Genomic DNA, 141,136 nt, shown 5'->3' with positions numbered 1-141,136 from the left:
CCCGAATCTAAGTTCCTTTATTTTTATATTTATCTATTCATTTAATTTTTATTTATAAAAAGGAAATACTGACAAAAACCATAGGATAAGAGGGGTACAATACACAATTTCCACCACCAGAACTCCGTCTCCCATTCCCTCCCCTGATAGCTTTCCTATTCTTTATCCCTCTGGGGAGGATGGACCCAGGGTCATTATGGGATGCAGAAGGTGGGAGATCTGGCTTCTGTAGTTGCTTCCCTGCTGAACATGAGTGTTGGCAGGTTGGATCCAAACTCCCAACCCTGTCTCTCTCTTTCCCTAGTGGGGTGGGGTTCTGGGGAAGCAGAGCTCCAGGACACATTGGTGGGGTCATTTGCCCAGGGAAGTCTAGTTGGCATCATGTTAGTATTTAGAATCTGGTGGCTGAAAATATTTATACACTTTTCCCATATTTGGGAGCTACTCTCTTCCCTCATCCAGCTTTCTGGTCCCTTTTGCAGCCATGACATCATCTCCCAGACAATAACTTCGGTCCACCTGCATCCTGCATATCAGATGTGGGGCTCTGGGAAAAACAAACAATAACAACAACAACAACAAAAAGTCATGGGCCCTTTGGAATATAACTAAAATAGGCTTACTAACTATCTACAAAACAGAGACCCTCCAATTCATCATCTGAACTATTCTAGCCTTTAGGTTCATGATTAATCAGCAATTTGTTAATTTGTTTGGCTTTATTTATTTTTGCCTCCAGGGTTATCACTGTGGCTTGGTGCTGATACTACAAATCCATTGCCCCTAGTGGCCATTTCCCCCCCCCCCCATTTTTACTGGATAGGACAGAGAGAAATTGAGAGGGGAGAAAGAGAGGGAGAGAGAGAGAACTGAAGACCTGCTTTGCCACTTAAGAAGCTTCCTCCCTGAAGGTGTGGAGCTGAGGGCTTGAACCCAGATCCTTGCATGGGTCCTTGCACTTAGTATTATGTGCAATTAACCAGGTGTGCCAGTGTCTGGCCCCTGAGTTCTTTTACTTTACTTAAATTTTTTTCTTTTTTTTTTTTTAATTGGGGAGACTAATGGTTTATAATCAATAGTAAAATACAGTAGTTTGTACATATGCAACATTTTTCAGTTTTCCACCTAACAATTCAACCCCCTCTAGGTCCTCCTCTGTCATCATGTTCCAGGACCTGAACCCCTGCCCCATGGGAGGGGGGCTTTTATTTGGTGTCATATAGGAGTTCTTTTTTTTTTAATTTTTTAAAAAAATATTTTATTTTATTTATATTATTCCCTTTTGTTGCCCTTGTTGTTTTATTGTTGTAGTTATTATTGTTGTTGTCGTTGTTGGATAGGACAGAGAGAAATGGAGAGAGGAGGGGAAGACAGAGAGGAGGAGAGAAAGATAAACACCTGCAGACCTGCTTCACCGCCTGTGAAGCGACTCCCCTGCAGGTGGGGAGCCGGGGTTTGAACCGGGATCCTTATGCCGGTCCTTGTGCCGGTCCCTTGTGCTTTGCGCCACCTGCGCTTAACCCGCTGCGCTACATCCCGACTCCCTAGGAGTTCTTTTAGACACTTCACATGAACTTTTTTTTTTCTCAACCCATTTCCACTCCAACACACTAAGGTAGTTGCTTAATTATCTCCAACCACTACAGGGAGGTTGAGCCCTGGAGAAGCAGGTCTCCATCAGGAACAGTTCTGTCCCCCAAGCAAACAAGAACCTGGTCTCTCAGGCTGCTGTGAAGGAGCTTTATTTCCCTTACATCAGACTACAGAGGCAGACAGGCATCTATGGTCCTGGTTTAGCAACTGCGGGGGAAAAAAATCTCCCTTTCTCCTAGTCCTAAGATGGTTGGTATGGCTGTGTCATAACATTCAAATAAGGGAAGGATTTCATTGATGTGCCCAGGGTCATAAACTCTGAGCAAATAACAGAACTGATACTCAAAGTTAAGCTTTTCCCAGAAAAGCTAAGACTCAGGGGTTGAAATAATATTGAAACAACTGTTAATTTCCACAAATGTGAACTCTATAAGTACCTTACAATGACACAGGTCAATCCAGGCAAGAGTGATCAGTAATTTGAAAAGTACTGAGAGAGGGACCTCATAACATACTATATAGAATGGTTAAACCAACAAGAAGAAATATTGGAGAAATGAACCAGGACAAGAGTCCAGCTAAAAGCCCCCCAAAGGTTGAAGCACAAAATAATGAGGTCAACATCAAAACGCTAGTTAAGGAAATGGTCACAGGAGTGAGTAAAGAGTTTGAAAGAATTGTCATCAGAAATGCAGAAACAACAAATGAGACCAGGGAAGAAAACACTAATTATCTCAAGGTCATTAGAGAGCTGAAAGCTGAAATAGCTGAGCTAAGAACACAACTAGCTGAAAAAGCTCAAACAATATCAGAACAGAGTAACAAAATAGATGAACTCCAGAAAACAGTAGAGGGGAGAGAGAATAGAATAAATGAGGCTGAAAACAGAATTAGCAAGATTGAGGATGAATTAGAGACAACTAAAAAAGAAGTCAGAGATCTCAAAAGAGATTAAGAGATACTGAAAACAACAAAAGAGACCTATGGGATGACCTCAAAAGAAATAACATACAGTGGGTGTAGCACAGCAGGTTAAATGCACATGGCATGAAGCACAAGGACCAGCATAAAGATCCTGGTATGATGAGCCCCCAGCTCCCCACCTGCAGGGGAGTCACTTCACAGGCAGTGAAGCAGGTCCGCAGGTGTCTATCTTTCTCTCCCCTCTCTGTCTTCCTCTCCTCTCTCCATTTCTTTCTGTCCTATCTAGAAACAATGACATCAATAACAACAACAAAAACTACAACAATAAAAAACAACAAGGGAAACAAAAGAGAAAATAAATAAATATAAAGAAAAAAATAACATACGCATTATTGGCTTACCAGAGGAAAAAAGAGAGGGAGGGGAACAAAGCATTCTTCAGGATATAATAGCTGACAACTTCTGTAGTCTAGACAACATCAAAAACATAAAGGTTCAAGAAGCCCAGAGGGTCCCAAACAGAATTAACCCAGACTTAAAGACACCAAGATACATCCTATTTAGAATGAAAAGGAATAAGGATAAAGAAAGGATCCTGAAGGCTGCAAGAGAAAAAACAAAGAGTCACCTACAAAGGAAAACCCATAAGATTAGCAGCAGACTTCTCCACACAAACACTACAGACCAGAAGAGAATGGCAAGATATCTATCGAGTGCTCAGTGAGAAAAGGTTTCAACCAAGACTACCGTATCCTGCTAGACTGTCATTCAGACTAGGTGGAGGCATAAGAACCTTCTCAGACAAGCAACAGTTGAAAAAATCAACTATCACCAAGCCTTCTCTGAAAGAAATTCTGAAAGGTCTCCTATAAACAGTCAGACCACCATGAATATGCCATATATCAGAACACTCTAAAAATCTACAAGAATGGCATTAAAATATGTTCAGTCTTTGATATCAATAAAAGTCAATGGCCTGAATTCACCTATTAAAAGGCACAGAATAGGAAGATGGATCAGAGAACATAACCCAACAATATGCTGTCTACAGGAAACCCACCTAACTCAACAAGACAAACACAGACAAAGTGAAAGGATGGAAAACTATCATGCAAGCCAATGGCCCACAAAAAAGGCAGGAACAGCTATTCTTATATCTGACATGATAGACTTTAAAATAAATAAAATTTAAAAAGATAGGGATGCTCAGAGGATCAGTCAGTCAAAAGGACTTAACAATTATTAATATCTATGCACTCAACGAGAAGCCATCTAAATACATCAAACATCTACTGAAAGAGCTACAGCAATATATTAACAGCAACACAGTCATAGTAGGGGACTTCAACACCCCACTCTCTCAACTTGACAGAACTTGACAGAAAATCCAGGCAGAAAATCAATAAAGACATGAGGAGCTAAATGAGGAAATAGATAAACTAGAACTATTGGACATTTTCAGAGTCATTCACCCCAAGAAACTGGAATACACATTCTACTCAAGTCCACATGGGTCATTGTCAAGCATAGACCATATGTTAGGCCACAAAAACAGCATCAGCAAATTCAAGAGCATTGCAATCATCCCAAGCATCTTCTCAGAACACAGTGGAATTAAACTAACACTTATCAATCAACAAAAGATTAGTAATAGTCCCAAAATGTGGAAGCTCAACAGTACACTACTTAACAACTATTGGGTCAAAGAGGAAATCAAGGAAGAAATCCAACGTAAGGATCCCGGTTAGAGCCCCCGGTTCCCCACCTGCAGGGGAGTCACTTCACAAGTGTTGAAGCAGATCTGCAGGTGTCTATCTTTCTCCTCATCTCTCTATTTCTCTCTGTCCTGTCCAACAATGATGACAACAATAATAACTACAACAATAATACAACAAGGGCAACAAAAGGGAATAAATATATATATATTTCAAAAGTAGAAAAAAATAAAGAAATCAAAATGTTTCAAAATTTCAATGAAAATGAAGACACAAGGTATCAAAATATTTGGGACACGCCTAAGGTAGTTCTGAGAGGAAAGTTCATAGCCATACAAGCATACATTAGGAAACAAGAAAAAGTACAAATAAACAACCTGATTACACACCTTAAACACCTAGAAGAAGAACAAAGGAACCAGGACAGAAATCACTAAAGTTAGGGCAGAAATCAGTAACAATGAAAATAAGAAAACCATACAAAAGATCAATGAAAGTACATGTTGGTTCTTCGAAAGAATGAACAAAATCAACAAACCTTTAGTCAGACTCACAAAACAAAAAAAGGGAAAAGATCCAAATAAATCGGATCATAAAAGAAAGAGGATATGTCGCAACAGACACCGAAGAAATTCAACATATTATGTGAGGCTTCTATGAACAACTATATGCCACCAAGCAAGAGAACATGGAAGAAATGGACGATTTCCTAGATACCTGCGAACTTCCAAAATCAGATAAAGAGGAACTAGATACTATGAACAGGCCCATCACAGCCAATGAAATTGAAACAGTTATCAAAAACCTTCCCAAGAATAAAAGTTTGTGGTCCGGGAGTTGCCGCAATGGATAAAGCATTAGACTCTCAAGCTTGAGGCCCTGAGTTCAATCCCCAGCAACACATGTCCCAGGGTGATGCTTGGTTGTTTCTCTCTCCTCCTATATTTCTTATTAATAAATAAATAAAATCTTAAAAAAAAAGAATGAAAGTCCTGGACCAGATGGTTTTACAAATGAATTGTACAAAACCTTCAAGTAAGAGTTAATACCTCTATTTTATTTATTTATTTGCTTTCAGGGTTATTGCTGGGGCTCAGTGCCTGCACTATGAATCCACTGCTCCTGGAGGCTATTTTTTTTTAATTTTTAAATATTTATTTATTTATTTTCCCTTTTGTTGCCTTTGTTGTTTTTCATTGTTGTTATTGATGTCATTGTTGTAAGATAGGACAGAGAGGAGAAAGGAGGGGAAAACAGAGAGGGGGAGAGATAGACACCTACAGACCTGCTTCACTGCCTGTGAAGAGACACTCTTGCAGGTTGGGAGCCGGGGGCTCTACCCGGGATCCTTATGATAGTCCTTGCGCTTTGCGCCATGTGCGCTTAACCAGCTGTGCTACCGCCCGACTCCCAATATCTCTATTTTTAAAGTCTTCCAGAAGATTGAAGACACAGGAATACTCCCTTCCAGCTTCAATGAAGCCAACATCACTCTGATACTAAAAGCAGACAGGGACACAACCAAAAAAGAAAACTACAGACCAATATCTCTGATAACATAGTGCGAAAATACTGAACAAAATTCTAACCAACCAGATATAGTAGTATATTGAAAAGATTGTTCATCATGACCAAGTGGGGTTTATCCCAAGCATGCAAGTTTGGCTTAATACACGTAAATCAATCAACGTGATCCACCACATCAATAAAAGCAAGACTAAAAACCATATGGTCATATCAATAGATGCAGAGAAAGCCTTTGACAAAATACAGCACCCCTTTATGATCAAAACACTACAAAAAATGGTAGTAGATGAAAAATTCCTCGATAGTGCAGTCTATATATAGCAAACTTACAGCCAACATCATACTCAATGGTGAAAAACTGGAAGCATTTCCCCTCAGATCAGGTACTAGACAGGGCTGCCCATTATCACCATTGCTATTGAACACAGTGTTGGAAGTTCTTGCCATAGCAATCAGGCAGGAGCAAGGAATTCAAGGGATACAGATTGGAAGAGAAGAAGTCAAACTCTCCTTATTTGCAGATGGCATGATAGTATACATAGAACAACCTCAGAAATCCATCAAGAGGCTTTTGGAAATCATCAGGCAATACAGTAAGGTGTCAGGCTACAAAATTAACATTCAAAAGTGAGTGGCATTCCTCTATGCAAACACTAAATTAGAAGAAATTGAAATCCAGAAATCAGTTCCTTTTACTATAGCAGCACAAACAATAAAATATCTAGGAATAAACCTAACCAAAGAAGTGAAAGACTTGTATACTGAAAATTATGAGTCACTACTCAAGGAAATTTAAAAATACACAAAGAAGTGGGAAGATAGTCCATGTTCAGGGGTTGGAAGAATTAACATAATCAAAATGAATATACTACCCAGAGCCATTTACAAATTTAATGCTATCCCCATCAAGATCCCAAGCACATATTTTAGGAGAATAGAACAAATGCTACAAATGTTTATCTGGAACCAGAAAAGACCTAGAATTGCCAAAACAATCTTGAGAAGAAAGAACAGAACTGGAGGCATCACACTCCCAGATCTCAAATTGTATTATAGGGCCATTGTCATCAAAACTGCTTGGTACTGGAACATGAATAGACACACTGACCAGTGGAATAGAATTGAGAGGCCAGAAATGAGGCCCCACACCTATGGACATGTAATCTTTGACAAAGGTGCCCAGACTCTGAAAACGGAGTATCTTCAACAAATGGTGTTGGAAAAAATGGGTTGAAACATGCAGAAGAATGAAACTGAACTACTATATTTCACCAAACACAAAAGTAAATTCCAAGTAAATCAAGGACTTGAGTGTTAGACCAGAAACTATCAGATACTTAGAGGAAAATATTGGCAGAACTCTTTTCCACATAAATTTTAAAGACATCTTCAATGAAACAAATCCAATTACAAAGAAGACTAAAGCAAGTATAAACCTATGGGACTACATCAAAATAAAAAGCTTCTACGTGGTCCAGGAGGTGGCGCAGTGGTAAAGCTTTGGACTCTCAAGCATGAGGTCCTGAGTTTGATCCCCGGCAGCACATGTGCCAGAGTGATGTCTGGTTCTTTCTCTCTTCTCCTATCTTTCTCATAAATAAATAAAATCTTTAAAAAAAAAAAAAGCTTCTGCACATCAAAAGAAGCCAATACCCAAACAAAGAGACCCCTCAGAGAATGGGAGAAGATCTTTACATGCCATACATCAGACAAGAGGCTAATAACCATAATATATAAAAAGCTTACCAAGCTAAACAACAAGAAAACAAATGACCCCATCCAAAAATGGGGGGAAGACCTGGACAGAATATTCACCACAGAAGAGATCCAAAAGGCTGAGAAACACATAAAAAAATGCTCCAAGTCAGGGCCAGGTGGTAATGCACCTGGTTGAGTGCACATGTTACAGTACTCAAAGACCCAGGTTTGAGCCCCTGGTCCCCACCTGCAAGGGGAAAGCTTCACAAGTGGTGAAGCAGTGCTACAGGTGTCTCTCTGTCTATCTCTCTCTATCACCCCCTTCACTCTCAATTCCTGACTGTCTCTATCCAACAAATAAAGATTTTTATAAAAGATTAAAAATGTATTAAAAATGCTCCAAGTCTTTGATTGTCAGAGAAATGCAAATAAAAACAACAATGAGATATCACTTCACTCCTATAAGAATGTCATTCGTCAGGAAAGGTAGCAACAACAAATGCTGGAGAGGTTGTGGGGTCAAATGAACCCTCCTGCATTACTGGTGGGAATGTCAATTGGTCCAACCTCTGTGGAGAACTCTCAGAAGGCTAAAATTTGACCTATCCTATGATCCTGTAATTCTTCTCCTGGGGATATATCCTAAGGAACCCAACACACACATCCAAAAAGACTTGTGGCTCTCCTCTCCTCTCCTCTCCTCTCCTCTCCTCTCCTCTCCTCTCCTCTCCTCTCCTCTCCCAGATCAACTAGGAATACCAAAGGAGACCACCAGGACCGAAACAAGACAGGACTAGAATGACCACAGGAACCCAGTAAATCACCCGTGAGTACAAACACGCGTGGCTGGTGACAGAGAAGAGAGAGGGGCCTAAGGAGAGATTAAGTGACTGCTAACAGTTCAACAGTTTATCAGTGGAGACACCACCTCCAGTCTGCTCCACAACAAGGGGACAGCTGAAGGGAGGAAAGGACTCCCCAGAGACTCACCAAGTGCAACTCTGAGTCTCCATTGCTACTACCCTCAGAATCTGGAGCAGCAACAGGGAGGGACACCAGGGGACAGAGATCTAACCGGGAAACTCAGGAGAAGACCTATACCTCGGTGGCATAGCTGAGGGGCTGTGAAAGTCTCTTTGCATAACCACTGGATTATCTCTGCCACACCCTGCTTTATCTCTTGGTCAGGAGTCAGTGATTAAGCTAAGAAGCCTATTGATAGTTTAAAAGCCCTCAGACTCCCATAGCCTACAGGGAAGAAAAAAAAAGAGGCTTTTACACCACTGAGCTCCAACTCAGGGATTGAAAAAACTGTTAACTTCCACCACGGTAAACCCTTTAATTAAATTACTTAGACACAAGTCAATCCAGGCAATAGTAATCAATAATTTGAAAAGTACTGATAAAGGGAACTCATAACATAATATATAAAATGGTTAAAACAACAAGAAAAAATATTGGAGAATCGAACCAGGACAAGAGTCCAGCTAAAAGTCCTCCAGAGGGTGAAGCACAAAACAACAAGTTCAACATCCAAACATTAGCTAAGGAAATAATAACAGGAGTGAGTAAAGAATTTGAAAAAATTATAATCAGAAATGCAGGAACAACAAATGAGAATATGGAAGAAAATTCTAATTATCTCATGGTTATTAGAGAGCTGAAAGCTGAAATCGCTGAGCTAAGAAGGCAACTACCTGAACAAGCTAAAACAGTATCAGAGCAGGGCAACAAAATAGATGAACTCCAGAAAGCAGTAGAGGGCAGAGAGAATAGAATCTATGAGGCTGAAAACAGAATTAGCAAGATTGAGGATGAATTAGAGACAACTAAAAAAGAAGTAAGAGATCTCAAAAAGAGATTAAGAGATGCTGAAAACAACAACAGAGTCCTATGGGATGACTTCAAAAGAAACAATATACGCATTATTGGCTTACCAGAGGAAGAAAGAGAAGGAGAGGAAGAAAGCATTCTCCAGGCCATAATAGCTGAAAATTTCTCTAGTCTAGACAACACCAAAGTCATAAAGATTCAAGAAGCCCAGAGGGTCCCAAACAGAATTAACCCAGACCTAAAGACACCAAGACATGTCATACTTAGAATGGAAAGGAATAAGGATAAAGAAAGGATCCTCAAGGCTGCAAGAGAAAATCAAAGAGTCACCTACTGTCACGTGTTGGCAGTTCCAGCTGGCTATCTACAGAAAAGCAACATTCCAGCGGCTGACCTCCCTCATGCAGCATTGCATCCCCTGCCAATTCTTCCCCTAGCCATCTACTTCGGACTGAGACTTGTATCGGACTTTCTGACATACCCTATGTACATTTTACACAATTTTGAAGCAGCTTATTTCCCTTCACGCTGCTGGTTTTTCATAGACTGATCCTGAGTAATTCATAGACTTTACAGACTATTGCCTTGAGGACTATACAATGCCAAATAGCCCCTCTGTTTGGTGGGTCACGCCTCCCGCCTCCCCCTCATTATGTACCCTCGCCCCTTTCCCCACCCAAGCAGGGAATGTTCCTTTACACACCAATCCTTCCCTTCACCCCACACTGGCTTTTACTACTCCCCTACTTGTCCCTTCCTATTTTGTTATATCATTTAGGCTTATGCCCAAAAGGTTTCTGCCCCATGATAGTCTTTTACAGACTTTGTACATCTTATGCAATTACTAGATAGAAAGATAGAAAAGATGTAGAGATATTGTGAAGAGATGGTTGAGCAGGCTGCGCTTAAACCTATGAGATGAGTCTCTCCAGGTAAGTCTCTCTCTCTAAAGAGGGGTTGAGCACAGGAGGACACAGAAATCTCACAAGGTTCGCAGCCATTTAAGCCTTCCATCCTCCACAGAAAGTCCTACATCTTCCCACCTGAGCATGGCATTCCTCTAAAACATTTAAGCCGGCTCCATTCCATTTTTCTTTACTGTGTCCATTTAGATATAAAGGGATAGGAGGAGATGTTGCTGAGAAGTTATTCTGATGCAGTCTCCGCCCCCAGGTTTTACTATGCCGCGCGAAACCCTAGCAATGCCCCCTTCAACCAATCCTGGCCCTACACGTCACCTCTGGTTGTCGCCCAATAAAAAGCCCCCTCACCCCCGCCCTCTCTGGGCTCTCAGATCTCCCTCTCTGAGGTCTCGCTCCCTGCTCTCCCCCCGTGGTCGGCCATTGCTGGCTGGCTCCACGTGGTCTGAACCAACCCCCCCCCATCCTATAATAAAGATTTGTGTACCCCTTTGCTCTGGACGTCCGCTCTCTTCTCTGCGGTGCAGCCTGACACCAGACCACCACAACAACAACCTACAAAGAAAAACCCATAAGATTAGCAGCAGACTTCTCCATACAAACACTAAAGGCCAGAAGAGAATGGCAAAACATCTATCGAGTGCTCAATGAGAAAGGCTTTCAGCCAAGAATACTATATCCTGCTAGACTGTCATTCAGACTAGATGGAAGCATCAAAACCTTCTCAGACAAGCAACAGTTGAAGGAAGCAACCATCACCAAGCCTGCCCTGAAAGAAGTTCTGAAAGGTCTCCTATAAACAACCAGACCACCACAAATAGGACATATATCAAAACACTCTAAAACTCTACAAGAATGGCGTTAAAATATCTTCAATCTTCGATATCAATAAATGTCAATGGCCTGAATTCACCTATTAAAAGACACAGAGTAGGAAGATGGATCAGAAAACACAACCCAACAATATGTTGTCTACAGGAAACCCACCTAACTCAACAAGACAAACACAGACTTAAAGTGAAAGGATGGAAAACTATCATACAAGCCAATGGCCCACAAAAAGGGCAGGAACAGCTATTCTCATATCTGACATGATAGACTTTAAAATAGATAAGATTAAAAAAGATAGGAATGGACACTACTTAATGCTCAGAGGATCAGTCAATCAAGAGGACTTAACAATTATTAACATCTATGCACCCAATGAGAAGCCATCTAAATACATCAAACTTTTACTGAAAGAGCTACAGCAATATATTAACAGTAACACAATCATAGTAGGGGACTTCAACACCCCACTCTCTCAACTTGACAGATCATCCAGGAAGAAAATCAGTAAAGACATAAGGGAGCTAAATGAAGAGATAGATAAGCTAGAACTATTGGACATTTTCAGAGTCATTCATCCCAAGAAGCTGGAATACACATTTTACTCAAATCCACATGGATCATTCTCAAGGATAGACCATATGTTAGGCCACAAGGACAGCATCAGCCAATTCAAGAGCATTGAAATCATACCAAGCATCTTCTGAGACCACAGTGGAATTAAACTAACACTTAACAATCAACAAAAGATTAGTAACAGTCCCAAAATGTGGAAGCTCAACAGTACACTTCTTAACAACTTCTGGGTCAAAGAGGAAATCAAGGAAGAAATCAAAATGTTTTGAGAGTTCAATGAAAATGAAGACACAAGCTATCAAAATATTTGGGACACAGCTAAAGCAGTCCTAAGAGGGAAGTTCATAGCTATACATGCACACATTAGGAAACAAGAAAAGGCACAAATAGCCTGATTGCACATCTTAAAGACCTAGAAGAAGAACAACAAAGGAATCCTAAAGCAACCAGAAGGACAGAAATCACTAAAGTTAGGGCAGAAATAAATAACATTGAGAATAGGAAAACCATACAAAAGATCAATGAAAGTAAATGTTGGTTCTTCGAAAGAGTAAACAAAATCGACAAACCTTTAGCCAGACTCACAAAACAAAAAAGGGAGAAGACCCAAATAAATCGGATAGTAAATGAAAGAGGAGAAATCACAACAGACACTGCAGAAATTCAATATATCATGCGAGGCTTCTATGAACAACTATATGCCACAAGCTAGAGAACCTGGAAGAAATGAATGATTTCCTAGATACCTATCAACTTCCAAAACTAAGTCAAGAGGAAGTGGATAACATGAACAGGCCCATACAGCTAATGAAATTGAAACAGTTATCAAAAATCTTCCCAAAAATAAAAGTCCTGGACCAGATGGTTTTACAAATGAATTCTACAAAACTTTCAGAGAAGAACTAATACCTCTACTTTTAGAAGTCTTCCAGAAGATTGAAGACACTGGAATACTCCCTGCCAGCTTCTATGAAGCCAACATCACCCTGATACCAAAAGCAGACAGGGACACAACCAAAAAAGAAAACTACACACCAATATCTCTGATGAACATAGAAGCCAAAATATTGAACAAAATTCTAGCCAACCAGATACAGCAGTATATCAAAAAGATTGTTCATCATGACCAAGTGGGGTTTATCCCAGGCATGCAAGGTTGGTTTAATATACGTAAATCAATCAATGTGATCCACCACATCAACAAAAGCAAGACCAAAAACCACATGGTCATATCAATAGATGCAGAGAAAGCCTTTGACAAAATACAACATCCCTTTATGATCAAAACACTACAAAAAATGGGAATAGATGGAAAATTCCTCAAGATAGTGGAGTCTATATATAGCAAACCTACAGCCAACATCATACTCAATGGTGAAAAACTGGAAGCATTTCCCCTCAGATCAGGTACTAGACAGGGCTGCCCACTATCACCATTACTATTCAACATAGTGTTGGAAGTTCTTGCCATAGCAATCAGGCAGGAGCAAGGAATTCAAGGGATACAGATTGGAAGAGAAGAAGTCAAACTCTCCTTATTTGCAGCTGACATGATAGTATACATGGAAAAACCTCAGGAATCCAGCAAGACGCTTTTGGAAATCATCAGGCAATACAGTAAGGTGTCAGGCTATAAAATTAACATTCAAAAGTGAATGGCATTCCTCTATGCAAACACTAAGTTAGAAGAAATTGAAATCCAGAAATCAGTTCCTTTTTCTATAGCAACAAAAACAATAAAATATCTAGGAGTAAACCTAACCAAAGAAGTGAAAGACTTGTATATTGAAAATTATGAGTCACTACTCAAGGAAATTTAAAAATACACAAAGAAGTGGGAAGATAGTCCATGTTCATGGGTTGGAAGAATTAACATAATCAAAATGAATATACTACCCAGAGCCATTTACAAATTTAATGCTATCCCCATCAAGATCCCAAGCACATATTTTAGGAGAATAGAACAAATGCTACAAATGTTTATCTGGAACCAGAAAATACCTAGAATTGCCAATACAATCTTGAGAAAAAAGAACAGAACCGGAGGCATCACACTCCCAGATCTCAAACTGTATTATAGGGCCATTGTCATCAAAACTGCTTGGTACTGGAACATGAACAGACACACTGACCAGTGGAATAGAATTGAGAGCCCAGAAATGAGCCCCCACACGTATGGACATCTAATCTTTGACAAAGGGGCCCAGACTATTACATGGGGAATGCAGAGTCTCTTCAACAAATGGTGTTGGAAACAATGGGTTGAAACATGCAGAAGAATGAAACTGAATCACTGTATTTCACCAAATACAAAAGTAAATTCCAAGTGGATCAAGGACTTGGATGTTAGACCAGAAACTATCAGATACTTAGAGGAAAATATTGGCAGAACTCTTTTCCGCATAAATTTTAAAGACATTTTCAATGAAACGAATCCAATTACAAGGAAGACTAAGGCAAGTATAAAACCTATGGGACTACATCAAATTAAAAAGCTTCTTCACAGCAAAAGAAACCACTACCCAAACCAAGAGACCCCTCACAGAATGGGAGAAGATCTTTACATGCCATATATCAGATAAGAGTTTAATAACCAACATATATAAAGAGCTTGCCAGACTCAACAACAAGGCAACAAATAACCCCATCCAAAAATGGGGGGAGGACTTGGACAGAATATTCACCACAGAAGAGATCCAAAAGGCTGAGAAACACATGAAAAAATGCTCCAAGTCTCTGATTGTCAGAGAAATGCAAATCAAGACAACAATGAGATATCACTTCACTCCTGTGAGAATGTCACACATCAGAAAAGGTCACAGCAGCAAATGCTGGAGAGGGTGTGGGGTCAAAGGAACCCTCCTGCACTGCTGGTGGGAATGTCAATTGGTCCAACCTCTGTGGAGAACAGTCTGGAGAACTCTCAGAAGGCTAGAAATGGACCTACCCTATGACCCTGCAATTCCCCTCCTGGGGATATATCCTAAGGAGCCCAACACATCCATCCAAAAAGATCTGTGTACACATATGTTCTTGGCAGCACAATCTGTAATAGCCAAAACCTGGAAACAACCCAGGTGTCCAACACCAGATGAGTGGCTGAGCAAGTTGTGGTATATATACACAATGGAATACTACTCCGCTGTAAAAAATGGTGACTTCACCGTTTTCAGTCGATCTTGGATGGACCTTGGAAAAATCATGTTGAGTGAAATAAGTCAGAAACAGAAGGATGAATCTGGGATGATCTCACTCTCAGGCCGAAGTTGAAAAACAAGATTAGAAAGGAAAACACAAGTCGAACCTGAAATGGAATTGGAGTATTACTCCAAAGTAAAAGACTCAGGGGTGGTTGGGTGGGTGGGAAGAATACAGGTCCATGAAAGATGATGAATGACATAGTGGGGGTTGTATTGTTAAATGGGAATCTGGGGAATGTTATGCATGTACAAACTATTGTATTTATTGTTGAATGTAAAGCATTAATTCCCCAATAACGAAATAAATTATTAAATTGGAACGATACAGAGAAGATTAGCATGGCCCCTGCGCAAGGATGACATGCAAATTCGTGAAGCGTTCCATATTTAAAAAAAAAAAAAAAGACTTGTGTATACCTATGTTCACAGCTGCACAATTTGTAATAGCCAAAACCTGGAAGCAACCCAGGTGTCCAGCAACAGATGAGTGGCTGAGCAAGTTGTGGTATATATACACAATGGAATACTACTCAGCTATTAAAACTGGTGACTTCACCGTTTTCAGCCGATCTTGAATGGACATTGAAGAAATCATGGTAAGTGAAATAAGTCAGAAACAGAAGGTTTGTTGTTTTATCCAGGCTGGCTTCACGGGCGGGTAACAGAGACGAACAGAGACACAGGGCTGGGCTGAGAACGCAGTTTAATCTTTATTCACGAATGGGCAAATCACCACACCATGTGCTTTTCTCCATTATCCTCTCTCTGCTGCTGCTGCTGGGACTCTGCCTGTCCTTAGCATAGGGGGCAGGGAGAAAGCTGAGGGAAACTAGCAAGGGGCAAACCAATTCTTCTCAGAGGTGGGGGGGGGAAGGGAACATACCAACAAAGGTTGAATATGGGATGATCTCACTCACAGGCAGAAATTGAAAAACAAGATCAGAAGTGAAAACACAAGTACAATCTGAACTGGAGTTGGTATATCGCACCAAAGTAAAAGACTGTGGGGTGGGTGGGAGGGAGAGTACAGGTCCAAAGAGGATGACAGAGGACCTAGTGAGGGTTGCATTGTTATGTGGAAAACTGAGAAATGTTATATAGAAACTATTATATTTACTGTCAAATGTAAAACATTAATCCCCCAATAAAGATTTAAAAAAAAAAAAGAAGAAACAGAAGGATGAATATGGGATGATCTCACTCTCAGGCAGAAGTTGAAAAACAAGATCAGAAAAGAAAACACAAGTAGAACCTGAACTGGAGTTGATGTATTGCACCAAAGTAAAAGACTTTGGGGTGGGTGGGTGGGGGGAGAGTACAGGTCCTGGAAAATGATGACAGAGGACCTAGTGGGGGTTGCATTTTTATGTGGAAAACTGAGAAATGTTATCCATGTAGAAACTACTGTATTTACTATCGACTGTAAAACATTAATCCCCCAATAAAGAAATTTAAAAAAAAGAAAGAAAATAGTTCTTTGGGGCTAGGTGGTGGCTCACCTGGTTAAGTGCACACATTACAGGACCTGTTCTACACCTGCAGGAGGAAAAGCTTCACAAGTGAAGTAGGGCTGCAGGTGTGTCTCTGTCTCTTTCCCTCCTTATATTCCCCATCCCTCTCAATTCTCTCTGACTACCCAATAATAAATAAAATAAAAAGAGTGGTTCAGAGGTGGTACAGTGGATAAAGCATTGGATTCTCAACCATGAAGTCCCAAGTTCAATCCCAGGGAGCACATGTACCAGAATGATGTCTGGTTCTTTCTCTTTCTCCTCCTATCATTCTCATGAGTAAATAAATAAATTATTAAAAAAATAATAAATAGGGAGTCCAGCAGTAGCGCAGCGGGTGAAGAGCAGGTGGCCAAAGCACAAGGACCGGCGTAAGGATCCCGGTTTGAGCCCCCGGCTCCCCACCTGCAGGGGAGTCGCTTCACAGGCGGGGAAGCAGGTCTGCAGGTGTCTATCTTTCTCTCCCCCTCTGTCTTCCCCTCCTCTCTCCATTTCTCTCTGTCCTATCCAGCAACAACGACATCAGTAACAACCACAATAAGAACTACAGTAAAAAAAAACAACACAAGGGCAACAAAAGGGAAAAATAAATAAATATAAAAATATATATTTATTTCCTTTTCTTGCCCTTGTTGTTTTATTGCTGTAGTTATTATTGCTACTGATGTCATCGTTGTTGGATAGGACAGAGAGAAATGGAGAGAGGAGGGGAAGACAGAGAGGGAGAGAAAGATAGACACTTGCAGACCTGCTTCACCACTTATGAAGTGACTCCCATGCAGGTGGGGAGCCGGCGGCTCCAACCGGGATCCTTACGCTGTTCCTTGTGCTTTTCGCCACGTGTGCTTAACCCGCTGTGCTACCGCCTGACTCCTGGAAATAAATATTAAAAAAAATAATAAGTACTACAATAAAACAACAAGGGTAACAAAAGGGAATAAATAAATATTTAAATATATAAAATAAATATATAGAACAAGAAATAGGACTTCTAGCTGTAGGTGTACCCTGCAAAGAACATGGATGTTATTCATGTCATCCTCAGGACAAGGGAAAATCAGAGGCCCGGCTTCTACCCCCGCACCACACAAAAACAAGAAAGACAAAAAGAAACTAGAACATTTTAGAGGTGGGAGAGAGTTTACCCGGTGCAGCACATGTTAACCACGTTTGAGACATTGGATTTGAGCCCCAGCACCATATAGGAGCACCAGGAAGAGCTGTGTGCATGGTGCGGCAGTGTTGCGGTATCTTCTTCTTTCTTTGTGTCTGCTTCTCCTGCTCTCCACTTTTAAAATATTTATTTATGGGGGCCGGGCGGAAGAGCAGCTGGTTAAGTGAACATGGCATGAAGTGCAAGGACCTGCAGCAAGGATCCTGGTTCGAGCCCCCGTCTTCCCACCTGCAGGGGAGTTGCTTCATGAGTGGTGAAGCAGGTCCTCAGGTGTCTCTCTCTCTCCCCCTCTCTGTCTTCCCCTCCTCTCTCAATTTCTCTTTGTCCTATCTGACAACAGCAACAGCAATGACAACAATAACAATAATAACAACAATAACAATAAGGGCAACAAAATGGGAAAAATGGCCTCTAGGAGCAGTGGATTCGTAGTGCAAGCACCGAGCTCCAGCAATAACCCTGGAGCCAAAATAAATAAATAGATTAATTAATTAATAGTATAAATATATATTTATTTATTTGGATAGAGATAGAAAGAAATGGGCGGGGCTATATAGCATAGTGGTTAGGCAAACAGTCTCTTATGCCTGAGGCTCCAAAGTCCCAGGTTCAATCGCTTGCACCACCATAAGCCAGAGCTGAACAGTGCTCTGGTAAAAAAAAAAAAAAGAGAGAGAGAGAGAGATAGAAAGAAACCAAGAGAGAAGTGGGGGGGACCTGCAGCACTGCTTCACCACTTGTGAAGCTTTCCCCCTAAAAATGAGGACTGGGGGTTTGAACCTAGGTCCTTACACATGGTAACATGGGCACTCTACCAGGTAAGCCACTACTCTTCCTCCCTCTACTTTTTAAAAACACTTTATTTTTTTTTAATTTGCTTTTTCAAAAATTTATTTTCCTTTTTTGTTGCCCTTGTTGTTTTTTTATTGTTGTTGTAGTTATTGCTATTGTTGATGTTGTCGTTGTTAGATAGGACAGAGAGAAAAGGAGAGAGGAGGGGAAGACAGAGAGAGGGAGAGAAAGACAGACACCTGCAGACCTGCTTCAGGACTTGTGAAGCGACACCCCTGCAGGTGGGGAGCGGGGGCCTTAAACCGAGATCTTTATGCGGGTCCTTGCGCTTTGCGCCACCTGCGCTTACCCCGCTCCGCTACTGCCTGACCCCCTACTTTTTATCTTCTTTTTCTCTCTAAATAATGAAAAAAGTTGGGACTCGGAGGCTGCTCAGTGGTATTGCACATGTGTGAGGTCTTGAGTTTATTGAAACAAACAAAAGGCACACTATAAATATAGCTAGGCAAACTGAATACCAAACAGTCTTTCTTTTTTTTAAAATTATTTATTTATTTATTTTAAAAAGGAGACATTAACAAAACCGTAGGATAGGAGGGGTACAACACCACACAATTCCCACCACCCCCGATCTCCATATCCCACCCCCTCCCCCGATAGCTTTCCCATTCTCTATCCTTCTGGGAGCATGGACCCAGGGTCGTTGTGGGTTGCAGAAGGTGGAAGGTCTGGCTTCTGTAATTGCTTCCCCGCTGAACATGGCCATTGCCTGGTCGATCCATACTCCCAGTCTGCCTCTCTTTTTTCCTAGTAGGGTGGGCCTCCGGGGAAGCAGAGCTCCAGGACACATTGGTGGGGTCGTCTGTCCAGGGAAATCTTGTCGGCATCCTGCTGGCATCTGGAACCTGGTGGCTGAAAAGAGAGTTAGCATACAAAGCCAGACAAATTGTTGAACAAATATGGACCTAACGGCTGGAAAAGTGCAGCTGAAGTGTTGGGGGTTACTCACTGCAGACTATTGTGTACTTTTGCTTTCAGGTATATATTTTGCCCTAGTTTATGGATACGTGTGAACAACTCTCCCTTTTCAGGCTTTTAATACTTTTTAATTTTAGCAATTGGCTCCACTATTGACCACATCCTCTCCCCAAATTAGTGTAACACTTAAACTGTAGTGCATTTGCATAATCTGGGGCAAAATTCAAAGAAACAGATCTTGCTTGGAGTAATTTCCCAGAGCACAGGCAGCTTTAAGAGCTCTCGGGTGTGGGGGCTGGGTGGTAAGTGCAGTGAGTTAAGTGCACATGGTGCAGAGTGCAAGGACCGGTGTAGGATCCGGGTTCGAGCCCCCAGCTCTCCACCTACAAGGGGGTTGCTTTGCAAGTGGTGAAGCAGGTCTGCAGGTGTCTGTCTTTCTCTCCCCCTCTCTGTCTTCCCCTCCTCTCTCCATTTCTCTCTGTCTTATCCAACAACAACTATAAGAACAATAACAACCACGTAAAGGGCAATAAAAAATGGGACTAATGGCCTCCAGGAGCAGTGGATTCATGGTGCTGGCACTGAGCCTCAGTGATAACCCAATATCAATAAATAAATAAATAAATAAATAAATAAATAAATAAAGGCAATAAATAAATAAATAAATAGCTTTGGGATGTATTGGAAGTGAAGACAGCAATGTGTTCAGGCAAATTTTTCTTTTCTTTCCTTTTTCTATTGGTAGTGACAGAGATTGAACCTGGGACCTCGTACAAGCAAGCCCTCTGTACAACAACTATACTATTTCCAAGACCTCCCCTTCTCTTCTCTTCCCCCTCCTCCACCCACCCCTTTAGCAGACCCTCTTGGCATGTCTGGCAGATAGGACAGAGCAATCTTGGTGAAACACATCCAGAACCTTCCATCACAAAAGTCTGCTACGGTGGTCTGAGAGGTGGCACATTGGATAAAGCAACCAGGAGATCCTGAGTTTAATCCCTGGCAGCACATGTACCTGAGTGATCTCCGGTTCTTTCTCTCCTGCTATATTTCTCATGAATAAGTAAATTCTTAAAAAAAAAAAAAAAAGTCTGCTATGTAGGGGAAAGGATTGGCCAGAGCTGTATCCCACCTGGAGGAGGAATTACACTTTCCCTGCAGCCTCCATGTCTCACCTGAGGAAGAAGACAGGAGCAAAGATAATCAGCAGGGACCAGAATTTCTGAGGATCTTCTTGGAACTGCTGCAGCAAGAGAAGGAAGTGGGAGGCAGTGGGAAAAACTCTAGCCCTGAAGCAGTGCTTATAGGAAGACTGGCATTGCAGGGAAGACCAGCACACACTGCCCAGCTGGCCCAGCTAGTAGCTGTGGTGATTTACTGAGGAATTGCTGGACTCAGGCTCTATGGACAACAAGAAGGCACACAAGGAAGCCCAGAGTGGAGAAAGAGACATAAAAGACATTGGGGGACTGAGGCTTCTGCACCTACAGTTATGGCAGACACTACACCACTGAGCAGGTCCACATACATCTTCCCACTAAAGTGCTGTATACCTCAGTTCCTTTTATCTGGTACAACCTGGGTCACTTTCAGCAAAAAAAAGGACATGGATGGGGGTAGATAGCATAATGGTTATGCAAAGAGACTTTCATGCCTGAGGCTCAGAAGTTCCAGGTTCAATCCCCCACCACTATAAACTAGAGCTGATTAGTGCTCTGGTAAAAAAAAAAGAAAGAAAAAGAAAAGAAAAGAAAAAGAAAAAAAAAAAGAAAAAAGAAAAAGAAATACCTGGTATACCAAAAAGTCAGATAAAAGAAACAAAGCCCCACACAGCCTATAGAGACAAAGCAATGATCAAAACCTAATGCAGATAGTGACACCAATGCTAGAATTATCAGAATCTAAAATTACTACAACAAAGCCCAGGGAGCTGGAGTAGCAGTAGAACACATGCTTTGAGACCAGAGGTTAGGCCCCCAGCACCATGAATGATGGAGCAGTAGTGCTCTGCTCACTTCATAGAAAATCAACTAAAATAACTGTGATCAATAGGCTAAGTAAGTGCTCTAGTAGGAAAAGTGATCAATCTATAAGAACAGATGGGGATATGAGCAGAGAGAGAGGGAAACTCTAAGATTCGGAAGGAAGTTCTGGAAAACAAGAATACTGTCAGAAAGATGAAGGATGCTTCTGAATGACACATCAGTAGACTGGGCATGGTCAGGGAGAAAGCCAGTGAGAGTAGCAAGAACTTCCCACACTGTATGGCATAGTGGATAAAGTGTTGGACTTTCATACAAGAAGTTCTGAGTTTAATCCCTGGCACTGCATTTGCTAGAGTGACTATTTCTCTCTCTTCTTCTTCTTCTTTCTTACTTATAAATAGATTTTAAAAATAGGGGCAGGGAGACTGTATAATGGTTATGCAAAAGACTTTCATGCCTCTGGCTCTGAAGTTCCACGTTCAGTACTGTGCAACACCAGAAGCCAGACCTGAGCAGTACTCTGGTTAAAAACAAGATTAAAAATAAATAATAAAACTTTCCAGATTGAAACGTGAAAAGAAAAGAAACAATAAACAGAGTGACAGAATATACCAGAACTTTGGGAAATTTTCTTTCTTTTTTTTTTTTAGAGTAATATTCTTATTTTTATTATCTTTTTATTTATGTACTGGATAGAGACAGCCAAAAATTTAGATTAAGGAGGAAGATAGAGAGGGAGAGAGACAGAGAGACACCTGCAGCCCTGCTTCACCAATTGTGAAGCCTTCCCCCTGCAGGTGGGGACTGGGGACTGGGGGCTGGAACCTGGGTCCTTGTGCATTGTAACATGTGCACCACCACTCAGCTCCTGGACAATTTCAAAGGAGTTCCTGGAGGGCCTGAAGGAGAGAGAGAGGAGAGGGCATATCTGAAGTCACACTGGCTGAGAGCATTAAAGCCCTGATGACTGACATGAACCACAGATCCAGAAGTTCAGAGAACAAAAAACAGAAGGAAGTGGGGGAGGAGAATGAGAAGGAGGAGGAGAAGAAAGAACTTTTTAGAAATCTTAAAGAAAAAAACAGGACTGGAGGGAATAACTCAATGTGTGAAGAGCACAGTGTTAGTATGCCTGAAGCTCCAATGTTCCAGGTTCAATTCCCGGCACCACCATAAACCAGAGCTGAGCAGTTGTGAGTGTTAATTGAATAGTGACCAGAGGCCATGGCTCATTTGTGAAGTCTTCCTGACACCTAGCTGAGCACAGAACCTCTGTAATACACTGCCACCTCAATTCAAAGACCAGTTCCAAGTGAGAACATTCTTTGTCAGGAACGTGGACTTGATAGGAGATCTACAAGCTAATATGTCACAGGTCTTCAAAGTATTAGGATATGGAATATATAGCAGTTTCTTTTTTTATGAATAAGCAATCCTGCTAAGACACAATAATAGCAAATCAATTCAGTGATAAATAAAAAGGGTAGGTAATACTTTATGATCGAGTGATGTTTACTCTAGGAATGCTAGGTTAGTTTAGTATTTCAATAATCAACATAAATTAAAAGGGAGAGGGGAAAGGTGATTACACACCTGGGTAAGCACACACGTTAGTTACCATGTGCAAGGAATGGCGTTCGAGCCCCTGGTCCCCACCAACAGGGGAAAGCTGCACAAGCAGTAAAGTGGGGCTGCAGGTGTCTCCCTGGCTCCCTTTCTCTCTCTCTCTCTCTTTCTTTTTTTGTGTCTATAGGGTTATTGCTGGGGCTTGGTGTGGTGCCTGTACTATCAATTCACTGCTCCTGGAGGCTATTTCCCCCCTTTTGTAGTCCTTGTTGTTTACAATTGTTGTTATTAGTATTGTTGTTGTTATTGCTGTCGTTGTTGGATAGGACAAAGAGAAATTGAGAGAGGAGAGGAAGACAGAGAGAGGGAGAGAAAGACACTTGCAGACTTGCTTAACCGCTTGTGAAGCGTCTCCCCTGCAGGTGGGGAGCCTGGGGCTCAAACTTGGGGAGCCTGGGGTTCAAACCTGGATCCTTGAGCTGTCCTTGCACTTTGCGCCACGTGTGTTTAAAACACCTGCTGCAAGGACCAGTGTAAGGATCCCAGTTCGAGCCCCTGGCTCCCTACCTGCAAGGTGGCTGCTTCACAAGCAGAGAAGCAGGTCTGCAGGTGTCTATCTTTCTCTCCCCCTCTCTGTCTTCCCCTCCTCTCTCCATTTCTCTCTGTCCTATCCAACAATGACCACATCAATAACTACAACAATAAAACAAGGGCAACAAAAGAAAATAATAATAAAAAAACACCCGCTGCGCTACTGCCTGGCCCCCTCTCTGTCCCTCTCTACCTATCCCTCCTTTCTCAATTTCTCCTTGTCTCTATCCAATAATAAATAAATAAATAAACATTTAAAAAAATAAAAGGGAGAGGGCGGGATAAATAGCATAATTATTATGCAAAGAGACTCTCATGCCTGAGGCTCCAAAGTCCCAGATTCAACTCTCCCCTCCACACACACTACTGTAAGCCAGAGCTGAGCAGTGTTCTGGTTATAAAACAAAAAGTAAAAAAAAAAAAAAAAATTAAAAGGAAGATAAAGCATGTGATACATCTATTAGATGTATCAAAAGAATTTGAGAAATTCAACACTCAATTGTGATGAAACTCTTGGTCAACTGCAAACTAATAGGAGCTCCGTCCTTATATAACAAAAAGATACTTATATAACTTATATAATTAATGGTGATTTTTTTAAAGTGTCCTATCTAAGATTACAAATACGACCATGGGGAGTTGGGCAGTAGCACAGCAGGTTAAGCGCATGTGGTGCAAAAGCGCAAGGACCGGCATAAGGATCCTGCTTAGAGCCTCTGGCTCCCCACCTGCAGGGGAGTTGCTTCACAGGCAGTAAAGCAGGTCTGCAGGTGTCTATCTTTCTGTCCCCCTCTCTGTCTTCCCCTCCTCTCTTCATTTCTGTCTGTCCTATCCAACAACAACGACATCAATAACAACAATAAGAACTACAACAACAGTAAAAAAGGGCAACAAAAGAAAATAAATAAAAGAATCATGTTTTAAAAACAAACAAACAAAAAATTTGACTAGGATGTTCAATGTCATTTAAAGTCCATAATGAGCTAGTGGTCTTGGCTAGTGAAAAACAGCAGTAAAAGGGCCAGGTGGTGGCATACCTGGTTAAGCGCACACCTGTAAGAGTGCAGGGACCGAGGTTCAAGCCCCTAGTCTCTACCAGTAGGAAAGCTTCATGAGTGAGTGGTGAAGTAGGGCTGCAGGTGTTTCTGTCTTTGTCCCCTTTTATTTCCCTCCCATTTCAGTCTCTATCCAATAAGAAATATAGGATTGGGGGTTGGGTGGTAGCACAGAGGGTTAAACGCACATGGCATGAAATGCAAAGACTGGCTTAAGGATCCCTGTTTGAGCTCCCGGCTCCCCATCTGCAGATGGGTCACCTCACAAGCGGTGAAGCAGGTCTGCAGGTGTCTGTCTTTCTCTCCCCCTCTCTGTCTTCCCCACCTCTCCCCATTTCTCTCTGTCCTATCCAACAACAATGACATCAATAACAACAACGATAAACAACAAGGACAGTAAAAAGGAAAAATTAATCACCAGAGGCAGTGGATTTGTAGTGCAGGCACTGAGCCCCAGAAATAACCCTGGAGGCCAAAAAAAGAAAGAAAGAAAGAAAGAAAGAAGTACAGGATTAAAATAGCAGTTAAAATAAGCACATGGTAAGAGGACTAAAAAGGAAAAAATACTACATCATTATTCATAAGTGACATGATTCTATACATTGAATATTCAAATGAACCTACAAGTTATTAAAATTAATAAAGACCTCAAGTAATGTCATTGGAATCAAGATCAGCATAGAAAAATAACTATAGGTTGGAGGGTAGATAGCATAATGATTATGCAAAGAGACTCCTCTTATGTCTGAGGCTCCAAAGTCCCAGGTTCAACCCCTACACCACCATCAGCCAGAGCTGAACAGTGCACTAGCAAAAATAAATAAATAATAAATAAATAAATAGAAAATAAAAAGAAAAATAATTATATTTATTTCTTTAAACCAGAGCACTATTAATCTTTGGTTTGTGGTGTTGTGAGGGATTGAACCTGAGACCTTGGGACATTAGATATGGAATCTTTTACATACTTGTTATGCTATATCCCCAGTGCTAAATATATTTCCTTCCTTCCTTCCATCTTTCCTTCTTTTCTTCCTCTTTCTCCCTCTCTCATTCTTCATTTAATTTTTTTTATTATCATCATCTTTATTTATTGGATATAGACAGCCAGAAATTGAGAAGGAATGGGGAGATAGAGAGGGAGAGAGACAGAGAGACACCTGCAGCCCTGCTTTACCACTTGTGAAGCTTTCTCCCTGCAGGTGGGAACTGGGGGCTTGAACCCGGGTCCTTGTGCACTGTAACGTATGCACTTAGCCAGGTGCGCCACCACCCAGCCCCCTTCCCTCTCTCATTCTACTTTTTCCTCCCTCCCTCCCTTCCTTCCTTCCTTCCTCTTTCTCCCTCTCTCATTCTACTTTTTCCTTTCTCCCTTCCTTCTGTCCTTGTTTTGCCTCCAAGGTTATCGTTGGGGCTCAGTGCCAGCACTATGAATCCACTGCTTCTGATGGCCATTCCCCCGCCCCCATTTTTATTTGACAGAACAGAGAGACATTGAGAGGGGAAGGGGAGATAGGGAGAGAGGAAGTTAGATACCTGCAGACTTGCCTCGCTGCTTGTGAAGCTTCCCCTCTCCAGGCGGGGAGCCGGGGGCTCAAACACAGATCCTTTTGTGGATTCCTGAGCTCAGTACTATGTGACTTTAACGGGGTGCACCACTGCAAGACCCCCTTCCTTTTTTTTTTTTTTTTTTTACCAGAGCATTATTCAGTTCTGGCTAATAGTGGACTTTGGAGCTTCAGGCATGAGAGACTCTTTGCATAGCCATTATGATATCTACCCCCTCTTTCTTTATCCCTTTTTCTTCCTCTTTCTTTCTTTTCTAGAGCACTCCTCAACTCTGGCTTATGGTGGTGCCAGGAATTGAACTTGAGACCTCAGAGCCTGAAGCATGAAAGTCTTTTGCATAACCACAATGCTGTCTCCCCAGCCCTACATAAATTGTATATTTTTATAACCAGCAACAGAGAAATGAACAATTATATTTTTAATATCCATTTTTAAAATATTTATTTATTCCTTTTGTTGCCCTTGTTGTTTTATTGTTGTAGTTACTATTGTTGTTGTTATTCATGTCATCATTGTTGAGTAGGACAGAGAGAAATGGAGAGAGGAGGGGAAGACAGAGAGGGGGAGAGAAAGACAGACACCTGCAGACCTGCTTCACCGCCTGTGAAGCGACTCCCCTGCAGGTGGGGAACCAGGGGCTTGAACCAGGATCCTTATGTCAGTCCTTGTGTTTTGTGCCACCTGCATTTAACCCACGGTGCTACCACCCTACTCCCTTAATATACATTTTTAATAACATCAGAATCCCAGAAGGACTGGTAAGAAAGATGTGCAAGTTCTCTATACTGAAAACTACTAAAATTATAGGAAGAACTCAAACGTAGGAGGTGGTGCAGTGGATCAAGTGTTGGACTCTCAAGCATGAGGTCCTGAGTTTGATCTCCAGCAAATGCTCATGCCAGAGTGATGGTCTGGCTTGTACTTTCTCTCTCCCTCTTTCATAAATAAATAAGTACTTAAAATTATAGAAAGTAGTAAAAGGGAAATGAAAGGAGAGGCTATATTACTTTTATGGATTGAAATATAAGCTTTTTTGGTTGCTGATTATTCTCCAATTGATTGATAGATTCAATATAATCCCAAACGAATCACAGGGAGGTCTGCTGGCCAAGCAGCAGGCAAAGGACAGGTCTCTGGACTCCCCGGATAATGACTTTTTTCCTTGGGTGGAATCTTCTTCTAGCATTTGCCCTTCTTCCGTAGCCAGTCAACAGCGTCAGGTTGAGCCTGATGTAAAGTTTCGAGACCTCCTTTGAATCTGGAGAGGTGGCAGTCGTTGACTATGTGGGGCAGGGAAAGGCTAGAAGCACACCTCCTCAGACAGGCAGCCTACCGGGCTGACATCAACACTGAACGAGAACATAGCCACCTTCACCCACCTGTCTCCACATGGCCTTTGTCATTCTCTTAAATACAGACCTATAGCCTAGAAACCAACAGTGTTCTAGAGACTGGAATGAATATGGCTTTCTGGGACCTGTTGTGAACTTGGCGGTGGCCAGGAGTGAGTGGCAATTGGGACAATGGCAATCCCAAGTCCTTGCTCAGAGGCCAAGGCACCTGCTTCCCTGAGAAGACAAGTGAGAGAATCTGATACAAAACTGAAAGACTCAAAAGAAACGAGCAAAGCTCCTTTCCAAGATGCTGGGGGTAGGATTTCCTTCAAGGTCATTTTGGGAGAATTGGGCAGCCTTCACCTACCATAGGCCAGACAAATGTATCACCCTCACATCTGTCTCATCCATCTGTGTGTGTATAGGGGTGGGGTGGGGGTGGTTCTAGCTCCTCCCAGAGCTGCCTCACTTGCCCTCTGGGATAGTTCTTCTCCCCCTCCCCTTTTAAATTACTCAGTGAGAGAGAGAGGAGAGAGGGAATATGAGAATGACAGCACCACTCTAATACATGTGATTCAACTCAGGACTTTGTGTGAAAGGCCAGAGCTTTACCCACTGCACAATCTTGGGCTGCTTTTTCTTTCTTTTTTTTTTTTCTTTGCCTCTAAGGTTATCGCTGGGGCTCAGTGCTTGCATTACCAATCCACTGCTTCTGGAGGCCATTTTCCCCCATTTTGTTGCCCTTGTTGTTGCGCTTATTGTTGTTGTTATTATTGTCATAGATATTGTTGTTGTTGGATAGGACAGAGAGAAATCAAAAGAGGAGGGGAAGACAGAGAAAAGGAGAGATAAAAAGACCCCTGCAGACCTGCTTCATCGCTTGCGAAGTGACCCCCCTGCAGGTAGGGAGCTGGGGGCTTGAACTGGAATCCTTATACTGGCCTTTGTGCTTTGCATCATCATGTACACTTAACCCGCTATGCTCCCACCCAGCTCCCCTCTTTCTTTCTTTTTTAATTTCACTTAATTTATTACTGGATAGAGACAGAGGGAAAGAGGAAGAGAGACAGAAAGATGCCTGAAGTATTGCTTTACCACTTGTGAAGCTTTCCCCTCGCAGGTGGGGACCAGGGGCTTGAACCTGGGTCCTTGTGCACTGTAATGTGAGTGCTTAACCAGGTGTGTCATCATTTGGTCCCTCCTTGGGCTGTTTTTTCCTAAGGACCTGACTGCCATGACTTTAGATGATCCACTTCAGCCAGACACGGGATCATATCTTCAGGAGACTGGCAGAGCCCAGAGGGTCAATGCTGAGGTCAACTTCTTTTTCAGAGCATATAGTCTGTCCCCGGTGCTCCAATAGGGCAGAAAAGTCACCAGTGAGTGCCCTCAGTGCTAACAATGAACAGCCACATCTTGAAAGTTCATTATGTGCCAAGTCTCACATTTCACATACTTGTCACTGACTCCTACCTACCCCACAACTGGGTAGGTAATTATTATCTCCATACTGCAGTAACCGAGGCTTAGAACATCATGTAACTTGCCTTAGGTCATATAGTTGTTGAGTAATATAGACAGGACTCAAATCCAAGCCTGAGTGTCTATACATCTGTACCTTGAAGCCTCATTTGGGCTGACTCTACTGAGCCTCTCTAGAACCAAGGTGGGTGTCCCTCATACACATGCTTGTCTGCTTATCTTTTCTACCAGGGTTATTATTGGGACTCCATGGCTATGAAATTCCCCCACCACAGTAGACTTTTTTTTTTTGTGTGTGTGTGTGTGTGGGGGGGGTAGATACAGCATTGCTTCACTACCAGTGAAGCCCACCCCACCCCCATCCCCGGTGCTGCCATGTGGTGGCCAGAGGCTCAAAGCCAGGTCTTCCCATATGACAAAGTATACACTCTGCCAGCTGAGCTCACTCCTGCTCCTTGCCCCATGGCATTTTCCTCCATGGGAGTGAGTGGCAAAGTGGGAAAGACTTGCTGGTTCTGCTGCCGAGCTATCCATGGTGTCACTTTAACAAAGACCTACTCACAGCCAGGGAGGCGACTCAGTGGGAGCACACACTTAGCATGTGTGACGTCCCAAACTTGGACTCTGGTACCAGAAATAATACAAAGAAACTATTCGTCGACAACTGCTCCATAAACCATTATTTTCCAAATTAAAAAAAAGCATTAAAAAAAGTCAATTCAAGCTTGTTTCATCATTTCTAAAATTTGACCCAACAGCAGTGGGGTCCTCACAAGACTCCTATTATCTGTGGTGAATACTGAGTTCCATCCCCAGCTCTTAGGGCCATTTTGGGATGCATTGGATCGACCTTCTGGTGGTGCATCCCATGAGTACCCATTCACTGGGGAAACTGACGATCCTTCCTAGCCGACTGAATCGACATGGATCCCAGTCACTTTCAAAGCCAGCAACAAGCAGCAACCTGACGCTGTTGACTGGCTACGGAAGAAGGGCAAACGCTAGAAGAAGAAGGGCCATTTTAAACAGCAAACAGACCTCAGCAGATAGCCGTATGATTTTTCAATAAATTAATAAATATGTAAATGCAACACTAAATAGATTAGGAAAAGAACACTTTCTTATAGTCTGAAGACTGACTTGAGAGGATAGGAACTTGTGCACTGGGAAATTCTTTTTTTTTTTTCTTTTATCACAAATGACCACAGAAGTGCAGTGAGTATTGATCTTTAGCTTATAAATAAATGTCAGTGAGTAGGCAAATTTGCAAATAGGAAATCAATGACTGGCTAGGGGTCGCTTACAGAACTGGCCTGTGGTTGGCGCTCACCACTATCTTTCAGAGGCTCTCCCGATCATATCAGAGACCTCACTTGGTGATGGCCACAGTGGTCTCTACTGGACTGTGAGCTCCCTGTGGGCAGCTGTTAGGAACTTGGCACAGATCTGGCTCCTACAAACTTGTGTGACATGGCCAGGTCTCAGCTTCTGACTCTGAGGCCTCACCTGTAAAATGGAAGCAATAGAGCTTTTCTCCCTTCAAGGTGTGCAACTTCCCCGCCCGCCCTCCCCTCCCCAGGATGTCAGGAAGGGACCAGAACCCCCTCGACAGATGCTACTAAAAGGCCCTCAGGACAAAGGCTGATAAAGATGCCCATCATTTCAATGTTGATGAGGGCTCTCTTCACTTCCTGTTCCACCCTATACCAGACAGGGACCCAGGGCCTGCAGTCCCCGGTGGGATTGAGTGTCAAGCCACTTTCTGGCCATTAATCTCTAAGACTCTATCAGGACCATTTGCATTAGTCCATGTTAAAACCCCATCTGGGCCCCAGTGGACCAGAAATGAGACTTGGGAAACTGTGCTGCTGGGACCAGCTGGAAGCTAGGGCTCCTTGGTGCCCACACACCCCCCCTGGCCCAGGCCTTGTAATGTACTATCTGTGCCCCAGCCCATCCTACTGGCCATGGGGGACTGTAAGGCATCATGAATGGCCACCACCACTTGTGAGGGACACTGAAAAAGATAGTGCCTCTTACCTGATGAGGGGGTAGGGGGTACTGGTGGAGGTTCACTGGTTAGACAACTGGTCACCCCAGCCCAAACTCTTGGGTGGGTTGGGGACAGCCTGGCTGTCTCCTTGAACACTCAATTTGGGCAGCTGGAGACCTGTGGGTGTGTGTGTGTGCTGTAGGTGGGAGGTGGAGCTAAGAGTTCTGCAAACAGCCTGGCTCCCTGCGCCTCCCCCACCCCTCGGCCCCTTTCTTCCCGCCTCCCCAAACACAGACTGTCCCTTCAGTGATGACCATGCAGCTTTCTTAATGGAATACAATCGCTGAACTTGGTACATTTCAAGCACTTTAGCCTTCCAGGACACCAGACTGCTGATGAAAACCATCTTCTGCGGGCGCCATGTTAATGAGAGGCCAAATTTCATATGCTTGCAAACTTTCCCCCCTGCCTCCTGCTGTCCTGCAACCCGCCTTGCCCCCCCCCCCCTCAATAAAAGGTTGCATCAGAGAGAGATTTCCATAATTTATAGTATGGGCATTTCACTGGGGACAAGCGCTAATCTGTACTTACCGATACATTTAAGAAAATGCATCCTCCCACAAGCCTGCACCATTTATGACTCTTGGCATAAACCGCAATGCTCAGTCTTCAATTAAGGGACACCTTAGGGTTCATTATCACACAATCGCTCCCTGTGAACCATGCCAAATGCTGTTTTGGCACAGAGCTTGGAAGATGAATTAGAAGGAAGTCTTCTCTGTAATGCCCTCTCCTGATTCCCATTACCATCATCAGTGCTCATGCCCTCTCCTGCTCAGCCCCTCCTTCTTACAAGTGGCTTTTACTATTCAATTTCTCAACGTCAAACTCGATTCTCTAGAGGTGTAGTTAAAGATGCCACATCTCCTTTTTGTCTTCCGGCTCTCAACAGGCCTCAGAACGGCTGCAGATGGGCTGCTCTCCACACCCCTTTTTGGCCTAAAGGAGCCACAGATGCTTTTTCCCCCTCCTCTTAAGCTTAGGGTGGAGAAAAGGAGCCAGGACTGGAAACACACACACACCATCAAGAGGGTTCCAATGAGACCCTCAGCTGGGAAGATGGCACAGTGATAGTGCACCACTTTCTCATGCTTGAGGTCCAGAGGTTCTGGGTTTGTCAGTACTACCATACAGTTCTCTGGCCACTCTCTCATGTAAAGAAATCTTAAAAAAAAAAAAGTGTGTGTATGGGTGGGAGGGCACCATATCCCATGTATGGAAACTGAGAGATGATTCCCATGTAAAGCCAGAAGCTGAGGGAGACAGTGTAAGTTCAATTATGAAGGCAGAGTTGTGTTAGGGGGGGAAAGAAGCAGGAAAGCAAGGACTGGAAGGCTGGCCTTTATTCCCCAAACCCATTGTTACTGTGGCCCTGAAATAGCAGTACCTTGCCATGACTTCAATCTAGGGGTAAGGACGCTCCCTTGTTTTAATGAAAATGAAGCACAGTGCCGTGCATTTTCTGGTACTTTCCAGGGCTGAGAATAATGCCCCACCCCACAGCCACAGGCTGAGCACTGCAACAGGAGGGGTCTGGGCTTCAGGGCAGCTGTAGCCAGAGATGTGTACCAGGTTATTGTGGAAGAAAGCAGCAGACAAGTGCTCCAGGCCAAGACTAGATGCCAGCATGGAGAGGGTAATTTCTTAGGTGTGTGTGCACCAGGGGGACGGTGGTAGGGGTTAGAAGTTATGCTGACTCAGTTACAGTAAGTGTACTGATCTGGCTGCCCATCCACTCAACCTCTTTATCAAGAGGCCCTTAAAAGACTCTTCCAGCTACATTTCTGAAGATGACAGCCTCTGTGTTGGGAAATTTGTTATTGACTTCCTGTTGTCACATTCAAATCAGAGAAGATGCTAAGGTGGACAGACAGGCGAGGGACTGATGGAACTTGGCTTTCAAGCTAAATGCCAAATTATACAAAGCCATTACAATAATGTCGGCTTAACAGTGTAGTCAGGAGTCTAGGCTGTACACAGCTATGCAGGGCTGATGTACAGGACGTGTCAGGAACTGCAAGAATCCCCTTGATGTGTTGTCAGGTAGCAGCGGGCAGGGAGCAGGGGGAGAGCACACAAATGGAAAGCAAGCAGACTAAAAATACTTTCTTTGCCCACAACATGTTGTGGAAATTTTATTATATAGAGTGTAAAATGAATTGTCAGTCAGTCAAATAAAGAGAATACTTTTTTAAACAACATGCATAACATTTTCCAATTGCTTTTTTAATAGTTAGACATTTGAAGCATTATAAGGAAAACAAGGAGAAAAAAACAAACCAGAAACTGTAACTTTAGCACATTTCAAACGGAATGTCCCTTGGGTCAATTAAAAATGCAAGAAAAAATAGCTTCAATTCCGTTTTTCTTTCCTTTAAAAATACATGTTATCTGTACAAGGTACAACTACAGTAAACATTGGAAATCATATTATCCCTTTTATTAAAATCAAAAATTATTTAATTCATACTGTGGTTAATACTAGATTTATTTATTCATCTAGTTAATTTGACAAATATTAAGAAAATATTTAAAAGAAAAAGCAAAAAACACCCTGGAATTAAAAAATAGTTACTACATTTTATATGGTTTAATGTTCCACAGTGCTTGTTAAAAGTTATATCGAATTTCTTTTTAATATTAAAAATAACAGTATTTATATTTCTGAGAATAGAGAAAGGTGTTTTTGTTTTGTTTTTAAACAAGCTTGGAGGTCTTAGATACACAACTGCAACCAGCAATGGAGACATGAACAAAAGTCTGCTAAACACATGAACACAGTTTTATATTACCCCTTTAGAACTCTAGAAATTATACAAACCCTATAAAATGTCCCTCCCAAACCCTGCTGGACAGCAATACAATTATCTGTCTCAATTCAGAATTCACATAATTAATTACAATACATAATAGTTCAGTTTTTTAAAAAATGCAATAAAACCAGACAGCCAAGATATAAGAAATTAGAAGTAACACATTTAATGAATTTACACATTTAAGCATATTTAAATACTGTTTAAAAAATTTAAAAAGAATTTGTTACACACCACCTAAGACTTCCAAGCCAATTTTGTGTTGCAACAGAAAAACAAAAACAAAAACAAAAAAGAAACCCAACGGTAAATAAAAAGACATGCAAACAAAAGCAAAATGTGTTGAAATGTCACTGCTCTGAGGCACACACACCTGGGTGCCTGGATTTGCAGGTATTGCTTGGAAAAGAATCCCAGAGCTCACACATTTAAAATAACAAACAAGAATAATGAAACAAAGATTATCAGCAATTTTTAGTAACTAATTTTCCCGATTTTTAGAAAAAGTCTGTTAATCTAAATATAGTGTTTCACAGAACAAAACAAAGGCTCTTCATCAAAAGGTTTGCAAATCTAAAACCTCTGTTACAAATAGGTTTTTTGAGCACAATGATTTCGGGGTGGGGGGAAAGCCGCAGGTCACTGTCCTACTGTTCCTGTAGAGAGAAGGGGGAGAGGTTAGTCTGTGCTGGAGAATTCTCAAGCACCTTGTCTGGCGTCTCCCTCTCACTCCACAGCAGGCAACACTCACAAGTGAACCGATGTTTTGGCACCTCCCCCCCCCCCCCAACACACACGCTGTAAGATGAGAAGGCCCTGACAATACCTCTTTAAAACAATTTTTTTGGGGAGTCAAGCGGTAGCGCAGCGGGTTAAGCGCACGTGGTGCAAAGCGCAAGGACAGGCACAAGGATCCCGGTTTGAGCCCCCGGCTCCCCACCTGCAGGGGAATCACTTCACAGGCAGTGAAGCAGGTCTGCAGGTGTCTGTCTTTCTTTCTCTCTCTCTCTCTCTCTCCATTTCTCTCTGTCCTATCTAACAACGACATCATCAACAACAACTAGAACAATAATAAAAGAACAAGGGCAACAAAAGGGAAAATAATAAATAATTTTTTAAATTATCTTTATTTATTGGATACAGACATCCAGAAATTGAGAGGAGAGGGAGATAGACACCTGCAGCACTGCTTCATTATTGCAATACTTTCTCCCTGTAGGTGGGGACTGGGAGCTTGAACCCGGGTTCTTGCCCATTATAACATGTGCACTCAGCCAAGTGTGCTACCAAGAGGCCTTGACAATCTCTCTTGAGCAGGAGGTCCAGAGCATCTCTTTTGCCTGGCATTGTGGGGAGTGGGGAGGTGGGGAGACAGGCTATGACCAATTTCTCTTTGGTCACCCACCAGCTCCAACAGCTGTTTCCACCGGGCCCAGATTCTGTGGTAACTAATACGCTATTTATGGGGACCTGACGCATGTTACCTGAAAAATGCCCGACAGGAGAATCTGACTCTACTCTGATTTCTGTGCAGGGTGAGGGTCTGCTGCTCTGCCTTGAGTGACCTTCAGAGAGTAGTAGCATCCTCTCCCCCACCTGGGGAAAGGCATCTTAGGCTGGCCATTCCGCCCTCTTCCAAAATAGCTGCGGGCCTGGGTCTGGGTTTAAGGGAAAGTCAGGCACTTCCTCGGAGGGGCTACCTAACCAATTCTATCTTTTAAAATATCTTTTTATCCCACCTGCAGGGGGGAAGCTTTGCAAGTGGTGAAGCAGGGCTGCAGGTATCTCTATCTATCTCCTCCTTTCCTCTCGATTTCTGGCTGTTTCTATCCAATAAATATAAAGATAATAATATTTCTTTTAAAAAAAAAATCTTTTTATTTTACTAATTTTTAGATAGAGAAATTGAGAGGGGGGAGGGAGGGGAAGAGGTGGAGAGGGAGAAGGAAAGGGGGAGAGAGAAACAGATACCTGCACCACTGTTTCACTTCTTGTGAAGCTTCCCCCCTGCAGGTGGCGACTGGGGGTTCCACCAGGGTTCTTGAATGTCATAACATGTGTGCAACACTGCCCCCCCCCCATTAAATTGCCCTAGGGGTCATTATTGGGGCTCACAGCCTGCACTACGAATCCCAGGAGGCTGATTTTTCTTTCCTTTCTTTCTTTTTAAAATTAAGATAGGACAGAAAAATTGAGAGGGGAGGGGAGACAGAGAAAAAGAAGAAACACCTGCAGACCTGCTTCGCCACTCATTAAGTGTTCCCTTTGCAGGTGGGAGCTGGGGCTCAAACCAAGGCCCCTGCGCAAGGTAACGTGCGTGCTTAACTGGTAGCTGGTGTGCCCTGCCTGGCCCACCCAAGTCTTCCTGCCCTTAGCCCAAAGTCCTTTGTTCACGGTGAGCTGAGGGAGTAGCTGCAGGGGCTCAGCAACTGTTCCTGAGCCCAGTGAGCTTGTGTTGGGATCAGGCACGCATGGGAGGATGGCGTAAGGGGTTTGGGCAGGTCAGGGAGTGGCCTAAGTGCCAGTGTTTGTTACAGACCTGGCTGTGGGCCTGAGCTTGCCCTAGTGTCTGCCCGTAGAAAGCAACCTGCTGTCTGTAATATTCCGCCCAGGCCATTGTGTAGTCCGGTGGAGAGCTGGCCTGAGGAGCAGCACTGGCAGCATGACCTGATTGACAAAGGAAAAGGCAGGGGTCAGCAGGAGAGGAAACCCTCAGGGAGGCAGAGGGCACTGCCAGCTGCAAAGGTCCCCTTCCTGAAGGCTCGGGGACATCTGGAACATACGCCTCAGGCTCTCTCCTCCTCTTGCCACGGGTGAGGCCTCAACAAAGTGCTGGCTGCAAAGCTGCAAAAAGTGCCACTAAGTCTTTTGTTGCCAGGTCCCTGTTCCACCCTCAAAAAATCTCTCTGTAGTATCACTTTCTGTCCCCTCAGTGCAGTGCATGTGAGTGTGAGAGGGGGTGAGTGGGTGGGCACACTTGGTTTGGGTGCCTGTATGCACCTACGCGGGGCATCGGGTCTGTGGACAGTCAGAATCACAGACCCATGTGTGTCTGGAATCTGGATATGGAAGGTCTGGGAAGTCTGGCATCTGGTGCCTCAGATGACTGTGACCTTCTTGTCCCCACCTCAGTCCTTGACACTTGAGAGACATCTTTTGCAGCTTACTGGTTCAGTAGTTCTGGAATACACAAGAGGCTGCAGCACTCATTTTGAATGACATGCTCATCTTTGTTGTTATTTTCTTCCTCTTTGTGAAAGACTAGTTTATTCGCTGGCACAGTTAGAACACGATTGCACACATTCTAATGTTAGGCTCCCTTCCCTGGGTTTCACCATCATTCTCTTCACCTGCTCTGAAATGGCCAGAGACAGAGAACAGGCCGAGGCAGTCAGGGAGCAGGGTGCCTGGCTGGTCTGCAGTGCCCAGTCCAGGTGTCACACTCAATCTGGGACCTTGGCATCCTGCAGGGTCTAAGAACAGGGAGAGTAAGGGATGGCCATTGTGTCTCCTGACAGACTCACAGAGGAGGCAAGGGAGACAAAGGTGGGCACTGATTGAGTCACACAGGGAATGAGTTAAAGAAGGGAAGAAAAAAAAAGATGACTATCCTGGGGCAGTTAATTCTATGGCAGGAGGGCTGTGTGGCTGAGACCTGCTTGTTAAGAAGGCCATTGCACTCACTCTGTTTTTTGTAATAGTCTTCCCAGGCCTTGCTGAAGTCAGGCTGGCTGCTCTGCGGCTGGCTCTGCTGGCCTGTGCAAAGAACACAAAAGCAGTCAGGCCTCTGGGCTTCCTCACAGCCTCAGCCCGGCCAGTCCAGGCCTGTTGTCTGTACTTGCTCACTCACCCCTGTGTCATACTGCTCCTCAGCCTACTGCAGACCTTCTGGCATGCAAAGAAGGTAGTGGTGTCTCGGGAGGTGACAGGACAAGTGTGCCTCCAGCGGGCCAACAGGGGAGGGCCAGCAAGCATAATGCTCACTCCCTGCAATCTCCAAGGGACCAGAGGGCCTTGAGGGTGAGGGGGACACCTGTTCTAGGTTTGCTGGTTTCAGGTAGGACAAAAGATTTCACATGGCACCATCCACCCTTCATCTGGTCTTTCCATCATGTAGATGACCTCTCCTCTGGACAAGTGAAGTATAGACCACACTCAGGGAACACCCAGAGACTCTGCTCCCGAGGGCCGGAAGAACAGAGGGCTGAGGGTCACAATGTACATCTTACCAGAAGGGCAGAGGGAGGAATGCATGCGTGAGGCTGCCCCACCCCCACCCCCACCCTGTATGTCATGTGGGTTCTGACTGGGGTTGTGAGAATCTGACTGGAGTTGACAGGTCAAGACCTTCTTCTTGCTGAGGTTATGATTGGCCCCAGTGTCCCCTGCTCTGGCCCCGTTAGCAGATTCGGTTAGAATGACAATATGCAGCAGGCAAGAGGACTGTGAACAGAAAAAAAGTTCATTTGCTGGGAGTCGGGCGGTAGCGCAGTGGGTTAAGCGCACATGGCGCAAAGCACAAGGACTGGCATCAGGATCCCGGTTTGTGCTCCCAGCTCCCCACCTGCAGGGGAGTCGCTTCACAGGCGGTGAAGCAGGTCTGCAGGTGTCTGTCTATCTTTCTCTCCCCACCTCTGTCTTCGCCACCTCTCTCCATTTCTCTCTGTCCTATCCAACAACGATGACATCAACAATAATAATAACTACAACAAAAATAGAAAACAAGGGCAACAAAAGAGAAAATAAATAAATATTTTTTAAAAAGTTCATTTGCTGAAGATGATGAGGGCCCAGGGAAGAGGGCAGCCACTAAACCAGGGGTAGGGGAAGCGTCAGGGAGAGCTCTCCTTCTCTCATTACAGGAAGGGACTCAGAACCAGAATCAGAATGATCTGGTTAGAGGGAACGCTAGGAGCAAGAAATGTGGACAACTCTTGCCCCAGTCACTGAAGATGTAGGCGAGCAGAAGTTTTCCTCCAAATCCCCCAGTAGACAATCAAACAAAATTCACCACTATCAGATGAAGGCTACTAAGTAGGCAGAAAACCAGAATGTGTGCCACGCTTTTTTACTCATCCTACACACTCCTGTCATCTACGAGACCCCTGTCCTGTGCAAAAAGCACGAGTGTGAACTCAACCCCACCTGCCCAACACGGTGCGTCATGGGGCCTGCCCTCTGGGTGGAGGAGACAAAATGTGCTTATGCTCCTGATCAATGAGTCAATGAGTATAGAGAGAGGAGAATGGGTAGGTCGAGCACACACACGCACACACACACACACACACACACGTTACAAGTGAAGTTCTCTCCATGTTTGACAGTTCATTTTTAAAAAATTGGAGGAAAAAAAAAAGAATCATGCTATTTTAAATCTTGAGAGTACCTCATACCTCTGAAATCAAATTTGAACTCTTCATTTTATGATAAAACCAGAGCACCAGAGAAAAGGTGACATGCCTAAGGACACATAATACCATCTCCGGTGTTGCTAGGGTGCTAAGTCCAGCTGTAACTTGACCGGGAATCTAGGGGCAGAGGTGAAGGGAGTCCGCTGGACACTGTACTGTTCCCTATGTGAATATAGTTCTGTTGAAGAATACTTGCCAAGCACAAACAAGCTGGCACTTCAGGGGGCAAATGAACAGACTATCCGTTTAATCATTTGTTTTCTGAAAGGCTGTGCAAAATGGGTTCTACCGGCAAGAAAACCCAAGAATGATAATGAAGGTAAAAATGGAGGTTGGGAGTGGGGACTGGTTCTAACAAAGCCTTTCCTTTTTGGAACTGCTTCTCTTAGGTGTCATCCCTCAACAGAGTGAATTTTCTGATCACATATTCTAAAAAATTTGGGCATCAGAAGGAACCCCCTTTTAGGTGATGCTAGAAAGAAGGGAGGTGACCACGCAGAGGTCGGAGAAGGGGAGCTGGAGAGGCACTCCCGTCTTAGAAGGGGGTGGTTGTGAGCAGGGTCGCTCTAGGGTAGGAGAGGTTCAGGCCAAACCTCCAGCCATGAGCTTTCTGACCCACTCCTGAGGGGACAAAAGTGAGAGACGCTCCCCCACCACCACCCTGGGCCATGTTCTGAAGGAAAGAGCAGATAAGAAAGGAAGTCAAGGAAGTGGATCAGGAAAGTTGCCTCCTTCTTGCCACCCAGCTTGGATGTTCCTCTGTGCAACACTCCCAGCCCCCGGCTTGGGGGCTGCCGGTAGCCACCAAACCCCCAACACTTAGAACACAGGGTGCCTCAGGGTCAGGGCCCTTTTTTCCATGGAGACTGCAGTCCCACCCCCTTCCAAGTCACTTACTTGGGACTTGCTGTGTGGGCTGCTGCCATGCCTGGTAGGTGCTACCCCAGCCCTGGGTCAGGAAAGCAGGAGGACCACTGCAGAGGACAGAAAAGTTACTTGTTCCAGTGAGAGCCAATGCTCCCTCCTCCTCCAGGCTGAACCCCCCCTCCCCATCTCTCTTCACTGGCCCCCAGTTAAGCACAAGGTCCCTAAATGAGAACCCAGGGACCACAGTAAGGGCACACAGCCTACCTCACAGGGGTACTGTGGGGGTTCCCGTTCACCTTAGCAGCAATGTTTGGGAAGCACCCTGAACTCCTTGGAGGAAAGGTGCTGTAAGAAAGGGAGAACAAGTTAAAGCAACACACCAGCGGTACACCAACAGACACACTTCTGCAAAACTCCGCACTGCAGGCCCAGGTGTGCTCCCCTTGATGCTGGCAGGGACCAGAAAGTGCTCTTATCCTGAGGGAATGGTCTCACTCCCTCACAGTAAGCTAGGGGACAGTCCAGAGGAGCACTGATGATGAGGGGAAGATGGCAATGCTGTTCACACTCGGAACTCCATGCTTTGGTGGAAACAGCTGGAAATCAAACTGCTGGAGTGGGGTGGGGGTGAAATTCTTCCAGAAAGACTCACTTTTGATGTGGTATAGTGGGTGGCTGGCTGAAGGGGCTCTGGCCGAAGGCTCCAGGTGTTCCGAGGCTGGCACCCTGTCATGGGCAAAGAAAGTTCTCACTTGCTGCTGACTGTCCCTCTGTCCTCTGCCCAGGCCCACCAGAGGCCAATCACAATATTCAGGGAGACAGCTGGGTGGAGTCATGGTCTCTACAGCACTCACACGAGTGTCCTTTCCCACAGTGGACTGGATCAGCTGAAATGGCTTCTGCCCTTGGGAGTGACCAGCGCTATCAACAGCCAATACTGATACCAAAACTGCCTAGAGCATGTCCCTGTGGGAGAAGAGACCAACCTGCTTGACTCTTAAGCTGGCCCTTGACTCTCTCTGCCATGCTACATCGCCCTCTGAGGTGAGCAGTGGCAATGTGTCCTCTGTCAATATTCCCCTTTATCTGCTTTGAGGTGCCTAAAACTAGAGCCAGAGCCAGTGAAAACTGCCACCCCGGCCATGCCAGCAGGAGGCCAGGGGGCAGTGCTGAGAATGCTTGCTACCCAGCTGCTTATCTAAGTCTGTAGAGGACCCAGCCTGGGGCCTGAGATGTAGTGGCCCTGCTAAGTTCTGCCCAAAGGCTCTCTTCATCACTTGGTGGTATCCCTTAGACCTCGTCTGTCCCCTTAGCCAAGCAGAATGGGTGTTGTCTGATATGAGGACTAAAAAGCACAGAAAGCACAAAGTTTTGGCAGAAAGCTATTACTTAGACATGTGGGAGAAGGACAGTGTACATACACCAACTTTCTCGTCTATGAGATGTCTGGCCACCTCAATTTGTTGAGGAATCCCCCTGATGGTGAATATTCGCAGGTTGGGGTCAGTGTTGGGAGGGGGGTTCCGCTGAAGCTCCACGTGTGCTCCTGACTGCTGATTTATGCTTTTGATGTTCTCACCCCCTGTAGGCAGGAGGACAGAAGACAGAAAGTAAGTGGCGGCTGTAGTGAACCCAAAAGCTTTATAGTTCTCAGCTCCAGAAGAGGAGGGAGTGTTCTTCTTGCACAGTAGCAGTACCCTGGGTACAAAAGGGCTTTCTGCTTCACATCTTGAAATTCTCTCTCAAAGACAGAGGCATATTCGACATGCAATAATATCAGGGCATACAATGATACTTTTCTATGTTTGCAGATACTGTGAAAAGTCACCACAATGAGCCTGGCTAACATTGTTACTCCCCATTTTGTTTCTTGTGGTGAAAACTTCTGCAATAGGACTTTTATGTTCTTCAAAAAGGAACTTTTCTCATTTCAAAAACAGCTGTGTGAATGGAAGCGAAAATCGGAAATCACAGACACCACCTCTGGGCTGAGGACTCAGATACGCACACAGTGGAGCTGAGCCCAATTTGAAGGAAGGCACTTCCTTCTCAGTCCAAGAGTGACGATCTGATGGCCCCCCATGGCACAATGGGAGCCTTCAAGTGAGGCATGGGCCGCTGCACTACTGTTGTCCCCCCAGGCCCCGTCTCTGTCTCCCATCACAGGTCAAACAGACGGCCATAGCCTCCAACAATGCCTGGAGCCCACTTGAGTCTTTAATATCCCATCAAGTCACTTTTCAAGTCCCTGCCCCCTATGTGGTGGGGTGTATGTGTGTATGTTGAGGGTGTGTGTGTGTCTCTCTCACAGGTCTAGACAGAGGCAGCCAGAAGGGGGAGGGGGGAGGATGGTCATGGTCACAAGAGACTTGGACAGAGCAGAGCCAATGAAAATTTAGAAAAAGAAAAGAAAAGAAAATTTAGTTAGACTCTTTGAAAAAACTGTGAGAGTCCCAGTCTCTTAATGAAATTTGTGTAACAAAAGCTTCACTAGTGTGACAATGGTTCAATTCTTCTTTTGAAATGTCACAGAACTTACAGATCAGCTCTGTCTGACTGGAAGAGTGAGAAGTCAAGGAAAACTGAGCATGCAATTTGGCAAAACTGGAAAAAGGTACCCCGAAATGCCTGGTGCTGGGTGCCAGGAAGTCAGAAATGATCAAAAGCTAAGACTCAAAGTCAGTCTCTGTGCCACCCTCCCAACCAGAGTCAAAACTAACTTAAAATGATGTTTGCTATTCCGCTGAGACATAGGCACAAGTACCTTCCCACACTGACCTTCTTTCTACTCTTACTACTGGCAAGCTGTCAAAACCACCACCACTGGCAGGTAAGGGGGTGGGTGGAACACACCAAAAGCAGGTACAGACTGCTCTCATTCTGAAAGAGACAAGAGTCAAGAAGCAAAGACAGTGACCTGGGAGGTGATGCAAAGGACAAAGTGCTGGACTCTCAAGAGACGGGGTCCTGAGTCGAACCCTTGGCATCACATGTGCCAGAGTGATGCTCTGGTTCCTTTCCTCCACCATGTCAATAAATAAAATCTTTGCCAAACAGGTAAAGACAGTGGCCAATAAGGTACCTAATGGCAGACAGCAGGACCCATATGTTCCTGGGGCCCTGGGTTAGACCCTTGGTACCACTGGAGTTACGCTCTGGTTCTCTCTTCCCTCTTATAATATAAAAAACTATACAACAATACCACAAAACAAACAAAACCAAGGACAAAGCCTGGACATAGATGCGGGAGGAGCAGCTTCCACACTCTGGTGGAAACGCTGCCATACAGATCTGTGTTCATCAGGCTCATTTGTCTACTGTGGTTTAATTGAAAAGCAAAATAAGTGACCTAAAGATGAACTCAAGTGGTCTAGGAAGTGGCGTAGTGAATAAAGCACTGCACTTTCAAGCATGAAGTCCCAAGTTCAATACCCAGCAGCACATGTATCAGAGTGATGTCTGGTCTCTGCCCCATCTTTCTTTCTTTCTTATAAATAAAATCCTTTAAAAAAAAAAAAAAGAATGCAATAGATCAGAGCTCTGTAACTGCATGATTTTCTGAAAGCTCTGCTCCAGTTTAAGAAAAGTATTCCAGGAGCTGGGCAGTGGCACATCTGGTTGAGCACATATGTGATGATGCAGAAGAACCCAGATTCACGCCTGCTGTCCTCATCTGCGGGGGATGGGGTGGGGGGCCGCTTCGCAAGTGGTGGAGCAGTGCCACAGATGCTTTCTCTTCCCCTCCCCTCTATTTCTGCCTGTTTCTATCCAATAAATAAAATTAATAAATAAAATAATTAAAAATGTTGCCTGTATTTTATTGTTGTAGTTATTATTGTTGTCATCATTGTTGGATAGGACAGAGAGAATGGAGAGAATGGAGAGAAGAGGGGAAGACAGAGGGGGAGAGAAAGACAGACACCTGCAGACCTGCTTCACACCTGTGAAGAGACTCCCCTGCAGGTGAGGAGCCAGGGGCTCGAACTGGGATCCTTCCTTACTCCAGTCCTTGCACTTTGTGCTACGTGCGCTTAACCACTGTGCTACTACTGCCCAAGTCCCAAATAAAATATTTCTAAAAGGAGAGTACAAACACACACACTTAATCCATGAATACTTTTATTATTTATTTTTAGAGAAAAGCATTCTTGTGTTTGCTCCCTCTATCAAACATCTCTAGTCTCAAGGATGGGGGCTGGCCAATGCACACAGCCTCTCACAACTTCACTTTGCCTCAGGTGGGTGTAAGCCCCTCTGGTCCTGTACTACTATCCTTTACTCACAGATAATGGACTTTACTTCTCCGCACTGCAAAGTGAGCTTTGCTCTTGGGAAACGGTGTTTGGGGGGGTTCAACAGAGTAAAGAAGTAACTAGATCTTTGTATACCAGCATAGGGAGAAAGAACCCTCCAACCTCTGCACAGCACACTTGGTTCTGGAGGCGAGTACACAAAAGGGCACACGTGTGTGTGACTGAGAATCCGGAGCCACAGGACTCTTCCCAGAGGCCTCGGGAAGCATGCTAATAAAGTGAGGAGGCACCACAAAACTGCATGGGGCCGGAAGGAGTTAATTTAAGTTCATCTTCCTTTAAAATGAGGTCACCAGCATGGCACATGGTGGCTGTCTATAGACTCTTTCAATAGTCTCTTCCATTCTGCTACCTGATGGGGGGCAGAAGCGACCCACCAATGGCCCCCTGGCTGGATGTGAAATCGTAAAGCAATTAATCAAACCTGCTAAAAGGCTGTCTGACAAGAGCAGGGCTGGCCATACTATCTGTCACTACTGCTGTATTTATCATGGAAATCCAGCAGGGGCCCTGGGGAGGCAAGGCGTCTGTCCAAGGGCTAGGCTGGGGGCAGCAGCCGGTCTGCATGTGGCTCCCTCCCCTTTTCCCTCCTAGCCTCACCCATGCGCCTTTCCCAAGGAGGAGTACCTCCTGCTCAGTCCTCAGGAGTGGGAGGCCCCCCCCCATTGGAACACTGAGACAGTCAGTTACTGCATTGCTCTGCTATCACTTTTCCTTTGGGAATGAATGGCTCAGGATGACTGTAGAGGACAAACCATGGGGCTGTCCTGTAGGCACAGGGGATTCATGACTAGGAAGAACTGTCACAGAGAATAGAAGAGACACAGTCACATGAAAACCTCATCAACAAAATGGTTCAAAAGGTACAGAAACTGCAGTCTGGTCCTCAGCCGACATGCATCCATAAGGCTGACTCAGTGGCAATCAAGTCGACAGTCTAGATAGCAGAACTCAGTCTAGATAGCAGTGCTAGGATTGTCACAGCTAACAACATTCATCAAACACTTGTCAGCAATGAATACCCGGCTAGAAAATTAAGCCCACATTGTTACTACCACCTCTCACAGAGGTTTATAGTCTGGAACACAATAGAGAGAGGAGATAAATATGTCCTAAGAGCATGAAGTACTACAGTCTGCAGGCAGGGCCCAGTGCAGGTTTGGGGATGCAAATGATACCTGGCGTGCGAACAGCAGGGTCAGGAGGAATCGCATCCTGTCCCAACTAGTGAAAACACACATTGGCAGCCTTAACTTGATGACAATTCCCAAATCACATTCTCAGTCCTAGCACTCCTTCAATAGCTAAGACATGCCTGGTAACCTAAGAAACTGAGGAAGAAACCAGTTTCCTTCACGTTGTCAAATATATAAAAGACATTTACAAAACTTAACCCCAAAGCAGTGCACTATCCAAGTGAGCTATTTTGCCAACTGAAATGGGATTAAATACAGCTGTATTTTAATATTTATTTATTCCCTTTTGTTACCCTTGTTTTACTGTTGTAGTTACTATTATTGTTGTTATTGATGTCATCATTATTGGATAAGACAATGAGAAATGGAGAGAGGAGGGGAAGACAGAGAGGGGGAGAGAAAGACAGACACCTGCAGACCTGCTTCACTGCCTGTGAAGTGACTCCCTTGCAGGTGGGGAGCTGGGGGCTCAAACCAGGATCTTTACGCCAGTCCTCGCGCTTTGTGCACCTGCGCTTAACCCGCTGCACTACCACCCAACTCCCCAAAACAGCTGTGTTCGAACACCTCTGGTGATTTTTTATTTTTATTTTATTATTATTTTTTTTAACCAGAGCACTGCTTGGCTCCAGTTTATGGTGGTACAGGGGACTGAACTTGGGACATTGGAGCCTTAGACATGACAGTCTCTTTGCATAACCATTATGCTATTTAACCCTACTCTCTGGTTCTTTTTTAAAATCGCCACCAGGGTTATTGCTGGGGCTTAGTGTCAGCACTATGAATTCACCATTGGGGGGGGGTGATCTAGAGAGGGAGAGAGGATAAGACATATGCAGATCTGCTTCACTGCTTGTGGGGAGCAGGGGCTCGAACCTGGGTCCTTGCACATGGTAATATGTATACTTAACTGGGTACGCTACCACCTGGCCCCCAGGTTAAAAAACAACTTCACTTGTGTCAATAAAATCCAAACACCCAAATTTAGCAAGGGAAAAGAAGATCACAGTATCAGAAATTGATCTTCACTTGTGATTTTAACTGTACCTCTAAGTTCCCAGGAGGGGTGATAATCGCCAATCAATCAATAATCAGAGGCCCCTCGTCTTGTATGGGGTATCTTTTGAATAACCTTAAAAAAAAATTTTTTTTTTATTTACTTATTCCCTTTTGTTGCCCTTGTTTTATTGTTGTAGTTATTATTATTGTCGTTGTTGTTGGATGGGACAGAGAGAAATGGATAGAGGAGGGGAAGACAGAGAGGGGGAGAGAAAGACAGACACCTGCAGACCTGCTTCACCACCTGTGAAGTGACTCCCCTGCAGGTGGGGAGCCGGGGGCTCGAACCGGGATCATAGGTCCTTGCATTTTGCGCCACGTGCGCTTAACCCGCTGTGCTACCGCCCGACTCCCAGAACCTTTTTTAACAGGTAACAAGGCCTATCTATGGTCTGTTCATAGATAGGACTTGAAAAAAACAAAACAGAGCAAAACAAACAAAAATAAAATCAACCAGCCAAACAAACACCCTACAACCTAGTCCTGACCCACCTATGAGATCAGCATAAGGCAGCCCAGGCCAGGTTCAGATGCAGTGAGTAGACCAAACTTCAGCCTCTGGAGGGGTATGTGACCCACCTGCTCTTTGTTCAAGTGCTGGGGAAGAACCCCAAAGCTCAGATAATGCTTCTTACCTTTGCCTATGACGAGGCCACACTTATCCGCTGGCACCGTATATGTTATCTCCTGGACACCACCAGGGGTTCCCAAGCTCCAATCACCTCGGCCTCGGCCTCTTCCTCTGGTTACTGCAAGGCCTCCAAAGCCATCTCTTTCCTGGGAAGGAAGCAAAGTCTGGGTTGGTAATTTCTGCCACTGCCACCAGCACTTTTCATTTCCAGGAGCTTAAGTGACAGGATGTAATCACTGCCACACACAGGAACCTCAACACCTTTCCACATTTCAGGTTCTGATGTGCTCTTTAAAATGAGAATTAACACAAACCATAGTACATTCAAGGAGGACCTGTGCAGATAAGCACATGTGGTTACATAAACGGCATAAATGTATCCAACTAAAACAGGCAGTCAGACACATAAACTCCTATGGCTGAAGCTCAACACCCCTTTCTTGTGAGCTTTAATTACTGGGACCTAATTTATTTGGCACCAGTGTTTGATTTTCTTTTTGACTCCGAGGCTGCCCATTCCTGCAGCTAACACATGCTGGGCTTACCAAAAGCCAGATATTAGATGCTAAAGAGCTATGGGCATTTGAAAGTGATACATGAGTGGTAATGTATGACTTCTGACTCCCCCACTTCAACCGCTGCTATGAAGAACAATTCAGCCACTGTTGTATGAGTCAGAACACCTTGCACCCTACTGGCAAAAAGGGTGAGGGTATTTAAAAGCTATGCTGGTTGCCTCATAGCTCTATAGGGAGGGAACAAGCTAGGTCTTTGGCCCATGGTCCTGGTTTATTCTTACACTGACTGATTCCCTAGCAAAGAGTAAAAACCCACACTCAACACCAAAAAGGAAGATTTCTTTTGCTCAAGGCAACACATCTCATTCCAGCTTCTGGCCTAAGAGACTATGGAACTGCAGCATCAAAAGATTTTTTTTTTTTTTTAAATTTTTTAATTCTGAGGGCAAACCTAGTGAAGCTGAGAGCTTTTGCAAGTGAGACAGTTGGGACTCACCTGGGCTGTGAGAATGAGTTCATTGATGATATGTGCTGCGTGCTGACACCGATCTGGGGGTCCCATGACCTGTGCAGCTCTCTCTGGACTAACACCATCATCTGTGGAAGATGGTGAGAGATAAAATTAGGAAAAGACAGACTTTACAAATGTCATGACATTCAAGGAATCTTTTGGACAGGGAAATAACTGGATCTTCACTGCAGGTCCAATTTTTTAGCCATTACAGTCATTCAAAAATGATACTGGGGCTGGGTGGTGGCACACTTGGTTGAGCTCACATGTTACAATGAGCAAGGACCCAGGTTAAAGCCCCCAGCCCGTACCTGCAGGGGGAATGCTTCACAAGTGCTGAAGCAGTGCTGCAGGTATCTCTCTCCCTATCTCCCTATTCCTCTCAGTTTATGGCTATCTCTATAGAATAAATAAGGAAATATAATGAAAACTTAGAAAATAAAAATAAAATCACAGCCAGAAATAGCTCAGCAGGCAGAGCATGTGTCTTCTATTCTTGAGGCCTTGGGTTGAATCCCTAGTACTACATGGGAATGCCACAGGCAACAACAAAGCCAAAAAATGGGTGGAACTCCACAGTGTTTGAGAGGTGCTTTGCTGCCTGCCTCTTCTACTCTGAGAATGTACACACACACTGGGCGAGGGGTGTAGCTCAGAAATAGGTTGCATTGGTGAGGCCCTGGGTTCATTCCCTGGCACTACATATAAGATATAGCAAAACTAAAAAAGAAAAAATAGTTATGGCAATAGTTTATTGAAAAGGAGGAGAAGGAGAAGGAGAAGGATGAGACAAATAAGAATCAGCCCCAAACTAACCTGGTTTGAACTGAATCCTCACACCTGCATCATTCTGGATCTTTTTGATCATTTCCCCATTCCTGCCTATTACAATCCCAACAGCAAATCTGGGCACAGATACCTACATTGGGAGACATAAAACCTCATTAGTTTTCTACAATGGTATCTTTTTGTAATGAATATATATATTTTAAGCAAATTGAGAATGACTGAACATTCTCAGAAATGATTTAATAAAGCATGTTTTCCTCTTTTGAAAAATACCATGTTCAATAAAAGCATTCCTGTCTATTAGGTACATCCAGTAAATCTGGGGCTTAACCAAAAAACTAATACATACCTGCCATGCACACAGAGTATACTAGCGGTCCTTTAAACTATTTTGTAGGGGTTGGGTGGGCATATAGTTTAGTTTAAAGCATAGGCATGAGGCCCTGGGTTTGACCACAGGACACAGGACATACACAACCCAACAAAGTTATGTTCCTTCATTTTTAATTGTGGTAATATCTACTTCTTTTACTTACACACACACACACACACACACACACACACACACACACACACACACACACACACACACACACACACACACTTAAATACCAGAGCTCTACTTAGCTCTGGCTTATGGTAGTGTCAGGGATTGAACCTGGAAATTTGGAGTCTCAGGCATGAGTCTCTTTGCATATAACCATTATGCTATCTATTCCCAATATATATATATTATAATTTCCTAATGTTTATTTTTGGATAGACAGAAAGAAACCAAGAGGGAAGGAAGAGACAGAGAGACACTTGCAGTACTGAGTTACCACTTTTGAAACGTCCTCCATGCAGGTGGGGACCAGGGACTTGAATCTGAGGACCCAAGCACATGGAAATGTATGCGCTTTACAAGGCTGGCCCCACATACTATTATCACTAGTAAATATACAATCCACTGGCATTAAACAGATTCACAATGCTGTACAACCAACATGTCTATCAAAACTTTTTTTTTTTTTTTTTTTTTGCACCACCAGAGTTATCACTGAGGTTTGATGTTGGCAAGACTCCAACATTCCTGGTAGGCATTTTTTGATAGAGGTTGAGACAAAAACATACGGAGACATCTCCAGCACTGCTCCACTGCTTGTGAAGTTTCCCACCTGCAGGTGGGGATCAGGGATTTGGACCCAAATCTTCATGCAAGGAAGTAAATGTGCTCTCCTAAGTGCACCACTGTCCAGCCCCTACCTTTTCGTATCCCTAATAAAAACTGTATGTTAAATAGTAACTTTCCCTTTTCTGAGTCTTTGGTAAACACTACCACACCTCTGTTCCTACGAATTTGCTTATTCTAAGTATCTCATATAAGTGGGATTATATAATATTTATCTTTATGCATTTGGTTTATTTTACTAAGAGTAGTATTTGTAAGTTCCATTCATGATGTACCACATGCTAACATTTCATTCATAGGTTTTGATCCCATTCCATACCATCAATTAAACAAGTTTCCGAGTTTGATATTATCATTACACAGATCACTCACATAGCCTGGACTCTGGAGAATGGGTGACCAGTTCTCCAACCTATTACTGACTCAACTGTTTTAGCCTATCCTCATTTAGAGTCTTCCTCACTGAGAAGTGGGAATACTCTTAAGGTTTTCTAGATGAGAAAAAAAGTTAATACCTTCCACAAGGATGTGTGAACCATAACCTGAAACCTCATCTCCCCCGCCTGCTACCCTGGAGTCCAGGCATACCTCTATACTGCCTCCTCCCATTCGGGAACTGAAATCACCACGCACACCTCGAAAGTCAGCCTGGTCTTTTTCTCGGATGATCTCTAGTACCATTTCTCTTGCTTGCTGCAGAAGTAAATAAAAGGCATTAAGGAAAACAAATCCTGCCCCCCCCCCAAATAAAAAGACATTAGGTAAAACTGTATAATTAATCCCTCTTAATTAGGCCTAACCCACTTCCCATTTAGATTTTTTTTAAAAAAGTGCAGTTTGCAACCAGTGTTCACTTAATTTTCTTCCTTTCTTTTTCTCCAAGATTAATTTATTTATTCATGAGAAAGGTAAGTAAGAGAAAAAGAACCAGATATCACTCTGGTACATGTGGTGCCGGGGACTGAACTCAGGACCTCACGTTTGAGAGTCTAATGCTTTATCCACGGCACCACCTCCTGAACCAGATCACTTAATTTTCCATAGGCACATTTTTTGAGATTGAAATAACTCAGACTAATTTTCAATGTGAAAATACAGAAACTGTCCTTCTTATTTCGAAACAGGACCTCTAATGCTAATGTAATAGCAATGTATGATGATCACTATTTAGTAACTTTTAGGGAATGACTGTAATTGGGGTAAATGCTGCAGCGGCCAACACCAATGGTGGGCTTTCTTGCAGTAACAGAAAATGACTAAAGACTGAAGTTCTCTCTGCAAGAGAACCTACAATATTTTGATTACTTAGTTTTTTATTACCTAGGACAGACAGGATGCTGATGAAGGTAGTACATATCAAATCTTAATTGATGTGGTCTTAACTAATGTGTAATGCCCAACATATGCTCTCAGATAAAGCTTTACTCTCTTTAAACCACAGATGGGGTCACTACATTAGTGCTGGGTCAAATTTGACCACTACTGCCCAAGTTATTTCTAGCATGCTACTTCTTTTCTAGTGAGGGAAGGGTATTCCAAGAGTTCTGACTGGACAGATTAAATGAGAAAGAAGACATTTACCAAGGTGTCCCATTGCTGATAAGTCCCAAGATGAGAGGAGAAAAAAACCTGCCAGCATTCAGAGCACACAGATCAAAAGATTGCCTCCTGGCCCAAACTGTCTTTGAGGTGGACACCTATCAGCTCCACAGGAATCCAAACTGAGAAGCAATTATACCTAAGGTAATGTAGGAACCCAATCTCAGTCCTGGTTCTAGAAAAGCTTAATTAAATTAAGAGGTTTTTTTTTTTTTTTTTTTTTTAACCAGAGTGTTGCTGAGCTCTGGCTTATGGTGGTGAGGGGGACTGAACCTGATTTTCAATGTGAAAGCCTAAGGATTGAGGGTCTATTTGCATAACCATTATGTTATCCATTCCCACCCATTTTCTCTTTTCTTTCTATAGTTTTTTGTTTGTTTTGTTTTTAATTCTTATGACTTATTTTGCTGGAGACTGTTAATCCTCACTGGACTGAAGCTCCAAATCTCTGACAAAGAAATAGCCATGGCTGGCTGGTGCACTGGCTCACAAGGCACTCAATGCAGGTAATGCATGACAGGCCACAGTGAGAATATATATTTCCAGGGAGCAGAGCTATAGCTTTATCACATTCTTGTTAATAATAGATTGGAGGGTGGGACTACCTCAGATGCTTGAAAAATCAACCTCCCTTACTGCTTTCATCAACCAGTGCTGTTCTCTATGACAAGGTTAGGGTGTAGGAAATCTGCTGCTAGTGAACATGGATCCCACTTGTGGGAACAGATACTGCTGTTCATTACCTATCCTCCCTGCAGTTTGTAAAAGTGTGCCAGGAAAGTGGTCAAGCAAGTGAATGTCACACAAGCTCTACATTTGGCCAGCGTTATAGCACCCAACAGAAGGTTCTGCATTTCTAGAAACATCCTGTACATGCACTGTCCACAGTGGCAGCCACCATCCTCCTGTGGGTCTTTTAAGCTTGAAAGATGGTCAGTGTAAAAAAGGAATGGAATTTTTATTAAACAGAGTTAATTTAAGTAGCCACATTTAGCTAATAGTTCAGGTACTGAGCATACCACCTGATTTCTTGTATTACCAAACTTGGTTTGGGAAAAACAGTTCACCTAAAGAAGCATCTTACAACCAGTGTTCACTTAAATTTCTTCCTTCCTTTCCTTCTTTTTCTCAAGGATTTATTTATTTATTCATGAGAAAGATAAGTGAGAGAAAAGGAACCAGATATCACTCTGGTACATGTGCTGCCGGGGACTGAACTCAGGACCTCACGTTTGAGAGTCTAATGCTTTATCCACCTCCCGGACCAGCTCACTTAATTTTCATTATTTAATAAGCATCATCCAGGGGACTGGGCAGTAGTGCACTGGGTTAAGCACACACAATATGAAGTGCCAAGGACTCACGCAAGGATCCTAATTTGAGCCCCTGCCTCCTCACCTGTGGGGTTGGGAGTGGGTCGCTTCACTGTAGGGGGTGAAGCAGGTCTGCAGGAGTCTCTCTCACCTCCTCCTCTATCTATCCCATCTCTCTCAATTTCTCTTTGTCTTATCCAATAAAATGAGGGGGGGGGGGAAGCCTCCAGAAGCATTCATAGTGCCAGCACTGAGCCCCAGCAATAACTCCGAAGACAAAAAACAAACAAAAAATGAAACAAAAAAAAGCATCATCCATTCTTTCGATTTCTCCAATGACAAAACCTTTGCAAGTACCCACCGTCAAGACCTACTAACCCTTGGTTTTTTCCTACCTGGACTTTAAATGGGTCTCCAGTGATGCGAAGAGGCTTGTCTGCTCCAGTAGGCAATGGGCCGTCCTGGATCATGACCATTTTCACACCTGTCCGCTCCTGTAGGGGTACACACATTGAATGGGTCTCCAGGTCTGGACCAAGAATGCAGGTCAGGAACTAGGAGGTAGTTCATCAGGTAGAGTGCGTAACTTAGGATGTATGAGGCTCAGAGTTTGTTTCCCTGCATGTGGGAGAATCATGGATAGAACCAGAGAAACCTCTATGAATGGCAGAGTGTTCTCATGTCTTTCCTTTCACTTCTACACAAGTATGTAGAATTGAAAAAAATAAAACTGAGCCTAGGCCAAAAAGATAAATAGCTTACTAGGGAGAACATATGCCCAGTGCATGACCCAGGTTTGACCTGTGGCACATGAGATGCTACAGTACGACAGGAAGTTCTGTTGCAATGATGCTTTCCTTCTATCTGAATGAGTGACTGGAGGAGCTAGATGGTGGCATACTCTGTAGAGTACATGTGACCATGCACAAGGTTCTAGGTTCAAGCCCCTGGTCCTAACTGCAGGGGGGAAGCAATCACAAGGAGCAATGCAGGTATCTATCTTCTCTCTCTATTCCCCTTTCCCTCTCAATTTCTATCTCTAGCAAAAAAAAAAAAAAAAAAAAAAGGCTGCTGGGAGGAGTGGAACACAAGCGACTGGAGCAGTCCAATCATGCAGCTGTGTGGCACTAGCTCCGTGGGACGGAGGGGTAGGAAGCAGGTCTGGAGATGTTGATGGTACTCAGCCATGTAAAGTCCCAGTTCTGTATTTAAAAAAAATAATAAAGCAAAAACCTGCAGCTCAGAGAAACAGTATATATGTGAAATAGTCTTAGAGTAAGCCATCAAGGTTTTAGAGCTGATGACTGCGGACACACACACATACACCCCAAAATGTGAATTCTGTGGTTTTAAATCATAACCTATTGTTGTCTATCTAGAGTGCCTACCATACAAGGCAGATCCCAATCCCTTACCTGCAATGTTTCAAGCTCAAAACCCCAAAATAGAAGTTCCTTCAAAACTAATTTCACAGCAAAACTAATCTGAACTCACGTAAGCCTATCTATAGCCTCGATCTTGTTGTGTGTGCTATTATGTTTAGTTATAGAAATACACATTTGAGTACAGGGTGTGAAGTGGGAACTTGCTGTGGCTGTCAAATTCTGAAACCTAAGTGTACCCCCCCCTTGCCCCGTGCCCTAGATTTGAGATTAAAGAGCAGCTAATGTTCATACAACACTCATTTAGGAACAGGCTCTGTGCTAAGGCTGTGATGTAAATGTAAAACAACTGAGGATCAGTTCAGCTTCATTACCACAGTGAGGCCAGTATTTGCCTTCTTCTTCTTCTTCTTCTTTTAATATATATTTATTTATTCCCTTTTGTTGCCTTTTTTTTTACTGTTGTAGTTATTATTATTGTTGTTGTTGGATAGGGCAGACAGAAATGGAGAGAGGAGAAAAAGACAGAGAGGAGGAGAGAAAGATAGACACCTGCAGGCCTGCTTCACTGCTTGTGAAGCGACTCCCCTGCAGGTGGGGAGCCGGGGCTCAAACCGGGATCCTTATGCCAGTCCCTGCTGCGCTACCACCCGACCCCCTCCCCACTTCTGTTTTTATCTGAGATGCCACCTGATAGTAAATAGTAACAGTTTTACTGCCAACAGTGGTCACTGCAGTCTCAGGGCCCAGGACCTGGCATTAGGTCTGGCTATAGTTAATGCTCAGATAATGTACGTTGAATATGGAACTCAAAGAATCACCCAGGCATGCAAGTGTGTACAGCCACCCAGAAAAAGAGGCCAGAGTTCTGACAAATCCTTCCAAATATGGAATATGAAGTCTGCTCAGGTGTGACTCTGTAAGGGCTCACATACCTGCAACTGCTTTATTGTTTCCCCTCCTTTGCCAATGACCAGACCGACTTTAGATGCAGGAATGAGGATCTCTTGAATGGTGCTGTTGCCATCTATGTCATTATGAAAGCTGGGTCCATTCCGACAGCGGTCTACTATCTGCCCCAGGAGCCGCTTGGCTTGTCTTTGGGAGGGGAAAGAATCACAAGAGAAGCAGTGTTAAACTGGTGTTCCAGGTGCCTGAGGAAAGAGAACAGCACCGGGGAAACATGAAGGAGTCAAGGCAGACCTCCATCCAGCTCCAGTTCCTGTCCCCACAACCCGGAGGTCTCTGCCGTTCGCCAGGCTACTGAGCTGGAATTTGAAAACAACACATACCACAGTACCAATATTCTGACATGGAGCCTGGAAGAAGGGACTACTGCCCAACACTGTCCATCTCAAACCCGCCCACTATTTGTACTGTGTCTGTATTCATTCTGCAAGCTCAGCTTATTGCCAATGAAACTGACAGCTACTCTGGGGGCAGAGACCATGGGTTTCCCTTGTAGATTTCAGTTCTCCAAGCTAGCACAACCCTTCTTATAGCATTCACTCAACAGATATTTGTTAAACAAGGGCAGGAAGAGAGCAATGGGAAAGACAGGAAGAAAGCAAAGGTTAGTATAGGCATTTAAATTCCTAAATTTCAAACTCTACTTTTCCATAACCACCTGGCTAACCAATGACCCTAAGCTAAGACTATGAATCACCAGTTAGGTTGAGGGGTGGAAAAAGTGGGGAGGCAGGGTACTGCATCAACTGTTCAGCCAAGTACACCTGCTTTGTTTTCCCCTCAAGTAAACCTGCTCTGTGCTCTTCCCCAACAGATTTTCAGGGCCCTGCATTTTGCAAGTTATGTTATTCTATACTGATTAATCATATTTTTAGAGATTTATTTAAGAGACAGACTGACTGACCAGAGCACTGCTGCATAGTGTGTGGTACTAGGAATCAAACCTGGGGCCTCATGTAAGCACTGAGTCCTACCTGCTGAACCACTTCCCTGCCTCTTGTTATTTCTTTGCAGTAGGGTGGGAATAAATCAACAGTGAGTCAGTATACTCAGGATACTCACCCTAGCTAGTGAGCATACTCAGTATACCCCTTCTAGCCTGTTTTCTTGTCAGGCCAATTTCCTTTTCTGCACTAGAATCTCTCCTGGTTGTTGTCTGTGGCATTTTAAAAACAGATTTATATATAATTATTTTTTACAGGAGAGAGAGAGAGAGAGAAAGAAAGGGGGGGAGAGAAGGAAAGAGAATGAATCACACCACTGCTCAATTCAGCATATGTGGTGTTGGGGATCAAACCTGGGGACCCAGGCTTTAAGTCCTATGCTCTACCAATGAGCTATTGATCTGGTCCACTACTAATTCTTTAAATCACCCTGAACAACCTAGTGTTTGGTTCCTCTAATGTCTCTAACAGAGAAGGATTCAACTACTAAACAGGCTGGTTGTACTGCTCACTGAAGAAAAATGCAATTATTTCTTCCTAAAGTTACAATCCCACAGCCTCTATTGGAAATAGGAATGGCTATAAGAGCAGGAAGAAAAAGGCAAGAAACAGATACTGCCTTTTGTAGTCTTCAGTCTTTGTGTATAGAATCAGTGTCTCCTCAGTTATAGTAGCTTTTTAATATTTTGCTTGTGTACTAGATTAACCTATGTTGGAAGAAAAATATCTTGACTCCAGCAAAACCATCCTGCCTGCCCTATAATGTACACCTGCCAGCAATATTTATTCTGGTTCACTGCTTGCAATGCTGTGGCAGAACAAGGGAATTTAAACTCATCTAGACTCCCTGAGAAATGGAAACAACAAAACAGCCCTATCTATTGAGCCAGACATAATCTTAGCACCCTTGTCTCCCAAATGCAATGCTACTCAGTGGAATAAAGAGGAAAGCAAGCAGAGTCTAAGTTAGTATATCTCTTTCCCCCAGGAGTTCTGGGATTTATGAGGCCTGCATCTGAGACTAGGTTCTGGGCATGCATGTATAAAGAAAGGCAAACGGTGCTTGTCTTAAGGCTGTCGCAATGGTTCCAAAGGCTAAGACTTCCTCTGGACACCCTCTGGTCCATACTGTCGTCTTAGTGGAACAATGGTTAAGAGATGTCAATTAATTTGGTTCACAAATATCAGAAAGGCAATGGACTCAGTCCCAGGTAAAAGATCTGGTAACAGGACTCTCAATGGTTCCCAAAGTGACAGGCTTCCTAATGTAGACCTGCTCAGGTAAGGAGGTATTAACAAGGAAGAAATAAGTTGATTATTAGAGTGATCAGGTGGGGTGAATGCATACTCTGCAGATCCTGGTTTATGAAAATGTTATGAGAGTTGTGAGAAATTCTGTAGGGTTTTAAAGAGGCAACATTTTGTGTGCTTAAAGGTAACAGAAAAACTCCCCTGGTGTGACAACCTCCCAGATCCTTTTCTAAAGAAGCATCTGCATTTGCAGCTAGATTGCGGCACAGGTTGACAGTGTTCATGAACAGTTTTGCCCTTCCATTTCTCCCCATTTTGGGGGAAGGAGGAAGAAAAGTGAAAGGAAAAAGTAAATAAAATAAACTTACTCAATACTTTCTGGGGTTCCGGTAAGTACACAGGGCCTCTCTGGAATCCCAGAACTCTCTATAAGAAGAATCAAGAAGATGAGGTGTGTTGGTGGGCATCAGGCAGGCATGTACCTTTGCCTCTGTGTATAGACTATCTCTCTGGGTTGGTTCCTACACCAGCCCCACAGAAGCCCAGATCCCAGAAAGGACAGTTTGCTTCCACTTGTGGAGAGAATATTAACTTGGTGGCTCCACCCGAGATTCTCAAAGTAGAAACAAGTCCTGAGGGGAAGCTGGGAGGGCGCAGCAGAGGTTTGTGAGTTAGTCCTAATTACTAGTTTTAGCTTCGTTGCTAGCCCACATGTATGCCAACAAGTGCTTATGTCACTTAACCTGCTGTTCCTTGGTTTTTCCATCTACAGAATGGTGGAATGACCACTGGTTGGTTTGCAAAAAGTTGAGGCACACAAGTAAGGAATTTAAAGGTGTGCACACTAGGATTATTACCAATTACTGCATGAATATCCCAGAGAGATCAGTGACATTTATGGTGACCTGATTTTGAGCCATTTGACGTGATAAAAATCTTCCCAACACCACACATGACACATTATTTAATTCACCCCCCCCAAAAAAAAAGTTTCTTAAAATTCTTACTCCAATATATAGATAAGGAGAAATGGCTGACGGTAGTTACTGTCTATAATAGCTCTTAAAAATTGTATATATTTCTTTAATGGAAAGTTTTACAACCTCCCTCCTCCTTCAATACAGAAAAAGGTCAACCTCAACTTATATGATGAAAGTATAAACAAAATAAAAGTGGTTTCTGTCTCTCTACAAATTATGCGATCCAAATGGACCCAGCTGGGGAAGGTCCTGAACTGTGTTTCACATGTATAATTTACCCAGAACCCCCAGCTGGCATTTGTTCACAAAAGGCAGGACAGGAATGATCTAATCCAAAGGAGTCAGCAAGCAGTCCCCAGCAGTGACCCCCAAAGCTATAGGACTCCCTTAGGTTCCACTATGCCTGGTGTAACATTCTAGTGCAGAAAACAAAGATGGTAGAATGGCAGGCAGGTGCTTAGGAGGGACTCGATAGTTGGCCTCCCCTCTGGACCCATTTCTGCTCTGGTTTTTCTGCTCCTCTCTGGGAAACCAGCTCCAGAAGTGCAGAGGACACAGTTAGTGCAAATACTTACCCAGGTCCCTAAACTTTTATTTTTATTTATTTATTTATTTTATTATTTATTTATTTTTCTCGGCTCTTTACTGCAGCTCAGCGACAGGGCTGCGGAGCCCAGGATTGAGGGTCCTCTGAAAAAATATGGAATTATTTGCACATCATCCTTGTGCAGGGGCCATGCTAATCTCTGTATCGTTTCAATTTTAGCATATGTGCCCTCAAAACGAGCACACCCCTAAACTTTTAAGCAACAAATAAATGTTGTGAATCTGGAAAACCTGTAAAATATTGATTCCTACCAAATTGAAATCTATGGAGGGGGGAAGTGGTGAAGGGGAGGAGGAAAAACCCTTACCTGAAGCAATCTGAATTTTGCAACCAGATTCTGCTTGAATCCGTGAAATCTGCTCACCTCCCCTGCCAATAACTGAAACAAATCGAATGGGGTCAGAATGTGTCCCCTCCCAATTCACATTTAATCATGCACGAATGACTGAATCCACACACTTATTTACACTTGGTATAAAGCACTATACAACAAACTAGTCTCAGTGAGTCCACAAAGACAACATGTGAAACATGGCAAACAGATACAAGCTATTCCCAACAGGTACAGGATAGAAAAGTAGGGCATTGATGGCCCGAGGTTCTAGTCTTTCCCTCAGCCTGGAGAGCCTCCTATACTGTGGGGCTCTAGAAAACACAGTGACAAAGCATTCAGGTGACACACAAGAATGAGAGAATAGATAAAGATCAAGGAGAAAGAAAAGAATAATTCAGATACTTACTAAAGCCAACCATTTTATCAGGCACTTTGAATTCCTCTGTTATTACTGGCCTAAAAAACACAACAACAAAAATAAATTTTGGGAGAAAAACAGAATAAAGAATTTTGTAGCTATTTCAGGTCCTCAAGTTTTTCAATGCTGCAAGTTTTAAAATAAATCTTGCTAATCTGGCCATCAAGCCCACAGTGTCTACAGAATGTCATCTAACAAACCCACTGGCAATTCAAGCCCCGACTCCTTGAGTCATAGGAAGAAACCTCTGATTTTTCACTAAACCATCATCTCCTCTAACAGCTGCCCTTTTCTCCTCCACAGTCATACTCTCAGTATTGTCAAATTTATACCTCCCGAGACCCTCTCTAATAAATGGGCCATCAATCTCAGGAGTCTTATTCAAGATTCTTTGGGGTTTTAGGAAATGTTTACAGACTTCTATTATGATCTCCTCTGTAGATGAAGATAGTTAACTTTACTTCGACATTTCTGTTTCCTAATCTTTTTACTGCTTTCTGGCCTCTTCTCAATTATCTGTGTCTTTTAAACGAAGACACCCCAAATGGAACCAGTATCCAACAGAGGCCTAATCATTGTTGACCAGGACAGAATAATTACCTCACTTACTCTGCAAGGTACTTCTGGCAAATGCTATCCCATCCATTATGTCTTTTTTTTTTTTTTTAAACAACTATTGCACTGGCTCTTTCAACAAACCTTCAAATTTGCTATATAGTGAATTGTGGACAATATCCAATTTGCCCAACACCCCAGAAAGCAATTAAATCTAAGCATTTTCCTTAGGAGGAAGCTAAATGCAAGTAGTTAAAAAAAAAAAAAAAAAGGTAGGCATTTTTAAACATCTCTCACACAGCTGGATTTTTACCCATCATGGAAAAAATTGAATAAAGTACACGTTTTTAGGGAAAGTGCAGCACTTAGAAGAAATGCAATAGCATAAGTAGCACTTGCCACTGTATCATTCTGATGGGAGCAAACAGTTTTCTTGTGAAGTTTCTATGCTCAACCTCTTAGTATATGAGTTTACCCTGAAATCTGGCAACACCGTGGTAATGAATGGCAAGCTTTGGCTAAGCTAATACTTCAATAGACTTCTTTCAATAGATATGGGGTTTCCTCGGTGGCAGATGTCTTCTGATTTGTGGAGGGTAACAGCACTGTTCTGTATGAAGCCATGAGGCGGCTGTGCACATATGTAACAGCATAAACGGACTGTGCTGCTGGGGAATTTATGTCACAAGAGAACCTGAGTAGGTCTTGGTCACGAGAACATTTTTTACCAGGCCCAGAGGGAGAAATGTACTAAGATGAAGTGCTTTGGGTTTCCTGGGAAACAAAGCTTTACTCGAAATGCAAGGCTGAAACTTGTCTAATGTACAATGTATAAACATTTCAGAAAGTAAAACTCTGAATAATTATGGTTTTGTAGGAAAATTACATTTGATACTAATAATAACCTTGCTTAAAATATTCTAATTAACTTTTGAAAAGCACAGAAAAACAAAAAACTTATGATAAATCTTTTGGTTAACTTAAGCCTGATGATTTAGAAACTCCCATTCATGTAGAATACAAAAGGTTATAATTGTATCGTTGCTGATGAAGGTTAAGGTTATGTTACAATAACAAGATGCATAGCACAAAATTTTGTCCATTAAGGAAGAGAAACCATGGCATACTTTTCTGAAGAATAACACTGTGGACCACAAATATCTTTTCATGCAGACTGGTCTTTTTAAAATCCAAAGGTTTTTTGTATCTCTAAGTCCTCACTGTTTAAGGGAAAGCTGTGAGGAGAAACTGAGGCAAGGAATCAACTGGGCAACTAACAAAGGCATTTTGGCATGTCCCTATCACTATGTGACATTAGAGGGGTGGGTTGGGGGGAACCCAAGCTTTTGGTCTTCTAGACTCCTTGAGTACCAAAAGGTTTTTACCTTATGAAAGCCCAACAACTCCTATTTCTTCAAGAATCTTTTCTTAAAGAGGTGAAGGATTCATTAAACACAGGGAAAAGCCATCGAGTCATAGGGAAAATTTTCATGTTCAGAATTAAATGTATGCTGGCAGGCAGCTGCTCCAACATTTGACACACACACATATATATAAAACAGCTGATTTCTGAGCACCTTGTATTACTAGCCACCCTGAGTTGTCACTATCTTAAAAAGGGCTACAGAAACTTGAGTCTTAAAGAAATCTAACCCATACTTTTTCACACTCTGAACCTCTGACTTTCTCTCTAGTGCAGATGGTGGATCAATAAACAATTAGAAATGATCAATAAATAATAAAACACAACCCACTGCTTACCTTTGATGTACCAAGGCCCCTAACTGGTTACCTACTGTGGCAAAGAGAAAAAGAAAAGAAAAATCAAAGCATTAGCACGGATAAACTAACTTCATCCTTACACGAGTTCTTACCGTTTGGGGGGGGGGGGGAGAAGGGCAGAGAGAAAGCAAACAGTAATTTAGGCTCAGTGGCTGAAATGAATGCGTTACATGATATGAAACAGGAGGGGATGTCTTGATCAACAGTCTCTAACCCAGTGTCCAGCTGAACACAGGATAAGAAATTGATCTGTGTGTTCACATGCTGAGAGGCCTGGGAGAAAATCCTGCTTGCTTAATTCCCTTTGACTTCTTCCCTCCCTCCTGCTCTGGATATACTCTCAATGTAAAGACAGAGAGGGTCCCATCTCTTTTTGAAACAAATGAGATTGGGACCTCCACACTTAGAAGCATTGTTAAGAACTGTTCCATGGCAGCTGTAGTTCCTATAGCCTCATGCACATATGTCCCTGCTGCCACGAGCCATCCCCCCACCATTCCCTCCTGCCCTGCAGCTTAAACATCTCAAGGAAAGGAGCTGCCCCCTCCCTCCTTGCACAGCAGCCTTAGTGCAGTGGGCACCAAGAAAGAGCAACTGTCTTCAAGCCCATTTCAGAGACAACAGTGCCACACAGGCTCTCATTATGAAAACTAACTCTACAATCACATCCCCACCAAACCACTTTAGCTATGCTTTTTGTTTCAGTTTCTCTTCTTTCAGCTATTGATGAGTGCCTCCTTCACCAGACATCAGCAAAAATGATTCTGTTTTGGAAAATGGAGCCCAGGAAACAATCAGCAGACAATGAAAAAGTATAAATTCTAAACATATCACAAAGTACTAAATGAATCTTACAATGTGGTAACAAGGACATTCAAAAATATGCCTCTAGGGAAAGTTATGAAAAGGTCAGGTAAGAGATAAGTGAGAAAGGATCAATTACAGCAACTCAGAACAAAGAGTGGAATTATTTGACATCTGAAATATAGGACTCCAATTGCTCTTCTCTCTGCTTGAACTTAACCCTGTTATCTGACTGGACAGGGGATGGTCATGAAAAGAAACCAGGTCATGATGTTTTAAAAGGAGAAAAAGCATAGAGAAACAATGCTAGCAAAGAGTAAATGGAACTACTGAGTCAATACCGTATTTCTTCTGGATCAATAGTAAGTTAATGGACTGCAGCCAAAACACTGACATTATACACTATTAATCAGCTTATCTCGAGGATAAGAGGATTGTTTTTATTGACTCTTAAAATTTTGTTTTTGTATGAGTCTTTTTGAATATGATGAGAAATTCCAGCTCAGGATAGCTCAGGATAAGACTCCCATTCCATTTGAAAACTGGAAAATCAGCAGCTTAGAAAGGTCTCTCTCCCTTTCTGCCCTAGATGGTGTGGGAGAGGACTGTAATAGCCTGAGGCATGGGATATAAGAAAAGTATGCCACCGAAGAATGCCAGTCACTGAGCGTTCTCAAGTATGCTTAGCTGTTCCCATAGAAGCATGAAGCTCATCTTCCCTGCTTTCTGTCAAAACTCTTCTGAGGGGTAAAGATAGAGGAACTAAGTGTCTGGAAATGACAAAAACACCCCAGAGAGGCACTTTTTCCTAAAATAAGAGATGGGCCCTGTCTCCTGTTTAGTAAGAGGTGTCAAAAGACTGCTAATCTCTTTCTATTTTTCAGACAGAAAAGCAGCAGAAACAGAATAAATAGCAATACTACAGTAAGGCATTAGAAAAAAAAAAATCCACAGAACTCCCAGTCAAAAGCCACTTGAAGTTTTATGATACAAACACAAAACTACCTTCGTTTTTAAAAAAAATATTTATTTATTTACTTTTGTTGCCCTTGTTGTTTTATTGTTGTGGTTATTATTGTTGTCATTGTTGTTAAATAGGACAGAGAGGAGGGGGAAGACAGAGAGGGGGAGAGAAAGACAGACACCTGCAGACCTGCTTCACCACTTGAGAAGCGACTCCCCTGCAGGCGGGGAGCTGGGGGCTCGAACCGGGATCCTTACGCCAGTCCTTGCGCTTTGCGCCACCTGCGCTACAGCCCGACTCCCCCACCTTCGTTTTTATTTCAAGGGATATGTCACAGGCACCACACAGAGTATAATCTCTGATCATCAATTGCTTTTGTGTGTGTGTGTGTGTGTGTGTGTGTGTGTGTGTGTGTGTGTGTGTGTGTGACAAATTTGAAGTGTTTACAAGGGTAAAAGTGCTTATACCATCTTCCCACAGATGGGCTACTGAGAACCATAACACTAAAGAATAAATTAAAATAAAAACTAGATTTAACTCTGTTAGTAGACCCCTCAGGATAAATCATCTCTCTTTTCCATGCAAATGCTACAGCCCAGGACTGAAACTCATGATTTAAAAGTTTCTTCTTTCTCTTCAAAAAAAGTCTCATTTGGTGTCTGAAAGTGAAAACCAGCAGTTAGATATAGGGTAGTGGGTACTCAAATAGTAAACTGATAATGCTCAACTCCATGAATAAAACCTTCTCCTCAGTCTTCATGGTGAAGAGAGGTCAAATGAGGGAAGCGGAAGAGAACACCTATCAAGCTCAATTTAATGGCAATGACAGCCATTTTACAGGAAGGAAAAATGCTGAATAAAATCAGTCTCATTTTCCCTTAATGGTGCCTGCGGGTTGACAATGCTTCATCTTGCTTCAAGAGTTCACCTCAGCTCAATTCTAGAACACGTGGATTAACATGCACACACAGGTGTGGTTCTCATTTATCCCGCACACTATATAACAAGGAATGGTCTGGGCTGGCTCCCCATAGAAAATGCTACAATATAAGACATTCGTTCTGAAGAGTAATATTCTGCCAAGCTCAGTAATGATCACCCATTTTTCTCTTTCACTAAGGAGAAAAATTAAATCATTTTTCCCCCAAATAAATGCTAACAAATATCACAGGGCACATGCCCAACTTTACAAAAAAACAAAAACATCAATTTTAATAGTTAACCCTCCCCCCCCAAGAAAAGGACAAAGCACCTGGCAATCCTAGGCTCAGATGTGCTGGTTTGGTGTACAGGAGGAACAGAGCAGAGCAGGTGGAAGTCACCAGGGAAGATAATGTCAGCAATTCTCTTTCTCTTCCCTTCTCAAAAAAAGACAGAGGGAGAGGAGAGAGAGAGAAGGGAAGGGGAAGGAATGAGGGAAAGAGAGAGAGATTACAGGACTGAAACTCCCTCCAATGTATTGGGGGTTCAAATCTGCACACATGGCAAAGAAGCAGACTAGCCAAGCGAGCTATTCCATCATGCCTGTTGGCAGCTCTTATATGACTGGCAAAACAAACTTCCCTGTTCAGAGTTTGAAAACAATACTCCTACACCTCTGACTGACAAATGTCTTTCCAAGTCCAGTTAGAGACAGTAACAGACTTAGCTATATAGATTTCTGCAGTTTGCAGAGTTTTAAAAAAAGCGTTTCACCCCAGGACAGTACAAAGGCTTTCTGTGTTCAAAGGCAGCAACTGTTGCCCCAGGGCCAAAAGATACTAACAATGATAAACTCAGGCTTTTTTTTTTTTTTTTTTTTAAGATTCTATTCCAGCAACCCAGGAGGTTGCATAGTGGTAGAACTTTGGGCTTATAAGCATGAAGTCCTGAGTTCAAGTCTCAGTGCTGCTCTGGTCTATCTCTCCCTGTAGCACATGAAATAAATGATATATATCGGAGCACTGCTCAGCTCTGACTTGTGGTGGTGTTGGGGTTGGACCTGAGACTCTGGAGCCTCTTTTACATCATCATTATGCTATCTCTCTTCTAAAACAAACAAACAGATTTATTTTTATTTCATATGAGGCAAGAGTTTCACATTAGAAACAGGAGGAAGCCACAGCACAGCTCAGGTATGGGCAGATCAGGGAGCAAACAGAGCTTGAGACATAGAAGGCCTTCCCAAGGCCAACCAGCTCAACTATCCAACTTCCATGTTTTAAAAAGTGAGGTTAAACTCATTTATCTGAATAATGCAGCTCTTCCATGCAGATGAGTAGGCTTTGGTGAGCAGGCTTTTGGTGAGGAGGCTTTTCTAAAGCATAAAGTAGAGCTTTAGTAAGAGTGCCAGGAGGCCGCCAGTGTTGTGCCCATGTGGATTTCATACCCAGCAGAGTACCCACCCTGCTCTTTATTTTTTGAAGGTTTCAATACTGTTATTGTTCATGCAGTGATACTAATTTTTTTGGTCGTCGTTCCACAAACTGGTGTCTCTCAGGTATTGGACACTGGCTAGGTCCTGGGCACAGAATGGTGAGCAAGGACATCTCTGCCCTCAGGAAGCTTGGAGTCAATCGGGTAAAGAATGATAGTAGCCTAGGCCAGTATCAAGGGACATAAGCATGTTAGGACCCCACTACACCCTTCTCCAGTGCACTTGGCGGTCTATGGTATGACCCATGGGGCTGGAGTAAAATTAAGAGCAAATGTAATTTTATAGTACTTGTGTACAGAACTAGGCCTTCTTTTCACTTAACACAGTGGTAATGAAACTAATTAAGAGAAACAGGACCAGTTTTACTAAAAAGTCAAGAAAATGAACAAACATGAAAACAAAAATGACTGGCCCTGAGCTGTATAAGGATTAATCACCCCAGGTCACATCCTACTGCACACAAAGTAGATAATTTGTAAGGGAGTATGGCAAAGGCACTGTTTCCAGTGTAGACTCAGTGCCCAAAGAGATTCTTACGAGAGACGGTGGACAAAAGTGGAAGAGCTGGGAAAGGGTCCCATTAAACCCAGCCGTGCCCATCTAACCCCTGGGGAGTATTCCTTTCCTGATGAACAACATCCCTGCCTTATTTTATCTACTTTGGAAAAGGCAAATCTCCCCGACCTTTCCAATTTACAGGAACTGAATTTGACTCTCGCTTGCCCTTGTAGCTAGTGCCTATCAATATTCTTCACTCAGGAAAGTCATTTTCTCCTCTCTCCCCAAAACAGAGATTCTGGTTCGCTGCAGGTGGTGTGGCCCACAGCAGCAAGACTTCCGGTCTCACCACTACTTAGCACAAGCAATTTTTATCCTTCTTTAATCGTTCAAAGTCTACAACAACAGTAACAATAAACAGCCAAAAACTCTCTCCCACTCCTTTCTTTTCTCCCTTTCTCTTTGTCCTATGCAACAAGTAATGAAACAAAACTTGGGAAGGAGGCCAGGGTATAGCTCAGCCATTAGAGTACTTACCTTACCTTGCAGGAAGCCCTGGCATCACAAGGGAGCACCACCATAGCACCGGGGACGCTCCATGGATGAAGTAGTGCTGTGGTACCTCTCTTTCTCTACTTCTCCTCCCACCCTCCGAAATAAAACAAGAACAAACAAGCAACAAAAAAAGTCAGCTCATGAGTGTGGATCATGCATGCACTACTAAACAAATAAACAACCCCAAACAAAACTTGGAAAGGAGATGGGGGAGACAGCATAATGGTTATACAGAGACTCTCATGCCTGAGGCTCCAAAGTCCTAGGTTCAATCCTCTGCACCACCACAAGTCAGAACTGGGCAAGAAAACTTATAAAGGACCGTAAGAATATTCTATTGGGTGGAGGGTAGATAGCATAGTGGTTATGCAAACACTCTCATGCCTGAGGCTCCAGAGTCCCAGGTTCAATCCCCCACGCCACCATAAGCCAGAGCTGAACAATGCTCTGGTTAAAAAAAAAAAAAAAAGAAAACTAAGAATATTCTATTATAATTTCCTGTGAACAATTTGTTAGTACACCTAAGAACTGATTGCCCACAAGAACACAATCAAGATAAAATGAAAGCATGGGGATGGGGAGATAGCACAATGGTTATACATAAGTCAGACTTTCATACCTAAGGCACCAGATGCCCCAGGTTCAACTCCCAGCACCAGCATAAGCCAGAATGGAGCAGTGCTCTGGTAAAAAGTAATAAATAGTAGTGCACCAGGCTAAGCGCACACAGTACTAAGTGCAAGGGCCTGCTCAAGGATCCTAGTTCAGCTCTTGGCTTCCCACCTGTGTGTGTGTGTGTGGGGGGTCACTTCACAAGCAATGAAACGGGTCTGCAGGTGTCTATCTTTCTCCCTCTTTATCTCTCCTCTCTCAACTTCTCTCTGTCCTAACCAATGAAAGAGAAAAAAAAAAAAAAAGAATGGACACCAGGAACAGTGCATTCATAGTGCCAGCACTGAGCCCCAGCAATAACCCTGGGGGCAAAAAAAAAAAAGGTAATAAATACATAGTTTAATTGAAGTATAGAACTACAGAAAACAGTACTACAGGGGCTGGTGTGGTGGTGCACCTGGTTGAGCCACATGTTACAGTGTGCAAGGACCCAGGTTCAAGCCCCTGGTCCCCACCTGCAGGGGGAATGCTTTGCAAGTGGTAAAGCAGTGTTGTAGATGTCTCTGTTTCTCTCCCTCTCTATCTCCCCTATCATCTCAATATTGGATTGTCTCTATTCAATAAATACAGATAATAAAAAAATAATAATATAAAAAAGAAAACAGTAGTACATAAATTCTGAAGATAAAGTCTTTGGCGCGAAAGGTTAGCATATTTCCAAATTACTTACGTACTTTCCATGTGTGCCTGCTAAGACAGAACACAGCTTTAGTTACCCTAAGTTCAGGTCCTAGGGTCACTCTTGAGAGATCAGAGGTTAGTAAATTAAGTCTAAAGGATGGCAGACTGTTTCTGTTAACCTCAAGTTACTAGAATGCAACCATGTACATGTGCTTCCATACTGTCTATGGCTGCTTCAAGTTCCAAAAGAAAGCATGCCTAAAATACTTGCTGTCTGGGGCTGGGGAGATGATAGAATGGTTATGCAAAACACTTTCATTCCTGGGTGGGGGTATAGTATAATGGTCATGCAAAGAGACTTTCATGCCTGAGGCTCTCAAGTCTCAGGTTCAATCCCCCACACCGCCATAAGCCAAAGATGAGCAGTGCTCTGGTAAAATTTTTTTTTAAATTAAAAAATTAAAAAATTAAAAAAAAAAAAAAAGACTGTCATTCCTAAGACTCCTGAGGTCCCAGGTTCAGTCTCCTGCACCACCATCAGTTAAGTAGTGCTCGTCTTTGGGTGTGAGTGTGTGTATGTATGTGTGTATATATATCTTTCTCATTAAAATAAATAAACAAATATCAGCAGGGATAGACAGCATAATGATTATGCAAAAAGACTCTTGTGCCTGAGGCTCCAAAGTCCCAGGTTCAATACCCTGTACCATCATAAGCTAGAGGTGAGCAGTGCTCTGGCAAAAAAATAAAAAATATATTCAAACATAATATATATACACACACATACAAATAAACACACACACATACACACACATGTATTTGCTGTATGTCCTGTGAGATAAAAAGTTTGCAGACCCCTGATTAAGTTTATACTTAAAATCACTCAGCCAGTACTATGCTTTTTTTTAAACGTGCAGCTTCTTTTTCACAAAGTATTCTTTTTTTCTTTTTTTTAATTTAATTTTATTATTTTTTTTCACAAAGTACTCTAAGAGCTAACTATAGGCTATGAAGAAGAGAAATGTAGGCATCACATGCTTATCTGTTCTTTCTACAAGGCAGGTACAGAAGTAAAGACCCTGTTTTTCAGATCACACACAGCGTGCAGAATCTGATAGAATATCCCTTGGTATCTACAGAATACAGAAGATGAGTCATGTTGCGAGAAGGGAAAAATAACTCATTCAGATGTTCTAAGCAGAATGTAGTGTATCACTTTGGTAAGGAGGGTCTATGAAAAATGGAAGGGATTTCCAGAGGTGGGGCTATGGAGCAGCAGCAGCTGTGTTTCTTTCCTCTCCTCTCCCGGGTCAACTAGGAATACCAAGGGATCATCTGGGACTGCAACAAGACAGGACTAGAAGGACTTCAGGAACCCACCAAATCACCAGTGAGTGCAAATACCTATGGCTCGAGGACAAAGGGGAGCCTAGGGAGAGATGGTAACAGTCCGGCACTTTACCAGTTGAGACACCACCTCCAGTCTGTTTCACCAACAAAAAGATATCTGAAGGGAGGACAGGACTCCCCTAAGACTCACCAAATGCAACTGTGAGCCTCCATTGCTACTGCCCTCAGACACCGCAGTAGCAGGGGAGAGGCCCTGTGCTGACACTAAAGAACAGAGAACTAATCAGGAAACTCAGAAGACCTATACCTCGGTGGCCTAGTGGTGGGACTGTGAGAGTCTCTTTGCATAACCACTGTATTATCTCTGCCCGATCCTGCTTTATCTCTTGGTCAGGAGTGAGGGATTCACCTAAGAAGCCTACTTATAGTTTAAAAGTCCTTAGGCTCCCATAGCCTATAGGGAAGAAAAAGAACAAAAGAGGTTTTTAAGGCACTGTGCTCCAACTCAGGGATTAAAATAATATTGAAACAACTGTCAATTTCCACAACTGTGAACCCTTTAATTACCTTACTTAGACACAAGTCAATCCAGGCAAGAGTGATCAGTAATTTGAAAAGTACTGAGAGAGGGACCTCATAACATACTATAAAGAATGGATAAACCAACAAGAAGAAATATTGGAGAAATGAACCAGGACAAGAGTCCAGCTAAAAGACCCCCAAAGGTTTAACCACAAAGTAGTGAGGTCAATATCCAAACACTAGTTAAGGAAATAATCACAGAAGTGAGTAAAGACTTTGAAAGAATTGTCATCAGAAATGCAGAAACAACAAATGAGACCCTGGAAGAAAACACTAATTATCTCAAGGTCATTAGAGAGCTGAAAGCTGAAATAGCTGAGCTAAGAACACAACTAGCTGAACAAGCTCAAACAGTATCAGAACAGGGTAACAAAATAGATGAACTCCAGAAAACAGCAGAGGGGAGAGAGAATAGAATAAATGAGGCTGAAGACAGAATTAGCAAGATCAAGGATGGATTAGAGACAACTAAAAAAGAAGTAAGAGATCTGAAAAGGAGATTAAGAGATACTGAAAACAACAGAGACCTATGGGATGGCTTCAGATGAAATAATATACTCATTACTGGTTAACCAGAGAAAGAGAGAGAGGAAGGGGAACAAAGCATTCTTTAGGACATAATGGCTGACAACTTCTGTAGTCTAGACAACATCAAAAACATAAAGGTTCAAGAAGCCCAGAGGGTCCCAAACAGAATTAACCCAGACTTAAAGACACCAAGACACATCCTATTTAGAATGAAAAGAAATAAGGATAAAGAAAGGATCCTGAAGGCTGCAAGAGAAAAAAAAGAGTCACCTATAGAGGAAAATCCACAAGATTAGCAGCAGAGTTCTTCACACAAACACTACAGGCCAGAAGAGAATGGCAAGATATCTATCGAGTGCTCAATGAGACAGGATTTCAACCAAGACCACTGTATCCTGTTAGACTGTCATTCAGACTAGATGGAGGCATAAAAACCTCTTCAGACAAGCAGCAGTTGAAAGAGTCAACTAACACCAAGCCTGCACTGAAAGAAGTTCTGAAAGGTCTCCTATAGAGTCAGACCACCAAAGAATATGCCATATATCAGAACACTCTAAAAATCTACAAGAATGGCATTACAATGTCTTCAATCTATGATATCAATAAATGTCAATGGCCTGAATTCACCTATTAAAAGGCACAGAATAGGAAGATGGATCAGAAAACATAACCCAACAATATGCTGTCTACAGGAAACCCACCTAATGCAACAAGACAAACACAAAGTGAAAGGATGGAAAACTATCATACAAGCCACTGGCCCACAAAAAGGGGGCAATAACAGATATTCTTATATCTGACACGATACACTTTAAATAAAATTAGGGAGCCAGGTGGTAGCACATCGGGTTAAGTATACGTGGCACAAAGCTCAAGGACCAGCTTAAGGATCCCGGGTTTGATGCCTACTTCCAAAATTAAATAAAGAAGAACTAGGTAATATGAACAGGCCCATCACAGCCAATGAAATTGAAACAGTTATCAAAAACCTCCCCAAGAATAAAAGTCCTGGACCAGATGGTTTTACAAATGAATTCTACATAACCTTCAAAGAAGAACTAATACTTACTCTACTTTTAAAAATCTTCTAGACTCTTCTTAGATCAAGGTCCCAGGCAGGTTTTCAAAGCCTTATATTATACTGCAACTCCTTGAGCCCAGCAGTCAGACAGTTCAAAAAAGCCTTAGAACACAAGGAATCCAAATCCCTTGCTATATTAGGAACAAATCTTTTACCTTGTCTGACTGCCCAACACTTTAAAAAAACTCTCTCATTCATAAACTTCTTTGCAAATTCCTACCTCTCCTCATCCCCCAAATCATATGCCATGGTTCTTCTGGTTAACTTAAGAAATTAAGTATTTTTAAATAGACCTAAATAACATTTCCAAAAAGTTCCAGGGGACTGAACATTAGCCTTCTAAAGGTTAAAGAACTGAGCTCCACAGGGAAGTTATAAAGCTCATATGCATGATTACCATCTGTATGAAAAACAAAACAAAGACCCACCAAAAAACCGGAGTCAAATGAAGCAGACAGAAAACTTGTGTAGAGCCTCTGGCAATCTTTACTGCTTTAACAATGCTGTGACTCTTGTTGTGTTTCTTTTCTAAATCTCAGCTCATGAATGGCTAGACAGTAACCCTTAGAATATAGCTGAGTAAACACAAACATCACTTTCCTCGCAGGATCTGTTCACATATTTATTCAAGAGAACAAAACCACCAGTAACCTTGTCCCATCAGAAGATGACAAGACAGGGACCAGGTGGTAGCACACTGGGTTAAGTAATTTCACATGGCATGAAGCACCAAGGACTGGCAAAAGGATCCTGGTTCGAGCCCCCGACTCCCCACCTGCAGGAGAGTTGCTTCACAAGTGGTGAAGCAGGTCTGCAGGTGTCTCCCCCCCCCTTCCCCTCTTCTCTTGGTTCTATCCAACAACAACAATGGAAAAAAAAAATGGCCACCAGGAGCAGTGGATTTGTAGTGCAGGCATCAAGCCCCAGTGATAACCCTGGAGGCCAAATCAATCAATCAATAAGTAAATAAAATGACAATAGAACCCGACAGGAGGCTGTAGACACCCTGAACACCTGCGGTCTTGCTAGGCTTAGCTGCAAATCTGTAGTTCTTTTTTTGGTACATAAACATCATTCCCACCACCAAATGACTGTGTCCCATCCCCCCACCCCCAGTCCCATGAAGTTGAACATTCACTCTCACCCTCCATCCAGGGTTTTTTCTTTGGTGCCCTACTCCAAATTCAGTCAACTCCTGCTTTTAGTTTCCCTTTCTGTTCTTTCTCAACTTCTGTTTATGAGTGGGATCATCCCATACTCGTCTTTATCCTTCTGACTTAGCTCACTTAACATAATTTCTTCTAGCTCTATCCAATCTGTTCTATATGTGGGGAACAACTGAGAAGAAAGCACATAGTGTATTCTGTTATTGAAAAGGTACCTAATACCAATAAGGGTTAATTCTTATCAAGCTGAATGCAGAATATAAAAGTCAAAAGACAGAAAATTTTAATGTAAGGACACAGAAAGCTTCTTTTTAATTAAAAAAAAAAACAAACTGATTTTGTGAGAGGACAAAACGCTGTTCGAACATATGTAGTGACAGGGGGTGAACTTGAGAGTTCATGCATGCTTTCAAGTCCTGTGCTCCTCTGCTGAATTACCTTCCCAGCTGCCAGAAAGTTCTTATTGTAAATTGGTTTATTTCCAAAGAGGAGAAAAAAAAAGAGAAATGATGTTCTTTTTTCTAACAATATTGGGTTAGTTCCCCAGAGGCAGACATGCAAACAATTATAGTACTAAAATGAGACAAAAATATACAATAAATAATGGAGTTTCAGGTAAGATTCTGAGTTTATAACTTAGCTACATTTGACTGCTCCCTGACTACCTTTTCACTAAACATAAAAATTTTACACCTGAACTCCAGGAACTAGGAAAATAAGGCTGGAAGTTGTGAAATGTATTGATTTTGATTACTGGAAACAGTAAGCCAGAGACATGCTGTCCATTAACAAGATGTGCTCAAAAGTAGGCATCTTAATTTTATTTCTATATTGATGTCCCGTAAGAGAAACTAAAGCATTATTGCCTTGGAAAGTTAGAAAGGTTTATATTACAGCTTTTCACTAAGGCAAAAATGCAGACAATGCAGTTGGTCATAAGTAACCACTAATTCCAGTCCAAAATAAAATGACCACTGTGTACCATTTTTGAGCACTGCTTTAAAATCCTTATCTCTCTTTCCCAGGGCACTCAACTCCAATACTTTTTTTTTTTTAAGTAAAAGTTTTATTTCTTTTCATGAGAATATAGTTCAACTCTGACATATGGTAGCAATGAGGGTTGAATTGGGACCTTTAGAGCCTGAGGCATGAAAGTCCCAACATTATGTATCTCTCCAGTCCCAGTCACCTTAGCTTCAATGGCCTTGGGTACATTATTAAGAACAGTTTTGGGGAGCCGGGTGGTAGTACAACGGGTTAAGTGCAGGTGGCGCAAAGCGCAAGGACCAGCGTAAAGATCCTGGCTTGAGCCCCCAGTTTCCCACCTGCAGGGGAGTCGCTTCATAGGCGATGAAGCAGGTCTGCAGGTGTCTGTCCCCCTTTGTCTTTCCCTCCTCTTTCCATTTCTCTCTGTCCTATCCAACAACAAAAGGGAATAAATATTTTTAAAAATCTTAAAAGAAAAAAGTTTTTAAGAGATGGAACTTTTACCCTCAAAATGTTATCTCTATAAAATCTTCAGTATGAATCTAGACAATCTTCCCAAAAGGGTTCCATGCCTAAAAAGAGCAATTTTCCCTCTTAGTGCCTGAAGATAGAGAAATCTGTCTTCCCAAATTTTACCTTTTTCTATCTACATAAAATATAATTTTTCTTTAAAAAGAGATTGCACTATGTATTGTATACACTGATTTTAATAATATGTCACAAAAACATACATATGTCCATATGTTCATGGCTGAATGCATGCATAGAATGAGAAAGGGCTGAATGGTGGCACACCTGGTTGAGTACACATTACAACATGAAAGGACTCGGGTTCGAGTCCGGTCCCCAGCTGCAGGGGGAAAAGCTTTTCAGTGAGGAAACAGTGCTGCAGGTGTCTCTATTTCTTTCTCCCTATCTCCCCCTACCCTCTCCACTTCTAGTTGTCTCTGCCCAATAAATAAAGATGATAATAATAAAAAGAAACAAGTCTTTGTTAGGTTGACAGAAAAGACAATGGTCCATTTACTGCATGCATGTTTAAATATAATTTAGTAATTTCAGAATCCCTATTCATATTTTGTGGAAGTTAAAAAATAAAGGAAGTCTGAGTTCTCTGAAGAAACACATCTGACAGACATTCTTTGCAATGGTGCTGACACAGACACTTGCAAATAGTCTCAAAATCTTCTTGGGATGGAACAGGGTATTAGACAAACCAACAAATGATGAGTAATGAAAGAAAAATAGAGGTTTCTAGGTCTGAGGAAGTACACAGGAGCAGCACACCAAACTTATGTGCTGAAGACCCACAAGGTCCCAGGGTCTTTTTTAAAAATTTTCTTTATTTATTAGATAGAGCCAGAAATTGAGAGGGAAGGGGGTGACAGAGAGGGAGAGAGACAGAGAGACTCCTGCAGCTCTGCTTTGCCACTTGTAAAGCTTTCTTCCTGCAGGTGGGGACTAGGGGTTCGAACCTGGGTCCTTGCACATTGTAACGTGAGTTCAACCAGGTGCACCACCACCTGGACCCAGGTTCAATCCCCAATACTACCATATGTCAAAAGCTAAGCAGTACTCTATAGCCCATAGCCTTATATTTATTTATTTATGAAAACAAATAAACTAAAAAACAAAAAGTGCCCAGAAGGTAGCACAATGGATAAGACACTGGGCTCTAAGGCATTAAGTCCTGAGTCTGATCTCTGGCACCACATGTACCAGAGTGATATTCTGGTGCTCCCTCCCTCATTCTCCTCTCTCATAAATAAAAAACAAAGAAAAACAGAACCTTCTGAATACAGCCTATCAAATGGGAATGGTTAAAAAAAAAAAAAGCCAGCAGACTATAGAAAGGTTATCACTACTATTCCCTTTAAGATCAAGATATAGGATATAGATGTAGCTTCCTGAGAGCAACACACTGAGTCTTAGCTTTATTTGAGAGAGAAGTGGGAGCTTCTATTTTCACACATACACTGTAAGAACAGAGGGCTAAATCAAACAAAACTCCCTCAATTGGTCAAATTACTTCCAAGTTGATGCTCAAAGGCCAAGTCTTTACCCTAGAGCCCAGCTGAAAAAATTCCTGTATTATCAAGGCAAATAAGAACTCAAATGCTGGAGAATTGCTAAGAAAAATCACTCTTAAGTACTTTCCCATAACCATTCTTCATGATGTTGCAGAGTTGTTAAGGAAATGGTTGACACAGGCTCAAATCTAACTGGCAAGTTCACTATACCTGGAAGGCGAAGATATTTAAAGTAACTTACCTCCATCATCCATGGGTCGCTTTTGTACTCCATAGCCATAAACTGAGGGGTCCACAAGAGGTGTGGAATTATTCAAGTGAGGAATTGAATCAATTTTAGCAGCAATCTACAGAGAGAATCAGATTTAAATACTCAGTAACAATTCATGACTCCATTTGAGGGAGAAAGACAAGAGTCTTCTTTCAAGGGCCCTTATCCCACCTCTCTTCCACCCAACATTATGTAAAGCAATGTCACGACAAGATCAGCACTTTCCACTATTAACTGAGTTTTCTTTTGGTCTTAATGATGTGACTTTAGATATTAAAACTTACAAAAAAAGATGTCATCTACAAATCAGCATTTGTTAAGTATTTATTTATTTTGGTTGTCACTGGCATATATCATTCCAATGCAATTTTTTTTTTTCCAGAAAGAGAGACAGGGAGATGGAGAGTGGGAAAGGTACTACAATGACAAAGCTTCCTTCAGTGAGGTGCAAAGGTTGACCTGAAAGGGGTTCTGCATGACAAAGCAGCTATCCAGGTGAGCTATCTTGCTGACTCAAAAGTTAGTTCCCTTAAGTTATCACTCGAAATACAGGCACAACATATTTCAAGGGAAAAAGCAAGTCAATAATACACAAAAATTTCTCACAGGATGCTCTTAGGCACAGTAGTATTTGCTAGGCTGTGTTTCCTCAAATGTACAACTCTTTAGGAACACAGTTATCTATCCTATTAACTCAAACATCTATAACCAGATGATGCAATATACAGAGATTAAAACAAACAGTAAGAGGAGCCAGAAGACAGCTCATCTGGTAACACACTTGACCAAGTAAGAGGACCCAGGTTTGAATTCTCGGCCATCTGGAAGTACCTGTGTCGGGAAGAGTGGTGAAGCAGTGCTATGGTCTCTCTCCTTCTTTCCCTTACTACCTCTTATGCTCTAACAAAATTCACCAGGAAGAGAGGAATTCTGCACATATGGAGACCCAAGCCAAACCTCAGTGGCAAAAAAAAGAAAAGCAGTAAGATGTTCTTCACGGAAAGTCTAGATAGTAGGTATGTGTGTGTCCATTACCTGTCCCGACTATTTTGGAAGGACTTCTGCTGTTTCACTGGAGAAAGTGGAACAACCACTGAGAGCTAGTTCTGCTTTCCATGCTTATTATCACAACAGAGCAGCCATTATCTACTTTCCCCCCTAGAAGCCAAGTCTATGTACGAGTTCTTTTATTTATTTATTTATTTATTTATTTATTTATTCCCTTTTGTTGCCCGTGTTGTTTTAGTGTTGTTGTTACCGATATCATTATTGTTGGATAGGACAGAGAGAAATGGGGAGAGAAGGTGAAGACAGAGAAGGGGAGAGAAAGACAGACACCTGCAGACCTGCTTCACCGCCTGTCAAGCGACTCCCCTGCAGGTGGGGAGCCGGGGGCTCGAACCGGGATCCTTACGCCAGTCCCTGCACTTTGCAACACTTGCGCTTAACCCTCTGCGCTACTGCCCGACTCCCTATGTATGAGTTCTTATCAACTTCATTCTCATTAGGTAGTCAAATGAAATCTTCATAATGAACAACTTTTTCACTTAAACAAAGGAATACTGACAGCAACTGTTCTTGAAGTTTCCCCCAAGTTGATCTGCACACATAAACTGCAGCAAGGGACAGTTAGTACAGCTGCTTCACACAGCAAAGTCTTTAGTGCAGTCTTTTACTTGGTTCCGATATCCCCACAAGTCTCAAGACTTTCTGGAACAAACAGAAATCACCTTAAACAAATACATTACCAGACACAGGCAGTATACTGAAAGGTGCTTTGGAGTCAGGCCTAATACCTTCCACTTGCTAGTTCCATAATGTTGGATAAGCCCCTTTTCTTTCAGAAGACTGTCTGGGTGACAAATCACCTGCCTCACTGTCTTTGGGGAAAAGACAACAGACTCTGAACACAAAGCAGCTTTGTATACTAGAAAACAATCCTGGGGGCTGGGTGGTGGCGCACCTAGTTGAAAGCACGTTACAATGTGCAAGGACCCAGGTTTGAGTCCTCAGTCCCCACCTGCAGGGGGAAAGCTTCACGAGTGGTGAAGCAGTGCTGCAGGTGTCTCTCTGTCTCTCTTCCTCTCTATCCTCCCTTCCCTCTTGATTTCTGGCTGTCTCTATCCAATAAATAAAGGCAGTAGTCAGTAGGGAGGCACAGGTACTCAAACTAATCAATAGATTATTCTATTTGTGATAAGCTTGATGCTAGTAAAATAAAGCAACAATATTTACGAGAACCATTTAGACATGGTGATGGGGCGGCCACTGTGAAGTGACATGTCACCTGACACTCAAATGATAAGGAAGAGGTAATCATGAAAAAATACTGAAAAGTCCCAGGTAGAATGAACATCAGTACAAAGGCACTGAGGTAGAAGATCAGTAATAATAATAAAAAAATTAAAAAGTAGGGTGGGTGGTCACACACCTGGTTGAATGCACATATTGCAGTGCACAAGGACCCAGGTTCGAGTCCCCAGTCTCCACCTGCAGGGGGAAAGCTTCACAACTGGTAAAGCAGAGCTGCAGGTGTCTGTTTCACTTCACACACCCTTTAAAAATTTTATCTGAGAGTCGGGCGGTAGCGAAACAGGTTAAGCGTAGGTGACGCGAAGTGCAATGACGACACAAGGATCCTGGTTCGAACCCCTGGTTCCCCACCTACAGGGGAGTCGTTTCACAAGCGGTGAAGCAGGTCTGCAGATATCTGTCTTTCTCTCCCCTTCTCTGTCTTCACCTCCTCTCTATTATTTGTATTTATTAGACAGCTAGAAATTGAGTGGAAGGGGGAGATAGAGAAGGAGAGAGATAGACACCTGTAGCACAGCTTTATGACTTGTGAAGCTTCTTTCCACTGGCAGGTGGGGACCAGGTGGCTTGAACCCAGATCCCTGCACATTGCAACATGTGTGCTCAACCAGGTGTGCCAACAACCAGTCCTTTCTCTCTCCCTACCACCCCCTTCCCTCTCAATTTCTGGCTGTGTCTATCCAATGAATAAAATTAAATTAAATTAAAATAAGAAAGACCATAGGATATGAGCCTAGAAGAGAAGTTAATGTCACCAGAGCAGAAGGTCCTAGATAGGTCCCAAGAAGTAGAAAAGGGCCAGCTGACATAAAACCCAATAGTTTATGCTAAAAGGACCAAATTTTATAGAAGTCTTAGTAAGGAGAGTAGCATGCTGATCTGTTTTTAAAAGATCTCCCTGTAGTCAACAATTTGTTTGGCTTTGTATGTTAACTCTTTTTTCAGCCACCAGGTTCCAGATGCTACTGTGATGCCAACCGGACTTCCCTGGGCAGACGACCCCACAAATGTGTCCTGGAGCCCCGCTTCCCCAGAGCCCCACCTCAGTAGGGAAAGAGAGAGGCAGGCTGGGAGTATGGATCAACCTGTCATCACCCATGTTCAGCGGGGAAGCAATTACAGAAGCCAGACCTTCCACCTTCTGCACCCCATAATGATTCTGGGTCCATACTCCCAGAGGGATAAAGAATAGGAAAGCTATCAGGGGAGGGAATGCGATATGATGGAGTTCTGGTGGTGGGAATTGTGTGGAGTTGTACCCTCTTATCCTATGGTTTTTGTCAGTGTTTCCTTTTTATATTAAAAAAAAAAAAAAATCTCCCTGACAAGGGAAACTGACTCTAAGGGGATAGGAGAAGGTAGGCTACTTAAGAGCTACTCTAAACTAGGGGGTCGGCAAACCACCATTTCTTGTAAGTTCTATAACAAAAAAATAAATGCTACAGCCACATGCACCTGTTTTCACTAAGGAGTTACAGAGAACATGTGATATACAAAGCCCTCTCTATAACTGACTAGGATGAACCTTTTAAGAAAAGGTACCAAACCTTGTCCAGGCCAGAGCTGATGGTAGCCTGAATTGGTGCTTGCTGAAAAACATTAAGTGGATAATTAAAATACTAAAATATACCACGGATAGAAACCCTATCTCCTCAGGGTAAGCAGCCACCATTTGCCCTAAAACAAAATACTGCACAAATCCTGTCTAACAGCATTCTGCCACTGACCTGCAACCTTGCTCTTCATATTTGTTTTGGATAAGCTTCTGGAAGCTGGCTACTCAAGATGCAAAAGTTATCGTTAAAGAACTCAGCTGGGGAAGCAGGTGGATTAAAAGGCGAGAACAATGCAGTGGTTTGTGCCCCATGAAGACCCTTTCATCTGCTACAATAAACTGAGCAGTAAATGGCTGATGTAAGGCTCTGGGAATTAACTGCCTAGTTGTTTTTTAAAAGACTGACCAAAAGGTTTCTGTAGCAGTGCAGATGACCCTACAACACAAAAGAGAGACAGGCTTACTATGTTTATCAGCAGAGTCCCCTAACAGTGCACATGACAAATCTCTCAAAGCCAGGACCCCCAACAGTTCCACAGAGCAGGCAACCTCCCTACTCTTCAGGCGATTCCTTTTGATTTCCAGATCTCCTTTCTTTCCAAAGTAGTTAAAATGTCATTGCTGGAACCCTGGTCTTCCTTATTACAAATATAATGCATCTCGCTGGACTGTCATTCCCCCAGCATCGACATGCTGAAAGCATTACAGTGTTACATTACTGGAAGACAGCTCACCCAATAAGGCAGTCTGCCATGAGGGGCCTGAGTTTGAATCTTCACACCTCATAGAAGTACCATGGATAGCACCAAGGGGAGCTCCATGGATGATGAATAGGGCAATGGATGTCTTGCCCCTCTAAATAAAAACCTAGAAACTGGGCCTGGGAGGCTGTCAGCAGCACTGCACATGTGAGGCCCTGAACTAATCTAGTATAGTTTAACAATGACATAACAGCTTCTGGGCTCTGTTTCTGATGAAATTGATAGATGTCTTTCTACATGGCAACTGAGGCCTTTGTTGGGTCTTTTTAGCTGCAGTTATTTAAAACATGGGAAGTTTCCACTAAAAGAAAATTTGTATAATCTAATGGTTAAAAGTTTGGGGCCGGGTGGTGGCGTACCTGGTTGAGCACATGTGTTACAATGTGCAAGGACCCAGGTTCGAGGCCCCTGATCCCCACCTGCTGAGGGAAAGCTTTGCAAGTGGTGAAGCAGTGCTGTCTGCACTCCAGGCAGGTGACTGTCTGCCTCCCTCCCTCTCTCCCCCTTCCCTCTTGATTTTTAGCTGTCTCTATCCAATAGATAAAGATAATAATAATAAAAAATAAAAAAAAAATGTAGCTCTGAAATCTGCACCTGAACCATGGCTAGCCCAAAGTTAGATATACAATTATATAACTTACACTGACATCACTGGTATATCATACTGCATTATACTGTAAAGAAACAATGTATTCCTTTATTTATACAAACACAACCTTGTCTGAGAAGATGATTTGAATACCTATTAAACTTTAAGACTTTAAAGCGCAAGAACCAGCATAAGGATCCCGGTTTGAGCCCCCTGGCTCCCCACCTGCAGGGGAGTCTCTTCACAGGTGGTGAAGCAGGTCTGCAGGTGTCTCTTTTTCTCTCCCTGTCTTCCCTTAGTCTCTCCATTTCTCTCTGTCCTATCTAACAACATCAATAACAACAATAATAATAACTACAACAACAACAATAAAAAACCAACAAGGACAACAAAAGGGAAAAATACTTTTATTTTAATTTTATTTTATAAATAAAATTTTATTTTATTATATGGCTGGTGGCACACCTGGTTGAGCTCCCAGTCACCACCTGCAGGGGGAAAGCTTTATGAGTAGTGAAGCACTGCTGCAGGTGTTTGTCTCTCTTCAAATTATTTTTATTTAAAATAAAGATAATTAAATAAAAAATTAAGGATACTAGTTAAAACCTAAATTTTTTTCTTTATTTATTTATTGAATAGTAAGCCAGAAATCAAGAGGGAAGGGGGTGATAGAGAGGGAAAGAGACAGAGAGACACCTGCAACACTGCTTCACCACTCACAAAGCTTTTCCCCTGCAGGTGGGAACTGGAGGCTTGAATCCGGGTCACTGCATATTATAACATATGTGCTCAACCAGGTACACCACCACCTAGCCCCCAACTTTTAAAAAATTGCTACCAGGGTTACTGCTGGGGCTCAGTGCTAGCACTATGAATCCCTTGCTCCTAGCAGTCATTCTTTCCTTTCTATTTGATACCAGAGAGAAATTGAGAGGAAAGGAGGTAGAGAGGTAGAAAGATTGACACCTGTAGATCTGCTTCAGTGCCCATGAAGCATTCCCCTTGCAGCAACTGACCCTTTTAAAATTGAAATCTAATGAATGCTTACTATGTGCTAGGCACTCTGTTAAGAGCATTTCAAATATGTGATCTCATTTGTTCCTTAAGATGATTTTTTGCAGAGACTGGTATTATTTCTATTGTAAGAAAAGGAAAAGTGAAGCTCAGAGAAGTTGAGTAAGTGGGGGTAGATAGCATAATGGTTATGCAAAGAAATTCTCATGCCTGAGGCTCCAAGATCCCAGGTTCAACCCCTTGCATCACCATAAGCCAGAGCTGATCAGTGATCTGGGAGGGAGGGAGGCAGGCAGGCAGGGAGGGAGAGAGAGAGAGTGAGAAGTTGAGTGCCCTGTCTGACTAAAGAGTCTATGCTACTAGCCACAGCACCTGGTTCCCTCCCTTTCTTAAACATTTCACTTTCGAGAACATAGAACCTAAAGATTTTCAGTGCACATAGCTCATGAAATTCTTCAATAGAAACTATCATTCTGATGTGTGGTAGCTGCTTAAAGAAAGGCAGGTACAGGGGCAGGATGGTGGCACATCTGGTTGATTGCACGTGTTGCAGTGCACAAGGCCCCAGGTTCAAGCCCCCTCTCCCCACCTGCAGGAATGGTGAAACAGTGCTACAGGTGTCTCCCTGTCTCTCTCCCTCACTACCACCCTCTTCCTTCTCAATTTCTGGCTATCTCTATCTAATAAATAAAAAATTAAAAAAAAAAATTAAGTGGTCTGGGAGGTGGTGCAGTGGATAAAGCATTGAATTCTCAAGCATGAGGTCCTGAGTTAATCCCCGGCAGCACATGTACCAGAGTGATGTCTGGTTCTCTCTCCATCTTAAAAAAAAAAGGAAGGTGCATTCTCAGTAACTCATGGTACAGTCAGAAAAATCACCATAACCAGGATGTCCCAACAGCATCAAGGCCACTCCAATCCTTATCTGAAAGTGTAGCCTTGAAAGGATTTTGTTATAGATTTTCCACTACTTGAGTCACTATCTTCCCCTTTTCACTGGGGAGGTGAGGAGACTGGGTTACTTCATTACCTGTGCTACTATAAACATAATAGATGAAATGTTAATCAACCTCATAGTCATTTAACCTCATTGCCAGTAGCTGCTCTTCCACTGTATGACCTTAGACAATAGTTCCTTGGCCTTGATGGCCTTGCTCCTTACTGTACACAACTATGAAGTGCAGGGATGGAATAAACCAGTGTTTTTCAGAGAAAGATGCAAGGTAGTTCTGGGAGGTGCATAGATGAATGCTTTTTTTAAAAAATAGTTTTTTAAATATTTATTTTCCCTTTTGTTGCCCTTGTTTTTTATTGTTGTTGTTATTGTTATTGATGTCATTGTTGTTAGATAGGACAGAAATGGAGAGGAGAGGAAAACAGAAGGGGAGAGAAAGACACCTGCAGATCTGCTTCACCGCTTGTGAAACAACTCCCCTGCAGGTGGGGAATCGGGGGCTGGGCTTGAACTGGGTTCCTTATGCCAGTCCTTCGCACCATGTGCATTTAACCCGCTACGCTACCACCGCCTGACTCTCAGATGAATGTTTTTACACACGTCTTACATAGATTTGTTACCTTCTACACATGTCTAAATTTTTCACTTAAGATAATGAATCCATTTCGTTTTGTTTTTTTTTTTAACCAGAGCACTACCCCTGCTTAGTATTCCATTTCTTTTTCTTTTTTTTCCTTTTTTTTTTTGCTGTTGTTATTTTTGGACAAGACAGAGAAGAAACGGAGAGGGGGGAAGACAGAGGGGGAGAGAAAGACAGACACCTGCAGACCTGCTTCGCTGTTTGTGAAGTGACTCCCCTGCGGGTGGAGAGCCGGGGGCTTGCACAGAGACCCTTACACGGGTCCTTGAGCTTAACCCGCTGCGCCACCATCTCACCTCCTATTATATATTTAAAAAAAAAAAAAAAAAAAAAAGCCAACAACTATGTAGTGGTCCAAGAGGTGGTGCAGTGGATAAAGCATTGGATTCTCAAGCATGAGGTTCCAAGTTCAATTCCCGGCAGCACATGTACCAGAGTGATATCTGGTTCGTTCTCTCTCTCCTCCTATCTTACTCATTAATAAATAAAATATTTTTTAAAATTTACGTATGGGCGGGGGTAGATAGCATAATGGTTCTGCAAAGAGACTTTCATGCCTGAGGCTCAAAAGTCCAAGGTTCACTTCCCTGCACCACCTTTAGTCAAAGCTGAGCAGTGCTCTGGTCAAAATAAACAAATAAATAATAATTAATTAATTAAATAAAATAATTTATTTGAATGATACATGAAAACGGAGAAACAGCAGGGCCAGTAGGTGACACACCTGGTTAAGCTTACACACTACAGTGCACAAGGACCCGGGTTCAAGTCCCAGGTCCACACCTGCAGTGGAAAAGCTTCATGAGTGGTGAAGCAGGGTTGCAGGTGTCTATCTCTTTTCCTCTTTATCTCCCCTTCCCCTCTCAATTTCTGTCTCTATTCTATAATAAAGAATAAAGAAAAGATTAAAAAGAAAGAAAGAAAGAAAGAGCAAGGCCAGAGCTTTGCTCAGCCCTGACTGGTGGTGGTGCTGGGACCTCAGAGGCTCAGACAGGAGAATCTTTTTGCATAGCCACTATGCTGTCTCCCCAGCCCTATTATTACTATTATTGTTGTTGTTATTTTACCAGAGCCCTGCTCAGCTCTTGTTTATGGTATTGATGGGTCTTAAACCTGAGACCTTGGAGCCTCAGGCATCAAAGTCACTTTGCATAAGAGATATTCTGTCCCCCCTGACCCCATCATTATCTATTTATTGACATGCCGCTCGAGTTACTTGGAAGTCTTGGCTATTGTGCATAGTGCTGCAATGACCGGACATCTGCAGGGCTAGGGAGACAGCACAGTGGTTCTGCAAAAGACACTCATGTCCGAGGCTCTGAAGTCCCAAGTTTGATAGTCAATGACTGCAACCTCTCCAGATTCAAAAGAGGTCTCGAAACTTTACATCAGGCTCAACCTGACGCTGTTGACTGGCTACGGAAGAAGGGCAAACGCTAGAAGAAGAAATTCCTGTCACCACCATAAACCAGAGCTGAGCAGTGCTGGGGCTGGGGGGGAGGGTGTATATATGCTTTGTCAGTGGAGAACTAGGAGTATTCCATTTCTTATTTTAAAATATAGACTTATTTCAAAGGAAATGGATGTGGGGGGTAGATAGCATACTGGTTATGCAGAGACTAATGCTCGAGGATACAGAAGTCCCAGGTTCAATTCTCCACACTGCCATAAGCTAGAGCTGAACAGTGCTCTGAAGAAGAAAAAAAGTAATACTGAGAGAGCTCCCTGGGATATGGCAAAATTAATAAAGATGGTAAGCCAATCTTTAAATTCAAGAAACAAGGCAATTAATTGTTCCTAGTGTATGTTTTTAGGACAAATTCCTAAGCAACACTCAAAATAGTTCACCTTGTAAATCCCATCAGGAAGCACTACATTTTTACACTTATTAGAATTTTTAATTTTTATTTATTACTTACTGGATACAGTTAAAGAGAAACTGAGAGGGGAAAGGGGAGGTAGGGAGGAGAGAGAGACACCTGCAGCATTGCTTCACTGCTTGTGAAAATTTCCCCCTGCAGGGGGGACCATGGGTTTAAACCTAGGTCCTTGTGAATTGTAATGTGTACTCAAGCAGGTACACCACTACATGGCCCCTACATTTATTAGAACTTTATACTAAACAGAAGCAAACAAATTCAGCAAAATGTCAGGAAGGGGTGGGGGGCATAGCATAATAGTTAAGCAAACAGACTCACATGCCTTGAGGCTCCCAGGTTCATTCCCTTCCACCACACCACTGTAAGCCAGAGTTGAGCAGTGCCCTCGTAAATAATTAAGTGTCTCACTGTCGACTGTAAACCATTAATCCCCCCAAAAAAGAAAAAAAAAAAGTGTCAGGAAGTCATCCAGTGTCTATTCTAGTACAGAATCTACTTTCACAGTAAGATAAAACCAGCTCCAAATTTAATAAAACTCCAAATGCAGAACACTGTGAAGAGGCATGATTCATAACAGATTAAAAGGACTGCACAGAAAGGCTGGAGAGAGGGGAGCTTGACTAGACATGCATGATATTATGTTATTAGAAAGCAAAAGGGGAGTTGGGCCGTAGCACACCGGGTTAAGCACACGTGGCGCAAAGCACAAGGACCAGCGTAAGGATTCTGGTTCGAGCCCCCAGCTCCCCACCTGCAGGGGAGTGGCTTCACAGGCAGTGATGCAGGTCTGCAGGTGTCTGTCTTTCTCTCCCCCGTCTTCCCCTCCTCGCTCCATTTCTCTCTGTCCTAACAATGACGACATCAACAATAACTACAACAATAAAAATAAATCAATTAAAAAAATTTAAAAAAGAAAGCAAAAGAACTGAAATCATATTGTCAATTCTATTTTCAGACCCAGATGGACAAGAGGCTATGAATATTGGTAGGCTTGAAGGAATCACTGAAGTTAGTTTAATGAGATCTGGTTCTATGAAAAGTGGCTATGAAGTGACATGACTTTAGGATATTCACAATGAATAGTCCAAACCCCTGAAATAACTGGTTGATACACATGAAGCCTTTAAAGACTGAAAAGTCCTGCAACAAAGAAACCAACACACCTTTATTTAACCCTCTAGTGCTTAAATCACTACCCATAAGCTCTTTTTCACAGGTTAGTGGTTATTAGATCAATACTGGGAAAGGTCAACTAGGTCATAATTTCCTATCTCTATATCCAGAGTTCTTTCCACTAGACATTTCAAATAAAAGATGATCTCACATGTGGGACAATAGCAAAAAAAAGCTGTTGACTAGACATGCGGATGGGAAGTATAAAGTAACTGTAAAGTGTAGGAATGAAGGCAACCATCCACAGGGGAAGTTGTTACACAGCTTCTACTGGACTTGTCATGAAAAAATGTGGGGGTTTTGTGGACAGGTCTTTACTAGAGAAATTCAGAAATTCCTGTTTTTTTTTTTTTAATTTAAATTTAATTTTATTTATTTTAACCAGAGCACTGCTCAGCTCTGGCTTATGGTGGTATGGGAGATTGAACCTGGGACTTTGGAGCCTCGTGCATGAGAGTCTCTTTGCATGATCATTATGCTATCTACCCCCTTCCAATTTTTTTTAACATTTATTAATCCATTCATTTATTGGATAAAGACAGAGAGAAACTGAGATGCACAGGGAGGGGGAGGGGAGATAAGGGAGGCAGCAAGAGAGACATTTGCAGCAGTTTCACCACTTGTGAAGCTTCTCTGCAGGTGGGGCCCAGAGGCTTGAAACCAGGTCCTTGAGCATGGTAACATGTGCTCAACCAATCTGGCTCGAAGTTGTTTATATGTGAAGACATGTGTGGGTCAAAACATGCTTGCTCTGTCTCAAGTCCATGCACCACCAGCTTGAGAATTCTGCTGTAGGCAAACTTCTATCTAGAAAGTAGTTAGAACTGCAGAAAAAACCACAACTTGACCATATACATGGGCTATCAACTGTAAAATGAAAGATGTGTCAGCTGAAGTGGAGAGAGTTCACTGAGAAGGGTATATACCTTATGGCTGTAGCCCAGGCTCTAGCACTAAAACCACATGGAAGGTCATGGCACCAGGGGAAGCTCAGGTGCTGTGGTGTCTGTCCCTTGTTCTCTCTGTGTCTATCTACAGGGAAAAGTCAGCCTGGGAATGGAACAGGTCTTACATGCTCCAGGCTTCTGCCCCACAAAATAAAAGTGTAAGCTGAAAATGGAAACATCCCTGAATCAGTGTAATAATGTATCACTACTTCTCATTTACCAACTATTTTCAATACCAAATATGAAGTTCAGTGCTTCCACTAGTGTGAACTGACCCAAACTGTCCCAGTCACATCACCAAAACCCTTCAATGAGGACTTTGCAGGGTACTCTACTGGGTTCCAATAAAGCAGATACAGGAACAGTCTACACATTTCCTGCAAATGTTGCTTTCTGCAAGTGTTAGAGAAAGTTATAATGAATAAACATGAAACATGGAGGTGGCATTTTTTTTTTGCCTCTAGGGTTATTGCTGGGGTTCAGTGCCTGCACTATGACTCCTGCTCCTGGTGGCCATCTTTTTTTTTTTTTTTCATTGTTGCTGCTGTTGCTGCTGCTGTTGCTGTTGGATAGGACAGGGAGAAGTTGAAAGAGGAGGGGAAGACAGAGAAGGGAAAGCAACCCCCTGCAGGTGGGGAGCAGGGGCCTCAAACTGGAATCTTTGAGCCTGCCCTTGGGCTTTGCAGTATGTGCACTTAACCTGGTGTGCTGCCGCCTGGCCCACAGAATCAGTCTTTTTTGAAATGACTTAGTACAAAACAGACTCAGTAAAGTATAACCTAAATGGATTGCATATTCAGCACTTGCCGAAGCCAGAGTCAAAAACTCCCTATTAAGTGAGCAAAGGTAGTATCCGTCATTGAGTACTAATAGCTAATTAACAGTGGCTCTTTCTTTTATTGGTAGATATATTCTCAGGAATCTTTGTTGCTTGCACACAATATACTCCCCCTTCCCAGCAGCATTAGGAAGTCTGTGGAACTTAGGAGAACCCACAATAATGCCCCCCGAAATATATGTTGGAAAAGAATAGATTTTAGGTCTTAGATGGCTGTCTCTCAATTTTACAATGATTGGTCTCAATCACGTGGGTGCAGATTCAACATGATGCCCAATGCCATGAGGCAGCAGTTACACTGCATAAATGTGATTAGAATACCCTGGTGGTGTAAGCCTTATGTATCAACTGGATCTAGATCGAAAACAGGAGCTTAAAGTCCTAAAAAGCACCACTGGTTAGGCTTGAGAACATCTATGACTGGCAGATAGCTGGTCTGATCTATGGAAGGTTGGCAATCTTGTGGTGTTATGCTGCCCTATTAACATGCAAATATGTATACTTGGTGGATGCTACTACTAACCACTAACTTTCTGATAACACTAAAAAGCAAAACAAAACTGAACAACAACAATAAAACAAATTAGTGTCTACTCATCCATTATCTCCATGAGGTCTCCATGTAACTGAGACAGACTGGTAGAGATGTAGGCTGGCTTTGAACCAAGATGCCCAACTGAGTAGGGCACAGCATCCTTATTAGGATCTTGCCCACTCTAAACAACGAGTTGAATACATTATATTAACTAGTCAGTGACTCTTTTAAAGAGTATAGAACATGTATTTCATTGTTGTGGTTACTGGGGTTTCACTGCTCTGGACAGGTCAGCATTTTTCAGATAAACAGAAACAGAGATGGAGAGAAATCATAACAGTAAAATCTCCCTCAGATCCACCATATGCCGAGGGGAGGGGTTGTGATTCATTTTTAATATCTTTAAAAAATATATTTATTTATTTATTCTCTTTTGTTTCCCTTGTTGTCTTACTGTTGTAGTTATTGTTGTCGTCATTGTTAGGACAGAGAGAAGTGGAGAGAGGAGGGGAAGACAGAGAGGGAAAGAAAGATAGACACCTGCAGACCTGCTTCACCACTTGTGAAGCGACTCCCCTGTAGGTGGGGAGCCGGGGCCTCAAACTGGGACCCTCACGCCAGTCCTTGTGCTTTGTGCCACCTACGCTTAACCCACTGTGCTACTGCCCAACTCCCTCATTTTTAATATCATAACTGTTTTTAGATCTTCTAGATGTGGGCTGAATTATATTTCTACGTTTCCCTACAGACTGAATGTAAATTACCTATAATATCATACTTAGTTTTGCCCAATGATTAGGCAAAACTTAAATTTTATATGACAACTTCAGAAACAGCCTTTAACCTAGGAATACAATTCTCAAGGTGAACTAATAGCAATATTTTGGCTCATTTTGTTGGAAAAAACCCAAAAAATACAGAAGGAAGGATCAAGATTCCAGGAGGGAAGTTTAGTAGATCAAGTATTTGACTCCAAGTACCAATCTACAGAAATTGCAGGTTCAAACCCAAACAGGGTCAACTCAGATTCTACAGTTCTAAACAGAACACTGAGCAGCTTACTGTTTCCTGACAAATTCATGAACTTTTACAGACTGCCACTGGTGTTTAAGGGGATGCATTAAGGAGAGAAAGGCTTGCATTAAGAGAGAAAGAAGAAAAACATTTATTTCCATTTAGAGAGGGAGGAGCAGGGAGTCTCAACTCTGTAACATGCTGTGTATACAATGGAGAAGTAGAACCATCATCAGCCAGATGCCCAAATTACACCAGATTCTGAGTCACAGCATTACTGTGCAGATACAACATTTTAGGTTTCTAACAATTCATTTGTGCCCAGTGCAAATCTGTAAGTAAACCTAAATTACCCACAAACCTGTTTTTTCTTTAGCTTTTAAAGGTCATCAAATCCTTGGAGATAGTATCGATCTCCAGTTGTTAATATTCAGAAGTCATACACTTACAGCACTGTCTTCATTGGGCTTATTTACTGCTCCAGTCAATGGTGCATTTCAGAGCTGGGAACATTTCCAGTGAAGTTTTCTCTGCTAGTAGTAAACACCACTGCTTCAACAATCCACATTAGGTCAGTATTTTACAGAGGGTCTACCTCCCACTTGAGCAGGTTGTCCGAGAATATGAATTCAACTACTGGCTCAAGAAAAACAAAGTCTTCTCAAGGGTTCAAAATTCACTTTCTGTTCAACTACAGACCTTCTGCAAACTGAGGATCTGAGCACTTTAGAGTAGTGACTATAATTCTTCCTTGATACAGAGAGCCAACAAGGTGTTTGTCACATATCAGCACACAGTGGAAAGCCATTACATATTAGTAGCCAGTGAGAAACAAGGTTGAGGACCCTGTACTGTAGAGCAGTGTAACACGCCGGCAAGCAGAATAGTAGAAGGGGAGCTGGATGGTGTTCATCCATAACAGCCAAGGGTTGGCTCTGAAGTCTATATAAGATGAATACTCACTACTGTACTGGTTGGGGCCTAGGTAGTAAGTGACAAGTCATCAGATAAAAAAAAAATTAGGTGGAACCATAGGTTTGGAAAGTTCTGGGATCCAAAACAATGTCTATACGAGCATCATTATTAAAATGAAAAGTCAGTATCTGGGAAACAGGTTGGGCTCCCTCCCCTGGAATACTGGAAAGAGATGTAAAGACCATATCTTCAAGCGCCTGAGTGGAGACCTTCTTCTAATACAATGAGTCGTGTGGCTTTCTGTTAGAAATCAAGCAGTAATTAGTTATAGCCCAATTCTGAGAGCACCAGTTAGTACGCCTACAATTAAATAGGAAGACATTATGAAGACACCCAGCAGGATGTTTTTAAGTACCAGAGATAACTTATAAGCTTTTATACACAATTTAAAAACATATCCTATGCTAAGCATCATGGCAGAAGTAAAAAAAGCATTTCTAGCACGTCCCACTGTCACTCTCCAGGGAAGCTGACAAGTTCTTTAAAAAAAAAAAATCAGTTTATTTACCTCTGACAAAACACACAACGACACTGGCAGGTGACAAGGTTTCTGTCAGAATGAGCTGACAGCACTTTCTCCCAGAGGGAGGGAAAAACTATCATTGCCCATAAGGAATTTCTACCACCTACACCTAACTCCCTCTCCCCCTCCAGAATACTTACCCTTAAAAGTGAAATACCCTCAATCCATTCCATGACACCCTAGAGAATGTTTAGTCCGAAGACGAGTTTCTCCAAGTTTGAAAGTGTTACTGAGCCTGAGAAGGATGCATTCTGCCTGTACCTGGGCCCCTCCGTGAGCTCCTGGGACCCTTGTCCCCGGCAGCCTGGGGACCGCACGCTGGCTGCCCCAGGTCAGTCCCCTGCGCAGGAGGTGCCGGCAATGGAGTCAGGAGCGCAGGTTATACCACCTTTCCGGTCTACCGCAAGCACCTGGGACACTCGCACACAGGGGGCCCGGGGCTGCGCGGTGGAGCCCCATCTCAAGTTCTCCAGCCGCAAGAGGCCCCAAGAAACCCCACTCTGGCTGCAGCGTTAGCCCCGGCTGCCTCCAGTCCGCACGTCCGAGCCCCTCCACCCCCATCAGGCCTGCCCCTGCCCCGCCTCGGGTGCCCGTGCTCCCGCCAGCCGGTCGCGCCCGTACCTGCCGGACCCGGTGCAGGGCGTCCACGAAGCCCTCAGTCTTCATCCCCACGGGAGCGCTCTGCCCCTGCACCAGTTCCGCCATTACCGCCCCCGCCTCCTCCTCCTCCTCCTCCTCCTCCACCGCCGCCTCTCGGATCCCCCGTCCGGCCTCCCGCTCTGCTGGGGGACCCGTAGCCGGAAAAGGAAAGTCGTCGCACTTCCGGCGGAAGAGAAGTGGGACGCTCAACACCCGTGAGGCCACGCCTGAGGGGCAGGGACAGCGCACGAGACCGCCGGAAGTGGGTGGGGCCTCGGCTGCAGGGGCGGGCCCGCGTGCTCTCCACGGAGTCGGGTCTCCAGCAACAAGTTGCAACTCCACTCTTCCAATCGCTATTTGAGCTGGGCGATGGAGCAGGTTGTGACAGATCCTTGAGGAAAGCTTGTGACCCCAGGTGTCCGGCTGTGGGCCAAGAGAGCAATGATGTGGCCCCCCCATTTATTGTTGTTGATGTGATTGTTGTTGGACAGGACAGAGAGAAATGGAGAGAGGGGGAGAGAAAGACAGACACCTGCAGACCTGCTTCACTGCTTGTTAAGTGACTCCCTTGCAGGTGGGGAGCCAGGGGCTCGAACCGGGATCTTGAAGCCGGTCCTTGCGCTTCGCGCCATGTGCGCTTAACACCACCCGACCCCCTATTTATTTTTTTAACCAGCGCACTGCCCAGCTCTGGTTTACTGTGATGCTAGAGATTGAACCTGGGACCTTCAGTTCCTCAGGCATGAAAGTGTTTGAATAATCACTGTGCTATCTCCCCAACCCACGTGGCATTGTCCGCTCCTCCCAGAAACATCCTGGGGCTTGGGGATTATTGGATCTGAGCTCCTAGAAACAGCAGCAAGAAGAGGGAGACTAGTGGTGAGGAAGGTGAAGCCCCCAAATGTTAGCATCACAAGTGTGCAGGGAGTTCTTATCACTTTGCCAGGGGAGGGAGGTGGACGAAAGCCACACGTAGGGTTGCCTGGCGACACATGTCAGGAAGGACGCTGCCCTTGGAAAGCCATAGTGGTATCCTCTTACACATTCCTGAGAGCACTCTGGGGAGACAGGAAATGCCATGGCCACATCCTTGCTTCCGTGCTTGCAGAGTACTGCAGTCATGCTTAAATTATTTGTAGTTACTAGGTATAGATTTTTCAAAGCAAGAGAAGGAATCTTAGTCCTGGAGCACCTTGTGCCTCAGAAGTGAATCTTAACAAATATTCAAGCAGAACTACAAAAGTAAAAGAGTTTAGGAACTTCAACACAGATGTTAAGTGGCAGGTATAACTTAAACAGGTTTTGGATTAAGATTATCATCATCATTAATGTTTCTTCAACCTTAACATTGCCACGGGTTGGATTAATAAAAAGGATTTTATGTTAGATCACTTTACTAGGGAAATGTTGATTTATAGGACTTGTCACAGGAGTACAGTTTCTCCCCACACACACACAGATTTTTTTTTTTTTTACACACACACACTTTTAATAGGTACACTTCACCCTTCACCAAATAGTCATCTTTCTCCACCACAGGACACTGGTCCCCAACCCCCTTCCAATCTCCTCCTACCATCCTCAACCCCTTTGAGACTTTGTATCTGCTTCTATACACCCACTCTCAGAAGGCTAGAAATGGACCTACCCTATGACCCTGCAATTCCTCTCCTGGGGATATATCCTAAGGAACCCAGCACATCCATCCAAAAAGATCTGTGTACACATATGTTCTTAGCGGCACAATTTGTAATAGCCAAAACCTGGAAGCAACCCAGGTGTCCAACAACAGATGAGTGGCTGAACAAGTTGTGGTATATATACACAATGGAATACTACTCAGCTGTAAAAAATGATGACTTCACTGTTTTCAGCCCATCTTGGATGGACCTTGAAAAGATCAGTTAAGTAAAATAAGTCAGAAACAGAAGGATGAACATGGGATGATCTCACTCTCAGGCAGAAGTTGAAAAACAAGATCAGAAGAAAAAAAAAAGTAGAACCTGAAATGTAATTGGCATATCGCACCAAAGTAAAAGACTCTGGGGTGGGGGTGCGTGGATGGGGAGAATACAGGTCCAAGAAGGATGACAGAGGACCTAGTGGGGGTTGTACTGTTATATGGGAAACTAGGGAATGTTATACACGTACAAACTATTGTATTTACTGTTGAATGTAAAACATTAATTCCCCAATAAAGAAAAAAGAAATTATATATATATATATATATATATATATATATATATATATTTCCACTGGTATATATATATATATACCACTGTTTATTGAGGTTTCAACCTGTATTTTCCCTTGCTTTGTTTCTTGAATTTCATCTACGAGTGAGATAATCTTATTTTAGGCTTCCTTCTGGTGCATTTCATTTAACATGATTCCCTTCAGTTCCACCCATGTTACAGTAAAAGATTTTTTATCATTTCTCATAGCTGAGTAGTATTTCATCATATATATATCTCACAACTTTCTTAACCACTCATCTAATCTTGAACAGTTTGGTTACTTCCAAATTTGGGGGCTATTACAAAGTGTTGCAATGAATGAATACAGAGGTGGCAGCAGGTAGAGCAGCTGGGGCTATGGACTGAATGGGGAAAAGAAAATGCTGCAATGAACCATGTGTGCATAAATCTCTTTGGATAAGTGTTTTTTGTGCTCTTTGGATAGATTACTATGACAGAAATTGTTGGAGCATCTGGTAGCTCTATTTTTTTTTTTTTTAATATTTTGAGGAATCTCCAGAGTGTTTCCCATAGGGACTGAATTGAAGTTATATTTTTACTAGCAGTGTAAAAGAGTTCCATTTTTCATCACATTCTCATCAGCATTTGTTGTTCCTGTCCTTTTAGCTATAAGACATTCTCACACCTGTGAGAATGAGATAGTATCTCATTGTATTGCTTTGCATTTTTCTGGTAATTAGTGACACAAACTCACATTTTTTTTTTTTTAACCAGAGCTTAGCTCTGGTTTATGGTGGTGCAGGGGTAGAGGGGTGAGGATTAAATGTGGGACTTTGGAACCGCAGGCAAGAGATCCTGGTCCTTGCGCTTCCTGCCACCTAGCTTAACCCGATGTGCTATCGCCCGACCCCCTGCCTCTCCAATTTTTAATGGGCTTGAGTTTTTCATTGTTGCTGCTGAATTTTGTGAGCTCTTTATATGTTTTGGTTGCTAACCCTTTGTCTCATGTGTGGCATGTAAAAGTCACCTCCCATTCTGTAGGGTGTCCTTTTGTTTTAGTCATGGTGTTTTTTTTAAATTTCTTTATTGGGGAATTAATGTTTTATATTCGACAGTTAATACAATAGTTTATACATGCAAAACATTTACCAGTTTTCCATATAACAATACAACCCCCACTAGGTCCTCTGTCATCCTTCTTGGACCTGTATGCCCCCCCCACCTGCCCACCCCAGTCTTTTACTTTGGTGCAATACGCCAATTCCAGTTCAGGTTCTACTTGTGTTTTCTCTTCTGATCTTGTTTCTCAACTTCTGCCTGAGAGTGAGATCATCCCATATTCATCCTTCTGTTTCTGACTTATTTCACTTAACATGATCTTTTCAAGGTCCATCCAAGATCAGCTGAAAATGGTGAAGTCACCATTTTTAATAGCTGAGTAGTATTCCATTGTGTATATATACTACAACTTGCTCAGCCACTCATCTGTTGTTGGACACCTAGACTGCTTCCAGGTTTTGGCTATTACAAATTGTGCTGCCAAGAATATATGTGTACACAGATCTTTTTGGAGGGAGGTGTTGGGTTCCTTAGGATATATCCCCAGGAGAGGAATTGCAGGGTCATAGGGTAGGTCCATTTCTAGCCTTGAGAGTTCTCCAGACTGTTCTCCACAGAGGTTGGACCAATTGACATTCCCACCAGCAGTGTAGGAGGGTTCCTTTGACCCCACAACCTCTCCAGCACTTGCTGCTGTTCCCTTTTCTGATGTATGACATTCTCACAGGAGTGAAGTGGTATCTCATTGTTGTCTTTATTTGCAATTCTCTGACAATCAAAGACTTGGAGCATTTTTTCATGGGTATCTCGGCCTTTTGGATCTCTTCTGTGGTGAATATTCTGTCCATGTCCTCTCCCCATTTTTGTATGGGGTTATTTGTTTTGTTTTCTTTTTTTTATTTGTTTTCTTATTGAGTTTGGCAAGCTCTTTATATATTCTGGTTATTAAACTCTTGACTAATTTATGGCATGTAAAGATCTTCCCCCAATCTGTGATGGGTCTCTTAGGTAGTGCTTTCTTTTGCTGTGCAGAAGCTTTTTAATTTGATGTAGTCTCATGTGTTTATGCTTGTCTTAGTCTTCTTTGTAATTGGATTCATTTCATTGAAGATGTCTTTAAAATTTATGCGGAAAAGAGTTCTGCCAATATTTTCCTCTAAGTAGCTGATAGTTTCTGGTCTAACACTCAAGTCCTTGATCTACTTGGAATTTACTTTTGTATTTGGTGAAATATAGTGGTTCAGTTTCATTCTTCTGCATGGTGATGTTGTTTTTTTGCAGTATAGAAGTTATTTATCCTGATATAGTCCCATTGGTCTATTTTTGCTTTTGTTTTCCTTAATGTTGAACTAGAGTCTATAAATACATTTCCAAAACACACATCATGGAATGTTCTACCATTGTTTTTTCCTATGTTTTTTATGCTTGGAATTGGATAGCAAAGAAAAGGACAACAAGACAATCAAATGAGATGATCTGTTCTGTCAATATCCTAGGAAAACTTTGAGTTTTGGAAAGAAGTATGAGGAATAACTGGTTTCAGGGCTGGGTGGTGGCCACCTGGTTAAATGCACACATTACAGTGTGCAAGGATCTGGGTTCAAGCCCTGGTACCTACATGCAGGGTGAAAACTTCACAAGCAGTGAAGTGAAGTTGCAGATATCTCTCTGTCTCTTTCCCTCTCTATCTTCCCCCTTCCCTCTCGATTTCTCTCTGTCTCTATCAAATAAAGAAAGAAAGAAACAGAATAAAATCTATTAAAAAAGAATAACTGGTTTGTTGTCAATAATAAAATCATAACAATGACTTTAATATCAGTTTGTGAGTTCTTCTGGAGCACAGACTTTGTCTATTTTTTTCCTTGTATCTCTAGAATCTGGCACATAGTAGGTGCTTAGAAACTGGCTTTGAATTGGATAATGCCAAATTGGAATAATCCTGGCATTGTGGTAAAATAAAAGCATTAGACAGAATCGCAAAATTGAAAAGCATTGCATAACCATTATGCTATCTACCCCCACTGGCTGCCTCTCTAATTTTTAATGGGCTTGAGTTTTTCTTTGTTGCTGCTGAATTTTGTGAGCTCTTTATATGTTTTCGTTGCTAACCCTTTGTCTCTTATGTGGCATGTAAAGGTCACCTTCCATTCTGTAGGGTGTCCTTTTGTTTTGGTGATGGTGCTTTTTGCAGTGCAGAAGTTATTTAGCTTCAGTTTTAGTTTTCAAGCAACATGTTTCAATCCACAGAGAAAAAAGCACATAGTTGGCTGTATTGCTGTTATTGTTGAAGTTCTATCACGAGGTGGGACCAACACATGCCAACACATCTATTTGTGGCCAGCCTGCATTTGTTGAACATTTTAACTTTGCTATGTTTGCAAAAATCAAGGAAATGGCATCAACTTTCAGGAATGGGGTGGGTCCTATTAATCTTATATCAGTGATACTTGTATTGCAAATATTTTTTTATGCAGAGTCAGAAGTTGAATACAGGGTCTCTATGTATGCACATTACCACTGAATCACCTTCCCTACCCAACTTTTTGCTTTTAAAAAAATATTTATTTATTTATTTATTTATTCCCTTTCGTTGCCCTTGTTGTTTTACTGTTGTAGTCATCATCATCATTATTATTATTGATGCCGTCGTCTTTGTTGTTGGATAGGACACAGAGAAATAGAAAGAGGAGGGGAAGACAGAGAGGGAAAGAGAAAGATAGATACCTGCAGACCTGTTTCACCACTTGTGAAGCGACTACCCTGCAGGTGGGGAGCCGGGGGCTCGAACCGGGATCCTTAAGTTGAACCTTGCACTTTGTGCCATGTGTGCTTTACCTGCTATGCTACCTCCTGACTCCCAACTTTTTTTACTTTTTCAGAATGAGAGAGACAGAGAGAGGGAAAGCAAGAGCAAAGCACTTCCCCACTATCCACAAAATTCTCTTTGTTGTTGTGGGCCGGGAGGTGGTGCGGTGGATAAAGCATGAGTTCCTGAGTTTGATCCCTGACAACACATGGACCAGAGTGATGTCTGGTTCTTTTTCTCCTCCTATCTTTCTCATAAATAAATGAAATAAATAAAATATTTTTTAAAAATTCTCCTTGTTTTGTTCATGTAAGGACAGTGATCAAACCCAGAGCCTCTTGAATGTGAGATACACACTTTACTGTGAATGCTAAGTCACCTCTCCAGTCCTTAGTTTAAAAAAAAACAAAAAAACTCTGGAGTATGTGTGTTCATCTGATCTCAACTAGTGCTCCCTTTAAATATAAATAAGGAAAACTGGGTCATTATCTTAAATGTAAGACACATTTCAAGGTTTAGTCCCAATGATCACAGAATGCCTAAGCAGGAAGACAAGGTTCTAGTTCTCCTTCTTTAACTGGTAGAATAATAGAGCCGCTCATTTATTTCTGGGGATATGAAAGAGAACAACGATGCAGACCCAGATAGGTCCATTGGTATGTGAAATTAATGAATAAAAATGACTTTACCTAAATTGGATAAAAAAATTCTCAGAGGTTAAAAAAAAAAAGTGACTGGCCAACAACAGATGAGTGGCTGAGCAAGTTGTGGTATATACACAATGGAATACTACTCAGCTATTAAAAATGGTGACTTCACCATTTTCAGCTGATCTTGGATGGGCCTTGAAAAGATCATGTTAAGTGAAATAAGTCAGAAACAGAAGGATGAATATGGGATGATCTCACTCTCAGGCAGAAGTTGAAAAACAAGATCAGAAAAGAAAACACAAGTAGAACCTGAATTGGAATTGGCATATTGCACCAAAGTAAAAGACTCTGGGGTGGGTGGGTGGGGAGAATACAGATCCAAGAAGGATAACAGAGGACTTAGTGGGAGTTGTATTGTTATATGGAAAACTGGTAAATGTTTTGCATGTACAAACTATTGTATTTACTGTTGAATGTAAAACATTAATTCCCCAATAAAGAAATTTTTAAAAAAAGTGACTGGATTTGCATATGAGATTGTCACCTAAAATTGCTGCCCCACTCTGGGACATGGAGATATATTTCTTTCTTTTCTTTTTTTCCTTTCAGTGTTATTGTTGGGGCTTGGTGCCTACTGCACCAGGAATCCACTGCCCCTGGAGGCTATTTTTCCAGCTTTTTGTTACCCTTGTTGTTTTATCATTGTTGTGGCTATTATTATTGTTGTTATTGATGTAGTTGTTGTTGGATAGGACAGAGAGAAATGGAGAAAGGAGGGGGAGACAGAGAGGGGGAAAGATAGATACCTGTAGACCTGCTTCACTGCTTGTGAATCTACTCCCCTGCAGGTGGGGAGCTGGGGGCTTCAACCGGGAGCCTTACACCACTCTTTGCGTTTCGCACCATGTGCACTTAACCTGCTTTGCTACCACCCGACCCCCGGAGATATATTTCTGGTGGCACTGAATTATCTCCTCCTGTGGTCTGGGAGGTGGTGCAGTGGATAATGCCGTGGATTCTCAACCATGAGTTCAATACCCGGCAGCACATGTATTAGAATGATGTCTGGTTCTTTCCATCCTTTCTCATGAATAAATAATTTTTTTAAAAAAAGTATCTCCTCCTTAGATAATATCAACTAGAAGATGCACAAAAATGAAATTGTTTCAGTAAGAAGGGACTAGGTTATACTTCAGTAATACATCTCAAATTCTTATTAGCTTATCACATAAATGTTAATTTCTTTATTTTTTCTTAGTTTTAAAAATTTCTTTATTGGGGTATTAATGGTTTACAGTCAGGGGCCGGGCGGTGGCACACCAGGTTAAGTGCACATAGTGTGAAGTGTGCAAGGACTGGCTCAAGGATCCTAGTTCAAGCCCGAGGCTCCCCACCTGCAGAGGGGTTGCTTCACAAGCGGTGAAGCAGGTTTGCAGGTGTCTGTTTCTCCTTTCTTTCCTTTCCCTTCCCTCCCCTCCCCTCTGCTCTTCTCCTCCTCTCCCTTCCCCTCCCCTCCTCTTCTCTTCTCTTTTCTTTTCTTTTCTTTCTTTCTTTGTCTTTGTCTCTCTCTCTTTCTTCCTTTCTTTATTTGTTTTTGGGTGTCTTTATCTCCACATCTGTCTTCCCCTCCTCTCTCAATTTCTCTGTCCTATACAACAACAACGACAACAAAAATGATCCACAGTCAGCAGCAAAATATGATGATTTGTGCATGTGTAACATTTTCTAGTTTTCCACATTTTATTTTATTTTATTTTATTTTATTTATTCTCTTTTGTTGCCCTTGTTGTTTTATTGTTGTAGTTATTATTATTTTTGTTGTCGTCGTTGTTGGATAGGACAGAGAGAAATGGAGAGAGGAGGGGAAGACAGAGAGGGGGAGAGAAAGACAGACACCTGCAGACCTGCTTCACCGCCTGTGAAGCGACTCCCCTGCAGGTGGGGAGCCGGGGTTCGAACCAGGATCCTTATGCCGGTCCTTGTGCTTTGCACCACCTGCGCTTAACCCGCTGCGCTACAGCCCGACTCCCAGTTTTCCACATTTTCATTCAACCCCCACTAGGTCCTCCTCTGCCATCAAAACTTCTTTTTATATATATAATTTTTAAATGTATTTATTTTTCCCTTTTGTTGCCCTTGTTGTTTTAGTTATTATTGTTGATGATGATGCCGTCGTTGTTGGATAGGACAGAGAGAAATGGAGAGAGGAGGGGAAGACAGAGAGGGGGAGAGAAAGAGAGACACCTGCAGACCTGCTTCACTGCTTATGAAGAGACTCCCCTGCAGGTGTGGAGCCGGGGGCTCTAACCGGGAACCTTACACAGGTCCTTGTGCTTTGTGTCATGTGCGCTTAACGCGCTGCACTACTGCCCAACTCCCCATAACTTCTTTTTTCTTTGTTTCTTTAATTGAAAGTGAGAGACAGGGAAACAGAGAGAGAAAAATGGATTTGAAAATGGATTACAGAAGAATTTAAAGACGGGTGCTGTCTTTGTTGATCTCACAGCAGCCTATGACACGGTCTGGCATCGTGGTCTCCTAGTCAAGATCTTAAGATGCCTGCCTCCATGGGTGGCCAACACTATATCGTTTCTTCTCCAAAACAGAAGATTCCAGGTGCATCTGGGTGACAAGTCTAGCAGATGGAGACTTGTCTCAAGTGGCCTCCCCCAGGGCTCTGTTCTGGCTCCTACGCTATTTAATATTTACATCAATGACCTCCCAGAAACTTCTTCAAGGAAGTTCATCTACGCCAATGACATCTGCTGTGCAACTCAGGCATCCAAGTTCGACATCCTCGAGGAAACACTCACGAAAGACATGTCGCTGATATCTGATTACTGTAAAAAAATGGCGACTAATCCTTAGCACTGCAAAAAAGGTATCATCTGTTTTCCATCTACACCATGCCTCGGCCTCGCGTGAGCTTAATGTGCAGCTTGGCGATACGAGAATCTGGCATGAAGCCCAGCCAGTCTATCTTGGCGTTACCCTCGATCGCACTCTGTCATTTCACGAACATCTCATAAAAACTGCAGCAAAGGTGGGCACGAGGAATAACATCGTTGCAAGACTGGCCAGCTCCTCATGGGGCGCGAGCGCTTCCACACTACGATCATCATCTCTGGCATTATGCTATTCCACTGCAGAATACTGTGCCCCAGTATGGTTCCGTAGCCCCCATGTCCACTTGGTCGATTCCAAATTATATTCCTCCATGAGGATAATTTCTGGAACCACCTGTTCCACCCTGGTTCCATGGCTGCCAGTTCTTAGCAACATCGCCCCGCCAGATATTCGTCGGGATGCGGCATCATCTAAGTTCATTTCCCACGTCTACGCTCGACCGGACCTGCCAATATACGCAGATATCTTCACCCACCCTGTTCAACGCTTGATGTCTCGTCACTCAATCTGGTCCCCTACGCCTACACTGAACTTCTCTGTTCCAGACTCTTGGAAACAGAGTTGGCAGTCAGCTGAGGTAAAGAACAAACACCTCATCACAGACCCCTGCAAGCGTCAACCCGGCTTTGACCTAGCACTTTATGATTGGGCCCTCCTCAATCGCTATCGAACAGGCCATGGCCCGTGCGCCGCTGTGTTCCATCGCTGGGGAGCCAGAGACGACCCGAACTGCCCCTGTGGCTCCAGACAGACTATGACCCACATAGTCAACGACTGCCACCTCTCCAGATTCAAAGGAGGTCTCGAAACTTTACATCAGGCTCAACCTGATGCTGTTGACTGGCTACGGAAGAAGGACAAACGCTAGAAGAAGAAGGAGAGAGAGAGAGGGAGAGATAAGTAGAAACATATATATAGTACTGTTCCACTACTTGTGACACTTTACTCCTGTAGTTGGGGACCAGAATCATGAGTCCAGGTCTTCTGCACATGGCAATGTGTGTACTCTACCACATGCACTACCACTCCCATCCCTACCCCCAAAGGTTCCTTTTTTTAAAAAAAATGTTTTATTATCTTTAATAAAGTTAGGGACAGCCTGTAATTGAGATGGAAGGGGGTGATAGGAAGAGAGACAGAGAGATATATGCACCAGCGCTTCACCACTCACAAAGCTAACCCCCTGCAGGTGGGAAAGATCAGGGGTTTGAACCAGGTCTTTGCGCATTATAACGTGCACTCAAGCAGGTGCGCCACCACCCAGCCCCAAAAATTACTTTAAAAATGAACATGAATGTTGCTGGTGGACTATTGCTCTGTCACATGTCTTCATTCTTCAGCCAAGGTTGATAAAGCAGTTTGTGTTTTAAACATTAAATAACATTAAGGCAAAGGGAAAAGATTTGGCCAAACATAATTTGCCTTTTAAAGCTGCTGCCTTTTGCTGGTGGGGGCAGGGTAGATAGCATAATGCTTCTACAAAGAGGTTCTCATGCCTGAGGCTCCAAAATCCCAGATTCTATCCCCTGTGCCACCGGAAACTAGACTGAGTAGGTGTTTTGGTAAAAATAAATAAATAAATAAATAAATATCAATAAATAAAATAAAGCTGTTGCCTCCAGGAGTTACTTTTGTTCACATTTATTGGTGGTGTGGTTCATGATACCTACTGGTTTCTAGTTATTGTGTTGCATATATGTATGTATGTGTGTATGGGCATGTGTATGTATGTATGTGTGTATGTATGGTCTCTCTCTTTCTTATTCAGACTTTTCTCAGATGTTTGAGAATCCATGAGGGTATGGTCACACTTCTGAGTGGGTGGTTAAAAGCTGACTGTAGGTAGGAAGCTTCATGAGCAGTGAAGCAACGCTGCATGTAGGTCTCTCTCTTTCTCCCCCTTCCCTCTCCATTTCTCTATCTCTATACAGAAAAAACCTGATTTTAGCTGAGAACTGGTGACTGTCAACATCCTGGCAGAATGGTCTAGCTGAGCTGTTTGTTTGGTGTTTTTCAGTATCAGAATCAGCAGTTTTAAATTACTCCTCTTGGGTGTCTGGGAAGGTGATTTAATGAGTAAAGCACAATACTTGCACATGTTAGGCCCTAGGTTTGATCTGTGATCGCAAATCCTGTAGCAGAGTTTTGTTCTTTCTAAATAAATAAATAAATAAACGATTTTATCTTTAAATGCTTCCTTCTGGGCCAGTCAGATTCCCTGTAGAAAACTCTTGCAGCCTCCTGCTTGGACACCAGAGTACCTGTTTCAGTTTAAGTCATATATATATATATATATATTTTTTGCCTCCAGGGTTATCACTGGGACTCAGTGCCTGCCCTATGAATCCACCGCTCCTGGAGGCCATTTTTTCCTTTTGTTGCCCTGGTTGTTTATCATTGTTGTTGTTATTGCTGTCGTTGTTGTTGGATAGGACAGAGAAATCGAGGGGGGGGAGAATACAGGTCCATGAAGGACGATAAATAACATAGTGGGGGTTGTATTGTTAAATGGGAAACTGGGGAATGTTATGCATGTACAAACTATTGTATTTACTGTTGAATGTAAAACATTAATTCCCCAATAAAGAAATAAATTAAAAAAAAAAAAAGAAATCGAGAGGAGAGGGAAAGACAGAGGGGGGAGAGAAAGATAGACACCCGCAGACCTGCTTCACTCTCTGTGAAGCAACCCCCTGCAGGTGGGGAGTTGGGGGCTCAAACCGGGATTCTTATGCTGGTTCTTGCTCTTTGTGCCATGTGCACTTAACCTGTTGCGCCACTGCCCAGCCCCCTAGGTCATACTTTCATCTTCTTGACTACTTGATCTATACTTGTCTTTTCCTATGAGACTATATACTTCAAAGACAGCAAACTATATATATATAATGTTACCATGTCTCCAACATTGGGTACCAATGTGCTTAACAAAATATTACTTCAAAAAATTAATGTTTGAACTTTTTAGGGCGGTATTCCCACTATGTTCTTTATGCTTTATTATGATTTCTCTTTATCTATCAGTCTATCTACCTACCTATCTGTCTATCCATTTTCGATAGAGGCAGAGAGAAATTGAGAGAGGCAGGAGAAATTAAGAGGGAGAGAGACAGAGAGACAACTGCAGCATTATTTCACCACTTGTGAAGCTTCCCCCCTGCAGGTGAGGACCAGGGCCTTGAACCCGGATCCTTGTGCATTATAATGTGTGCACTCAACCAGGTGGGCCACTTGGTTTTTCTTTAAAAATGTTTAGTTTTACTTTTATATAGCTTTCTTCCTTTATTATTCTTCATAATTTAAGCACATAATAAAGTACATAGAATAATAAAATGGACAGCTGTGTACACAGTTCCCAACATAAGAAATCAGCACTACTATTACTGAACATCCTTGTCTAGTTCACTGTGATCTTACTATTTTTAAATTTTATTTGTCTGTTTATTTTTGCTATCAGGGTGATCACTGAGACTCAGCACTGGTGCTACTCCCAGCAAACATTTTCCCTTTTTCCTTTTTTTTTTTTCTATTTTATTTGATAGGACAGAGAGAAATTGAGAGGGGAGGAGGAGGGATAAATAGAGAAAGAAGGGGGTGGGACAGTAGCACAGCAGGTTAAGGGCACATGGCAGGAAGTGAAAGATCCAGCCCAAGGATCCTGTTTTGAGCCCCCAGCTCTCCACCTGCAGGGAGGTCGCTTCACAAGCAATGAAGCATGTCTGCAGGTGTCTTTCTCTCCCCCTCTGTCTTCCCCTCCTCTCTTGATTTCTCTCTGTCCTATCCAGCAACAACAACAACAACAATGAACAAAAAATGGTCTCCAGCAGCAGTAGATTTATCCTAGCGATAACCCTGGAGGCAAAAAAAAAAAAGAGATATACCCCTGAAGACGTATTTCATCGCTTGTGAAGCAGCGCCCCAGCAGGTGTAGAGCAGGGGCTCAAACCTAGGTTCCTGCACATGGCAATGTGTGCCCTCAACTGGTTGTGCCACCACCTCCCCCTTCTGTTCTGACAGCCTTCCTGAACTTGCATTGTTTGCATACTAATGCATTTTGCGTTCTTGTGTATATATACTTGTGTATATATACTTTTAAACTTTCTACAAAGGTGTAAGAATCTATGGGCCTCTCTATATTTAGAGTCTTTTCTTTTCAGCCCCATGTATATTTTGAGGATTATCCTGGTTCATATATGTAGCCATATTTCAGTTACTTTCATTCCCAGATTGCACTGGAGGAACAAACCAGAAATTATGTACTTTTCTTCTATGGATAACTACACAGATGGTTTCCAGTTTTTCTCTGTTAAAAGTCATGTTACGAAACACCTTCTTGAACTTTTGTCCTTGTGTAGTAGTGTGAGAAATTTTCTTGGAAGTACATCCAAGGGGGTGGAGTGGGAATGAGTAGGGACTCTGCCACCTCAGCTTTTCTTTTCTCTCCTTTTCTTTTCACTTTTCTCTTCTCTTTCTTCCTCCTCCTCCCCCTCCTCCTCCCCCCTCCCCCTCCTCCTCCCCTCCCCCTCCTCCCCCTCCTCCCCCCCCATTCTCCTCTTCCTTCTCCTTCTTTTCTATCTCTTTCTTTTTACTCAGCTCTGGTTTATGGAGGTGCAGGGGATTGAGCCTGAAATCTTAGAGCTTCAGGAATGAAAGGCTTTTTGCACAACCATTATGCTATTCTCCAGGCCAGCTTTTCTAGATAAAGCCAAATCACTCTCCTTCCTATGTGGACTGTGGCTCCACAGTGGGACACACACTATCTGCTGCTTACTCTAAATCCTTACTGTTACTTTCTATTATCATAATTTAACGTTTTAAATAAAAAAATAAGTGCCTGAAATTAACTTTTATATGTTAACATTATATAATTCATTTCTTAACTGCTTAAAGCCTTTATACACATACAATTGAGAAGCATTCAATATATCCACATAGCTGTGCAAGCACCATTGCCACCATCCATCTCCAAAGCTGAAATTCTGTATCCACCAAACAAGAACTCAATATTGTCCCCTCAACTATCCCCTAATGCCACCAGTCTACTTTTGGTTTCTGTAATGTGGCTTGTTGTAAGGATCTCATATAAGTGGAATCATCTGATATTTGCCCTTTTGTATCTGACTTATTTTACTTTGCACAATGTTTTCAAAATATATCCATGTTCATTAGGGAAAGATAGAAACAGGCTGGGGGTATGGATTGACCTGCCAACGCCCATGTCTAGTGGAGAAGCAGTTACAGAAGCCAGACCTCCCACCTCCTGCACCCCATAAAGAATTTTGGTCCATACACCCAGAGGTAAATGTTAGGGGAAAATGACCAGAGGGTTGTGAACTCCAATTCCATCAGGGCCCGGAGAGAGAAGAGGAAAAGAAGGACATTTGGAAGTAATAGGTGTGACTTAGAAAGGAAGAGAAGTTGGTGTATTGCACCAGGAAGTACAGGTTCTGGAAAAGGATGATAGAAGACCTAGTGGGGTTGTATTGTTATGTGGAAAACTGAGAAATGTTATTCATGTACAAACTATTGTATTTACTCTTGACTGTAAAACATTAATCCCCCAGTAAAGAAATTGGAAAAAAAAAAAAAAAAAGGAAGGAAGGAGGACCGGGCAGTAGCGCAGCGGGTTAAGTGCACATGGTGCAAAGCACAAGGGCCAGAGTAAGGATCCCGGTTGGAGCACCTGGCTCCCCACCTGTGTGTGGGGGGGTGTCACTTCACAAACAGTGAAGCAGGTCTACAGGTGTCTATCTTTCTTTCCTACTCTCTGTCTTCTCCTCCTCTCTTGATTTCTCTCTATCCTACCAACAACGACAACAATAATAACAACAATGATAAACAACAAAAGGGGAAAAGATAGCCTTCAGGAGCAGTGGATCTGTAGTGCAGGCACTGACCCCCAGTAGTAACCTTGGAGACAACAACAACAAAAAAAAAAAAAAAAAAAAAGGAAGAGAAGGCAGGGCCATAGGAAAAAATGGGCAAATATATACAAATATAGACATATATCTGTAATTTTGGGAGAACTAATGCAGTTTCCAATGGAGGGAATAGGGACACAGAACTCTGGTGGTGGGAAAGGTATGGAATTATACCCCTGTTATAATTTTACAAATCAATATTAAATCACTAATAAAAAAATTTTAACGCACATGTTACAATGCGCAAGGACCCAGTTTCGAGCCCCCGGTACCCACCTGCAGAGGGAAAGCTTTGTAAGTGGTAAAGCAGGGCTGCAGGTGTCTCTCTGTCTCTCCCTTTCTGTCACCCCTTCCCTCTCAATTTCTGGCTGTCTCTATCCAATAAATTAATAAAGATAATTAAAAATATATCCATGTTGTAACAAGTATTAGAATTTCCTTATTTTTAAGTTTGAATAATATCCCTCTGTGTAGAGAGACCACATTTTTGTTTTTCATCATCTGTCAGTGGACATTTGGGTTGCTTCTGCATCTTGGCTATTGTAAATAATGTATTTTTTTAAAAATTTCTTTCTTTCTTTTAAATTACCTTTATTTATTTATTGGATAGAGACAGCCAGAAATTGAGAGGGAAGGGAGTGATAGAGAGGGAGAGACAGAGAGACACCTGCAACATTGCTTCATCACTTGCAAAGCTTTCCCCCTACAGGTGGGGGCCCGGGGCTCGAACCCAGGTCCTTTCACAAGGTAACATGTGCGCTCAACCAGGTGCGCCACCACCTGGCCCCTATAAATTATGTTACTGTGAACATAGATGTGCATCTCTCTGAGTTCCTGTTTTCAATAAAATCATTTTTTTTCTAGATCACTTTTTTTTGTCACTAAGATTTATTGCAGGGGCTCAGTGCCTGCACCACTCCTGACAGCCATTTTTTTTTTCGACAGAGAGTGAGTGACAGAGATAGAGGTGTGTTTGTGGGGGGGGGGGGGGAGAAGACTCATCTGCTTCATTGCTTCACTGCCCTTGAAGTTTCCCTTCCGCAGGTGAAGATGGTGTTCAGATTCAGATACTGGGACATAGTATCATTTGTGCTCTACCAGATGAACCACTACCAGGCCCCTAGATTAATCTTTTCACTAACTCTTAAAAACTGTAAAGAACTAGGCTGGGGAGGTAGTGTAGTGGTTATGCAAAAGACTTTAATGCCTGAGGCTCTGAATGCCTAGATTCAGTTCTTAGCACCACCATACACCAGAGCTAAGTAGATCTCTGGTTTAACACAGCAACAGCAACAGCAACAAAACCATTAAGGGCTGGAGAGATAGCCCAGTGGGGAGAGTGCCTGCACTGTGTAGGGAATCTAAGTTTGAATGCTGACACTCTATGGGAGTTACTATAGCAAAGGAGGGAGCTTAAGTGTTGTGTCACTCTCCCTCTCTTTGTCTTTCTATTCAAATGCAAAAAAGTGGCCTGGAGGGGTGAAATTATGCATGCATGAGGCCTCAGTTCCTCTTAAAAAATTGGCAGGTGTCATGAAAAATGATGAATGAAATAGTGGGGGTTGTATTGCTAAATGGGAATCTGGGGAATGTTATGCATGTAAAAAAAAAAAAAAAGAAGTAGAAACGCAAAGCAGAAATTGACTGAGTTTGGAGTATGGCACCAAAGTAAGAAAGCAGAAGTATACTAGAGTCTGCAGTGAGTACCTCCCTAATACTTCCTCTCCACTTTTCCAAGCTTTGGGTCCATGATTGCTCAACAATTTGTTTGGCTTTGTATGTTAACTCTCCTTTCAGTCACCAGGTTCCAGGTGTCATCAGGATGCCGGCCAGACTTCCCTGGATTGAAGACACCACCAATGTGTCCTGGAGCTCAGCTTCCCCAGAGACCCATCCTACTAGGGAAAGAGAGAGGCAGACTGGGAGTATGGACCGACCAGTCAACGCCCATGTTCAGCGAGGAAGCAATTACAGAAGCCAGACCTTCTACCTTCTGCAACCCTCAATGACCCTGGGTCCATGCTCCCAGAGGGATAGAGAATGGGAAAGCTATCGGGGGAGGGGGTGGGATATGGAGATCGGGGGGTGGGAATTGTGTGGAGTTGTACCCCTCCTACCCTATAGTTTTGTTAATTAATCCTTTCTTAAATAAAAAAAAAAAAAAAAAAAAAATTGGCAGGTGTCAGGGAGAACTGGAAACACAAAGACAAATACCAGAGATAACAGATAACTCATCTGGTAGAGCATGTGCTTACACACACAGGGCCCTGAGTACCAGTCCCAGCACCACATGGGTGCACTTCTGAGAACAGATTGGGAACACTTCAATGGAGGGATGTTATGGTGTCTTCCCTACTTCTCTGTTCCCTCTCTACCTATCTGAAATAAAAAGAACAAAAAAGTTGGCCAAGGAATGGAGGTATCATGCATGCATGAATCCATGGCAAAACAAACACACACACACACACACACACCATGGGCAAGAATCCAGGTTTAAGTCCCAGGTCCCCACTGTCAGAAGGGAAGCTTCACAAGTGGTGGAGCAGGGCTGCAGGTGTCTCTTTCTCTCTCCCTCTATATCTCCCTCTTCCATCTCAATTTATCTATCAAATAAAGGTAAATTAAATTCAACACTCAGGAAATGAATTGGGGACGTAATGTGTGTATGATGTATGATACTTGCTGAATGACCACACCAACCCAACTTTTCTATTCCATATACTTAGAATGGAAAGTTAGGGAAAGGAGGGGGGTGGTGGGGGGGGTGGGCAGGGAGATATGCTCCAACACTACTCTACTATCCATGAATTTCCCTTTGGTACTGTACGTGGTGGTCCCATGTTCTACCAGAAATTGAATCCAGGCGCTAACAGTGGCAAGGTGTGCACTCTACCAGCTGAACTATCTCCTCTACCTCTTTAATTTACTTTTACTTTTTTTTTTTTTGCCTCCAGGGTTATTGCTCAGGCTCGGTGCCTGCACTATGAATCCACTGCTCCTGGAGGCTATTTTTCCTCTTTTATTGCCCTTGTTGTTTATCCTTGTTGTAATTATTATTGCTGTCGTTGTTGGCTAGGACAGAGAGAGGTGGGGAGACAGAGAGGGGGAGAGAAAGAAAGACACCTGTAGACCTGCTTCATAGCCTGTGAAGCGACCTTCCCTGCAGGTAGGGAGCAGGGGCTCTAACCGGGATTCTTACTCTGGTCCTTGAGCTTTGCGCCATGTGTGTTTATCCCACTGCGATACCGCCTGGCCCCCTTAATTTTACTTTTTAAACTTCTTTTCTTTCCTTTCATTAAAAATTTACTTTATTGGGAGTTGGGCGGTAGAGCAGCGGGTTAAGTGCAGATGGCGCAAAGAGCAAGGACTGGCGTAAGGATCCCAGTTCAAGCCCCTGGCTCCCCATCTCCCACAGGGGAGTGGCTTCACACGCCATGAAGCAGGTCTGCAAGTGTCTTTTTCTCCCCTTCTCTGTCTTCCCCTCCTCTCTCCATTTCTCTCTGTCCTGTCCAATAAGGACGACATTAGCAACAACAGCAACAATAATAACAACAACAACAGCAATGAAAAACAACAAGGGCAACAAAAGGGGAAAAAAAACAACCTCTGGGTGGAGGATGAGGGTAGATTTTCAGTTTCACTATAGGGAGGTGGGGGTAGGGACACAGACCTTTGATGGCAGGAATGGTGTTGATATACACTCCCATTAAATAAATTTTTTTAAAAAGAACTTCATATCTATTAGACTGCCTTTCATTGCTTTTGAAAAAGACACAGGCAGGAGTGCTAGACTAAAAAACAAAATCTTTAGAGGTGTGCATCAAGAAAATTCCCACAATGATTGCAAAGATGTTCCTCAAGGAACCCACAAAATCATTCATTCATTGGCATCTCTTGCCACTCCTTAAAAAAAGAACACCCAAACCTATTAAAATCAGTGAGAAAAATATAGGCTTGGGATGTAGCTTGGTGGTGGTAGAATGCCTATTTCTGTGTTCAATAACCCTGTGTCCAGTCCCTGGCACCCCTGCTAAAAATATAAAGAGCTAATACATAACATATTTCAGTCATAGTGCTGTGCTGAGTACATCCAAGGCCCTGTTTAGGACAATTAATCTGTGTACTCACAGACTATAAGACTCAGGAGCAGGATCCAGATCAGGGGATGTAGCAGCAAAGACTTACCAAAAAACAGCTGTTAGACAGCAGTGCCCAGGCCCTTAAAACAGGAGACTGAAAACACTCAACATCTCAGAGCTGATTAGTAGGCACATATAAACATTTATCTGTCTGTCCATGACTAGAAGCCTCCCATTCTTCTTCTAGCGTTTGCCCTTCTTCTGTAGCCAGTCAACAGCATCAGGTTGAGCCTGATGTAAAGTTTCGAGACCTCCTTTGAATCTGGAGAGGTGGCAGTCGTTGACTATGTGGGTCATAGTCTGTCTGGAGCCACAGGGGCAGTTCGGGTCGTCTCTGGCTCCCCAGCGATGGAACATAGCAGCGCACCGGCCATGGCCTGTTCGATAGCGATTGAGGAGGGCCCAATCATAACGTGCCAGGTCAAAGCCGGGTTGACGCTTGCAGGAGTCTGTGATGAGGTGTTTGTTCTTTACCTCAGCTGACTGCCAACTCTGTTTCCAAGAGACTGGAACAGAGAAGTTCAGTGTAGGCATAGGGGACCAGATTGAGTGACGAGACGTCAAGTGTTGGACAGGGTGGGCGAAGATATCCGCGTATATTGGCAGGTCCGGTCGAGCGTAGACGTGGGAAATGAACTTAGATGATGCCGCATCCCGACGAATATCTGGCGGGGCGATGTTGCTAAGAACTGGCAGCCATGGAACCGGGGTGGAACGGATGGTTCCAGAAATGATCCTCATGGAGGAATATAATTTGGAATCGACCAAGTGGACATGGGGACTATGGAACCAGACTGGGGCACAGTATTCTGCAGTGGAATAGCATAATGCCAGAGATGATGATCGTAGTGTGGAAGCGCTCGCGCCCCATGAGGAGCTGGCCAGTCTTGCAATGATGTTATTCCTCGTGCCCACCTTTGCTGCAGTTTTTATGAGATGTTTGTGAAATGACAGAGTGCGATCGAGAGTAACGCCAAGATAGACTGGCTGGGCTTCTTGCCGGATTCTCATATCATTAAGCTGCACATTAAGCTCACGCGAGGCCGAGGCATGGTGTAGATGGAAAACAGATGATACCGTTTTTGCAGTACTAGGGATTAGTCGCCATTTTTTACAGTAATCAGATATCAGAGACATGTCTTTCGTGAGTGTTTCATTGAGGATGTCGAACTTTGATGTCTGAGTTGCACAGCAGATGTCATCGGCGTAGATGAACTTCCTTGAAGAAGTTTCTGGGAGGTCATTGATGTAAATATTAAATAGTGTAGGAGCCAGAACAGAGCCCTGGGGGAGGCCACTTGAGACAAGTCTCCATCTGCTAGACTTGTCACCCAGATGCACCCGGAATCTTCTGTTTTGGAGAAGAAACGATATAGTGTTGGCCACCCATGGAGGCAGGCATCTTGAGATCTTGACTAGGAGACCACGGTGCCAGACCGTGTCTTAGGCTGCTGTGAGATCAACAAAGACAGCACCCGTCTTTAAATTCTTCTGGAATCCATTTTCAATGTAAGTTGAGAGGGCCAGGGCTTGTTCACAGGTAGATCTTCCTGGGCGGAAACCAGCTTGGGCGGGTGATAGGAATTTCTCTGAAGCCTCCCATGAATCTTGACATCAAGGACACAGTGGCCACAAATGTTCAAAGACTAAAAGCTTGGATCCTTTAGCTTATGAGAATAAAATTGAATTTTAATTGACTGATTGATTGATTTATTACTTTTTAACTAGAGCACTGCTCAGTTTTGGTTTATGGTGGTGTGGGGATTGAACCTGGGACTCCGGGGCTTCAGGCATGAAGGTTTTTTTCATAACTATTATGTTATCTCCCCTGTACTAATTCAAGTTCTTTTTTGGTACTTTTTTTTACTATTTTTTTTTTAATTTATTGGATAGACTGTGAGAAATCAATAAAGAAGGGGGTGTCAGGGAGGCAGGGAGGGAGGGAAGGAAGGAGGGGAGGGAGAGAGACCTGCAACACTTCTTCACCATTTGCAAAGCATTCCCCCTGCAGGTGGGGACCTGGGGCTTGAACCCGGATCCTTGCTCATTGTAACATGTGTGCCCAACCAGGTGCACCACCACCTGACCCCAGTTCAAGTACTTTTCATAGATTGTGCACACTATGACTCTGAGAATCTGAATCCTCTTAGGGCTGGCTTATTCTCCTACACTTAGTATCTAATGAGTTTTTAGAAAAAAAGTGATTAAGAGTGGAGGTAGATAACATGATGGTTATGCAAAGAGACTCTCATGCCTGAGGCTCTGAAGTCCTAGGTTCAATTCCCCTGCACCATCTTAAACCAGAGCTGATAAGTGCTCTGGTAAAGAAAAAGAAAAAGAAAAAGAAAAAAAAAAAAAAAAGAGAAAAGAAAAAAGAGTGATTAGTGATTGGCCCATTGAGAGAAAGAGCAGGCCACATTCCACCTTCTGCTAGCCATTGTTACGGTATCTGATGCATGGGTTTCTTTACAGGAAAGTCCTAAGATCATGATCTCTTTTTAGTAATAGGAATTATCCTATGGGTCAGACTCTCAAAGACTGGATGAACTGTTTTGGGTCTTGGCTCTTATTTAACTCTAGCAAAGTGGTTGGAACTGAAGATAGGAAGAGCTTAACTCATCAAAGGAAGGGAGTTAGGCACAGCATAGCCAATACTGACCTGTCTGATCCCTGTCTGATCAAGTTGTGCTGCTGCTCAGCTGAGAACCACAGAAAACAGGACCCATCTGATAGTGGAAAGGGTAGGTTTCCAAGAAACATGTGGAAATATTCCACTGCCTCTCTCTCTTGTTTGCTGAGTACTTTTCCATCTTGAACACTTGATGTACATGGCCTCTGAAATATTCTTTTTAAAATTAAAATAGAACTTTTTTTTAATCAGCTCTGGTTATGGTGGTGCAGGGGATTAAAGCTGGGACTGCAGAGCCTCAGGCATGAGAGACTCTGTATAACTATTGTGGGTTCAAGAATCAGAGCCAGCTGATGAGTCAACAAGGAAGAACTTTATAAACCTAATGGGCCACAGAAAGAGCTCGTGCTCTTAAAGAATTCTGGGCCGTGAACAAAGGGAAACTTCTATAGGGGGCTGCAGGGCTGAGCACAGAAAACATTCTCCCAGACACAGAGGCTGCAAGATTGGGGGGTGGGACTTGTACCCATTGCTCAGGGTCTGGTTATTTAGTTACTGTTATCTTTTCCTGCATAGCTATGTCTGAGGAAAATTTAGCCTCTGGACTTAGAAGCTCATGATCTGTCAGGATAAGATATGATAAGATACACCACTGGGGGGGGGTGGAGGGGGCACCTTTCTCAAGGTCTCCTGTTGTCTGGGGCTTCTCCCTACAGTTAGTTAACTCTTTCTTTGCCTTAACATTCTCTTTTTATCTTTTCCACTTCATAACCTTTATGCTATCTTCTAGGAAGAGCGCCCTTATGGCATTGCATTCATGTCCTATTGTCACATAGCAAGTGACCACAAATAAAACATCTTAAATCATATTATCCCATAGGTCAGAAGTTATATTACAGTGTAGCTGGGCTCTCAGTCTTTGAGGAAAGTGTTTCAGAAACTAAAGTTCAGGTATTTGCTGGATATAAGGTCTTATCTAAGATATGGGGTCCAAACCCATGTAGTGCTTGATTTTTTTTTTTAGGTGTCTGTCAATATAACTGAGACTAGTATTCATATCAATAGGGGACTATCACCAAGAACTCATTTTCTTTTAAGGCTGGCTTCACTAGTTTATGCCCACCCAAGATTATCTTCCACTTGGTTCACTCAAGTCAACTGATTAGTAACCTAATTACAGACATAATATTCTATTTCATAGATTTCATCTATACTAAAGGTAAATTATAGGGACCATCTATTAATACATCAGGGAACAGGAACTTTGCTGGACGTCTCAGAATTCTGCCCTCCCCAAGAATGAACAGAAATTTCTTCTCCACATAATGAGACTTGGTGGGCTTTGGGTTTTGAGTGAGTAGGGATGGTGGTTAGCCATTTAGATTTGGCATGAGAGTCTCTTTGCATAACTTTTTTTTTTTTTTTTTTTTTTTTTACCAGAGCACTGCTCAGATCTGGCTTATGGTGGTGCACGGAATTGAACCTGGGACCTTGGAGCCTCAGGCATGAGAGTCTCTTTGCATAACCATTAAGCTATCTACCCTGCCCATCCATTTAGATTTGGAACAAAGGGTTCCCAGTATGCAGAACTTTTGGAATTAAAATAGGAAGACAGTGGGAAAACTAGAATGAATTAGTTTCACTCAAAGAGTAAAGATGCTGTGGTCTGGGAGGTGGTGCAATGTATAAAGCATTGGACTCTCAAGCGTGAGGTCTTGAGTTCAATCCCCAGCTGCACATGTTCCAGAGCGATGTTTGGTTCTTCCTCTCTCTCCTCCAATCTTCCTAATAAATAAGTAAAATCTTTTTAAAAAGGGCCAGGTGATGGCACACCTGGTTGAGTGCATGTGCTACAATGCACAAGGACCTGGGTTCGAGCCCCCAGTTCCCACCTGAAGGGGGAAAGCTTCATGAGTGGTGAAGCAGTGCTGCAGGTGTCTCTCTGTCTCTCTCCCTCTCTATCATTCCCTTCCCTCTCAATATCTGGCTTTGTCTATCCAAAATAAATAAAGATGATTAAAAAAAATCTTTTTAAAAAAAGAGTAAAAATGCCAGATCCATGAAAGATCAACCTCCATTTTGGCTAAATTTGTCATCCAGCTCTGATAGTTACTCTGGACTTCTGGGAGGGAAGAATTGGAAGGACAATAATGCAAAGTAAAAAACCAGGTGGGGACAGAGAGTTGATTGCATCATTAGAGAACTCTGAGAATGGAATTAAAGCTCCTGCTTACACCCTGTTGTTCTTTTTCTTTCCCTGAATACAAAAGTAACACCTGCTTTTATAAATAGCCCCAGGAATACCTCATGTAGAAAATTAAGGTTCCCACTTCCAGAAGTCTGCTTGTACATATTCTCAGAAGTCATGTGAGTAACACCAAGCTCAGATGGGGAGTCAGGCAGATAGGAGATAACACTTTTTTTTTGAAAAACAGCATGATATGTGGTTATTTAGGGGAACAAAAATCTGCCACCCCAAAACATGTCTTTGGCAAAAGGCTAATTCTATGGAAAGCATCTTGAAGGCAGGTCTAAGGTCACCTTTGAAAGGGGGATTCACATGTAGCTATCTCTCTTCAGGACATCTCCTTAAGAGAAGATCTACTCAATAAAGAAGGCAGAACTTAAATCTGCAAGCCTTTGTTATTTATTTTAAAAAGTTATTTATTTATTTATTCCTTTTTGTTGCCTTTGTTGTTTTATTGTTGTAGTAGTTATTGCTATTGCTATTGATGTCATTGTTGGATAGGACAGAGAGAAATGGAGAGAGGAGGGGATGACAGAGAGGGGGAGAGAAAGACAGACACCTGCAGACCTGCTTCACCGCTTGTGAAGCGACTCCCCTGCAGGTGGGGAGCAGGGGTCTCCAACCTGGATCCTTACGCCAGACCTTGCGCTTCGCACCATGTGCGCTTAATCCACTGCACTACCACCCCACTCCCACGTCATGATTTTTATGACAGTCCAATATAAATAAACTTCTGTCTCCACACTTGGTAACTGATTATGACAGGAAGCTCCCCCCAACATAGATAAACTTGGGCCTCTGCTTACCCAAAAGCCTCCACTAGAAAGGCTATGTAAGCAGTGCACTCTTGACCAACAGAAGGTAATTGGTTTCCTCTTCGTGGACTTGCCCACCTTCTACCTCAATTTTAGCGGCTAGCTTTGACTTCTTGTCTATTCTAATAGCACTTTCCTATAACTTTGTTTGTTGTGTGTTGATTTATTCTCTCAGGACCTCTGCACCTTACTGGCCAGATACTACATAATATATTTTTAGCACCTGGTGTGTATAATGATCCCATGTGGTATGGAGACTCCAACCTGTGTCCTTTCGCATGGTAAAATGTGTGCTCTACCATGTGAGCTACACCCTAGACCCTCATGTGGGCATTCTGAGACATCAGAATGGTATTCCTGGTGAAGGGAACAAACAACATAAGCAAAGGTCTAAAGGCAAGAAAGTGGTCCAGGAGGTGGCGCAGTGGATAAAGACATCACTCTCAAGCATGAGGTCCTGAGTTCAATCCCTGGCAGCACATGTACCAGAGTGATGTCTGGCTCTTTCTCTCCCCTCCTATGTTTCTCATTAATAAATAAATAAATAAAATCTTTTTAAAAAAAAAGGCAAGAAAATGTGGGTTCACGCAGTAACACTTTCACTGACTTGGAACCTGATGAAGAACTCAGTGTTACCAAAACCTGGCTTCTTTCTGTGTGTGTCTGGGTTCTGCTCCCCCTGCCTTGAGTTTTTGGATTGGGCCTTTCAACAATGCAACAAAATGGATGCCAACAGAGATAGCTATCACATTCCCTCAGGCTCATGCCTGGCCACAAAAAGCATCTGTTTTTGTCTCTGCATTACTAGAAAATGACTCACTAGCTTGACTGGGTCATGTAGCCATAGCTGAAATAATCTAGCCATGGCAGTGAGATCAACTAATTAACAGAGGACCTGGTTACATGTTCATGAAGTATTCAATTAAGAAAATAGGAAGTCAGCAGTGCTCCTAACTACTTCTGATTTGGTGCGGTCCAAGTGGATTTGTTCTTCTCTCAAATAAATAAATTAAAAAAAAAAAAAGGACCAGGGGCTCGTGAGAAAGCATAGCAATTCTGCAAAAGACTCATTCCTGAGGCTCCAAGGTGCCAGTTTGATCCACAGCACCACAACCATATGCTAAAGCTGAGCAGTGCTCTGGTCTTCCTCTCTGTCTCTTTATCTCTCTTTCCTTAAAATAAAATTATATAGGGAGTTGGGCAGTAGCACAGTGGGTTAAGCGCACGTGGCACAAAGTGCAAGGATCAGCGTGAGGACCCCATTCAAGCCCCCGGCTCCCCACCTGCAGGGTCGCTTCACAAGTGGTGAAGCAGGTCTGCAGGTGTCTCTCTTTCTCTCCCCCTCTCTGTCTTCCCCTCCTGTCTCCATTTCTCTCTGTCCTATCCAACAATGACGACATAAATAACAATAACTACAACAATAAAACAACAAGGGCAACAAAAGGGAATAAATAAATAAATTAAAAATATATATATATTAAAAAGAATACCAGCAAGGTAGTTCACCTCAAGAGTGCCTGTTTTGCTATACATGCAACTCAGGTTGAGCCTGGTTCCCAGTGCATTTCAGTGCTTTGATGTTTTTCTCTCTTTTCCTCTGTTGCTCTGTCTCTGCCTTTTTATCTGAAAAGGTCAGCCCAGAGTAATGAAGTCCCATTGATGAAAAGAGAAAGAAAGAAAGAAAGAAAGAAAGAAAGAAAGAAAGAAAGAAAGAAAGAAAGAAAGTGTTGGGAGGTCACTTTCTGTCTTTCTTTGCAGGCTCTTTCTACTTGCTAGACAGGATGCTGTGTGAATCACAAACAATGGACTACTACCCTGCAATTGGAAAGGATGATAGTGTGTCATTTGGGACAACATATATGGGACCTCAGGTGATTATGTTTAGAGAAATAAGTAAGAAGGTTAAAGACAACTAACTACTAGATGGTTTCACTCATATGTTTAATATTGAGAACTAAACATATGAACTTTCAAGAGAAACAAAAGAAAAGAAAAAGAAATAGTCAATCTGTCTCTTAAGACCTTGCGAAAACTATGATGGTTATTGTTGGGAGTGTGGGCACATTGATCTTTGGTGGTGAATGTGATCTGGAACTATATCCTGTAATTGTGCAAACTATTAAATCACTAACAAAAATAAGTAAATAAACTGACTAGATCTCTAAACTTGTGAATTTTGGTTTTCAATACAACTCAATAATACAGAAAAACAGTAAAATGCTCAGAAAATAGTCAGGTACATCATAGAAAATGAACAAGTATTTAATAAGCATGAGGAAATATGCTCAAAATATGAGTCACTGGGGCTGAGTGGTGGCACACCTGGTTGAGCACACATGTTACAATGCACAAGGACCCAGGTCTGAGCCCTTGGTCCCTACCTGCAGGAGGAAAGCTTTGCAAGTCCTTCTCCCTCTCTGTCTCCCCACCCTTTTGATTTCTGGTTGTCTGTATCCAATAAATAAAGATAATAAAACATTTAAAAAATTTGAGTCATTAGGGAAACTTCACTTTAAATCATCACATGTCCACTAGTACAACTAACACTAAATGACCCACAACACCAACTAGAACTTTAACATATTCTTCATGAGGATGTCAAATGACACACTAATTTACTTTGTGTTTGAAAATTTCATAGCAGGGTAGGGCTAGATAGCATAATATTTATTCAAAGAGATTCTCATGCCTGAAGCTCCAAGGTTCCAGGTTCAATCCCCTGCACCACCATAAGCCAGAGCTGAGCAGTGCTCTGGTTAAAAACAAACAAACAATAAATAAATAAATAATAAGTCTTAAAAAAAGAGAAAATTTCATAGTAATGTATGGAGGGAAAAAGGAGTGTGATCCTTCTTGGGTGGTGAGAGTTGTTCTATTGATCTTAGCTATAGATTTCTGAGACTTTAGAGCCATAGATTATGAATCCTTACAGATCAAAATACAGTTGCCACTAGAAGAAAAAAATAGAAGTCAACAATTCTCCTTCCATGGTGCAAAAAACAAACAACCCCTCAAAACAAACAAATAAATAACAATAAAAAAACTTGTTTCAGGCTCTTAAAGAAGTAACAGATTTGATAAAAGATAATGAATTCAAAATTAGTCATACTCAAACATCAGGATTGGGATGCATTGGATCGACCTTCTCGTGGTGCATCCCGTGAGTACCCATTCATTGGGGAAAATGGCGCCCATGTGGACCTGACCTGCGCATCTCTCAGATAAGTAAAGACAATTTGGCTACCTATGCACTATGGCCTTCTCTTCTGCTTGTGAAGAGATCTCCAAAGGCCTCTGCTCTTTCTTCACGAGACTGTTTTGCTGTTTCTGGAACATTTATCTCTGGACCACTCTGTGGTTTCCACTCGCTCGGGCGAACTCAGAATAGCCAGCGGGAAGAGCCAGCGGGCAGAGCCAGTGGGCAGGAGGCGAGGCTCAGAGCTGCTGTTTCCACCTGGTTAAACAGCCAGCCAGCCGGCTGTGCCCAGACAACCCCGCGTACCGCGCCCGCAGCCCCACAGCCCGCAGGAGGCTGACGCCAGCACGCAGGAGCCCGATGCCAACATGCTAGAGCCCGAAGCCAACACGCTGGAGCCCGATGCCACCACGCAAGAGCCTGATGCCAGCACACAGGCCAGCCCACAGGAGCCGGCTCTCCACCGTGTGGCGCAGGGCACTGGATGCGTGATCCCTCCATGCTGCTCGGCCACTGCGAGCAGGGCAGCAGACATGGCAGGGCCATGGGGCAGGGCTGTGGCGGCCTATTATGGCCGCCACCCCTGGGCACCTAGGCCCACACCTTCTACAAGCCTGGCCTGCCCGCCCGCCCTCTTGCTATGAATTCTGGAACGATCCCGGACCTCCCGGACCCCCGGGCTCCCTGCCGAAACTGGGCACACGAGATCTCCAGCTGCCGGTCCAGTCTGAAGGCAGACAAGCTGGAGTACGCAGAGATTTGTGCAGAGATCGCAACCTGCAATTCCTAGAAGTGAAGCTGCGCGGGAAGCCACCTCCGGATGGTGAACCCCCCCCCAACAACTAAGACAGTACAGATTTAAATTCGTGTTTAAAATGACATGTCTTCATAACAAAGGTTTCTCTCCTTGTGTACTAATGACCATGTTTATGTGTATGTTTAAAGTTTGGTAAACAGTAACTTTAAGGCTAAATTCTTACTAGACAAAGTTAAATGAAAAAGGTTTTCAACATAATTCTCATAAAGATAAAATTAACTTACATTTAAAGTCTGAGGTAAAAATTAGTTAAAAATCAATATATTTTAACTAAGTTGGTCTAAACAAAAGGTTAAATAGACTTGTTGATATGTAAAACTCTCCATTACCTTCTCTATTAGAAATGGTAGATCGCACAATGGCTATGCTAATTATCCTCATGCCTGAGGTTTCCTTTCCTGAGTACAACGTGACTCCATCTTGAATGGGTGTAACAAAAGGTTAAAAGATGTTGTTGCTATGTAAAAGTCTCAAATTCCTTCTCTATTAGAAATATGCTAATAACAAGTTTTGTTTCATAGTAAGTAAATTGCAGCCAGCTGCCTTTGGGACTCTAGGCTGTTCTCCGCCCCCATGCAAATGCCCGTCGAGGCAAGTAGCCCCCCAGAGACAAGAAATGTTTTTTTTTAAGCTGATAAAGTTTAGCCCACAGAGGCAGATATGGCCCCCTCAGGCCTTCCCTTAGCAGCACACTGGTTCTTGTTACTTGCTTGCGTGTTTCTCCATGTTTGTGCCAGTTTCTTTTTATAAAAATGCCTGTACGATATAGGTTTCTGTTCACCCCACACCCTTGATACTGTAGCCATTTAGTTAAAAGAAAAGGGGGAATTGTTGTATGCTTTACATTGGGTTCTAGTTCTCCCCCGCCAAGAGAATTGGATCAGTCCAGTTAGTTTTCTTGGGCCCGCTTGGCCCCGCCCCAAGGAACCCCGAGAGAGGGTTCCAAAGTGGGAGAGTGTCAGAGTTCCAGAGTTGAAGAGTTCCAGAGTTCCAGAGTTGGAGAATTCCAGAGTAAGAGAGAGTGCTTGTGCCGCCGCAAAGAGACAGCAGAGTTCTGTTTGGTGATTAGTTTGTCTTAGTTTATGAATCATTGTTCCTGAATAAAGAAATACAGCTTCCCTGCCCAGCCGTTGTCTCCGAGTCTCTGTTACCCGCCCGTGAAGCTAGCCCGGCCGGCTGGAGCCTCAGAATTTTAACAACAGACGATCCTTCCTAGCCGACTGAATCCACATGGATCCCAGTCACTTTCAAAGCCAGCAACAAGCAACTCCTGACAGCTTTCAACCTGACGCTGTTGACTGGCTATGGAAGAAGGGCAAACACTAGAAGAAGAAGATCAGGATTGAACCTGGGATTTTGGAGCCTCTGGCATGAGAGCCTCTTTGCATAACTATTATGCTATCTAACCTCCACCCTCTTCCCCCACTTTTACCCAACTGTTGGGCAGAGTTGTCATCTCTTTTATTTTTAAAGGTTTATTTATTTCTCTACTTATTTATTTTGGGATAGAGACAGAAATTGAGAGGGAAAGGGGAGCGAGAGAGGAAGAGAGAAAGATAGACACCTACAGTGCTGCTTCACCATTTATGAAGCTTCATTCAGGCCTGCAGGTGGGGGCTGGGGACTTGAACTTGGGTCCTTTCTCTTGATAACTTAGACATTCTACTTGCTGTGCTACCATCTGGCCTCAGAGTTATCTCCTTACCTGGCTACACTAATATAAAATCATTTGATTGTCAATGACAGTGTTTATTTCTCTCTGTAAAGAGTAAAAAATGAATACAAGAGATTGCCTCACTAACCTTCTTTCTGCCCATATACTTATCCACCCATTTATCTGCCCATCCATCTACCCATCATTCCACCCATTCGTCTAACCACCCATCCTTTCAACAAAGTCTCTTCCAATGGATAGATTATTTGTGCTGTCATCTCTCGAAGTTATATTTCCTTCAATTATCCGCCCTCAAGAGGAGGCTGTGATACCAGAGATAAAGGTTGGCTAGAATGGGACTGGAAATGAGATATAGGGAAGGGTCAAGGGACATAAGATAATAACAAAACCACAAAGTCTACGACTGATGTCTGTAACTAGAAAGAGTCATGTGTTTATAAACAGCATAATGGTTATGCAGAGTTTCTCTTGTCTGAGATTCCAAGGTCTCAGGTTCAGTCCCCTAAACCACCATAAACCAGAGCTGAGCAGTGCACTGGTAAAAAAAAAAAAAAAAAGGGCCCCAGTTCAATTTCCTGCATCATCATAAGCCAGAGCTGAGCAATGTTCTGGTGAGAGAGAGAGAGAGAGAGAGAGAGAGAGAGAGAGAAATGGGTTGGGGTGGTAGTGGGAGAAGTGATGATTACTGATGGGGTTTGAGGCTGCATTGCCAGTTGTGGAGCTGGGGGAGCCAGAGACGACCTGAACTGCCCCTGCGGCTCCAGACAGACTATGACCCACATAGTCAACGACTGCCACCTCTCCAGATTCAAAGGAGGTCTCGAAACTTTACATCAGGCTCAACCTGACGCTGTTGACTGACTACGGAAGAAGGACAAACGCTAGAAGAAGAAGAAGCCAGTTGTGGAGGGAAAGGACTGCTAGTGATGATGGAACAATTAATTACTGGCAAACATATGCTGTATTTGTTATTCAGAGACTTTAGAAATTCTAAAATGGGGGCTGGGGGGAGGACGTAGTGCACTGGGTTAAATGCACGTGGTGAGAATCTCAAGGATACTGGTTCAAGCCCCCAGCTCCCCACCTGCAGGGGAGTCGCTTCACAAGCGGTAAAGCAGGTCTGCAGGTTCTATCTTTCTCTCCCCCTCTCTGTCTTCTTCTCTTCTCTCCGTTTCTCTCTGTCCTATCCAACAACAATAGCAGCAGCAACAGCAACAGCAGCAACAACGAGAGGGAAAAAAAAGATGGCCTCCAGGAGTAGTGGATTTGTGGTGTAGGCACTTCTCTCTAGCAATAATACTGGAGATAAAAAAAAAATTCTAAAATGGGGCAGGGGAAATAGCATAATGGTTATGCAAAGAGACTCTTTTTTTTAAAAGAATTTATTTATTTATGAGAAATATAAGAGGAAAGAGAGAAAGAATCAGACATTACTATGGCACATGTGCTGCCGGGTATCGAACTCATGCCTGAGAATCCAATACTTTAACCACTGCGCCACCTCCTGGACTACACAAAGAGACTCTTATGCCTAAGGCTTCAAGGTCCCTCTATCTCCCCCTCCCTTCTCAACTTCTTTCTTTATCTAACTAACAAAATAAATGGTAAGTAAAATTTTTTAAATAATTTTTTAATTTATCAAAAGAAACATTGACTAAACCATAGTATAAGAGGGGTACAACTCTACACAACTCTCACCACCAGAACTCCATATCCCATCCCCTCCCCTGATAGCTTTCCAATTCTTTAACCCTCTGTATGGACCCAAGGTCATTGTGGGATGCAGAAGGTGGAAGGTTTGGCTTTTGTAATTTCTTCCCCGCTGAACATGGACATTGATAGGTTGATCCATACTCCCAGCCTGCCTCTCTCTTTCCCTGTGGGGCAGGGTTCTGGGGAAGCGGAGCTCCAGGACACATTGGTGGGATTGTCTGTCCAGAGAAATCTAGTTGGCATCATGCTAGCATCTGGAACCTGGTGGTTGACAAGAGAGTTAAGATATAAAGCAGAACAAATTGTTGACCAATCATGGACCTAAGGTTGGAATAGTGCAGATGAAGAGTGTGTGTGGGGGGTCCTCCATTTTGTAGATAGCTAGTAGGCATATTTTAGTTATATTCCAAAGGGCCTGTGGCTATACTAGTATTTTTTTTTTTCTTTTTCTTTATTCCCCTGAACCTGAAATCTGATATGCAGGTGGATCCAAGTTATTGTCTGGGGAGATGATGTCATGGCTGGAAAAAGGACCAGAAAGCTGGATCAGGGAAGAGAGCTCCCTACTTTGGGAAAGGAGTATAAATATTGTTGACTGTAAACCCCATCAATTTGATGTGATCTGGGGCCCATATTGAGCTTAGGAGCCTAAAATAAATAAATAAATAAATAAAATAAAATAAAATAAAAGTGGAGGGTAGATAGCATAATGGTTATGCAAACAGACTCTCATGCCTGAGGCTCCAAAGTCCCAGGTTCAATCCTCCACACCACCATAAACCACAGCTGAACAGTGCTCTGGTTAAAAAATAAATAAATAAAATTAAAAAAATAAAATAAGAAAGAAATTCAGGGGCCAGGAGGTGGAGCACCCGGCTAAGCACACACATTACAGTGCTTAAGGACCCAGGTTTAAGCCCCTGGTCCCCACCTGCAGTGGGAAAGCTTCACAAGTGGTGAGGAAGGTATCTGTCTCTCTCCCTTATCTCCTCCCCCTCTCAATTTCTTTCTGTCTCTATTCAGTAATAAATAAAAAGTATTAAAAAAATAAACTTTAAAATGAGACTCTAGAATATCATTCCTTTTGGCCTAACTTAGGGATGTAGTGTGTGTGTGTGTGTGTGTGTGTGTGTGTGTGTGTGTTGAGCTGAGAGGAGACTGAAGTTATCTGGAGTGGAGAGAGGCAGGCAGAACCCCCACTTTGCCCATCACTTAGGAAGCCTGCTTTGTTCGGCATTCATCTTGAGAACACTGGTTCTGCTTTGCAGCTCGGCTGTTGTGCTTGGCTCAGCTCTGGACCTGCAGCCCAGGGTGAAAAACAATGCTCACTTTGCTAGAATGAGGCTGCTATGAAGATGGAAAACTGTGAAGCTTCCAAAGAAAATTCCACCATGTCTGACAGCAGGAACTAAGCTAGTTACACTGTCACTGAAATGCCACTCCTGGCTAAGGGTATTTCTTCTCTAAATCTAAGTCAAAGGTTGGGATTGTCCAAAACAGTATAAAAAAAAAATCTCAAGGTCATGCTATGAATCATACCCCTTTCTCCCTCAGTGTTTAGGATGGATGGGGTCTGATTCCAGGGAGGAGTAACAGGCTGCTTTTGTAATTTTTCTGCATTCCACGCTTAAGGGTGACATATGCCTTTCTGCTTTTTCTTGTTGATTACAGCTTTCAAAGGCTTCAGGTGCAAGCAAAGAGCCCTTAACAACAGATTGGGGTCTTGAAGCCCCAGAACTGTCTCTTCATAATCTCACAAAGAAGAAATAAACACTGCTCGTGTCTGTCCCTTCCCACTAGGACAGGTTTATGGAAAGTCTTGTCTAGCTGAGTGCGGGCAGAATGCTTTCATGTATTTCATGTATTTCATGAAACTGAGGCTTGACGTAATTCAGACAGAGAATGATTGTGGTTTGTTTACTTAGCTATAATAGATAAGTTGTAGGCAGAGCACCAAAGTCGAGTGCTCAGAGGAATAACCAATAGTTTGTGAGTCCCAAGCTTTTACTCAAGTTTGCCAGAGCTGAGGTCCTCCTCCCCCTTTTTTTCCTACTAACACTGGTAAATCCTAAGAGGTGTTATTTATTGTGTGTGTGTGTGTGTGTGTGTGTGAGAGAGAGAGAGAGAGAGAGAGAGAGAATTTCAAAGGATATATATCCAGAGCACTTATCAGCTCTGGCTTATGGTGGTGTGGGGGATTGAACCTGGGACTTCAGAGCCTCATGACAGTCTGTCTGCATAACCATTATGCTATCTACCCCCATGCTATATAATACTTTCTATGCAAATACACAGAAAAATGCCAAAGACAAAAACAACAAAATGCTAACAGAGATTTCTACTGGAGCAGGAGGAAGGGACATAGAAATGGAGGAATTTTCAGAACAAGCAGTTAGAAGAGAGTTTAGCCTTAACTAAACTCAACTTGGGTTTTTAAAAATTTATTATTTATTTATTTATTATTGGATAGAGACAGCGAGAAATTGAGAAGGGAGGGGGAGATAGAGAGGGAGAGAAACAGAGAGACACCTGCAACACTGCTTCACTACTCATGAAGCTTTCCCCATGCAGGTGGGGTCCAGGGGCTTGAACCTAGACCCTTACGCACTGTAATATGTGCACTTAATCAGGTGTGCCACCGCCTGGCCCCACAACTGTTGGTTTTATAAAGACAAATGTATACATTTGAACCTTGCTCATGTAATTAAAAATACATTCAGCATATTATTCTTTAGTGAAAATATCAGGCTGGGTGAAAAATATATTGAAGATCAGATGATGGAAGATAAAAATTAACAGTAGGGGCTGGGTAGTGGCACACCTACTTGAGCGCACACGTTACAATGCACAAAGACCCTGCAAGCAACTGCAGTCAGAAGATGCTAATCTGGAGCAGCAGGGGTGGAGGTAGATAGCACTGTCAGGCTGGATAGGTCTGGGGCCTCTGGTTCTCAGGTCCTCTCTGCATGTGGTCTTTAAAAGGGCTGCTTCTGGCCAAGTTCTTAAAAATTATTTTACCTGCACTGATGCACCTGGCTGGGAACCCAGTGAGAACAGGAGCTATCTTGGCTATGGTGTATTCATGCACCGGAAACGGTGTCTGGAACAGTCAGTCCTTCATATGAGGAAGGGAGAAAGGAGGAGCACTCAGTGTTTGCTCACGTGAGTAAAGAGCTTAAGATTCTTCCTGATGCAGCCAGGGCCACACAGCCTCTTCCTTCTCTTGGGAGCCTTCTGTGTTCCACACTCCGAAGGAGGCAAATCTAAAAATATATTTTCTGGTTTATAATGGTCAAACTTTCTTTCTTTTTCTTTCTTCCTTTCTTTCTTTCTTTCTTTCTTTCTTTCTTTCTTTCTTTCTTTCTTCCTTCCTTCCTTCCTCTCTCTCTCTCTCTCTCTCTCTCTCTCTCTCTCTCTCTCTTCCTTTACCAGAACACTGCTCAGCTCTGGCTTATGGTGGTATGGGGGATTGAACTTGAGACCTTGGAGCCCCAGGCATGAGAGTCTCTGCATAACCATTATGTTATCCACCACCACCCCCCACCCCCTGCTGTCAAACTTTACTTTATCACTGGGGCACTTTCACAGCAGCTCTTGAAGAACTATTTTAGAAACTATAATTTGCTTATATCCCTCTCAAGCTTTCCACAAAGAAGTTATAATTCCCCCCAAAAGTATGTCAGAAATGTTGGTCTGTAGTTTTCTTTTTTGATTGTGTTCCTGTCTGCTTTTGGTATCAGAGTGATGTTGGCTTCATAGAAGATGGAAGGGAGTATTCCTGTGTCCTCAGTCTTCTGGAAGAGTTTTAAAAGTAGAGGCATTAACTCTTCCTTGAAGGTTTTGTAGAATTCATTTGTAAAACCATCTGGTCCAGGACTTTTATTCTTGGGAAGGTTTTTGATAACTGTTTTAATTTCCTTGGCTGTGATGGGCCTGTTCATATTATCTAGTTCCTTTTTATTTAATTTTGGAAGTTCATAGGTATCTAGGAAGTTGTCCATTTCTTCCAGGTTCTCTAGCTTGGTGGCATACAGTTGTTCATAGAAGCCTCACATGATATGTTGAATTTCTGTGGTGTCTGTTGTGATATCTCCTCTTTCATTTATGATCCAATTTATTTGGGTCTTCTCCCTTTTTTGTTTTGTGAGTCTGGCTAAAGGTTTGTCAATTTTGTTCACTCTTTTGAAGAACCAACATTTACTTTTGTTGATATTTTGTGTGGATTCTTATTTTCAATGTTACTGATTTCTGCCCTAACTTTAGTTATTTCTATCCTTCTGGTTGTTTTAGGGTTCCTTTGTTCTTCTTCTTTTAGGTCTTTAAGATGTGCAATCAGGCTGTTTATTTGTGCTTTTTCCTGTTTCCTACTGTGTGCTTGTATGGCTATGAACTTCCTTCTCAGTACTGCCTTAGTTGTGTCCCAAATATTTTGATAGCTTGTGTCTTCATTTTCATTGAACTCTCGAAACATTTTGATTTCTTCCTTTATTTCCTCTTTGACCCAGTAGTTGTTACGGAGTGTACTGTCGAGCTTTCACATTTTGGGACTATTACTAATCTTTTGTTGATTGTTAAGTGTTAGTTTAATTCCAGTGTGGTCTGAGAAGATGCTTGAGATGATTTCAATGCTCTTGAATTGGCTGATGCTGTCTTTGTGGCCTAACATATGGTCTATGCTTGAGAATGACCCATGTGGACTTGAGTAAAATGTGTATTCCAGTTTCTTGGAGTGAATGACTCTGAAAATGTCCAGTAGTTCTAGTTATCTATCTTCTCATTTAGCTCCCTCATTTCTTTATTGATTTTCTGCCTGGATGATCTGTCAAGTTGAGAGAGTCAGGTGTTGAAGTCCCCTACTATGACTGTGTTGCTGTTAATATATTGCTGTAGCTCTTTCAGTAGATGTTTGATGTATTTAGATGGCTTCTCATTGGGTGCATAGATGTTACTAATTGTTAAGTCCTCTTGATCGACTGATCCTCTGAGTATTAAGTAATGTTCATCCCTATCTTTTTAAATTTTATTTATTTTAAAGTCTATCATGTCAGATATAAGAGCAACTGTTCTTTCCCTTTTTTGTGGGCCATTGGCTTGTATGATAGTTTTCCATCCTTTCACTTTAAGTCTGTGTTTGTCTTGTTGAGTTAGGTGGGTTTCCTGTAGACAGCATATTGTTGGGTTGTGTTTTCTGATCCATCTTCCTACTCTGTGTCTTTTAATAGGTGAATTCAGGCCATTGACATTTATTGATATCATAGATTGAAGATATTGTAATGCCATTCTTGTAGATTTTTAGAGTGTTCTGATATATGGCATATTCTATGGTGGTCTGACTATTTATAGAAGATCTTTCAGAACTTCTTTCAGTGCAGGCTTGGTGATTGATTCTCAACTGCTGCTTGTCTGAGGAGGTTTTTATGCCTCCATCTAGTCTGAATGACAGTCTAACAGGATACAGTGGTCTTGGTTGAAAGCCTGTCTCATTGAGCACTTGATAGATATCTTGCCATTCTCTTCTGGCCTGTAGTGTTTGTGTGGAGAACTCTGCTGCTAATCTTATGGATTTTCCTCTGTAGGTGAACCTTTGTTTTTCTCTTGCAGCCTTCTGGATCTTTTCTTTATCTTTATTCCTTTTCATTCTAAAGAGGATGTATCTTGGTGTCTTTAAGTCTGGGTTAATTCTGTTTGGGACCCTCTGGGCTTCTTGAACCTTTATGTTTTTGATGTTGTCTAGACTACAGAAGTTGTCAGCCATTATGTCCTAAAGAATGCTTTGTTCCCCTTCCTCTCTTTCTTTCTCTGGTAAGCCAATAATGTGTATGTTATTTCTTTTGAAGTCATCCCATAGGTCTTTGTTGTTGTTTTCAGTATCTTTTTTTTTAAACTTTTTATATTGATTTATTTATTTTCCCTTGTTTTTTTATTGTTTTATTTTTTAATTGAGGAGTTAATGTTTTACATTCAACAGTAAGTACAATAGTTTGTACATGTATAACATTCCCCAGTTTCCCATATAACAATACAACCCCCACTAGGTCCTCTGAATCCTTCCTGGACTTGTATTCTCCCCACCCACACACCCCAGAGTCTTTTACTTTGGTGCAATATGCTGTTTTCAGTATCTCTTAATTGCTTTTTGAGATCTGTTACTTCTTTATCTTTTTTTGTTTCTTTTTTAGGACAGAGAGTAATGGAGAGAGGAGGGGAAGACAGAGAGGAGGAAACAAAGATAAGCACCTGCAGAGCTGCTTCACCATCTGTGAAGTGACTCCCCTGTAGGTGAGGAGCCGGAGGCTCAAACCGTGATCTTTACACCGGTCCTTGCACTTTGCAGCATGTGTGCTTAACGCACTGTGCTACCGCCCAACTCCCTCTTACTTCTTTTTTAGTTGTCTCTAAATCATCCTCGATCTTGCTAATTCTGTCTTCAGCATCATTGATTCTATTCTCTCTCCCCTCTACTGTTTTCTGGAGTTCATCTATTTTGTTACCCTGTTCTGATACTGTTTGAGCTTGTTCAGCTAGTTGTGTTCTTAGCTCAGCTATTTCAGCTTTCAGCTCTCTAATAATCTTGAGATAATTAGTGTTTTCTTCCAGAATCTCATTGTTTCTGATTTCTGATGACAATACTTTCAAACTCTTTACTCACTCCTGTGACCATTTCCTTAACTAGCATTTTGATGTTGACCTCACTACTTTGTGGTTAAACCTTTGGGGGCCTTTTATCTAGACTCTTGTCCTGGTTCATTTCTCCAATATTTCTTCTTGTTGGTTTAACCATTCTGTATAAAAATGTTATGAGGTCCCTCTCTCAGAACTTTTCAAATTACTGATCACTCTTGCGTGGATTAACTTGTGTCTAAGTAAGGTGCTTAAAGAGTTCACAGCGGTGGTTTGGTGGTTTCCTGAAGTTGTTCTAGTCCTGCCTTGTTGCAGTCCCAGGTGGTCTGCTTTGGTATTACTTGTTGACCAGGGAGAGGAAAGGAGAGAAACACAGCTGCTTCTGCTCTGTAGCCCCTGACCAAAAGTTTTGTTGGGCTAGCTTTGTCAGAGAGAGAGAGACGAGGAACTCATGGTGGCGTGATAATGCAATTCTTGATTGATGTGGACACTCCAGAGTCGGGTGTGAGCACAGTGGGTTTAGGCCATGTGGAGCTAGCAAAATGGCCACCTCCCGCTATGCATGCCAGCCTTTCTCCAGGTCGGGACACGGAAGAAAAAGAGAGCATAACCAGGACTACCAGCAGGCTTTATAGGGTAAAAACGGAAGTGGCAAGTCAGTAACGGGATTGGCTAGGTAAGGGGTGGAGAAAACAAGGCACTCTGGGAAGGTAGAAAGCTGGCGGGATTAATGTGCCCTGTAGGCATGGGTGGGGATCTCTCAGGCAAAACAATGATTATGTAAATAGGCCTTAGTATCAAGCAATGCAGGGGAGCTGGCATAATGCCCAACAAAGTTTAAATATTTATTTATTTAAATATTTATTTAAGAGAGAGGGAGTGAGAGAGAACCAAAGCATCATTCTGGCATATGCAATTCTGGGGGCTGAACTCATGACCCTATGCTGTGAATCCAATAGTTTCTCCACTATCTTTCTTCTGGGATACTATTTATTTACTTATTTGTTTATTTTAAAAGAGAAATCTTCCTTAACTTTCTTTTAAAAAACACTTTATTTTACCAGAGCACTGCTCAGTTCTGGTTTATAGTGGTGCAGGGGATTGAACCTGGGACCTTGGAGCCTCAGGCATGAAAATTTCTTTGCATAATCATTATGCTATCTATACGTGCCCTGATCTGTTTATTCTTAATGAGTGCGAGATACAGAGAGGAAGATATGGAAAGTAAGAGTAGAAAACTGTTCAACTCTGATTTATGGTGATACTGGGGATTGAATTTGAGACCTCAAAGCCTCAAGTATGAATTTTTTTTTTTTTTTGCATATCACTATACTGGCTTCCAAGTTCTATTCATTTTTTGGGAGAGGTGAAGGAGACCAGAGCATTGCTCAGCTCTGGCTTATGGCAATGCTGAAAATTGAACCTGGATTTCTAGGGACTCAGGCCCCAAAATGCTGCCCTCTGACACATTGAACTATCACCTCAGTGCTTTCCAAATATGTTTGAAGTGAATTAATTCACACATGTGGAAAGTTGTTGAGGAAAGTGGAAGATGACTGGTGCTAAACCCTAATTCTGTGTGAAGAACATACAGGTAGATTATGACTTTTGCATCTCTGTTCATAAGAGAAGAAGTCTGTGTTTTTTTCTCTTCGCTGTTAGACAATGAGGCAGTGGAAATTTCATAAGACAAATTGGGAGGCTTTTATTCTTTTCTCTGCCACAGCTGTCTGTGAGTCTTGAAATCACTTGCTCCATTGATATCTGAAATCATCCAAACATAAAACTCTCAGGGCTGGGGCTGGGTGGTGGTGTACCAGGTTGAGAGCATATGTTACCATGTACAGGGAACCAGGTTCAAGGCCTGATCCTCACCTAAAAAGGGAAAGCTTGGTGGTCCAGAAGGTGGCGCACTGGATAAAGAATTGGGCTCTCAAGCATGAGGTCCCAAGTTCAGTCCCTGGCAGACGTGTCAGAGTGATGTCTGGTTCTTTCTCTCTCCTCCTAGCTTTCTCACTGATAAATAAAATCTCAAAAAAAAAAAAAAAAAGGAAAACTTGAGTGGTGAAGCAGTGTTGCAAGTGTCTGTCTGTCTCTTTTCCTCTATTTCTCTGTATTCAATAAATAGGTAAATAAACAAACAAACAAATAAAATGTATTTAAAAATTTAGAGCCTTGGGAAAGCTACTGGGGAGGGGGTGGGATATGGAGATTGGGCGGTGGGAATCGTGTGGAGTTGTACCCCTCCTACCCTATGGTTTTGTTAATTAATCCTTTCTTAAATAAAAAAAATTAAAAAAAAAATTAAAAAAAAAATTTAGAGCCTGGAGACTTTCTTTGAGAAGGATATTCTTTGAGGACATTGTCTATCTAGTTAATGTACTACTTTGATTTCCTGTCTCTATTTGATTACTACTTTAGTTATTTTATAATTCTCAGAAATTGCAAATTGTCCATCTATCCAGATTTTCAATTTTATTACCCTAAATCTATACATGAAATCATCTACTATTTTTTAAAATAATTTTATTTATTTATTATTGAATAGAGACAGAGAGAATTTGGGAGGGCAGGGGGAGGTAGAGAAAGAGACAGAGAGACACCTGCAGCCTTACTTTAACACTCATGAAGCTTTTCCCCTGCAGATGGGGACCAGGGGCTTGAATCTGGGGCCTTGTGCACTGTAGTGTGTGCACTTAACCAGGTGCACTACCACCTGGCCCCCATCTAATATTTTTAAATTATTTTTTATATTTATTTATTGGATAGGACAGAGAGAAATTGAAATAAAGGGAAATAGAGATAGACAGACAGATAGATAGATAGATAAATAGATAGATAGATAGATGATAGATAGACCTGCAGCATTGTTTCACTATTCAAGAAGTTTCTCTTTTGCAGGTGGGGAGGTGGGGTAATATGTGTGCTTACTGCAGTGTGCCACCACCCAGCCCCATATTTTTTATCCTATTATATGTTTATGGAACTGTATTGTCTATCTAGGCATTCACTGATGGCTGTTTCTGCCTTTTGACCATTGTGAATAATGCTGCTATGAACAGGGCTGCACACTTATGGGGAACCTGGGGACAATTGTGGGTTTGGGGCAAACTCCCTCTACTGGCTCCTTGCTGAGAGAATTAAGGTGAGCCATTGTTGGCCAACAGCTTATCTTTTCTGCAGGGGAGGAAAGAAGTGTAGAAAGGATGAACAACTTGCCTGGAGTCACACAGTCAGGATGTGAAGAACTTAAGATTCAAATCTAGCCCTCTCTCTTTCTTTTTTGCCACGAGGGCCATAGCACAATTCCTCCTATCCTAGCAGCCATATTTTTTCTTTCCTCTAGATAGAGACAGAGGGAGATAAGAACCTAAGGAGAGAAAGTCACAAAGATAAGGGAGACACAGTAGCACCACTCCATTACTTGTGAAGTTTCCACGCTGTAAGTGCTGCCATGTTTGAACTAGGGCTTGAACCCAGACATTTGAGCATGGTAACATGTGCTCTCTACCAGGTGAGCTATCTGCCAGCTGCCAAATCCAGCTTTCCAGCCCCCACCTCTTTTCATCACCCATCTTGCAGTCCCTGAGGCATGCCAGTGACTGCTCAGTGACAGGCCTGCCAATGGCCCAGAGCGATTATAAGAGAACTGCTCATCCATGCTGGGGAGCTGACTACGGGAATCTGAAACCCATTCTGCGCATTACAAATGAAAAGCAGATGTGATTTTCTATGTCATGCTTTGGCTGCCAGGACTGGGTGGAGTGGAGCCCCTGTGAACAGTCACACCAAATAAAACATATTATTTAGGAGTGATTGGAAGGCAGACAAGCTGAAAACATTGCGTATGGAAGGGCTACCTCTATCCACTCACAAGCATCAAAATCACTTTCCCCCAGCTCATCTGTGGATTCACATTTAGGGCAATTTCCCTCATGGTAGCACAGCTTTGTGAGCGGGCCTGAGCTTGTGGACAAGTGATTTACTAGCTGAGTGACTTCCAGCTTTGACACAGAGCCTGGTGGGGCTTGGGTTCCTGGGGTCCGTCCCAGTGCTGCCCACTGAGGCATCATCTCAGAAGAAGCTCCTAGCACTCAGAGACTCGTTTCTCAGATTCTGTGGGGCAGAACTGTGAGCTCATGCATAAGTGGGGCATCCAGTCTGTGCATCATGACTAGTGGACTGGCCTGGTAGGAGCAAAACAGGAAACAGGCTTGGAGAACTGAGAGTGTGAGTCCGAAGTCACCATCCCTCTCCTAAGGTAGGGTTGATTAACAGGTGCAGTTCTGTATACTGCTGCTGACTCTCAGGTATTGAGAGACCTGTGCATGCATGCATGCATGCATGCATGTATGTATGTGTATGTATTATGTATGTATATGTGTGTATATATGTATTATGTATGTATGAATTTGCCACCAGGATTATTGCTGGGCCTCAGTGTCTTCATGACTCCTCCATTCCTGGTGGGTAGCTATTTTTTTCTCCTCTTTCTTTCTCTCTTTCTTCCTCTCTTTCTTTCAAGTTGTAGAGGAAGAGAGAGGGATTGAGAAGAGAGACACCTGTAGCACCACTCCATCATCTGTGAAGCTTCTCCCTTGCAGGTGGGGACCAGGGGCTTGACTCTGGGTAACTCACACATAGTAATATGCGCGTTCTACTGGATGTGCCACCATACTGCCCTGTCTTTATTTTGTTTATTTGCTGTCAGGGTTATCACTAGGGCTCAGAGCATACCTCCATTGTTCTAAGAGGCCATTTGTTTTTCTTTTTCTCATGTTAGAGGGTGAGAGACAAAAATAGATAGAGAGAGAAGAGAAAAAACAGAGAGAAAAGAGAGGAGAAACACCTACAGCATGACTCCACTGGTAGTGAAGATTCCCTTCTGCAGATGAAGAACGGACTTGAACCTGAGTCCTGGCACATGGTAACATGTGTGATCCACCAGGTGCATAACCACACAATCCCTCTTTTGTCTTTTTTCTAAAATATTTTTTCTTTTCCCTTTCTTTCTTCATTTACTTACTTACTTTATTATTTATTTGGCTTAGAAAGAGATTGGGGTCAAGGGTACCATCACTTGGCAAAGACCCTATTTCTTCTGCTGAGGAGTTTCAGAGAGGATGAGCAGCTTGCCTGGAATAACACAGTCAGAAAGTGAAGAAGTCAAGATTCAAACCCAGGGGACCAGGTGGGTAGTACACCCAGCTGTGAGTGCAGAATGACCTGGGTTCAAGCTCCTGGTCGGTCCCCACCTGTGAGGAAGAATTGCAGGTGTCTTTCTGTTTCTCTCCTTCTCTGTCTCCCCATACCTTCTCAATTTCTCAGTCTCTATCCAAAATATACAAATAAAATAAAATATTAAAATTAAATTAAATAAGCATCACTAGATTTAAAAAAAAAACAAAAAAAACCCTCAAACCCAGAACTAAGGAAGGAACACTGCTTCCCAGCCACCCTATCCCTCTTATCCATCACTTCCTGAAGTCTCTGAAGCATCTTCTGAGAGAGAGGGGCGGGGGAGAAGAGATATCAGAACTCTGCTGAGCTCTGATATATAGTGTGGGGGATTGAACCTGGGGTCTCATGCACCCATGTCCTGCACTCTGTCACTTAACAGTCTCTTCAGCTTTCCCAAGTCAAACCCAGTAAGTGTTCCTGAACCTCTTCAATACTCTGGACTCTCAGGCATGGCCGAGGGTAGGGATCCCTGCAGTGGGTGGTGGTATGTCTTTCTCACATAGGGGGTGGAGGCCAGGCAGAGTCTACAACTGTAGGGAGGAGGGAGGCTCCAGAGCAGAAGCCACTAGGTTGAGGTTTCCCCAGACATAGCAGGAAGCCTGACTTTTAGAGAGGTCAGGCCTGGGCCAAGAACACTGGCCTGAAGGCCAGACATGGACACACAAAGTTTTTTTTTTTTTTTTCTTCTTCCTTTTCTCAGAGCATTACTCAGCTCTGGCTTATGGTGCTGCTGGGGATTGAACCTAGGCCCTCAGAGTTCTGTCATGAGAGTATTTTCCAAAACCATTATGCTGTCTCTCCAGTACTCAGCATGGATTTATGAGCTCCTGGTATGTGTCTGGTACAGGATCTCATACTCTAGCAGGAGGGAGCTGTGAAATCATGATGACAAACCATTAGCAGTGCTGACTAAGCACCAAGTACTGCAGAGAGACTGACTCTCCAATCCTCATGGGGCAATAAGTGTGGTTGAGAGTAAGGGATCTGGCCCAAAGTTAGTTCCCTATCTTTTCCCAGCTGTGTGACTCTGAGCAGGCCATGTAGCCTCTTTGTGCCTCAGTTTCTCCTACTCCTGGAGAAGAGTCCTGGGGCTGAGCAGTGGTACACATTGCTGTGCACACCAGTTACAATACACAAGGACCCAGGTTTGAGTCTCTGGCTCCTACCTGCAGGGGGAAAGCTTTGCAAGTGGTGAAGCAGAGCTGTAGGTGTCTCTCTGTCTCTTTTCACCTCTACCTCTCCTTTCCCTCTCGATGTCTGACTGTCTCAATCCAATAAATAAATAAATAAATAAATAAATAAATAAATATAATAATTAAAAGTATATAGAGAAGAGTCCTGGCTTTTTAAAAAAAATTTATTTCTTTATTGGGAAATTACTGCTTTATATTCAACAGTAAATACAATAGTTTGTTCATGCATAACATTCCCCAGTTTCCCATTTAACAATACAACCCCCACTAGGTCATTTATCATCCTTCATGGACCTGTATTCTCCCCACCCACCCACCCCAGAGTCTTTTACTTGGGTGCGATATGGTCCTGGCCTTTTCTAAGCCCTTCCTTGCTTTCTTACAAGGACAACAGGGGCAGGAGAGGAGGACAGAAAATGACACTGGAGCAAGTCAAGCTGCTCATACCAGGATTGGGAGGACTAAGAAAGAAGGGTCTGGGGTTGAAGGGGGGGTAGGGATGGTCAGTCCTCCATGTTGTCCATGATGGTCTTCATTTGGTGACACTGGCTTCAAACAGCTGTTTCCCCTTGTGAGCCACACTCTCCTGCACTGGCTACTGGGTCCTCTGTGAGGGTGCTCAGCAAGGGGTGGGGCAGCAAGGAAGACTGGAGGAACCAGGCTTTCGTTGACCTATTTATTATTTTGTAATTTTAAATTTATTTCCATTTTTTAAATATATTTATTATTGGATAGAGACAGAGAGAAATTGAAAGGGGAGAGGGAGATAGAAAAGGAAAGAGACAGAGAGATACTGGTAGCTCTGCTTCATGACTTGGGAAGCTTTCCCCCTGTTGGTAGGGGCTTGGGGATTGAACCTGGGTCCTTGTGCACTGTAATGTGTGTGTTTAACCAGGTGCACCACTGCCTGGCCACTATTTTTTTTTTTAAGACTTATTTATCAATAAGATAGAAGGAGAAGGTGGGGGAGACGGCAGCACGGAGGCTTCCTTCACTATGAGGGGCTTAGGCTCAAACCTAGGTTGCAGGCCTGGTAAAGCAGCACACTATTCAAGTGAGCTGTTTCACTGGCTGGACTTGATGATTCTAAGTCAAGAGCTTCAGCCATTGCACCACCTCCCACACTGCTGGCTGACCTATTTCTTTACTTGGCAACACTAGTAGTGCCCCACAAGACACAGGCTCCGTGGAAGGCCCCAGACCCACACACCTGCCCAATCCCAGTCCCTGGAGGATGTTTACAAGAGGATCAGAAGTACATCTCCAGTGCTTTCTGTGTCACTAGAGCGCACCTTTAATGAAGCCCATCCTGTCTACCCTCTTCCTGCTGAAACTGCTCCTATGCTCCCCCACCCCCCCTGCCCCACTGCCCTCCACATGGTATCCCCAGTCCTGCAGAATCTGACCCTAAGATATTTAGCAGCGCCCCATCACCACTTTCCAGCTCTGAGCTCCACTCTTGCTGAGCTCCACACACTTGTCAGACATGCTGTCCTCCATCCCCATGCAACTACTCTGTCCCTGGAATAAAGATCCCAAGCTGCGGGACTTAGACGTCAGCCAGTGGAGGCCTCATTTTGGAGTGGGAATGTCTAAGCTGAAGGACTCTCTGCCGGGCTCATTCTCTTTTTCTTTTTAAGACTTTATGTATTTATTAATGAGAATGAGAGGAGGAGAGAGAGAGAATCAGACATCACTCTGGCATATGTGCTGCAGAGGATTGAACTTAGGATCTTATGCTTGAGAGTCCAAAACTTTATCTACCGTGCAACATATCCAGACCACAGGCTCATTTTTTTCTTAGGGCTTCAAGGAAGAACTTGACACTCCTGAGCTTTCAGGTGTGTGTGTGGGGGGGGAGTTACTTGTTGGCAATTGTGGGCATTCTTTGTCAAGGAGAAGCATCTTTCTAGTCCCTGTCCAGGGAAGGCCTCCTGCCTTCTGGCCCATCAGATTGTGCTCCCCTCCTAGTCCAGAATGACCTCACCTTAGTGAGTCACATCTGCAGTCATCCCATGTCCCAATGGTCATACCCGGGGACCTTGGAGGGTAGGACTTGAATACATGAATCTGGAAGGGACACAATTCCACTCCTCACCATAGACTTTGTCTAGGCTG

General features: G+C 42.9%; 1 protein-coding gene, 1 long non-coding RNA gene, 1 other non-coding gene and 1 pseudogene across 11 annotated transcripts; 1 reads left to right on the top strand and 3 right to left on the bottom strand.

Moving 5' to 3' along the window:
- Window positions 1-15,099: 15,099 nt before the first annotated feature.
- On the top strand, window positions 15,100-15,205 carry LOC132541025 (U6 spliceosomal RNA). The gene has a single exon (XR_009552220.1). It is a non-coding gene; the product is annotated as a U6 spliceosomal RNA (small nuclear RNA).
- Window positions 15,206-33,101: 17,896 nt separating this feature from the next.
- Window positions 33,102-93,355, bottom strand: FUBP3 (far upstream element binding protein 3). 9 transcript variants are annotated; one of them, XM_060200402.1, is made up of 20 exons: window positions 93,176-93,336; window positions 76,813-76,918; window positions 62,297-62,330; window positions 59,969-60,018; window positions 59,536-59,607; window positions 58,010-58,067; window positions 55,413-55,575; window positions 53,491-53,589; window positions 50,772-50,876; window positions 49,040-49,142; window positions 48,209-48,309; window positions 47,199-47,340; window positions 41,417-41,577; window positions 40,648-40,721; window positions 40,260-40,340; window positions 40,026-40,102; window positions 37,402-37,473; window positions 37,068-37,190; window positions 36,257-36,384; window positions 33,102-34,373 (listed from the first exon to the last, which is right to left on the bottom strand). In XM_060200402.1, exons 1-20 carry the CDS (start codon window positions 93,257-93,259, stop codon window positions 34,365-34,367), a joined length of 1,842 nt encoding a protein of 613 aa, XP_060056385.1. In that variant the 5' UTR covers window positions 93,260-93,336; the 3' UTR covers window positions 33,102-34,364. The 9 variants fall into 9 exon arrangements, with proteins under 9 accessions (XP_060056385.1, XP_007527074.1, XP_060056389.1 ...); XM_007527012.3 differs by lacking the exon at window positions 37,068-37,190 and having other exon boundaries at window positions 93,176-93,355; XM_060200401.1 differs by lacking the exon at window positions 33,102-34,373 and having other exon boundaries at window positions 35,604-36,384; window positions 62,297-62,327.
- LOC132541045 (U6 spliceosomal RNA) lies at window positions 59,316-59,411 on the bottom strand (annotated as a pseudogene).
- Window positions 91,184-93,132, bottom strand: LOC132540928 (uncharacterized). The gene is made up of 2 exons (XR_009552125.1): window positions 92,695-93,132; window positions 91,184-92,271 (listed from the first exon to the last, which is right to left on the bottom strand). It is a non-coding gene; the product is annotated as an uncharacterized LOC132540928 (long non-coding RNA).
- Window positions 93,356-141,136: the final 47,781 nt, after the last annotated feature.

This window comes from Erinaceus europaeus, chromosome 10 (assembly GCF_950295315.1).
Source record: "Erinaceus europaeus chromosome 10, mEriEur2.1, whole genome shotgun sequence".
Lineage (NCBI taxonomy): Eukaryota > Metazoa > Chordata > Mammalia > Eulipotyphla > Erinaceidae > Erinaceus > Erinaceus europaeus.
Note: the sequence above shows the minus strand (reverse complement) of the source record. Positions and strands in the feature narration are given on the sequence as shown.

What these genes read in the sequence shown, in the direction of transcription:
- FUBP3 (XM_060200400.1), bottom strand. Translation starts at nt 93,259, where the DNA reads ATGGCGGAACTGGTGCAGGGGCAGAGCGCTCCCGTGGGGATGAAGACT. An exon ending in AAACAATAAAGCAGTTGCAG is followed by an intron (nt 53,590 to 55,412) that starts GTATGTGAGCCC and finishes GTACCCCTACAG; the next exon opens with GAGCGGACAGGTGTGAAAAT. An exon ending in TGGCCTCGTCATAGGCAAAG is followed by an intron (nt 41,578 to 47,198) that starts GTAAGAAGCATT and finishes TCCTGCCTACAG; the next exon opens with GGGGTGAGAACATCAAAAGC.